The 144,179-nt window shown below is 43.9% G+C and overlaps 2 protein-coding genes across 3 annotated transcripts in view; one reads left to right on the forward strand and one right to left on the reverse strand.

The window, feature by feature from the left end:
• Positions 1 to 26,639: 26,639 nt before the first annotated feature.
• LOC120927051 (rho-related GTP-binding protein RhoC) lies at positions 26,640 to 108,581 on the forward strand. The gene is made up of 5 exons (XM_040337481.1): positions 26,640 to 26,800; positions 88,787 to 88,944; positions 97,123 to 97,243; positions 101,213 to 101,343; positions 107,213 to 108,581. Exons 2-5 carry the CDS (start codon positions 88,789 to 88,791, stop codon positions 107,384 to 107,386), a joined length of 582 nt encoding a protein of 193 aa, XP_040193415.1. The 5' UTR covers positions 26,640 to 26,800; positions 88,787 to 88,788; the 3' UTR covers positions 107,387 to 108,581.
• Positions 108,582 to 123,489: 14,908 nt separating this feature from the next.
• The window catches only part of LOC120927052 (putative helicase MOV-10), a 112,283-nt gene continuing 91,593 nt past the window's right edge, over positions 123,490 to 144,179 (reverse strand). For both annotated transcript variants that reach the window (XM_040337482.1, XM_040337483.1), the window contains exons 14-22: positions 137,727 to 137,828; positions 137,461 to 137,563; positions 135,024 to 135,141; positions 133,858 to 134,049; positions 133,351 to 133,416; positions 132,097 to 132,222; positions 129,456 to 129,544; positions 127,748 to 127,872; positions 123,490 to 125,086 (exon numbers count right to left, since the gene is read on the reverse strand). In XM_040337482.1, the coding sequence (XP_040193416.1) occupies positions 125,022 to 125,086; positions 127,748 to 127,872; positions 129,456 to 129,544; positions 132,097 to 132,222; positions 133,351 to 133,416; positions 133,858 to 134,049; positions 135,024 to 135,141; positions 137,461 to 137,563; positions 137,727 to 137,828 (986 nt within the window). In that variant the 3' untranslated portion in view covers positions 123,490 to 125,021. The remainder of the gene's footprint in view (positions 125,087 to 127,747; positions 127,873 to 129,455; positions 129,545 to 132,096; positions 132,223 to 133,350; positions 133,417 to 133,857; positions 134,050 to 135,023; positions 135,142 to 137,460; positions 137,564 to 137,726; positions 137,829 to 144,179) is intronic.

Genomic DNA, 144,179 nt, shown 5'->3' on the forward strand with positions numbered 1-144,179 from the left:
AGGGCCCCACCCAACTAGTGGACTCAGCATTTGAACACCAGGCTGTGGTGTGAGCCGAGGACTGGAAGCTGGTACATACCGGGGACTTTTGACTGGCGAAGTGCCTACAAAACAGTTCCATGTCAATGCTGCCCCACCATGACACCACCTGGAACTGAACCCAGGTGGCCGCCACTTTAGCCGCAAAGGATCGGTGATAATCATACTTATGAGCTAAATCCACAACCTTGTGAAGGTACAAATCCAATTCCTCCCTCCTTCCTGGGCTAACCGAACAGATGATGCCAGCACAAACTCCGGTACGCTGAGTTTGCGATTGAGCCTGGGATCTTTGGTTTTCAGTACCACTGACAACTCCCCACAAGTAAAAGACTTGTTCTCCGAAGCATCCTGGGCCGCTATGAGCAGGGAGGCCAAATTAACATATTTCCCTTCCAAGATGTCTTTCTTGATATTGGCTGGGATAAAATCGGCCTGTGATACCGCAGGTGGGGCAGCCAACGGTGACGGCACCGCCATAGGTAAAGCTGTGACATTACCTGCGGCTGGGCTTGGGAGTGCAGGCGCTGGGGGTGCTTCAGCCACCTCGGCACTGGCTGGCACTACTGTACTAGCCAAGGCCCGGGCCTCAATCACCTCCATCCTTTCTTGCAACTGCACCATGGAGGTAGACAGCGTATTTAGCACCGCATGAATCTGCACCAATGAGTTGTGTACTGACGCATGTTCAGCGCTGGTGGCAGGTGGTGACTGTGAAAGAGATGGGAAACACAACCAAAAAAGTTCTGCTTTCCTTGCTGTTGAGGGGAAAGAAATGCCCTTGCGGCGGAGTTCAGCAATAAGTCTGGGCACGGTCCAACTCCTTAAGGAAGGTGAACTTCCATGCTCCGAACCCCTACGCGGAGTAGGGGGGGTGAATGAGAAGTCCTCGCTTTCTGCCACTTGTGACATGCCGAAATCTAAAGAGACAAAACTTCAGACAATAACATGAAAAGCCATTGCCCCCCTAAAAGCCCAAATACGTGACTGCATTGGTGGCCGAAAATAGCGCATGAACTACTAAGCGTGACCCAGAACCAGCAATGATAAATGAAATGAGCGAGCCCGAGCGACCTGCAGCGTGACAACAGGTAATTACAAACAAACACTCAGGGCTACAATACCCACAGGTTGTGGTGGGTATGTATAATGAGAAATGATGGTGCAATACCAGACATGAGATGTACAGGCGAGAAGATTGTGGTCCAACAATCATTTAAAACGAAACCTCAGGAACTGTAGACGTGACAGATCCTGAAAGCAATTGGACCTGGGCAAAAACTACCTGAACCCATGAAAGCAAGCATACATACTTACCTGCTGACACAGAGAAGACACTGCAATCCACCTGAAAGAATACCACATGTACCGACGGAGAAATGACCGCATTAAATGTATAACCAGACAAAAGAAATGAAAATGCGATCAAAAGACCTGAAATGACCACCCCAGATTCAACGTCCCCCATGAAATGCCCATCGTGGCAGAAAGGCCCCCCCTCAAACGCCAATCGCAAAATGCATGACAGATCAACCAAAGACAAATCGCATTGACAGTTTTACCAATGACAAATCGCATGACAGTTTTACCAATGACAAATCGCATGACAGTTTTACCAAAGACAAATCACATGACAGTTTTACCAATGACAAATCGCATGACAGTTTTACCAATGACAAATCGCATGACAGCATTTATAATGGCGAATCGCATGATGGATTCACCATGATAAAACACGTGATGGTAGAGCTTGCTCATGCGGGACAGAAATGCTAATGACAATGTGCCAATGTGTCCCCCGGCAGAACGTTTGCAAAATTGTAACCAGGCTGCCCCTCAGTGTTCTATGATAAGGTGTATGAAAAGGAAACAACCTCATAAGACAAGGACATGATACATGTGCAGATACAACGTGCTGGGTCTATTAGAGTGGCACCTATGAATACTGGTGTGTGAAGATACAAACTCCCCTCTATGTCGTTTTACTGAGTACATGCTTTAACACATATTGTTTAACTGGGGTACGGATATGGACCAGGAAACCACCCCCGCAAGCCTGTAACCAAGAGACAAACACCCCCTGCCTGGGCTCTACTTCCCCCGGCCATGATTGGCGACACAAGTGATCCCCCCTTCACGAGGGCTTCCCCATGTTGCCGGAGTGTGAGGTGAGTGCCGACATCGTGCGCCCCCCCCCGCCGCCTGATACCCAGAGCCACGAGGCGTACATGCGGCGGAATGAGCGCCGCCAGGCGTAAGTAGCCTGACACCCTAACCGATCGGCGCACCCCCCCCCCCCAGGTACCTGTGAACCCCGTGGCACGGAGAAGCACCGGAGCCAACGAACCGCAGCTTCCTCCACGCTAGCCGGCACCTGGGAATGATGTCAGAGGTTGCGGCGGAAATGATGCACATCAGCTGTCCAGGAACCAGAAAGACGAGCGGACGAGGGACACGCCAGAGGAGGGAGGATATGTACTCCCCCAGACTCCTCCTACAACTGCAGGCCAGCCTTCTAGCACTCTTGACACACTCTTTATCTTGTAAAGGCAACTTCACCCAGGCTCACAGCAATCCTCAGCTATGAATAGTGGGTAGAAAATCTTCTGTCACCCTCTTTAAGGCAATCGTGACACATTATTTTGTAAACGCAGCTTCACGCAGGATTCACAGCAATTTCTTGCAGCAAAGCATAATGGGCAGGAAATCTTCAGTCTGCCTCTTTAAGGCAGTCCTGACACACACTTCAGGCCATAGGGTTGGCATTAGCAGTATGGAAGAGTATTTCCTATACCTCAGACTGGATTTCTGGTGCTCCTCTCACACATATTCCTGTCAGTGGGACAGGCTGGGCTCCTTAGCCAAGGGAGAGCCAAGTTAGCACTTGAATGCACTCTTTTACCAGAAAAATACCTGCCTGGTCTGATTACCCTTACCTTATTGGAACCGTGTGGATCTTTGTTATGCAGTGAGCTAATAGTGCAGGACAGCTGGAACACTGACATTTAGCCAGGTGTAATAATAATGCTACACTAAGACATAATCAAGGACATATTTATATACTAGGTAGCAGGAAATGGGCCTTGACGCATGGTTTGCGGCTATGGGCGTACTGGCATGCAGTCCTATCCTTTGAATGCCCTATCTGTAAGACGCTATGGCCCGAATTCACGTAGAGCGGCGTATCTTTATACGGGCGTAGCACATCTCATATGCGCTACGACAACGTAAATCAGTGAGGCAAGAACAGTATTCACAAAGCACTCGCTCCCAACGTTTTTATTTATTGTAATGCACAAAGGATCGGTTTAATCCAGAAGAAGAACTTCCATGGTCAGGAACACTTGTTCTTTTAAATGATTATGGTTTAGTGATGTATTACAGAAAGAACAATACAGGTTTCTCTATAGTGTACAGGGAGTGCAGAATTATTAGGCAAGTTGTATTTTTGAGGATTCATTTTATTATTGAACAACAACCATGTTCTCAATGAACCCAAAAAACTAATTAATATCAAAGCTGAATATTTTTGGAAGTAGTTTTTAGTTTGTTTTTAGTTTTAGCTATTTTAGGGGGATATCTGTGTGTGCAGGTGACTATTACTGTGCATAATTATTAGGCAACTTAACAAAAAAAAAATATATACCCATTTAAATTATTTATTTTTACCAGTGAAACCAATATAACATCTCAACATTCACAAATATACATTTCTGACATTCAAAAACAAAACAAAAACAAATCAGTGACCAATATAGCCACCTTTCTTTGCAAGGACACTCAAAAGCCTGCCATCCATGGATTCTGTCAGTGTTTTGATCTGTTCACCATCAACATTGCGTGCAGCAGCAACCACAGCCTCCCAGACACTGTTCAGAGAGGTGTACTGTTTTCCCTCCTTGTAAATCTCACATTTGATGATGGACCACAGGTTCTCAATGGGGTTCAGATCAGGTGAACAAGGAGGCCATGTCATTAGTTTTTCTTCTTTTATACCCTTTCTTGCCAGCCACGCTGTGGAGTACTTGGACGCGTGTGATGGAACATTGTCCTGCATGAAAATCATGTTTTTCTTGAAGGATGCAGACTTCTTCCTGTACCACTGCTTGAAGAAGGTGTCTTCCAGAAACTGGTAGTAGGACTGGGAGTTGAGCTTGACTCCATCCTCAACCCGAAAAGGCCCCACAAGCTCATCTTTGATGATACCAGGCCAAACCAGTACTACACCTCCACCTTGCTGGCGTCTGAGTCGGACTGGAGCTCTCTGCCCTTTACCAATCCAGCCACGGGCCCATCCATCTGGCCCATCAAGACTCACTCTCATTTCAGCAGTCCATAAAACCTTAGAAAAATCAGTCTTGAGATATTTCTTGGCCCAGTCTTGACGTTTCAGCTTGTGTGTCTTGTTCGGTGGTGGTCGTCTTTCAGCCTTTCTTACCTTGGCCATGTCTCTGAGTATTGCACACCTTGTGCTTTTGGGCACTCCAGTGATGTTGCAGCTCTGAAATATGGCCAAACTGGTGGCATCTTGGCAGCTGCACGCTTGACTTTTCTCAGTTCATGGGCAGTTATTTTGCGCCTTGGTTTTTCCACACGCTTCTTGCGACCCTGTTGACTATTTTGAATGAAACGCTTGATTGTTCGATGATCACGCTTCAGAAGCTTTGCAATTTTAAGAGTGCTGCATCCCTCTGCAAGATATCTCACTATTTATGACTTTTCTGAGCCTGCCAAGTCCTTCTTTTGACCCATTTTGCCAAAGGAAAGGAAGTTGACTAATAATTATGCACACCTGATATAGGGTGTTGATGTCATTAGACCACACACCTTCTCATTACAGAGATGCACATCACCTAATATGCTTAATTGGTAGTAGGCTTTCGAGCCTATACAGCTTGGAGTAAGACAACATGCATAAAGAGGATGATGTGGTCAAAATACTAATTTGCCTAATAATTCTGCACTCCCTGTATGTTGCGCTACCCCCGAAGGAGCCGCTGGTTGTTCTTGGGATCGGCGTATTAAGTTACCTCAGTGTTGTCTAGGGGTGTATCTGATTAGTAGTGAGCGAATGTCCAGTCAATGAATAAAGGTTTTCAAATGCTTTATTTCCAGGCCCAACATGGACAACATCAAATGAGGAGAAAGGGTTGCTGAAGCAAGAGAGCAAGAGAGAGAACTTTGCAGTATCAGGCCTGGATATGAAACAAGCCATCCTGCCCTCAGTAGTATCAATGTCAGTTCGTCGCCACTCTAGCCAGAGTGGGTGAAGTGCCCCCGGACAGACTCCTGTCATGAGCCTGGCAGCCAAAGTGTCACTTTAGATTTCTGGGAGGAACAGGCCTCTGCCACAGGCCAATTACTTAAATGAGCTAAATGAACAGATTGAGATCGAGCGAATCCTCCCAGTAGATTAAGCATATGTCACCGGATGACAGCAAAGTGTACCTGTCAGCATTCCGGTCACCAGATCCCTGATGGTTCGTTCAAGCCCTGTTGTACAATCTGCCTCCGGGTTCTCCTCAAGCCGACCCCCCAATCGAGCGGCACCCAGCCTGGGATCTTTTCAATAGAACTGGGGACCCAGTAAGTCACTGGGGCCCCTCTCAGGAACATGGAAGTCTGCGTAGAATGTGACCCGACCTGGTAGGCCATCGCCGGGGTTCGTTGGATGCGTACACCCTGAAGGTGGGTGCCGCACCTGGAACCTGGAACCCGCGAAGGACCAAGAAAAATGGCGTCTGCCACAGATATACTCCTCCCCAGCATGCTCCGCGAAGTAAAACTCCTCTAATTGGCTGCTGGGGAAAAGCGGCTCTGCCAGCGTCACCTGTCGCCCAGGGGTGGAACCAACACCCTTGGAGCGCAGACTGACCTAAAGGACAGTTCAGGAATGACAGCAGCCCAAATTTAACAAACTGCATATCGGAGCAAAATAACTCTCCCATTTCCCACTAACTTTAGCGTAGTGCCCATACTGAAAGTAAGGGGGGCGCTACATGTATACAAAATTGGATTTATAAGTAGATTCTAGTATATATATGTACAGTATATGTAGTATACCCACCACAACACCATTAGCTGGTGAACATACATTTAGCGCTACCCCGTAGCAGCCGCTTAATATTTGTTTGGTTCTGCACTCTGCCGCTCAACCCCAAGAACTGTCTCAACCCCTCTGGCACACCTGCTTAACAATGTTAGTGTAGAACTCAGCAACAGAAAATGACACAATAATAAAAGAGCATATGGTATATTTACCGAGACCCTGGGTTCCATCAATGAACAACTTGTAAAAGTTTACTATGATGAAAAAATGGTGAAGAATAACAAAGAAATAGTGTGAATAACAGATGAATAACACAAGTATTGATTGGCAGAGATATTTGTTCAAAGCAATAATGTCACACCGCTGTATCCAATAGCAACCTGATAAAGGGTTGTGAACAGGTGCACAATGGAATAGATCCTGAATACTTTAACACCTGTGATGAAGCACCTCCCCACTGAGGCCTCAGCACACAGACCACTGCACGCAGAATACACAACAGTGAACACAGTAATAAAAGTACAAGTTCCAACTGTATATTGCTAAATGGCTCCCCCTAGTGTGCAGTTCAGAGTGATACACAATTGTATAGCAGTAAAGCCTTGTGAAAGAATAAAGTATTGAAAGTTCCTCCAGTTCCAGTTTTCTTGTCTTCAGCTAGCTTAATTGTATTTCAGTGTGAGGTGGTGCATGTATTTGTAATCCAAAATTGTAAGGGAAACAGTAACTGTATGTAGCGCCTGGTTACTGCCAATTTAAATTTAGAGGGGGTCAGAGAGTTAGTTGGCTCTGACCAGGCAATTTTTTTTTCAAATTCGGGTCTCTGTCTCCACTTGGCTGTGCTGTGGGCTCATTCTGTCGCTTCTGGGGTGCTGATATCACCCCAGGACGACAGGTGGCAGCAGTGGAGTCGAGGTTTGGGTGCTTTTCCCCAGCAGCCTATCAGTAGTGGTTTTCCTCGTTGTGCATGCTGGGGGAGGGTATTTATGGGACAGATGCCATTGGTCTGGGTCTTCTTCCAGTGCGGCGCCCACCTTTAGGGCGACCACATCACGGCGCCCCAGCGAAATGGCCTTCCAGGCCGGGGTGCGCCTGCCACGTGGTGTTCCTGGTTCCGAGACCACGTTGGTCCGGAACATTTGAGCTGTGGCTGGGCCCCAGTGATTGTCTGGGTCCCTAATGCTAAGAAGATCGCAAGCGTTGTTCCTTTGAGAGGAAGCTGTTCGGTGGGGAGTCTGTCTGAGGTGAGCCAAGAGAGGCTGGCAATCCAATAGGGTCTCGACCATCCACCGGGGATCAAGGTAACCGGGTACTGAAAGGCAGGAAGTTGGTCACCTATCAGTCGGTAACCTAACTACCTGAAGGAAATCCAGGTGTGAAGTCTATTAAGGAGGATTATCTCCGCTATGTCAATTCTAAGGAGGGTCTGTGGCAGAGACTTTTCCCTTAAAGTTCAGAGTGATACTCTGACTGCCAGGTCAGTGAGAGAGGCCTGTCCAGGTACACTAAACCCACTCTGGCTAGAGTGGCGAAGAAGAAAGTGTTGTTGGAAGCAGGACTGTTTAACTATTGCTACGCCTGAATCTGCTATTTCTCCTTTTGCTGAATCTCTTCTTTTTTTTTTTATCACAATCCAAGGTTTATTAACCACTTACCCCCTGGACCATATTGCTGCCCAAAGACCAGAGTACTTTTTGCAATTCGGGACTGCGTCGCTTTAACAGACAATTGCGCAGTCGTGCGACGTGGCTCCCAAACAAAATTGGCGTCCTTTTTTTCCCACAAATAGAGCTTTCTTTTGGTGGTATTTGATCACCTCTGCGTTTTTTATTTTTTGCGCTATTAACAAAAATAAAGCGACAATTTTGAAAAAAAATTATATTTTTTACTTTTTGCTGTAATAAATATGCCCCAAAAATATATAAAAAAAACATTTTTTTTCCTCAGTTTAGGCCGATACGTATTCTTCTACATATTTTTCGTAAAAAAAAATGCAATAAGCGTTTATTGATTGGTTTGCGCAAAAGTTTCTAGCGTTTACAAAATAGGGGGTATTTTTATGTCATTTTTATTAATATATTTTTTTTACTAGTAATGGCGGCGATCAGCGATTTTTTTTTCGGTATTGCGACATTATGGCGGACACTTCGGACACTTTTGACACATTTTTGGGACCATTGGCATTTTTATAGCGATCAGTGCTATAAAAATGCATTGGATTACTATAAAAATGCCACTGGCAGTGAAGGAGTTAACACTAGGGGGCGGGGAAGGGGTTAAGTATGTCCCTTGTGTGTTCTTACTGGGGGGGGGGGGGGTGGCCTCACTAGGGGAAACACTGATCTTCTGTTCATACATTGTATGAACAGAAGATCAGCGTTTCCCCCGCTGACAGGACCGGGAGCTGTGTGTTTACACACACAGCTCCCGGTCCCCGCTCTGTACCGAGCGATCGCGTGTGCCCGGCGGCGATCGCACATGTGTGTGTGTATATATATATATATATATATCTATATATATATATATATATACACATATACACACACACACACATATGCATTTTACCTAGTAAAGGCCGAGAAGAGAGGGGGGGCAAAGGGATTACCAAACGGTTACATTAGGGATGAGGGTTATTCTAAAGAATCAAATCATTCGGGGAGTTTAAATTTTTTTTTTGAGGGGTTGGGCTTCGGGAGGGATTTTTGATTCATTCCGGGAAGAAAGTCAGGATTCTCTGTAATCGGTGTCAGCGGGCCAGGGATTGTAGCTAATTTAAACGGTGAAGCTATTCTATGCCATATTTGGAGCGTGTTAGCTATGAGAGGGTTGGAGAAGTTTTTTGATGGTCTAGAGTGTAGGGTCCAGGGGTAATAAAGGAGGGATTGTGGGGCATAGTCCAATTCTAGTTGTACCCAATCTTTATTGGGACCGTGGCAATGCCAGTCGATCACCCTAGTAATGTGGGAGGCAAAATAATATTTTTGGTAGTCTGGGAGACCCAGACCCCCTTTATTTTTAGGAAGCTTAAGAATTTTCATAGAGATCCTAGATTTTTTGTTCGACCAAAGAAATCCCCTTTGAGCTGACTGTAGTTTGGCAAAGAAGGAATTGGGGATGTGGACTGGCAGGGCGTTAAAGAAGTATAGTAATGTCGGAAGAACCACCATTTTCAGAATGGCGGCCCTTCCGAACCAGGAGAAGAACCTAGAGTTCCATTTCTTCAGATCCCCCGAGATCGAGTTTATTAGTGGAATAAAGTTGGTTTTATATAGGGAGTTTATGTTGGGCGTGAGTCTAACCCCTAGGTACTTGAGGGATTCTCTTTCCCATCTAAATTTAAAGTTCTTTTTAAGTGAGTCCAATTTATCCAGGGGAAGGGTGAGATTGAGTGCCTCCGATTTGGATGGGTTGATCTTGAAGTTTGAAATAAAGCCAAACGTTTTAAATAGTTTGGATAAATTTGGGATAGAAATGTGGGGTAGTGTGACAAAAAACAGGAGATCGTCGGTGTAGGCCGCTAGTTTAAATTCCCTATCTTTAACCGTGAAGCCTTTGATGTCATGCAATAGGTTTATGGATCTTATGAGAGGTTCTAGTGACATTATAAAGAGCAGGGGTGACAGGGGGCAGCCCTGGCGAGTGCCATTACGGATACTTATAGGGTCAGAGAGGGTGGAGTTGATTTTAACCCGTGCTGTCGGGTTCTGATATAGGGCCTTGATCCAGTTCAACATATGTCCTTTCAATCCGATATGGGAACACATCGCAAACATGTATTCCCAGGAAATCCTGTCAAAGGCCTTCTCCGCGTCAGTGGACAGGAGAAGGCCCTCGATTTTTGAAACGCCTGCTTGGTGGATCAGGTTCAGTGATTTGGTTATGTTGTCCCTAGCCTCCCTACCAGGCATAAAGCCTACCTGCTCAGGGCCAATTATTTTTGATAAAAGGGGTTTGATCCTATTGGCTAGAATTTTTGCTAGGATTTTTATGTCCAGATTTAAGAGTGAGATGGGCCGATAGTTTGTGCTTTCTGTATGGTCCTTATCGGGCTTGGGGACAACAGCTATATGGGCAGAGAGTAAGGAACTAGATTTGTGTGGGTGAAGCGCCAGGTAGTTAAGGGCTTTAAGTAATGGGTCAGTAAGTAGGATGGAGAAGGTCTTGTAGTATTGGGACGTGTAGCCGTCAGGGCCTGGGCTCTTTCCAGATTTTAGTTCTTTAATTATTGATTGTAGTTCAGTGGCGGTAATGGGACTGTTCAAGTTGGAGACATCCTCAGCGGGGAGTGATGGAAGCTTGCAATCGACTAAGAATTCATGGATCATGTCTTCCTTGGAGGATTGTATGTGTTTTGGTTTATGTTGTGGTGGAAGGTCATAGAGGCCTGCATAAAAATCATGGAAGATTCCCGCTATTTTCTCTGAGGAGTGCTCTAGGGTGCCTGAGCTGTTCCGGATCGAGAAAATTTGATTAGCTAAGGTGGCATCTTTCAGAGCCCTAGCAAGTTGTTTCCCCCCCTTATCCCCCCGTTCATAGAAGATATTTCTCTTAAAGAATAAGGATTTTTGGGTCTGGAAGGTAAGGATCTGTTTAAGGGATGACCTATGTCTAACCAGATCATCTAACACTCTGTCAGAGAGTGATTTTTTGTGTAGTGTCTCGAGTTTGGCTATAGTGTCAGATAGTGTATTGATTTCCTTAGCCCTTTCCCTTTTCCTTCTCGCTCCCCATCTTATGAGCTCACCCCTAATGACGCTCTTGTGAGCTTCCCAGGTGTTGAGAGGGTTAGTATCTGAGTCCTTGTTCAGTCTGAAGAATGTGTCTATGGAATCTCTGATGCTGTCATGTATGATTGGATCTGTCCATAGTGAAGCATTGAGCCTCCAATTGAAAGGGGATCTCTGTGTAGGTCCTAGAGACAAAGTCACCGACACTGGAGCATGGTCGGAAAATGCTATGATGCCTATTTCCGCTTTTGAAATTGTGTTTAAATTCCTCTGAGAGATAAATATCAGGTCCAGTCTGGAATATTTTTTGTGTGGGGATGAGAAGAATGAAAAATCTTTGTCTGTGGGGTGTAGAAGTCTCCATGTGTCCACTAACTTAAGTGAATGCAGCAAGGTCTTGATGCGCTTCAGGATCTTGTAGGAGACGTGGGTATGCCCGTTAGAGGTGTCTAGAGAAGGTGAGAGAGGGATGTTAAAATCCCCACCGAGAATGATGCACCCTTCTGCGAACCATTTTAGTTCTGAAACAATTTTGGTGCAAAATGTGATGTGTGCCGAATTTGGGAAATATACATTCGCCAATGTGATTGGTGTTCCCCCCCAAGTGCCCTTGAGAAAAACATATCTGCCCCCTGGGTCAGATAATTGGTCAGATAGTTTGAATGGGGAATGCTTACTCAAAAGAATGGAGACTCCTTTGGTTTTTGCCAGTGGGTTTGTGGCATGGCATGCCTTGGTAAAAAGTTTATCAGTGATCTTGGGGATGTTTTGGCCCTTAAAGTGTGTTTCCTGTAGGAAAATTACTGAAGGATTCGCCTTCTTCAACTCTTTCAATAGTTTTGTTCTCTTCTCGGGGATGTTAAGGCCATTGACGTTATGTGAGATAATGGAGGGTGATTTGCTTAAGTGTGAGTAGGACATATTGTAGGTAAAGAGTAGAACGAGTGGAATGAGTGAGTAGCGGAAAGGGAGGAAGGGAAGGGGTGGGGAGAGGGAGAAAGCAGGAGGGGTCAGGAGAGAAGGGGAGGAGGGAGAAGAGGAAGATTCGAGAGAGGGTTGCGGAAAATAATTATATGTAAGAGGAGATAAAAGGAAAGGAAAAAGAAAAAAAGAAAGAGAAAGATAAAAGAAAATTATCTGTAAAAAATGTACTAAACTTCTACAAGGAACATAGGTCCCAGGGAGACTTTGTCTAAGGTGAGTGGTAAGCATACTTATATAACAACCCGTACTTACTACAACATACTTATCTTTGCGAGTTATAGAACAGAAAAAAAAGTAAACAACTGAAACCTTAGTAACATTACCCGAGGGTGACATAGCAAAAATATTCCTCGTGGTTACGGCTTGTGAGGGTAGGCTGCTGAACACTAGGTCCAATCAGCCCCCTAAAAGCTTCCCTGCCTGTATGGGCTACTACTGTCAAACCATGCTCATTACAGTTTCTAAATATCACCAGGAGGAGCCCCTTTGCAACTCAAAAACATGTTCAGTGACAGCTACAAATGACATATATATCTGCATGAGCGTACATTGCACCCTTCCCCTGTTTACGAACCACAGGGGACTGTTAAAGTCAAGTGCCAGTGTCTTAGATGCATAAGTAAACTCGGAACTTTCAGCATGAGAATGCGCCGGATTAAACATCTGAGGGTGAACAGTTCAGTGTGCATACTTTCGGGGACCCACTAGGGGACAGAGCCTATTGGAAAGGCAACATATGAGGAGATTCATAAGTACTGTACCAGAACTGTCCTGAAGAGGATCCACGTCAGGGACTGCAAGAGGGCAGGTCTGTCCATGAGAGGCTGAGGATTTCCCAGGGTGGCCACGATCAGATGGTCGGAGGCCTGATGAGAGTGAGGAAACCAAGGCCTACGTGTTGACAAAAAATGAAAAAGGCATGTGGAAACAGAAATAAAATGAATGTTAAATAAATTGAGACCAACAATTCAAACAATCAAGGTTTCTCTGGAGCCAAACATGAACCCAGAATCAGGATTCTATGGTGGCACTGAACATGCTGTAAGCGGCTGCCATCCAGTGAGGTAAAATTGTATTGTTACTAGAACAGGTGAATAGGTTCAGCTCGTTGTTCACCAAGACATATTATTCAAAAGGTGGGCGAAGAAAAAAAAAAAGAGCAAAATGTATATAAGAATATATATATATATATATATATATATATATATATAAAAAAAGAGAACAGAAACATCACGCTGTAATGAGGGGTCCTGCAGCTGTGTAGGAAGCACAGCAGTATTAACCCCTGAATGGGAAGATTACACTTCTCTCAGATCCTGGGGCTTTTGGCAGCTGGGGAGTTGTAGTCGGTCCAGCTCGCATTTCTTCTGGAATTTCCCGGTCTGTATGGAGACTTGGCGGGAGACGGGCCTTGTTTAGGTGGATAATTGTTGATTTCAGGGGGTAGACGGAATTCCGAGTACCATTCAGGTAGGTCCACCGGAGCGATTTGCAGGCATTCACGGAATTTTTGGAGATCATCAGAGGTCTTGAGCATGTACTGTCTGCCGCTATACGTAGTTTGCAGCGCAAATGGAAACTTCCATCTGTACGTGATCCCCTTCCCCCTTAGTACATCTAATAATGGACGCAGCGCCCTCCTATTCTTCAATGTGATAGGGGACAGATCCTGGAAAAGTTGGATTGCCGATTCATTAAATATGATTTGATCGCTCTGGCGTGCTTTCTGTAGAATATCTTCCTTCAGGTTGTAGTTGGAAAGACAGCAGATTATCGTCAGGGGCCTTGGGCCTGAGGGCTCTGTGAGCTCTGTCGAACTCTATGGGGGAGGCTTCGGGCCTATCAATGAGGCCGTTGAAGATGGAAGTGAGGGTGGGTTTGATCTGGTCTGGGGTAATGGATTCGGGGACCCCCCTCACCCTAATGTTGTTTCTCCTCCCCCTATTGTCCAAATCCTCTAACTGTCTGTTCATGGTGATAAGATGATTAGAGTGGACCGATGCAATATCATCAAGCCTGATTAAGGCCCTGTCTCTTCGTTTGCCCGTCCTGTCGTTCACTGCTAACTGTTCTGAGAGCCGCAGCAGTTCAGACTTGATGTCAGTGATTGCTGATGCGAACGATTTTTTAATATCCGCTGCTATTTCAGTCAGTCAATATGGCATAGTTGAGAGGGTGATCATTAGGTATGTTACCTCTTGATGAGCCCTCCGACGCTGGCAATGATATCTCGTCGTCCTCCCTGTCGTCTCCACGTTCAGGGCTCCGGGTCGGCGCCATCTTGGAGCTCTTGCCGCCTCCACTGTAGCGAAACTTCACCAGGTTAGCTGGGGATAATTTGCCTTTCGGGGTGCCCATCGAGCGCAGGGAGCGATTGTGATGTCCTTTCCTCGCAAAGGTGGACATATTTTAGTGGCAGGGCGAGTTGTTACTAGGCTTTGTCTCCCTGGGTGCCGGAGCTCCTCTAGTCAGCAGCCATCCGCTCCACGCGCCAAGCCACGCCCTGAATCTCTACTCTTCACCACAAGTTCTATTTTTTTTACCTGGCTGGGTAATAAAGAGCAAAGAAAAAGACACCTGTCGTGGACATTCCGTTACTACTACTTTTACCATACGTGTAAAAGCAGAAAAATAAAAACCGCCCGTACAGAGCTTGTATAAATTCCTGCAGCAGCGCTGCAAACCCCTGGTTTGATGTGTATGCTGTGTGTGATGACTCGATAAAAAGATTTAATAATATGTGCTCCAATCACCAATCAGGAATTCACCACTTGGGGGGATATGGGGTCCCCTTCGGGGAAAGCACTCACCAGATGGTTACTTTAAAACCGCGTTACAATATAATATGTCACTGTCAGATGGTGGATTGGAACAGCATACCCCTTTCCTCGATCACCGTATAGATTTTTCACTCTCCAGGTAATAGCAGTTTATGTAAGGGAAGAAAACATCCACATAGCGCAATATAGTTTTTGATAATATTTAATGTTACCCAAAAACATACATGCGTATCCCCTTTAAAAACATGCGTACCGTATAAGTAAAAATAGTCAGGCAAAATATAAAATTCGCATGGGTGTTTATGCCACTCTCACTGTTTCTTGGGACCCCTGAAGACCGCTTGGATATCCTTCCTGTAGCTTGCTTCCTGGTTCCCTCAACGAGTGGAGCGCAAAAAGTCACTTCCGGTTTGGATGCTGGATAGCAGCGCTCTGACGTTTCGTCCGTTCGCACTTCCTCTTAGAGCGTGCTTATCCTAGGCATCCACCGGACTTAAGTAGCATTGCGCCGCCCCCCGACCAATGACAGAGCTCCGGCTGGTGTTGACACATCCTCCGTGTGTCATTGGTTAAGTCCTCTCCTCCGGGCGCCGTATTTAGCCACGCCCCCGAAGGGGAGGAGCTATACGGGACTTAGCTTTGTACTGCGCTCCCAATCCCACTCACTGTTCCCACCATAGAGCGAATTCGTGAGTGGAGACAGGGAGATTGCAGTGCATACTACTTCATACAAGGGCTAGCACTGTATAAAGCAGACCTGGGCAAACTACGGCCCGCGGGCCGTATACGGCCCGGCGGACCTTTTAATCCTTTTAATCCGGCCCCCCCCCCCGCCGCCGCTGAAATCGCCGCCGCTGCCACGTTAATCACTGCGGCAGGGAACATTACAGACAGCGTTCGTTTGAACAGCTGTTTTCCCCGCCGCGCATAGACACTCCCCCTTGGACGGATCTGTCCAATCGCGAGCAAGGGGGAGTCACATAGACACTCCCCCTTGCTCGCGATTGGACAGATCCGTCCAAGGGGGGGTGTGTATGTGACTACCCCTTGCTCGCGATTGGACAGATCCGTCCAAGGGGGAGTGTCTATGCGTGGTGGGGAAAACAGCTGTTCAAACGAACGCTGTCTGTAATGTTCCCCGCCGCGGTGATAACAGTAGGCAGGGCCGGAAGGGGTCACTGTGCCCATCACACGCAGCCACTTGTGCCAACACATGCAGCCACTTGTGCCAACACATGCAGCCACTTGTGCCAACACACGCAGCCACTGTGCCACCATAAATTGTCGCCACTGTGCCAATCACACGCAGCCACTGTGCCAATCACACGCAGCCACTGTGCCAATCACACGCAGCCACTGTGCCAATCACACGCAGCCACTGTTCCCATCAAACGCAGCCACTGTGCCAATCACACGCAGCCACTGTGCAATCAATTGTTGCCACTGTTCCCAAACACAGCCACTGTGCCAATCACATGCAGCCACTGTGCCAATCACACGCAGCCACTGTGCCAATCACATGCAGCCACTGTGCCAATCACACGTAGCCACTGTGCCAATAACACGCAGCCACTGTGCCAATAACACGCAGCCACTGTGCCAATAACACGCAGCCACTGTGCCAATCACACGCAGCCACTATGCCCATCAAACGCAGCCACTGTGCCATCACATGCAGCCACTATGCCAACACACGCAGTCACTGTGCCATCAATTGTTGCCACTGTGCCCATCACACGCAGCCACTGTGCCATCAATTGTCGCCACTGTGCCCATCAAACGCAACCACTGTGCCATCACACGCAGCCACTGTGCCATCACATGCAGCCACTGTTTAATCAATTGTTATTGATTAAACAGTGGCTGCCTGTCCCCAGCCTCTGTCCCCCTCCTGTGTCATGTCCCCAGCGTCTGTCCCTCTCCTGTGTCATGTCCCCAGCCTCTGTCCCCCTCCTGTGCCATGTCCCCAGCCTCTGTCCCCCTCCTGTGTCATGTCCCCAGCCTCTGTCCCCCTCCTGTGTCATGTCCCCAGCCTCTGTCCCCCTCCTGTGCCATGTCCCCAGCCTCTGTCCCCCTCCTGTGCCATGTCCCCAGCCTCTGTCCCCCTCCTGTGCCATGTCCCCAGCCTCTGTCCCCCTCCTGTGCCATGTCCCCAGCCTCTGTCCCCCTCCTGTGTCATGTCCCCAGCCTCTGTCCCCCTCCTGTGTCATGTCCCCAGCCTCTGTCCCCCTCCTGTGTCATGTCCCCAGCCTCTGTCCCCCTCCTGTGTCATGTCCCCAGCCTCTGTCCCCCTCCTGTGTCATGTCCCCAGCCTCTGTCCCCCTCCTGTGTCATGTCCCCAGCCTCTGTCCCCCTCCTGTGTCATGTCCCCAGCCTCTGTCCCCCTCCTGTGCCATGTCCCCAGCCTCTGTCCCCCTCCTGTGTCATGTCCCCAGCCTCTGTCCCCCTCCTGTGCCATGTTCCCAGCCTCTGTCCCCCTCCTGTGCCATGTCCCCAGCCTCTGTCCCCCTCATGTGCCATGTCCCCAGCCTCTGTCCCCCTCCTGTGCCATGTCTATAACAAGTACTCGTACCAGTTTTCCAACAATGATATTTACTGCTTTTTATAAAGAAATATAATTGATTTTATGCAGTTTGGCCCGGCCCTCCAAAATATTTTTAGTTTCTCATGTGGCCCCATCGAAAAAATAATTGCCCACCCCTGGTATAAAGGAACTTCAGCGCCTAGCATTTAATACAGTGCAGAATTATCTGCATCTGTATAAACGCTTATGATAACTTGTGCTAGAAATACTTCTGCCATATAATGTATGACCTGAGAGCAATTGACCCTGGGTGCCACACATAACCTCGGCAGAATTACTGAAAAGATATGAACTCATCTATGGAATACAACATAGACACATGATGAGCATAAATGTTAGCACATATTCAGCTGGATTCAATCATTAAATACATAAAAATACGTGAATGATATATCCATAAATATATATATGTATATATACATACAAAATAAATTATATATATATATAAAATTAGGAATAAGATACATATATATAAAAAAATTATTATAAAATTATAGAAAATGATTTTGTAAAATCTTTATAAAGGATATATAAACATATAAAAAATAGTGTTTAAAAAAGTAGATCGAAATAGAAATCTAAAAAAATATATATGTAAATAAATAAATTACATAAATATATAGATATCTAAAAAACGCATAGTTGCCACAAATATAAATAAGGAGGATGTATATGTATATATAAATATACGTACATATGTATATCCATAAGCCACATTGGAAAACAAGTATAACCTTATGTAGAAATATCTACCCCTATTAGACCAGCAGACCTTCTAGGGTATATAGCATTATTCCAATAGTCCATTTAATTTATATATTGAGCAACACTGTATGTAAAATGTGCATGGGACATGTTCATTGGAATTTATATGAGAAATATTATGTAGTAAATATTATATGACTGATGTCTAACAGGGGTGCCAAGTGTCTGAGGTAATGATGAGTTCATTTAAAACCCCCTTTCCTATATATTAAGGAAATATACATGGACTATTTTACTTAAGCAGCTGCTATTATTGTTTATATGGTGTTTTATTTGGACAGATTTCATCTCTTGGACTTTCAGATCCATCCTAAGCGCAGGGCAGTACTAAAATAGGGGGGCCAGTGATTAGTACTTCTGCATACTTTTACCTTACACCCCTAGACGGCGGAGGAGCCATGAGGTAACATGCCACCCAAAACAAACCAGCAGCTCCTTCGGGGGTAGTGCTACATGTAGAATATGGTGAGATTGATTACTTAGATGTAGGGATGTCCCGATACCGATACTTGTAACGTTATCGGTACCGACACCGAGTGTTACGTACTGGAACGTACCTTGTAGCCAGAGCCTAGTGTGCAGGAGGAGGCCTCTCTTACAGCCCCGGCTCTGGAGCTGCTGGAGTGGGGACAGCAAGCTCGGGAGCGCGGCGAGGTAGGAGTGCCTAGTGATGACAGCAGTCTGGCACGGTTGGTGGTCCTTCAGGACGGTAGGTGCAGGAGAAAGCGTCTCTGGAGCCGCCACAGGTACTGGATAAAGATAGCAGGAGCTGGTGAAGCAAGCCCGGTTAGGTGCAGAACAATAGCTGATATCAGGGTCAACAAGCCGGGTCAGGCAGGTAATCAGGTGGTTAATCTGGTAAGAGTAAGCATGGTCAGATTTCAGGCGTAGGGTCTGGTAACGGTGGGCAGGAGAGCAGAGCAGAGTCAGAGCAAGCCAAGGGTCGAATCGGAGAGGTTCGGATGGTCAGACAGAGCCGGGTCGGTTTGGGTAACAGGTTTTCAGGTACAACGCTGCAGATCAGACAGCAAAGTGTCACTGCAGCTGCTGGCTTTTTAAAGGCAGAGTGGCGCCAATCGCGCATTAACGAGCACGCGCGCGTTCCCGCCGTGTGTGCGATCGTCATGCAGGGGGGCGTGTATTTGGCGCATGCGCGCGCGCATAGATGCAAGCATTTGGTGCACAGATGCGAGCATTTGCCGCGCGCCTGTGCACAGATGACTGCTGGTTCTGGCCATTAATATGCATGCGTGGGCGCCGGAGCCTATTGGCAGGTCCCTGACACCGAGCATTTCTCGAGTACTTGTACTCGGCTGAAATGCTCCGATGCTTCACCCGATACCTGGGCAGTCAGGTATTGGGTGGTGGGGGGAGTTACAAGTCTTCTCCGTGCCGCTCTCCCCCGTGCTGTCTTGTCCTCCTCCGTGCCGCTCTCCCCCCGTGCTGTCTTGTCCCCCTCCGTGCCGCTATCCCCCAGTGCTGTCTTGTTCCCCTCCATGCCGCTCTCCCCCGTGCTGTCTTGTCCCCCTCCGTGCCGCTCTCCCACCATGCTGTATTGTCCCCCTCCGTGCCGCTCTCCCGCCGCAATGTATTGTCCCTCTCCGTGCCGCTCTCCCCCCGTGCTGTCTTGTCCCCCTCCCTGCCGCTCTCCCCCGTGCCATCTTCTCCCCCCTCCGTGCATCAGGATGGAGAGCGGAGGTAGGAGCCGCTAAATCCGGCTCCTACCTTTTCCGAATGGACAGAGTCAGTGATCACTGACTCTGCCTATTCACATAACTGAGCATCATAACCTGTGATTACGATGCTTAGTTTATGAATGGAGAGAAGCTTCTCTCTATTCATTTCAGCTGAGGCTGCAGAGAAAGGGACTGGGGAATCTGTGTCCTTTGTCCCTTTCTCTGTCTTAAAGGGGAGATTTCAGAGGTCTGTTAATAAATAATAAAAAAAAAAAAAAAATGTAAATAATAAAAAGAAAAATAGTAAAAAAAAAAAAAATGTGTAAAAAAAAAAAAAATTGTGTAAAGAAAAAAAAAAAAAAAGCCACTGTCACATGACATTCAGAAAAAAGTATTGGTATTCGGTATCGGCGATTACTTGAAAAAAAGTATCGGTACTTGTACTGGGTCTCAAAAAAGTGGTATCGGGACAACCCTACTTAGCTGCAAACTATCCCCACTTGTAATACCTTCTGTGAGTGAACAGTACAGTACTGACCCCTCAGCATGGGGGAAAAAGGAAACAGAAAACCCCAGGATCCAGCTATAGAATACTCAGGTGCAATAGATCCACAGCCGTGGAACTATAGGTCTCAGCGGCAGTCTGTATAGCACGCAATCACTTAGCAATAGTACAGTCACTACATGGATAGGCAAATGACTTCTCACCACTCTGGATCCCAGCTGGCTGTGGACTCCGTCTGTGTAGATGGAACCTCTGTGCTGTGCTGCTCCTCCCGGTGTGCTTGAAGGATGCTTCTGGGGCAGGCGATCTACTCTCTGCTATAGGCCGCAGGCTCTCCTAGCCCTGGGCACACACACAGGCCTCTTGCTGGTTGTTGAATGGCGTCCAGAGAGAGAGGAAGCAGGCCACGCCTGTCCTTTTATCTGCTTACCCAACAGGCTGTGCTTGGACTTGGCATTGTGGGTTTGTAGCTTGGCATTGTGGGTTTGTAGTTCCCAGCCTGATTTAACAACATGAGTACTTCCTCATTGTCCATATATCCCACAATGCATAGCTGTTTTTCTTAACCAGAATGAAATATTCTGATAAAGTTTCAATGGCCACTAGAGGGTGCCAAACCCATTCTAAAGAACAACACATTTCTTAAATGATAACTTTGGTAGTAGAATTGTGCTACACAGAGCATAATATATATATATATATATATATATATATATATATATATATATATATATATAAACTATACTTTCAAATATGCAATATAATTATAAACTTAAAGAGGAACTTTAGTTCCCCCTGTCATTTTTTTAAATACACCTCCCCCTCTATACTTACCTGTCATGAGGCATTCTCCTTGATTTCCATACCCACCTGCCCAGCATATCCAGCATCCCATAGCCCTGGTGTGACAGTAAGTCCAGGTCCCTCACCGCTATCTTGGTCCACTTCTATCATCACAAGCCAGCTGCCTCTTCCAGGTTCAGGCAGCCAGTCCATAATGATGTGCACCAGCCAGTTCTGCCAAACAGCCTCATCCTACTCCTGGGATCTCTATTGTAGATGTCCCAGGAGGCTGAAAGTACAGGACACACCATTTCCACCTGGGTGCGAATGGTGGCAGTGGGCTGGGGCAGGGCAAGGCTGGTGCTTTTCAGAATGCAGAGTTGTTTTATCTTACTGACCACTGCAAATATACTGCAGCAAGAAAGGTGGGCTGGGAATGCATTCCCAGCACATTGACCGAGCTATCACTGTTAAATCAAAGTCAGAGTTTCCAATTGGAAGCCAGCGGGATTGGCTCACGATCATGTGATTGCTGTGAGAGCCAATCACAGTAGTCACATGATACAGAAGCCGCAATGTTGGTTGTAAACTCTTAGGCCTTGTACACACGGGCAAACATGTCCGCTGAAAACCGTCCGCCATACCGTTTTCAGCGGACATGCCCGCCCGGAGATTTCTGTATGATGGCTGTACACACCATCATACAGAAATGAGAGTCAATCCGCGCGGACAGACAGCGCGGTGACGTGTTCGCGCCGTCGCCGCAACGATGACGTGGCGACGTGCGCGACGCTGAAAGGTCAATGCTTCCACCCATGCGTCAAAGTCATTCGACGCATGCGAGGGATGGCAGCCGCTCGGACATGTACGGTAAGTCTGTACAGACGACCGAACATGTCCGACGGACAGGATTCCAGCGGGCATGTTTCTAAGCAAGTTTAGAAACATTTGTCCGCTCGAAAACGGTCTGGCGGGCAAATGTACGCTGGAATCCTATCCGATCGGCCGTACACACGACCGAACATGTCTGCTGAAACTGGTCCGCGGACCAGTTTTAGCAGACATGTTCGGTCGTGTGTACGGGGCCTTACATATACCCAGTAAAGTGACTATACTCAGGTAATACACAGAGAAAAAAAAATCCTCCTACAAAAGTTTGTAACTGTTTATCTGCAGTCTTCCCTTCCCTACATCTGTTCAAAGTGCTGCATTTATACAGCTTGTCTGAGCTGTCAGAAAAAAGGAAATAAAGAACTGAAGTTACACTTGACATGGGCGCCGTCATCATAATGTTCGTAATTGTTACGAAAAGTTAACAAACCTTTGACGAAAATTCGTATTCAATCCAAATTGAATTTCGGACACAAATTACAAAATACGAACTGACGGGCCGGCCCGGGCTACAATACCTTTCTCAATATGGCAGTCGTCGACTCATTATGCTCATTATGAGGGGCTCCCACCATCCCTGTGCTGTGCTCATTATGAGGGGCTCCCACCATCCATGTACTGTGCTGACTTCCTCCTGGGGCTGTACCCCTGCTGTGCTGATTATGAGGGGCACTCTCAATCCCTGTGCTGTGCTGACTTCCTGGGTTTTTTACTTCATCATAACGAATAATCGTAATTATTATGACAAGAATAAAACGATATTAACGAACATTATTATTTTGTCTGATTCTGAATCTCCCATCGACTACCAGTATCAGTCAGTCTCCCACTCCCATATTAAAAAAGGTCATTTTCCCAGCCTTCACTCGGTTAAAAAAACGATTGTGTCAGAACGCGGTGACGGAAAACACAACGACGTGCTGAAAAAAATAAAGTTCAATGCTTCCAAGCATGTGTCGACTTGATTCTGAGCATGCATGGATTTTTAACCGATGGTTGTTCCTACTAACGATCGGTTTTGTTCTATCGGTTAGAAATCCATCGGTTAAATTTAAAACATTTTTTTTTTAACCGATGGTTAAATAACCGATGGCGCCCACACACGATCGGTTTTGACCGATGAAAACGGTCCATCGGACCATTCGCATCGGTTTAACCGATCGTGTGTATGCGGCATCAGACACTTTGCATTTTTCTCAGTGATGCAACGCAGTCGCTGATTGGATAGTTAGGAGAAGCAGGATGGTGGTGGCGCTGTTATCCAGGTCCCATGCTGAGCGACTGCCATGCTGCATTGTAACCACAGGGGGTTGTCCTCTCAGAAGCTGTGCCATTCACAGAATGCTTTGCATTTTTCTCAGTGAATGCAAGGTGTTCTCTGACTGGACAAGATGGAGATTGCAACATTACCACCCTGCCTCCCCACCTTGTCCAATCAGAGAATGTCCTGTATTAATTGTGAACAATACTAGGCATTTCATAAATGGAGCCTATTCTGAGCAAGCGACCACCTGTGGTAATTATGCAGCAGGGCAACTGCTTGGCATGGGACCTAGAAAACAGCGGTGCCACCCTCTTGCTTCTTCCTTTGTCCAAACAGAGAATGCTTTGCATTCATTGGTAAATAAATGCAAGTTGTCCTGTGAATGGTGCCTGTGCCAAGTGGGCAACCCCCTGTTGTTACTGCTCAGCATGGTACAGAGAAGACAGTGGTGCCACCATCTTTCTTCTCCTTTCATCCAATCAGAGAATGCCTTGCATTTACTGATTAATAAATACATTGGCCCAGATTCACAGAGAGCAGGCGCACATTATGCTGCCGTAGATAAACCAATGTACGCTACGCCAACGCAGCGCAGAGAGGCAAGCAATGCATTCAGCAAGCTATTGCTCCCAACGCTGCGTCAGCATGGCGTAGGTTTCAAGGGCGCCGGGAGCGGCGTAGGTAGAAGTGGGCGTGACCCCATGCAAATGATGGGCCGAGTGCCAGACAGATACGTATCACGAACTGCGCATGCGCCGTGGACGCATCCCCCTGTGCCTGCTCACAACCACGTCGGAACAACTGCCTAAACTACGCCGGATCAACTTACGCGCACCTCGCGTAGCCTACACCGGGCGCACGCAGGTTCGTGAATCGCCGTATTTCCCTCATTTGCATGTTTGAATGGCTAATCAATGGGAGCGGCACCATGCTCCCAGCCTAAATGTACGCCCACCCTATGCCGGCGTAAGCAAGATACGTCGGCGGGGTGTAGCCTGGTTTTAGGCGCATATTTGCACTTACGTCGGCGTAACTTGTTATACGTTGGCGTAAGTGCTTTGTGAATCTGGGCCATGGTGTCCTGTGGATGGCACCTGTGCCGAGTGGGTGACCCACTTGTGGTTACTATGCAGCAAAGCAACTGTTCCGCCTCTCCACCTTGACCAATCAGAGACCGCATTGCATTTACTTAGAAAAATGCAAGGCACCCTGTGAATTGAAGCCTATGCTAAGCAAGCCCTGCTTTGTGGTACCTATGCAGCAGGGCAACCGCTTGGCATGGGACCTAGAAAACAGTGTCGCCACCTTCTTGCTTCTCCATTTTGTCCAACCAGGGAATGCCTTGCATTTACTAATAAATAAACGCAAGGTGTCCTCTGGATGGAACCAGTACAGAGTGGGTGACGCTCCCTGTGGTAGTGATGGCTTGGTATGGGACCTAGAAGACACCACCAGCTTGCTTCTCTCTTCGTCCAGAGAACACCTTACATTTACTAAATGAATACATGTAAGGTATCCTCTGAAGTGGCCTTAGAAGATAGCAGTAAGCGCTGTAGTAACTGCCACTACTACAGCGATTCTCCACTTCCACGGATATAGAATGTGTGTACTTACAGCGGTGGGAACTGGAGTAATGTACCCAGTTGCGTACTAAGTGGGGGGTGGGCCGCACCGGGTGCCACACACTGGGGGGTGTCAGGGCGGCGCCCCCCCTCCGCGACTGAAGCGGACTTAGCGGAAACAGCAGGTGGCATGGCGCGGTAACAGGGGGGTGCGAGCCGCACCCGAGTGACACCCGTCGGCACACCCGGGAAACCCAGCCGCAACGATCCCCTTCTCTCGTGGCTGCCCGCGGCTCTGATAAGTCTTGGCTGTCTCACACAACCGAGCAGAGTGAAGCCGCCTCCCCCTCCTATGTGTACTCTACACGTGCTGTGTGTGCATGTCTCGCGCTGATCATCTGAGCCGAGGTACATTACGGGCCTGAAGGGGGGGTGTCTGCACTGTTGTAGGGGGTCTGCACTGTAAGGGGGTCTGTACTGTAGGAGGGGTCTGCATTGTAGAAGGGGTCTGCACTGAAGGAGGAGTCTGCACTGTAGAGGGGTCTGTGTAACATGCAGGGGGTCCAGAACTGTTAGGGGGGTGTCTGTGTAACATACAGGCATCTAGATCTGTGGGGGGGCTGTGTAATGTAAAGGGGTCCAGAGGTGCAGGGTGCTGTGTAATGTAAAGGGGTCCAGAGGTGCAGTGTAATGTAAAGGGGTCCAGAGGTGCAGGGTAATGTAAAGGGGTGCAGGGTGCAGTGTAATGTAAAGGGGTCCAGCGGTGCAGGGTGCAGTGTAATGTAAAGGGGTCCAGAGGTGCAGGGTGCAATGTAATGTAAAGGGGTCCAGAGCGCAGTGTAATGTAAAGGGGTCCAGAGGTACAAGGGCTGTGTAATGTAAAAAAGTCCTTAGGTGCAAGGTGCTGTGCAATGTAAAGGGGTCCAGAGGTGCAGTGCTGTGTAATGTAAAGGGGTCCAGAGGTACAAGGGCTGTGTAATGTAAAGGGGTCCAGAGATACAAGGGCTGTGTAATGTAAAGAGGTCCTTAGGTGCAAGGTGCAGTGTAATGTAAAGGTGTGCAGTGGTACAAGGACTGTGTAATGTAAAGGGGTCCAGAGGTGTAGGGTGCTGTGTAATGTAAAGAGGTCCTTAGGTGCAAGGTGCTGTGTAATGTAAAGGGGTCCATAGGTGCGGTGCTGTGTAATGTAAAGGGGTCCAGAGGTGCGGTGCTGTGTAATGTAAAGGGGTCCAGAGGTGCTGTGTAATGTAAAGAGGTCCTTAGGTGCAAGGTTATGTGTAATGTAAAGGGGTCCAGAGGTGTGGTGCTGTGTAATGTAAAGGGGTCCAGAGGTGCAGGGTGCTGTGTAATGTAAAGGGGTCCAGAGGTGCGGTGCTGTGTAATGTAAAGGGGTCCTTAGGTGCAAGGTTATGTGTAATGTAAAGGGGTCCAGAGGTGCGGTGCTGTGTAATGTAAAGGGGTCCTTAGGTGCTGTGTAATGTAAAGGGGTCCAGAGGTGCGGTGCTGTGTAATGTAAAGGGGTCCAGAGGTACGGTGCTGTGTAATGTAAAGGGGTCCAGAGGTGCGGTGCTGTGTAATGTACACAGTAGTGACAAAGAGATATTGGTGGATACAGAGGTATGCAGGGGGCACAATGGGGTGTTTTTCCATTTTAAGGTGGGGGGGGGGGGGTGTGTGTGCCAGACATAGGATCCTCCCCGGGTGCCCAATGCACTAGGTACGCCCCTTAATGTACCTATCCAATACATACTATACCTGGCGTTCACCTTTAACATAAACAAAGATAACAAAATGAATTGCAACCACAAGTGATTGTACAATATAACATAATCCCCTCACAGCACACCCATATGGAACATGTGTAGAAATGTAAGGCCAGTAACGGACTGAGGAACACAAACTTCCAGTGGAATGCTAACATGGCCAACTTCCAGCGATAAACAGGTTAACGAGCTCTCCTTCCACCTCCTCTCCCACAATCCTCTGACAATGATGTCATGGTGAACCCTGAGGGGGTGGAGGATTTAATTCTTCCTCTAGCACACAGCGGCCCCTCCTTCCTCGGCTGAAGGCTGCAGTCTGGAGAGCAGGGAGTGGGAGCCTGACTGAGCTTACTTTACAGTCACAGTCCAGGCATTGCGGTTCTTCCTTCCTCCCTCTTCCCAGGTCACCACCATACCGGACATTACAGGTAAGTCCTAGAGGAGCCCTCCTCTCCTCACCACACACTGCCCGGGGGGCGTCTATTCCTCTCACCACACTCAACTTACTTTGGGGGAGTCTGTTAAGTTTGTCCTTCTATGGTGGGCTGTGTACCCGGGGTATAGTGTAGTCATGGGGAGGGTTGTCCTGGGAGCCACAGGTTGTTGTTATTATTATTATTATTATTATTTTTGTTGTTGTGTTTACACAGAACAGCATGTAAACAAACCCCACTGGAGGCTTCCTTCCTCCCTCCAGGTCCTAGTCCTGTTATTCTACATTATATATTATGTTTTGTTGTGTGTTTTTATTTTATTTTTATAGGTTATATTTGTTTACTATTTGTACAATTATGTGATGTGTTCCTGAGTAGCAATGTAAAATCTATGACTGGAGTCCTCTTCTCTACAGGGTAAAGCTGGCTTAACACACTTAGATTTCCTGTGATCGTTCGCACAAAGATCGTTCGTTCGAGCTTTCAATGCCTCCGCAGCTTTTGATGATGCATAACCCCATCGGAGCTTTCGATCCCGCCGCCGGAGCTTTCGATTATCAGATAATGCCGTCAAAGCTTTCGATAACTGCGCCGGAGCTTTTAATTGTGGATAACCCCATCGGAGCTTTCGATACTGCCATCAGAGCTTTCGTTACCGGATAACACCATTAAAGCTTTCGATAACGGCGCCGCAGCTTTTAATTGTGGCTAGCCCCATCAGAGCTTTCGTTACCGGATAACGCCATCAAAGCTTTCGATAACGGCGCCAGAGCTTTTAATTTTGGCTAACACCATCAGAGCGTTCGATGGCGTCGCTGGAGCTTTTGATAATGGATAACCCCATTGGAGCCTTTGATACCGCCGTCTGTGCCGGGGGGGGGAAAAAAACCGCCGTCAAAGCTTTCGATAAGGCACCGTAGCTTTTAATAATGGATAACACCATTAGAGCTTTTGACATCGCCGTTTGAACTCTCAATACCGCCGTCTGAGTCTCCAATAACGCTGTCTGAGCTTTCAATAATGTAGTTGGAGCTTTTCGATACCAGATAACGCCGTCAGAGCTTTCGATAATCGCGCCACTGCTATTAATAATGGCTAACTCCATCCAGAATTTTTCATACCACTTTTAGAGCTTTCAATAATGACTAACACCACCAGAGCTTTTTGATACAAGATACCGCAGTCTGAGCTTTATATAATGGCAATTGGAGATTTCGATACCAGATAACGGTATCAGAGCTTTCAATAATGCCATTGGAGCCAGGGTTGCCATCAGGGGGGTACAGGCAGTACACCTGTATGGGGCCAGGAGGTCCCCCCCATTTTTTTTATACAAACTATATATATATATGTGTGTGTGTGTGTGTGTGTGTGTGTGTATATATATATATATATATATATATATATATATATATATATATATATATATATATATATATGTATATATGTATATATGTATATGTATATATATATATATATATATATATATATATATATATATATATATATATATATATATATATATATAGTGTGTGTATATGTATATATATGTATATATATATATATATATATATATATGGGGGGGGGGGGTAGCCACCCGGGGCCTTCTATATCATATATAGTAGCCACCCGGGGCCTTCTATATCATATATATATATTAATTTCTTTATTATTTTTTTGTAAACGCCCCCCCCCTTCTCAATTCGCGGTAGCCCCCCCAGCTTCTCAATTTCAGGCGGCAGCACCCCCCCCCCAGTTCTCTGCTCCAGGGGGCCCATGCCTGGAGCTGTGTAAGGAGCCCCCATAATTCCTGATGGCGGCCCTGATTGGAGGTTTAAGTACAGGATAACGGCGCCAGAGCTTTTGATAACGGATAACACAATTGGAGCTTTTGATACCGCAGTTGGAGCTTTCGATCACGGATAACGGCATCGGAGCTTTTAATAATGGCTAACCCCATCAGAGCTTTCGATACCAGATGCCACTGTCGGATCGTTCGATTAGTAGCGTCGGTGACTATACAAATTGTGTATGCAGCCCCGTGCATGTGGGCTCATTCATGTCCGGGACCAGTGAGAATAGACGGGTGAGTTGCATTTTCTGCTCCGCCATGGTCACCCACCTTAACCCTCCATGCCAAATGGACCGAGTTGCACACTGTGTCGCAAAAATTGTACTTGGAAACCAAAAAAATTTCCTTGTTAATAGCTCCCTGTCTAATGTCAATCTCAAAAACTTCCTAACATTGAAAAAAATTCACACATTTTACCCCACGGAGGGTTTACTACTACCAATTGCGACCCTTTCAAGGGGCTGAGTTGCAACTACATAGAATGCATGTGGCACTGTGAAATTTTAAAGGTTAAAACGAGCCTCCAGGAGGTGACACGTTTCCTCCCAGCTGCCTGTCATCTGCCAACATGGAGCGATTTTTTTCAGGGGCGGCAATTACAGGCGCAAGTGTAAACTTGCCAATAGACATCCATAGTGTCAGTTCACGCTGCAGCGCTGTTGGTGTGTGCTGATGAAAGTGTTGAATTTGTGTGGTGGTGGTGGTTCTATGTTTTCATCCCCCCCCCCCTACAATTCTGTTGTGATGGGAATAGTACTGAAATGACACTTATGAAGTTCTGGGGGAAAAGAAGAGTAGGCACCACAATATGCTGAAATTTGCGTGTCGGCATGGAGTCTCATACCATATCCTGGTATGAACAAGCTTTGACTGCCCTGAAAAATGTGGTTCAACTGCTATGACAGGGTTGCAAATTGTAACTCTTCGATTCCCGGATGGACGGAAATGGGTAGGATTCTGTACGGGAATTATTGGTTCGGAATTTTTCTTTTGATCAGATAAGAAACGAGAAATTTTCCACTCTTCCTCTTCAGATTTTTTTCTAATTAATATAAGTGTGTGTTTATTTTTTTAATTTTTTTATTGGATCTTATGTGGAAATATGTGAATGACTCTTATGATGGCGGTATACAGTAGATAATACTGATGTAATGCTCATTCTATTGATCGTTCAATTAAGAGCAGTACAAAACCTGCCAATGCTATCCAAAAAAATAAAAAAATCTAAAGACTTGCTAAGCTTCAAGGACTGAAGAGTGCTGAAGTGCGGAACTTTTTTTTTTTTCAGTAGCCCCCCCCCCCCCCCCCCCATGGAGTGCGGGACCTTGGGTGGGCACCTGCTAACCCCACCTTATAAGATGTCACCGGTTAGCTCTTATGCTAGTGACACATTTTCACGTAATCGCTTGCCTATGTCAGTCCCCCTACGTGTCTGATATGTTGTGTTGATACTTGCGATCAGGGGACTGGGAGTAACACACCCTGGTTCTGCCTGGTGTTTATCTGAAACCAGTTTGCCTTGCGGTGACTGGGAGGACAGGAGTGTCCTGTGTACAAGTGGCATCCAGGGCGATGAGAATGAGGTGGGGCGGAGGATTGGAAGGAGTGGGGAGGGAGATGGCTGGGAGGTTCGCTTTGTACACAATCGGCTTGGGAAGCGCGCTTGCAGTTTCTATGGAAACCAGTTTAAATAAGAAGTTTTCATTGCCTTAGTTCTCACGATCTAGTCATCAAAGGGTTAATGTTGCGGACAGTTTTCATATTTTTATTTAGCCGCCTCTGGGAAGGGGACACTGCAGGGGCCCGGAACCGTTGGGTGTTTGTTATTTTGGTGTTTTGAATAAATCATAAAAATGCATTCGTGTGTGTGTGTGTGTGTGTGTGTGTGTGTGTGTGTGTGTGTGACTGACTGACCTCTAATTCATTATTTTTTACTCCCCTTCTCTTTTTGAATAATAATAATAATATTATTATTATTATTATTATTATTATTAAAAAAACGTTAATTTCATTCTGTTTTTTGTTAAATTAGTTTGTCTTATTTTATTGCACTGATTGATATAGGTATAATGGTGGCGTGCTTTGGGATCATGTTAGGACGGGCTTATATTGAAACATTGCTGCCCCAATCCTTCTCCGAGGAAGTAAACTTCCTCTGCTGACATTTTACCTATACGTACCGTAAATATCTCCTAAACATGTACTGTTTACAAGATATTTACATTACATGCAGCCAGTGACAACTGGTGTTTGCGCTCTGAAGGAACGGCACCAAGTGGCATTCCTTCAGAGCCCTGTGCCGTGAACAGCGGCTCCCACACATGAGCGAAAGTGATGTCATCGTGGTTCCGGCCAATCACTGTAAGCCGTGTGCGGTCGCCGCTGATGGCTTCGTTCTAAGGTAAGTATTTCATAATGAGCTAGTATGCGACGCATACTCTCTCTCATCATGCCCTTTTTGTGTTGCAAGGTCCTTCCTTCCTCACCTTTCAGGCCCCTCCATCATCCATGATATGCCTTTATTGCATAGAGAATCACAGTGACCTAGTAATGACATTATTCTATCAGATAAATCAATGGCTGGTAAGCTGGAGAGCAGTGTACTTATTGGCTTGTGTAAATTGATTTTCGTTTGCATCTAAACTGCTTTTTGAACAGTTTGTCATAATTTGCTAGCCTGTATAGCATACTAGCTTGTTTATGACAGACTTGCCTGAAAACAAAGCCCTCCAGTGTTGCGCTGTCATCACTGAAGGCTCTTATATCTTAATCTTTGCTGGTTCGCAGGCTTCAGCTATAGTATTGGCTGAGCTGGGGATGACATCACTGCCGCACGTGAGTTGCTGTTTACAGCACGGGGTAGGCTGTTTCTTCATAGCACATGTGCCAGAGGCGTAACTAGAATCTTCAGGTCCCTGGTGCAAGAAACCATGAAGGGGGGACTGCAGGATCTCCCTGGGCTTGTAGTCCTCTTTCTGAGTCTGTACAGTGGAGAGGGGAAGGGCCTCTGATCCGGTGTGTTGTCACATTCTGCTCCCCATCACAAAATGCTCCGGAAGTCGCGTTCCGCCGCCGCCATCTTGCTACACCCCACACTCCTGCACAGTAATGATAGTGTGTGAAGGAGGCAAGCAGACATCGTGTTACACCCATCTGAGTTTTAGATTTCACACTTATTTTCAACACAAAACTGAGCTTATATGGTTAAATACAGGTTTTTTAAATCCGACGGACTGTTTAGATGTTAAGTTTGAAAATCAGAGGTGTTTTGTCACATGAGCAAACATGTAAGGTCATCAGGTTTGCTGCTGCTTTCAACATTTAACATTTAAACAGTCCGTCGAGGGAGCTGCGGTGGCTCAACGTGATTGGGACTGCGCTGACAAGCCATTCACCTCTGCAGCTAGGGGTTCGGATCCCGGTCTCGGCTTCATGTGAATTGAGTTTGGTGGTCTCAGCCTGGCTCCCGGTGGGTGTGCTATGCGAGGTAAGCCTGCGCTTAGTACGCCCACCCCCCTCCCACAAAAACCACCACACTTACACGCACTCGAAATTGGGTTAACATGCACACACTTTGACCAAGCGGTCTCTAAAAAGAGAGGCGAAGGACTAACGGGGATGGTTGAGCGGGCTAGGTCCTCTCACTCCCTTATAGGGAGACCCTCTGCCCCGCTGGGCTTCAAAGCGGAGCAGGTAGGACGGGCTGTGTGGGAGGACCCCCTCACGCACCCGCCATTGCCACCTGGGGCATGGAGAAAGGTGGCAGATTGCCTCTGGGGGAGGCCTGCCTACTCTCAACTCCTGCAGTCCGGCTCCTCTCTCGAGTACACGCACAAAACACACTTAAAAAAAAAAATAAAAAAAAAAAAATAGTTCGTCGGATTTCCAAATACTGTCTTTAAGCATATAAGCTCCGTTTTGTGTTAAAAATAAGTCTCAAATCTAAAACTCCACTGATTGTAACAAGATGTCCGCTTGCCCCCTTCCCACTCTATCTTTACTGTCCAGGAGTGTGGGGTGTAGCAAAATGGCGGCGAAAAAAACCTCACTTCCGCAGGATTCTGTGATAGGGAGTGGAATGTGACACTGCACCGGCAGCTACAAGTTTGTGTACAAGCGAGTTGCTTTGCTTGTACACTTGCCGATAGCTGCCTGGGTCAGAGGCCCCTCCCCTCTCCACTGTACAGACTCAGAAAGAGGACTACAAGCCCTGGCTATTACGGATTTTTTTTTTATATTCACTATAGTGTGTGTGTGTGTGTGTGTGTGTGTGTGTGTGTGTGCAATATATTATCTTATATTGTGTATGTGTGTGTTTAATCGCATACTGCTAAAAACGCATCTCATTTAAAGTCCCAAACCCTCTCCCCCTTTTATCTATTTACAGGTATGGAGGCCTGTGGTAGTTTCTATCATATGCCTCATCTAAAGTCCCAATCCTATCCCCCCCTTTTTTGGGTGCAGAGGTAGATGCCGTGTCTTGGGGTGGGGGGGGAGGCCAGGGCCCAGTCGCAAGTGCACTTTATAGGTAAACATCATACATGGGAGTTTACTCCCACTTTAAAGATCCGAACGCTGTCTGTACCCCCGAGATTCCTCCTTTGTCCTGTTTGCCATTATCATTGAAAGTTAAAAAAAAATCTCATTTTGGGTTGTCCCCAGAAATGTAATAGAGTGGATATCTTCCAAAAAGGACACTAGTTTTGGTGATCTGGAGGTCCCCAAGAGATTCCCTTCATTTGCAGGGATTTCTTCTCCCTTCCTGTTTGGCAATGGGACAGGAAGTGAAGGTAAATCTCCCCAACGGGACAAAAGATGGCAAAAATAAACCTTACAGAGGCTATAACCCTCTCGTGCTATATCCAAAATTAGTTTTTCCCCCATAGGTCTACTTTTAAAAGCAAAACTATTTATTTTATTTATCGATTTTCGAAACGGTGCCTTTAACCTGCTGTGTGCATGCACCCCAAGTCCCGGCCATACACGGTTCAAATTCAAACTGTTAATGGGCAGGCTGAATATACAACCAGCCTGCCGGCTTCTCTTGTGATTATCACTAGTGGCTGTTATAGCCGATGGCTATAATCGCTGTGTTCTCCCGACGGGGGAAGCTATCCTCACAGGGAGAAGACAATTGCTCGGCAGGAGGCATGCCTCTGTCAGCATGGTCTGTGTTCGTGGGGGGAATCATGCAAATTTCTCTTCCTGCAACCAAAGAAATTTGCACGATATGGCCTGCTGTAAAGTAGTTCTAAAGGCAGAGGTTTTTTTTGTCTTAAAAGATTAAAAAAAACCTTGTGTGCAGCAGCCCTTCAGCCCCTCAGCCCTCCCATCTTCATCCAGTCATGTTGCATGAGAGACTCGGCTGCCCAGCACTCTCCCTCCTCATTGGCGAAGACAGCAGCATGTGCCATTGGCTCCCGCTGCTGTCAATCAGAGCCAATGAGAAGAGAGGGGGCAGGGCCGAACCACAGCTCAGTGTCTGGACACACAAAGAAGCGGCACGGTTTGGGTGCCCCATAGCAAGCTGCTTGCTGTGGGGCCACTCAGTAGAAGAGAGGGGCCAGGAGCTCTGGCAAGAGGCCCAAGAATCCAGACTGCTCTGTGCAAAACAACTGCACAGAGCAAGTAAGAGCCGGTTCACACTGGGCGTCTCGTCAGGCGACTCAGCCGCCTGACAAGTTGCATCCCGTCCTATTCAATAGAACCGTTCTAATAGGAGCGATGCAAGTCGCTCCGACTAGAAAAAGGTTCTTGTATGACTTTGGGGGCGACATGCATTGACTTCTATACAGAAGTCGCCTTGCCGAGTCGCCCCCAAAGTTGTGCCGCCCCTGTGTGAATAGGCTCTAGTATAACATGTTTGTTATTTTTAAACAAAACAAGACTTGTATCCCTTTTTAATAAGATTGTTTTTCCTATAACATTATAATGTTTGCAACATGGGTGAGCTTCCTTTTTTGTGATGTGTTTTTTATACCTGAACTTTGCTGCCACCTTTTAGACCTCAGGACATGTAAATGGCGGGCTTCTTTTACTGTTGTGGACCTTGGGATCCTCAACTCTCTCTGTTTGTCATGGTGGTTTAAGTGGCTTCATAAATCCTTCCACAGGGAGGCAAAAATAATTCTTACATGTCATTTAGAAGAACATCAAATGTTTGTACGTAAAACAGCTGACAAACATACTGTCAGCAGTGGTTTCCAAACAGCTAGCTGAGAAGAAATAACATGTCTGACAAGCTGCGATGAGGGGGCACACCTTCAAAACTTTAAATATAAGCATTTTATTTTAAGCAGTCTTGGGAAGTGTCCTTGCTGCTTGGGTGTTTCTTTTTTTTGCAGCTGAATCCACTTGGCTGAAAGGGATGATTACTGAAATATCAGTTTTGATTGATGCTGTGAGTTAAAGCTGAACTCTGGGCAGGAAAAAAAACATCTAGTGCTCACATGTATTCCTTTTAAAATAACTGCATATTTTCAGACTAGCATAAGTGCCATAATTTGTCTTTATCTGCTTCCTGTCATCCCATACACGGCAGCACTCCGACTGAGAGAGGGCAGAGCAAGAGCAGCACTAATAGGCAGTTTCCCCTTTCACACTGAGGAGTTTTTCAGGTGGTACAGCGCTAAAAATAGCGCTGCTATACCGTCTGAAAAACTCCTGCACCGCATACTCAATGTGAAAGCCCGAGGGCTTTCACACTGAGGCGATGCGCTGGCGGGAGAGAAAAAAAATCTCATGCCAGCAGCATCTTTGGATCGGTGAGAGGAGCGGCGTGTATACCGTTCCTTCCCATTTAAAACCATGGGAAACCGCGGCAATACCGCCCGCAATGCGCCTCTGCAGAGGCGCATTGGGGGTGGTATTAACCCTTTATCGCCCGCTAGTGGGGGTTAATACCACTGCTAGCGGCTGAATCTTGCGGCAAATCCGATGGTATAGCGCCGCTATTTTTAGCGGCGCTATACCGCCCCAGTGTGAAAGGGGCCTTAGACTCTGCTGCACAGGAGAGAGCAGAACATTTTGTATTTGGTTTAGGTATTTCTATTGCACTGATGCAGCACTTACATCAGTCCCTACCCTCAATGAGCTTACATTCTAAGGTCCCCTACCTACCATGTATACATACTAGGGCTCATTTATCTACCAGCATGAGTGTGGGAGGAAACTCATGCAAACTTCCTGTGGTGTGGCTGGGATTTGAACTGAGGACCTTAGTGCTGCAAGGCAGGTGTGCCAACTACTAAGCCACTGTGCTGATGCCAATTAACTCATTGGTGCCAGTGCCTCCCATCCCTCTAAGGGGTTTCAGATGCTGGGAGAAGTTTATGATCATGTGACGGTCGTGATTTGCTAGTGTAGCGATTGGGAGCTTTCTGTTAGCCGCCAGTAACTGTGCCAGGGGTGACCTCGGTCAGGGGCGGACTGACTATTGAGTCGGGCACTGCCCGAGGGCCCCATGTCACTAGGGGGCCCCATCAGGGTTGCCAGGCTCAGTAAAACCAGGGACAGTATGAAAAAATCTTCTTTTTTTTTTTTTTTTCATCTGTCCCTGATATATCTGAAACCAACATGCTTCTGATGTGAAAATCCAGAGATTTTAGCTGCCCCGCCTCTGCACTGCCTCCTGGCGTGGTGGCCATCTGTAAGCCCAGGGGCCCCATAGTCTTCTATTGCCCGGGGGCCCCTTGAGTTGTCATTCCGCCCCTGATCTCGGTACAGCTGTATTTACATTCTGGTACACAAATGCGGCTGCTAGGCGTTAAGGCCCACCCGCAGAGAAGTCACTTATTTGCGTACTGTTGCCCCTAAGAGGTAAACCTCTAGAAATGTCTTAAATGTTTCCAGGAAGAGCACTTCTGGTATGTAAGTGTACTTATGAAACTATGAGGCTGTATGCATAGGAGTTCCTATCGGCTGTATGAGGGGCACTGACCTAAGTAAGAAGCCCTGCCTTTACCAAAATGTCCATCTACACAGACAGAGCAGAGCAAGGTATAGTAAGTCTGTAATGGTGGGGAAAGATCATCTGTAAGGAGACCAGTAGCAATACTGGTGACTAGTCCTTCTGTGCTTGCCTTTTTTGGACGCATTTCAGGTCCTCTTTTTTTTAACAAAGTATCAGAGGTAGAAATCCTTTTTTATAAGTGACAGAACTGAAATCCAAATCCTTTGTTAAATAAGACTTTTCAAATGTGTACTTGCCAGTTTTTCCCAGAGTCCATTTTTAAAGCTGAGCCCAAATAAAAAATGTAAATGCTTCCTTGCAATGAGGCCATGTCCACACTGCAAGGATTAAAGGGGTTGTAAAGGTTTTTTTTTTTTCTAAATGGGTTCCTTTAAGCTAGTGCATTGTGGGTTCACTTACCTTTTTCCTTCGATTTCCCTTCTAAATGTTTTTTTTTTTTTTTTGTCTGAATTTCTCACTTCCTGTTTCTCTTCAGAAAGCTTGCCCCTATCATCCGAGCCGTTCTAGCTGGGGGTTAGTCAGCATGCTCGCCCCCTCCCTTGGGACTACATCCCTGCAGGTGTTCACAGCGTCTCCCTGCAGACTGACGTGCAGACTCAGTTGGTAATATAAAATGTGCATGTTTGAGAGTCTACAGGTGTGTAGTTTGGATCTTTGCGGTTTAACCACTTAAAGTGATACGAAGGCTGCATTCACACCTCGGCGTATATACGCCTGAAGCGCGACGCTCATGTCGCTGGAGGGGCGAATTTCCACTGAAGTCTATGAGATGGTTCACATCTCACGCCGAAACGCCTGCCGCCTGAAAACAAGTCCCGGACCCTTTTTTTCAGGCAGCATTGGCGTTCGGCCATAGACATCAATGGAAATTATTTGTGTAAAAAAAAAAAAAAAAAAAGTAAACAAATCGCGGCAAAATACGCCGCGTACGCGGCGTTACAATGTGAATGCAGCCTAAAGCTCTGTTTGTTTTTTTTTTAAATGTCATACTTGCCTCTACTGTGCAGCTCGTTTTGCACAGAGTGGCCCCGATCTTCCTCTTCTGGGGGCCCTCGGTGAGGGATGTGGTGGCAGCAGGTGAGCGGATGCCCGCTAACAGGTGCTATATAAATGTAAGGACTCATTCTTGCTGGTAGTTGGTTAGAATCTTTAATGTTTGCAAACAAAATTAAGGTTCCCTATTTAGAATAATAAGGTTAGTAAAACGGCGATATTGCAACTGATTCAATCATACAGTTTGCAATGTACATAGATTTGCCAAACAATGGGATAAAGGAATATTCCTTAACTTTTTATCTCATGGTTAATGTTACATTATGTAAATGCATCAATGCAGTGCATGTTTTCTCGGCTTGCATTCATTGAATGGAGTTTACCAAAAATGTAAATATTGCAGAATATACAGCCTCATGCTACATAACTAAGCTCCATTTCATGCTGAATAAACCAAATTAACGTATACTAAATATAAAACCTATATTTTGTGTGTTTTTTTCCAAAAGCATTTATTTAAAATCAAATGATAAAAATTATCACAATCTGGATTTTTTTTTTATCATTTGATTTTTATCCACTCTGGTTTTGAGTTTAACTACACTGGCTGCCTATTGCATGTCAGACTCCTAAAAAGATTGAAAATGGCGACCAATTGTGCAACAGGCTTTTTTTAGAAGGTGAGGGTGGCAGAATACATCTCTAAGTACTGGCTTCTATGAACACTCTTGACCGATAATGGGACCGATGGATATCAATCGGTGAGCCATAAAATAAGTGTGACATCAGACCCACATTTTGGGCTATGAGTGATATCCCTGTGAGTGGTCTTTAACCACTTAACTACCGACCCATAGTCATATGACGTCCACAGAGGGGATCTCCCATCCCGGGTGGACGTCATATGACGTCCTGGTCTTTGTGAGGGGATATCTGAATGATGCCTGCAGCTAGAGGCATCATTCAGATATCATTGTTTGCCGGCGGCGATTCTGCACACCATAAAAATGATCATAGTGGCGGTTCCGCCGCTTGATCGTTCTTAAAGGTGGCGGGAGGGGACATCCCCCCTCAGATAGTGTCTCTCTGGGGACTACCAGAGGTGGACCTGTTTGCAGCAGAGGGGAACAGGAAGACTACAACGTACTTCTCCATTCACCCACAAGACAGAGCGAAGGGGATAGATGCCTTCGCCCATCCTTGGCATTTCAGCCTGGCATATGCATTTCCCCTAGTGAGGCTGATCCCCAGGGTGATTCAAAAATTCCTCAGAGAACCGAGAACCGACGGACCTAATTTTGGTCACGCCTTTTTGGCCCAAGCGACCATGGTTCGCCAACCTGAAGCGGCTGGCCCTGTATCCGCCTTGGATGCTTCCAGAAAAAGAGGACCTGTTATCCATAGGTCCAATCCTTCACCCTCAAATAAAGAGCCTGAGACTGACCGCCTGGTTTCTGAGGAGCAACTATTGAAGGCACATGGCTTTTCAGATAAGGTCGATATGACCCTCCGGGGGTGTCGCAAGCCTATAACTAAGGCAATATACTCTAAGATTTGGAAGAAATTTAATTCCTGGAAGATACAACAGAGGATGAACCATTCTGACATTCCAGTGGTGCTAGATTTTCTGCAGGCAGGGGTGGACCTAGGCTTATCAGTCGGCACCCTTAAGGTACAGGCGGCTGCCTTAAGTATCTTTTTGGATGTTCCTCTTCAACAAGATCGCTTTGTTAGAAATGTTTTCAAAAGCCTGACAAGGTCTAATCCGACTAGGGTCAGAGCCTGCCCCTCTTGGGATCTGTCACTGGTATTGAAGGCTCTTACTAACAAGCCTTTTGAACCACTGGAGGAGTCTTCTCTGAAACATGTTACTCTAAAAACAGCCTTTTTAGTGGCTATAGCCTCAGCCAGGAGAGTCGGCGACCTTCAGGCCCTTTCTATTAGGGAGCCTTTCCTAACAGTGTTTGATGACAGGATAGTCCTTAGGACGGACCCTAGTTTCTTGCCAAAAGTGGCATCTACCTTTCATAGGACTTGGGATATTATCCTGCCAACCTTGTTTTCCTCTTCAGACGATGAGAGGGAATTCCTGTCCTTATTGGACGTGAAAAGAAACCTTTTTATTTAGGAATCACAAAGGAGTTCAGGCTTTGTGACTCCCTTTTCGTTAATTTTTCAGGTGCCCGCAAGGGCCACAGAACGTCTAAATCCTCTATTGCCAGATGGCTTAGGATGTTGATTATGGAAGCATATCAGTTAGGGGGTAGGGAACCACCTACAGTTAAAGCACATTCTACCCGGGCAGTAGCGGTTTCCTGGGCAGAGAGAGCCGGAGCTTCCCCGGAAGAGATCTGTAAGGCGGCAGCCTGGACATCTTACTCAACCTTTGCAAGACATTACCGGTTGGACCTCCTGTCAAAGATCAGGCCTTCAGACGAAGGGTCCTCCAGGCAGTAGTCCCACCCTAAAAATGAGTAAGTTCTTGCTTGTCATCTCAAGAGGCTGTCCTAGAAGACTAGAGAAAAAACGGAGTTAGGCTTACCGGTAACTCTGTTTCTAAGAGTCTTCCAGGACAGCCGGAGTTTTTCCCACCCGGTGTCTATTTAGTGAACTGGTGGTGATCTAACGATGTGTTAGTAGATTATGTCTTTCAGGATCTTCTGGTATTTCTCGGGCAAACTGAGGAGGAGACCTGGAGGACCGCCCTTTAAAGAAAAGGGTGTACGTGTTTCCTGTCCCGGAGGGAGGAGCCCAAGGTCTCAAGAGGCTGTCCTGGAAGACTCCTAGAAACAGAGTTACCGGTAAGCCTAACTACCTTTTTTTTTTTTTTTTTTTTTTATTCATGAAACCATTTTTTTCCCCAAAAAATTCATTTGAAAAATTATTGCGCAAATACCGTGCAAGATAAAAAGTTGCAATGACCGCCGTTTTATTCCCTAGGGTGTCTGCTAAAAAAACATATAACGTTTGGGGGTAATTTTCTAGCAAAAGAATGATGATTTGTACATGTAGGAGAGAAGTGCCAGAATATGCCCGGTATGGAGGTGGGTATAAAAGCCCTGTATTAAGGGGGTTAAACTGCAGTCTGAGTTGGTGACATTCATGGCCGCCTTGCATGTAGCTGTTGGGCTGTTCATTGTAAAAGTGGAAATGTGCTCCCTCTCAGTGATGGACTGCTAGGAGAGATTTCATCAGTATTGTGCAAGCCGCTATTCATAAAAGGGAAACTGGTCATTGTTAAAGTGTGTGTTCTGCAAAAACTTTTTTAAGTTTTAGCTGGTGGGGAAAATCTAGAACCTTTATTGCATAATTATTTTCTATCTATCCTCAGACAGGAAGTGAGAATAAAGCCAGCCATAGAGGGGGTGATTTTTTTTTTTTTTTTCCTGCAACCACGGGTGACTTTGCTTGATTCTCCAATCAACACTTAATGTTCATAGGGGAATCCCTCCCACAGAACCATTGTGTTCCCTGCTGAACCGGACAGATTGAGAGGCTGAATCTCCCTAACTGGGACAGAGCAATAAAAACTGACAGGTGTTATAATCCAGTGGTTCTCAACCCTGTCAAGTACCCCAAACAGGCCATGTTTTGGGAATTTCTCTTAGATAAAATGGCTGTCCAAAATATCAATCCGTTTACGGATTTAAAGCACCTGTGCACGATAAAGAAAAACCTGCAAACATGGCCTGTTGGGGGGGGGGGGGGGGGTGTTTTAGGACAGGATTGAGAACCACTGTTCTAATCCATCTCCACTCTATCCAAAACAAAAACGTTTTGCCTTTTAGTTATACTTTAACTGCTTGAGGACCGCCGCTCGACTAAATACGTCGGCAGAATGGCACAGGGGCTTGCATGTACGTCCCCTTTAAGATCCCAGCCGTGGGTCGCTAGCGCGCCGCTGTGACTGTCTCTGCGGGAACAGTGTACCTGATCGCCCCCGGTGTCCTGCCATCGGGTCAGAGGAAGAACGGGGAGATATAAGAGATGAGTGTAAACAAATTTATCCCGTGCTTCCTAGTGTGGCTGTCGCTGATCTTCTGTTCCCTGTCATAGGGAACGACTGTCGGTGATGTCGCACGTCTAGCCACGCCCCCCTACAGTAAGAATCACACAGGGCACACTTAACCCCTACAGCGCCCCCTCCTGGTTAACCCCTTTACTGCTAGTGTAATTTTTACAGTAACCAGTGCATTTTTATAGTATAACCAAAATTGTCGCTTTTTTTTTTTTTTTTTTTTTTGTCGCGCAAAAAATAAAAACTGCAGAGGTGATCGCCAATTTTGTCTTGGGAGCTACGCTGCGCAATTGTCAGTTAAAGCGACGCAGTGCCCAATTGCAAAAAGTGGCCAATCTTTAAGTTTCATAATGGTCTGGGGCTTAAGTGGTTAAAGAGGAAGTAAACCCTCCCAAAAAAAAAAACACCCTCACTCGCCCGACTTTAGCCAAATAGAAAAGGGGAAAATGAGAGTGGACAAATTTGGGACTGTACCGCCCAGGAAAGTGGGTCTCTTGGATCATGAGGATGTCAAGTCCGAGTGCTTTGTAACTATCAAAGATCTTTCGCCTTTTGACGGGGGTGTTCAGGCCCTGAACATTATGTGTGGCTATTTTGAGGGAGCTCTGTACGTGATCAGCCATGGGGGATCCGAAAAGTCACTGTGTCTGTCTCCACCTCCACTCACTCTTAGATGTCTTCCGCTCTCCCAAACCTGCCAGCTGTCAGGATGGACATCAGGCAGCCAGGTGAACACCCTTTGTTCGTAGGTAATGCAAGCTGTAAAATAATGAAAGGTTAGGCACATGTGGGAAAGGCAAGTAACCGAAAAGGAAAGAACAGAATCGAAAGAGATGAAAGGAAGGTCTCCCAATCCAACTAAAGGAGAATAGATAAAAAAAGCGAAAATACATTCTCGGGGGGGGGGGGGGGGAGACGCCCCTCGAGAACTTCTACCAAGTTGGAACAAGTCAAGCTTGCTCCAGGAGGGAACAAGCGACCTCGCCCCCAGAGACCTTCTGGAGTCTGAGGGAAAGGCGGAGGTACATGGGGCCCACCCCAGCCAGGGCGCCCCTGAAAAAATGCATGAAACAATTTTCAAAAACAGTAACTGGAAGGAATCGAGTAAGTCAAAACCTAGTTCGGTCGGACCGAGGTCCGACCCGAAAGTCCCCCTGTCCTCCCAAGGGACCCCAAAATCAAGGTGGGGACATCCCCCTGCAAAAAAAGAAAAAAGGGGCCGATCTTTTAAGGAAGTGAAGTAACGGTGTAATAGCAAATGTCCAAGAAATTGTTAAGCTGATCAGAGAAAGTCTAATCCTCAGGCTTAGGTCCATCCGAGATCCTCTAAAGTTCAAGGTGAATATGTGTCAACCGAGATCAGGTCAGATGGGTCCGCCATCTCTAGCCTTCTTGGACTTTGACCTGGTCCAGAGCAGGGATTGAGGACTGGTGGGGGTCGGTCTCTTGGAAGTATTTGGAATACTATGAGAAGTATCCATGGCGGGTTCTTGCGATATGAGCTTGAGGCGTAGAAGTAATCTTTCACAATCGGGGAAAGTGGAGAAGGAGTAATTCCTCCCTTTTTCTGATAACTTGACCGCAAAGGGGAATGCCCATTTATATTTTATATCCTTTTGGGCCAGGACTAGAAGTAGCGGTTTCAATGACCGTCTTCGCTGCATTGTGGAGGGAGAAAGGTCTGCGTATATTTGGACGGGATGACCTTGACACAAAACATTGGGCACAGAGCGTGCTAGTCTCATGACTTCATCCTTTACTGCGTAAAAGTGAGGTTTGGCAATGATGTCCCGCGGTAAGCCATCCTTTCTGGGTGGCCCCAGGGCTCTGTGGGTTCCATCAAGCTCTAGGCGGTTTTGAGGAATGTTAGGGATCAGACCCTGGATCACATTTTGTACCGCTGCTGGAATGTCAGTGATGGATTCAGGCAGACCTCTGATCCAGATATTATACCTCCTGGATCTGTTCTCCAAATTGTCGATCCTGGAAAGGGCCACATCCAATTGCTCCTGTACTGTTTGGATATGCTCTGAGTTCTGGTGTGTGGCTGCCACAGTTTGATCAAGGGTGTTTTCTATAGCTTCAATTCTGGTGCCCAAATTCTGAAAATCTGCTTTTAATTATCCTGTAATCTTGGTAGCAGTTTGAGAAAGTCCCCTATCCAGGAGTTCAGCCAGTGCTTGATATAAATCCGTCACTGAGAATGCAGCAGTGTTGCCAACCCCCTGAAGTGAAATTTACTGGCAAGGATGCCAAAATTTACGAACGGCACCAATTTTTTACTGACGCTGCAAAAAAGTACCTAAAATTACTGTTTTCAGTGCTAAACAGTGCAAGTATCAATATTTGAACTATAAACACATAGCTAGTGCTATTAGAATTGTGTTTAAGTTAAACTAAAGTCAAAAAACATATTTCTCCATTGACATGCAGGTCAGATCACTATAACCCTGCCAGCACTGGGTTCCCCCCTTACATCAGAGTCTGCAGGGATCCCCCTTACAGTGAAAAGGAACTCTTATGTAATGGGGAATGCTGCAGATCATGATCTAAGGGGGAACTCTGATGTAAGGGAAGGTTCTGGTGACCAGAGACCACCTTATATCAGAGTCCACTGCATTCCCTTTACATCAGAGTTCCCCTTTACATCAGGGCCTGCAGAATTACCCTTTCGCTGTAAGGGGCAATCCTGCAGACTCTGATGTAAAGGGGAATGCCAGGAACTCTGATGTGGTAGCCACTCTGGTGACTAGAGACCACCTTCCGAAGAGTGAATACACTAAGGTAAGGGGAGTTACTAATATAGGGGGAACCTTTATATCAGTGCCCTTTACATTATTTTATTCACTTCCCTTACATCAGCAAACCCCCCCCCCCCCCCCCCCCAGCACTGTCACTGACCTCTCAGGTGCATCGTGCAGGGCTCAGTCAGATGGCTCCAGCTTGGCGGCTCTGGTTTTCCTATGGTCTCCTCTCCACAGTCCACACACGTCCGACTTCTCCCGTGATCCCGGCAGTGCTCCCACTCATGATTCCTCTCTTGACTCCCCTCAGAGACTGCAGACATAATGTAGTAAATGGTCAGAGGCTGCGGGCAGGAGATGGGATGGTCAGAGGCTGCGGGCAGGAGATGGGCAGAGGCTGCGGGCAGGAGATGGGATGGGCAGAGGCTCAGAGCAAAATTTTGAGCTCCAGCCGCCACTGCTGCAAACACTACCTTAGACAACGGGAAAATTCTTGACCTCAATACTATTCTGTCACTATGCAAAACCATTTAGGGTTCCTTGAAGGATAGGTCCACCAGATCAAAAATTCACTTTGCAGAAGTCATGTCTAAAGAATATCACCTTATATGTGAGGTAAGAGAGGTGAAGGTTTTAAAAGCAATTTATGAAGCAAGGAGAAAAACAGATTAGTGTCTATTCTGTCACGACAGCCCCTCCTCCTCACTTGAGTGAGCACTGCACAGAGTCCTGACTGGAGTCAAGTGAAGGAGGGGGATACTTCTGCTGGCTGCCTGACTCTTTCTCTCTGAGTGAGAGTCCAGAGTGCATCACTCCAGTCCAAGTCTGCAGCTGTGCTCTACAGTGTGCCGGTATGGAGTGTCAGTGCGGTAGGTACCTGTACTGATCCCCGGATCTCAGGTGATTCCCCCCCCCCCCCCCCGGGCTCTCGCAACTCCCCCCAATCAGCCCCCAGGAAACGGCATGATCCGACCACCGACTACAAGGAAGACCTGACCTGTCCCAGCCAGGGGCTGCCACCTAAACACACGCCCCCTTAAAACATTTTACCCAATCGCAGAACAAAGGACGTGTAGCCACGCCTTCAGACATGACTTACGTGGGAATAGGCTTCCTCCGGATCCCTTTAGACGTGACAGTCCCTGGCTGCTCTATACAGAGTGCTGTGTTATGGGAAGGGCTTCCTCGTTGCAAGAACTGCCTGCGGCCATCATTTTTACGGGCACTGCTGCCCATATAACTGACTTTAACGGACAGCCCGAAAACAGGCTCAAATTACGGACTGTCCGTAATTTAACGGACGGTTGGCAACACTGAATTGAGCAGCCTGACTTCCTATGTTAGGTCCCATGAGGGGAATTGCAAAGTCCTCCATATTACAGCCTGCCAGGGATTCTGTAGAATTTATTGAGGGGAGTATATCATGCTGATTATTCACTTGAACCATGGGGTTAGAAAGTAGGGGAGCCACTTCTGAAAGATTCCTTCCCTCAGGAATCTCCTCAGCTCTGCTCTTGTGAGGTTTTTTTTTGCAGTGTTTTTAAACAGCAAAATAACAGCTTTAATGTGTCCCTTCAATTAAGCCAAGTATATAGGGGGGTGCCCTGGTGTCTGGGGGTACTGTGTGTAGCGGTGGCACGACTTCCAGTCTGTTTTTGGCTCACTTACAGGCGCCGCTGGACTGGGGTGATGAGGAGCTCCCGGCTCAAGCAGCCATCCTCCGGGCTCCGCACATGCGCCTCTCTATTTTTATTTTTTTTAACAGCTCTGCAAGTAAATGTATGTAATGCTATGGGCCTGTGCACAGCTCTGTTATCTACAGGGGTGTTCAGCTGCAGGAAAACAGACCAGAAGAATCTGCGTCTGTGGTTGTGCATATTAAACACTGTATGTAGGTAAAGATTTGTTCCATTGGCCCTGACTAGCAAGGGTGCTGACTAGCAGGAGCCACCCATGTCCTGCTAAGTGGACACTAGGTGCTGTATGCACAAAAATGGCACAACTGATGCATGCATACAGTGTACTGACAAGATTTTACAATGAATCTCACTGTGAAAGACCTACAGTACATACTATTGTATGGGGGCGTGCACGATACCTGACTCTCTAACAGCAACCCAGACTATATATTAACCACTAGGGGCCCGCGCTATTGCCAAATGACGGCCACAGCGCAGACCTGTGATCACCGAGTCACTGACACTCGGGTGATCACAGATCCGACCCCTTACCATGTGATTAGCTGTCTGCCAATGACGGCTGATCACATGATGTAAACAAAGGATCAGTAATTTTTTTATTTAATTTTTTTTTTTTTTTTCTCTTCACGCTGACAGTATGAGGAGAAAAAAAGAGCTGATCACCAGCTTGTGTACAAGGGACATCGGTGAGGAAGAGGCAATTCTTCATCTGTGCCCTAAAATACCGCCTGCCAGTGCCACCTACGAGTGCCACCTATCAGTGCACCAGTGGGGCCAATCAGTGCCTCATCGATGCCGTCTATATAACCAAATATAAAAATAAACTTTTTTTTTTTAACAAAAAATAAAAACCGCAGAGGTGATCAAATGCCACCAAAAGAAAGCTCTATTTGTGGGGGAAAAAATTGCGTACAGTGTTGTATGACTGCGCAATTGTCATTTAAAGAGAGCGATGAAAGCTGAAAATTGGTCTGGGCAGGAAGGGGGGTTTAAGTGCCCAATAAGCAAGTGGTTAAATGTTTTAAGCTAGTCATACATTTTGCAGTTTTTCTTCCTTCTACCAGGGATTAAAGGAAAGAAAATTGCTCGCTTTTCCCAATCAACACAGTCCTAGTTGATGGGGAGATTTCCCCGGCATCAGAATACAATGATCACTATTGCCAGCTATAGCCAGTGGCAGTGATTTGTGCGTACACAAAAATAAAACCACGACATGCTGGTTGTACTGAAGTCCATCAAAAGATTAACTTCAGTACAACCATCCTGCAAAATACATGGTTTGAAATTCAATCCGTGTATGGCTGACTTTACAAGGTAGAATATAGAAAGTATAATTTACTCATCAGCTTTGTATTGCAACAGGACCACAGACAGCATTTTTTTCATCAATATTGTGCAATCCACAGCAGTGGTGCAGCATGCACACATCTCTGCTCATATGGACATGAGCTGGTGTATGTCACATGCAGTATGGACAACCTTTTTATGCAGGATCCCGCTGGCAAAATGGTCATGAATCCTAAATGCGCATAGTCAGTTCCACAAGGCATCTATACTGCACCATGCACCCCTATTGCCCTGATCCATTGCTGCAGTCCTGAAAATTCCTGTACAGGTTTTTATATTTTTGAAGTCAGACCGAAGAAGCCCAGGAACATTCCTGTTATCAAGTGACATGTTTACAGGTTTGTTTTAATAAAAATAAATTTGTTTTTTCATGATCTGACAACCATATTGGCAGTAAATGAGTAGTGTTTGTAGCAAGGCCATAGGTTGCAGGAAAGAATCTCTAGAGGGGGAACCCCCCCCCCCCCCACTGAGCTATTGTGTCCTCCCAGCAGGGGAAGCCATCCACAATGATTATTGCTAGCAGCTATAACAGCTGCTAGTAGTAATCGCATGTAAAATCCAACAGGCTGGTTGTACTCGATCAACTTGGGTACATTCAACCTGCCCATACATAGTTCAAATATCAGCCGAACCTTGCTGAACCAGCCATGATTTGAACAGTCTATGGGCAGTTTAATAGAATTTTAAACTTGTCACCGGTGAGTATATTGTTTAAAAAAACAAAAACAAAAAACTTTGATTTGAGAATTTTGAAAATAATCATAAGATCTAGATTATTATCTGTTGAGGAAATTGCAAACCCTTTCAATGTAACTTGGAATTTTCTGAGCAACATATCTGGTTTCTAGAGCTGAAGTCTCAGAAGCAGGTTTTTACTTGGTGATTGTAGCACAAGAAAGTCCAGACATACAACCTAAACACTTTGGAAGTCAGGTAAAAGTACAAAATGCACTGAAAATATCTTAAACCTTTTTGCCAAGGGGCTGGTAACAGTTCATTACTTTCCACCCTCAAATCGGGAGGTTATTATTTGTGGGTTTTATTTATAGAATCTCATGTTTCATTATTGAATATATCTTTCTCTAATTTTTTTTTTCTGTTCTTTCTTTGTAAAGCAGGCCAAAGATGGTGCAATTTCTTTGCTGTAACCATGGTTTACAGCAAAGAAAATCGCTCAAATCCTTCCCAATAAGCTATTGTGTTCCCCTGGCATGGGGACATCGACGTGGGGAGCGGTCCCTACCAGGAGAACACAGTGATTGCTAGTGGCTATAGCCACCTATGGATCGACTTGGGTACAATCAACCTAGTCATGCATTGATGAAATCTCAGCCAGTCCCTGCTGAACCAGCCGAGATTCAAACCATCTATGGCCAGCTGTAGGCTCCATGCACAATGTACTCCAAAGGACACCTAGGAGAAAAGCGGCATACCAGAAACTTCCCAGAGGGCTTCTCTGTATAGCAAAAGCATGGCACATAATATTCTGAAAGGATTTGCAGGCAGCATTGCGGTGATTCCGCATCGCCAGATGTGAACGGGGCCTTGGGTCACAATCATGCAGGTTATGTTACATTAGGGTTGAGGTAAATAGGCTGTTCACTTCACAAAAGTTTTCTATTTGCAAGGGTATTTTCTCTTGGCTTGGTGTCACTCAAACCCACATCATATAAAACTATCAAGCCCTAGTTCGTTTATGTGATTTCACATGCTATATCGGCAGCAATTATCGGCAATGGCAGCGTCAGACGGTGCAACGTTACACTGGTTCCGAAAAGTAGTTTCTGTATCACTTTTGGCAAATGGGGGTGCAATTTTTCCATTGAAATCTGTGCAGAAACCCACACACGGATGTCTTTGAAATCGCCTCTGAAGTCGGGACAGACATGTGGGAATGGAATTGTGGGAGTTCAGCTGAACTCGCATGATTTCATTCCCGCAGTCAGTTTGAACGTAGGCTAAATGGTGTATTGCATGCTCTTCATACTCGGTCACTATGAGATTCGATTTATGTGTTGTACAAACAAGCCTGGTTTGGTTAATCCTGTTGCTCTCTATCGCTTCCCCCTCTTGTGTCCATGGCCCTAATGCAAAGATTTTGCAGCTGTGGTGGCAACTCTGCACATGCTCAGTTTTCAGCGAGTCTCTGATGAACATCTTCTTCACCCTATCGCATCGGAGCCCATGTGACTATAGAGTGACACATGTTGGCATATAAGCAGTGGTAAATGACAGCCCACTCCTATCCACCTCAATGCCCACTTATCAACTAAACCCAATGGGGGTGGGATATTACTAGTGGTGCACCACAATGAAAATTCAAGACGCCCTTGGCCGAAAGCCGACTGTTTAAAAAAGTGTGTGTGTGTATGTATGTATATGTATGTCTTCACACTGGGTGAACACCTTACAAGTCCGTAGCACTTTGAGAATGATGAACACCACATTGCTGAGCTTGAGATGTGTGTATGTGGTACATTGTAAAGCAATTTCAAATGGAATGGGGCAGGATGCATGATTTTGGCGTGCAGTATCAATGGAGGTGACCTGAAGCTGTTGCTCTGCTCCCATTCTAGACTGAATTCAGCTTTTCTTATTGCCACCCAATTTCTACCTTCTCATGGGTTTAAAGTGGTATAGCTCCTTGCTTAACATTTTACCATGTTTGGCATGTTGCTCAGAAGCTAATGCAGGTGGCGGCAATTTTGTGTTTGTTACGAAACTTTGGGTTTTAATTGGGAACGGTTTTAATTGAGTCTGCCATAGACTGAAAATATGAAATGTTTTGACAGAATGAAGCATTGATTAAATTCATGGGCAGCAGTCTGAAACAAGCAGTCTTTGTAATACTCACATCTTCTATGCACAGCAACATATCTGTCTAGTCCTTTCTAGTCTTGATCAGCAAGTCAGATTGTAAGAAGTATCTCGTTTTACAGAGGTGACAGGAGGAGGGGGTCTAATGTCAAGTGGGAACTCAATGAGAATTTGTCTTCTGATATTCCATGGTTTCATATGATCAAGAGACAGGATATGCAAATATAATTATAGATCTCTCCTCCATTTGTTTTTCCTTTTTGTAGGGCAGCTCAGATTTTTACATTTGAGATCAACATGTCTTTGGCATAATCAGAATTGGCGTTCTTTCCATCAACTGGTTGGTTTGGACAGATTGAGGCAGAAGTTAGGACCCCTTTCACACTGAGGGTGTTTTGCAGGCGCTATAGCGTTAAAAATGGCGCCTGCAATCCGCCCTCCAACATCTGCTCTATTCACTCCAGTGTGAAAGCCAGCGCGCTTTTACGCTGGAGCGGTGCGCTGGCAGGGCGTCAGAAAAAGTCCTGCCAATAGCTTTTTTGTAGCCCATTAGGAGTGGTGAACTCACCGCTCCTAATGCGCTTCTGCCCATTGAAATCGATGGGCAGCGCTACTGTAATGGCGCATTGCCGGCGGTTTTAACCCTTTGTCGACTGCTACCAGGGATTAAAAGCACCCCGCTAGTGTCCGAAATGCGCAGGAAATCCGACGGTTAAAATAGCAGCGTTTTAAAAGGGGTCAAAATTGTTGTTTTTTTTTTGTTTGTTTTTTTAATCCTACTGGCAAATATTTTATAATGTACTAAGAATCGACGTGTTCATCTTGTGTGTTGTATGGCTAGTGTACAAAGTGAGTGAAGGACCAAATCTACCCCAGCGCTAAAGCTGGATACACTATATATAGATTTTTTTTTTTTTTTTTTTTTGATTTACCAAAATCATATTGGAAGTCAAACCTAAACCCACAATTAGTATGTGATCAGCCCTTGCACTAAATAGTTGAAGATAAAGCTAAAGGAAATCTTAACAACAAAAGTTGTATAGTGTGTATCTGGCTTTAGTAAACTGCTAAAGGCAGACATAAAATACACAAATGATTGCAGCTCTTGTACATTATTACATAATTTAAATGCATTTGTGATCCGCAACCAGTGTTAAATGCCTGGATTTGTCTTGGCATTCGCCTGTATAGCAGAGCTCAGACTGGGTGAGGGTTAATCGGCACAATGAACACTCAGGAGGATACAGTGGAATGACAGAGATGAGCTTATCAGCCAGCTTCTTCGCCTTTCACTGTTTAGAGAGGGACACAGACTTTGTGTCACTTAACTGCAGCAGAGAAAATCCAGGCTTCCTGCCCTGCTATGTAGATGAGCACTGTAAATCTTGGGACTGCCTGCGCAGGATTACAAATCCTTTGGACAGTTTGAACAAAATGTGTTGGGCGAGCTGAAAACCTTGTGACGTCATCACGCACCAGAGGTTGAGCGCGCACATCCCACATATCCAAATGTTGATATTTTATACTGAATATGAATTTTTCTGATCAGATTAACATATATTGGGATATGATGATTTGCATGTTTTGTCTACTTTTATAATGCCTGAGATGGTTAGATTTGAAGTTTGTATAGTGGGGGTCGGCAACCCATTAATTGCAAGCTACCTGTTGACATCTGTGTTTCTGCCCCGGTCTTCTCCTGAGCTCTATGCGGCTCACGGGCACCTAATTTTAGGCTGCGGAGGAAGCCCCTGCTCCTTGCATACGTGCAGCTGCGGGGCAGGGGAAGCATCCAGGATTATTCGGGCTCTACTTCGCGCACGCCCCTGCTCTTCTGTAGTCATCCCCACCGACCCTCCTCCCTGATCCAAGGGCTTGGGTGATACCAGGTTGAAAGGGGAGTCCAGGACATGTAGGTTTTCAACTGCACCTTCCCTGTGCCTCTCCTGGAGCCCCAGCACTCCAGATTCCACAGCACCATGCCCTCCTGACACTCCAGCCCTCCTAATGCCCCAGCACCATGTCCAGCTGTTCTGATACCATTGTACCCTCCTGACATTTCAGTGCTGGAGTGTTATGATGATGGGGGATCTATTTTTGCAAGACGGGGTCTATTTTTGATGGGGAGATCTGTTGGTGGGGAAACTATTGTTGAGGGGAGGGGCTGTCCATTGTTGCTGGAAGGGATTTGACTGCAAGGGTCCATCGCTGCCTGGGGTGGGGGGTCCCTGTCTATTTTGCTCCTTTTATTAAGTAATTAGTATGGAATTTAACACAAAATGATACTTTGTGTTGTAGTGTGAGAGTATTCACCTAAAGGGTGTATGCAATATGGTAAGCTTTTTACCAAATGGAAACCTTTTTTTGGGAGAGGGTTACTGTGTGATGGTGACCATTGCATCTCCTTTCTGGAACATTTTGGTGGTTGTAAACCTCAGACATGAAATGCGAACAAAGCATATCCTTCTAGTGTGTACTTAAATTGAATTTAAATCTTAAAGGGACACTAAAGGTTCCTGTTAAAACAAAAAACAAATCTGTTATACTTGCCTCCACTGTGCAGCTCATTTTGCACACAGTGACCCCGTTCCACATCTTCTGGGGTCCCTCGGCGGCTGTCTTGGCTCCTCCCCGCATCGGCTAACTCTTTATGGGAAGCGCTCTCCCAAGGGGGGTTACCTTGCGTGCGCGCTCCCGTGATGCAGCCGGCGGCTATAGCTGCCGACTGTATCACATGGCCCCCTCGTCATTGCATGTGATTGACAGCAGCGCGAGCCAATGCCTGCGCTGCTAGCAATCTAGCAAATCGACGGCCAGACTCCGAAAGGGGTGAGCACAGCAGATTCAGGCTCAGGTAAGTAACCGGGGGCCGTCATTGCCAGCTTTTTTTCTTTTTTCACCTTTAATGTATAGGGTGAAAAAAAAACTTTTACAACCCCTTTAAGAAAATTTAAGTGTAATATTTATGTCTGTTGCCTCATTCCTCTATCGGCAAGAGTTACTTCTGACAAGCTTTCCTGACACCAAGAGAAAAATGGTGACTGGGGAGGGATTCCCAGCTGATTAACATTCTTGGCTCTCTTCCTGTGTGAGGGTGGTGTCTTTTCCCTCCAATGAGCTCTGCAGAGTGTGAATTCTTAGACAAGCTTATAAAATCAGCACTTTGAACAGATGTAGAGAAGACTCTGGATAAATGGGTACAACTTGGGTAGGAGGGTGTGTTTTTTTAATCTGTGTATCACCTGAGGCCAGTCACCTCACTTGATATATGTTAAGGGGTTTACAACCACTTTAAGGCTTCATGTACACATAGCCTACTTGACTGCCAGCTGCAGTAAAATGCAAAATTGAACCAGGGTACTACTGCGTTTTTTTGTGTGGTAAAAACGTTCCTATCCTGAACGCAATTCATCCGCTTTTGGGAGAGGGGAGGTTGAAGCTCTCCTAAACTCTGGTAAAAGCTTACAACAGCCTTGGGGAGGCTTTTTTTCCCCAAATGACTGTTATATGCAAGTTAAAAAAAGAAAAACATCAAAACTCTTTTCTACAGCTGATTACTTGGCAGTGGCTTTTTGAAAGTTCTAAATGACAGGGGGTAGGAACGATTGGCTGAATATGTGATCACTATGACTGGCTGTCGGAGTGGTCACATAATCAAGAGCTGGTCCGACTGGCTACTGATCTTTAATGGGGACCGAGAGCTTCTTCTCACACCTTGGTCTCTGTGCTGTCAGCAAACTCTCACTTCACAGAAACATTGACCACCCAGCAACCACACGTGCGGGTGTTGAAGCATACCCTTTTGTTGACGCACATATGTGTTGGGTGGAAAGCAAAAGGTTACAGGTAAAGATTTGAGCATTGTCGGCCCTACAACAGTGTGCTATTGCCTCATTGTGATAGATTAGCTGTCAGGAAAGTGCGGGTTTTCCGTATCAGATCAGTAAGCATACATGACCATCCAAAGGCAGTAATTCCAACATGGAGATTTAGAACCAAAGGCCTTTTTTAATACATTTAAACATCTTTTCCTTTTTTTTTTTTTTAAAGTTTGTTCTTAAAGATGACTCATTAGTTTAGAAACGCCTTCAGATTTTTCTATAACAGTGAAATGGACCTTCCATGATTTGAGATATAGATATATATATATGTGTGTGTGTGTGGTACCCCAGGGGTGTGGTGACCCAGGATTCTCAACCAGGCAGGTTGAGGGGCTCCAGGGTATTTGCTGGTTTGAGAGGAAACTGGCTTTTCAGTTTCCTCTGTATTTACTAAAATCCACTTTGGGACCTGGAGCCCAGGGATTTCGCAGAGATCCGGGTGGGATGAAATCCCCAGTCCTGGGTTCAGGCTTTAGAGCTGATCAGCACACTGATTGTGCAGGTGTGTGTGGGCCTGATAGCAGACTCAGGACCAGCATTCTGGGCTCCACCCTCCCGAGGAGTCCAGGCTTGCAAGGGAGAACTCAGAGTGCAGGTGTGCACGGAAGTAGCTGTAGAGTGCAGTTGTGCACTGTGAAACCCAGAGACCTAAATCTGAGGTTGCTGACAGGCATCAGGAGGGCTTCATGCTGAGCAGTGGTGCTACTGCTGAAGAGAGCCAGGTGGCTTGGCATTTCCTTTTGCATGTGTGAGCCAGGAGGCTGAAGTCATTATTTAGTTTGGACTTTTATTTTTTTGCCTTTAATAAAAATGGGCTACCAGGCCCTTAAATATAGTTCTGGACTGGCGTGAATCGCTTAAAATCGCATATCCCACTTGAGCTATCAACCCCCAACCTTAGGTAGTAATTCAAATACCTCCACTAAAGAGGTGTCAAGTGTACACATACAGTGCAAAATTGAGAATTATGAACCATGAAAGTAACCAAACATTCAAAAGCCAACAAGTAAAGATCATAGTCAATGTAGAACACAAATATATGAGATTATGGTCTTCTAGTCTGGTTGTTTATAACTGGATTGGGTGATCTTGTTTTATAGGCAGCTGAGTGCTTGACTTGTATCTAGACCTGAGGATAAAATATCTGTATGATCTCTCCAGCATGGGTATAGTACAGTGATGGCGAACCTTGGCACCCCAGATGTTTTGGAACTACATTTCCCATGATGCTCAACTACACTGCAGAGTTCATGAGCATCATGGGAAATGTAGTTCCAAAACATCTGGGGTGCCAAGGTTCGCCATCACTGGTATAGTACATTCCCCTCCATGCTTATAAGTAACACTGCCTATCTTTTGTGTTCATAAGACTGGTTTAACAGGTTGTGTGTGTAACATGGCTATTTTTATATAAGGTACGTGTCTTGTTAAACTTTTTTTTTTTTTTTTTTAACTCTGTGTACAGGTCATCCAGGATATTAACCACAAAAGGGGCCACGTGGGCCTAAAGGACTCATGTCGCACTTATTCACTGATGATAAACTCTTTAAAGATTATTGTAACCATATTTATATACTGTATAGTCTGTATGTAGCGGCCTGCTACTTTTTAGCCGGCGCTGCTTTAAATTTATAGGGTAGTCTCTGAGTTGGCTGACTCGGACCGTATTTTTTATTTTTTTTGTCCAAATTTCTGGCCTCTGTTCCAGCCATGGCTGTACTGTGAGTGACCACTATTGTTGTCTGGGGTGCCGTTACCACCCTAGGCCAAGGGTGGCAGCAGTCAGGTCAAGGTGTTTTGGGTGTTCCCCTTCGGCAGCCAATCAGTGGGTGTTGGTCGTCCCACTGTGCATGCTGGGGAGGAGTACTTGAGGGACAGGCGCCATTGGACCGCCATTGTCTGTCATCCCACCACCCCCCCCCCATTTGTGGCCCTCCTGGCCGGAGGTGCGTGTCCATGTGTTCCTGGCTCCGGGACCACGTTGTCATCTACTAAGTAGGCCTGGTAGTCAGACTGGGTCTGCGCTTGGGGAGTGGTCCTAGCTGTCTGTTCTGAGGGAGGAGGACACTCGTTGAAGAACCTGTCTTGGAGAGCACCGAGCACGAGTCTGGTATCTCAGGAGAGGCCTTGAACTTCTTCGAAGGACGCACCATTACTGAAGGGCTAAGTTTGCAAGAAGTTAATCGGGAGACATCCGGGTGCTGAATCCTGTGCTGAGAGGATTTTGGACCGAACATATATCCATCCTGGCTGCTAGGCTAGTGAGAGAGGCCTATTCGGGTGCGCAATACCCACTCTGGCTAGAGTGGCGACGAAATCTGTGTTGCTAGAAGCAGGAGTGTTTCCGGACAGAAGTTGTGCACCTGAACCTATTACCCATTACCCTTCCACCTCTTCAACTACTTATTTTATTATTTTACCAAGTTCAGCAAATAAATCAAAGAAAAAGGTCTAAAGTGTGGTCATTGAGAGGTAATATGCCACCCAAAACAATCCAGCAGCTCCTTCGGGTGTAGTGCTACATGTATATAAAAATCTCTCTCCCTCCCAATGTATGCCTGGTAATGTAAGGGCTGCCACTGAATTGCAACTAACTGGCTGGTGTGCGGTGCTGTGGGTTCCAGGTCAGCACAGTAGTTTTGCACCGTCTCCTTTTCGTGGGGGGGGGGGGGAAGCTTTATTAATGTCATGCAGATATTGCCTCATTGTGCTGATAAGGCAGTACTTTATTTTTTCTCTTTTTCAGTGCACCGTGCCCGTACACCACTAAAAGTGATATGAACCGGTAGAGCTGCACGATTAATCGTCAAGAATCGTTATCGCAATCTTTTTCCCATTGCGATTCTTGACACAGGGTTTCATGATCTTTGACATGAAAATACATTTCTCTCTGCACTTTGGTATGCAAAGAATTTCCTGTCTGCTCTCAGACAAAATTCAAAGTCTGGGAAATCTGCCAAGTCTGGGCAGCCTGCCAAGTTTTGAAAACATTCTTTATCAGTATAAACATTGTATCACATTGACTTGTACATCAAAGGAATAAACTTCTGTATGTAAATTAGGAACGTTTAACCACTTAAAGTGGAGGTTCCCCTAAAAATAAACTTTTAACATTGCATTTATGAGATTAATGACAATTGGAATCGGCTGTTTTTAAAAAAAAAAAAATACATCCGTACATACCGTTTCCTTTATGTGTTCTCACCGCCGCTTCCGGGTATGATGGTCGGGGCTGGGCGTTCCTAATTGATTGACAGGCATCCGACCGACGCATACAGCGCATCACGAGATGCCGAAAGAAGCCGAACGTCGGTGCGGCTCTATACGGCGCCTGCGCACCGACGTTCGGCATCTCGTGACGTGCTGTATGCGTTGGTCGGGTGCCTGTCAATAAATTAGGAACGCCCAGCCCCGACCATCATACCCGGAAGCGGTGGTGAGAACACATATAGGAAACGGTTTGTACGGACGTATTTTTTTTTTTTTTTAAAAAACAGCCGATTCTAATTGTCATTAATCTCATAAATGTAATGTTGAAAGTTTATTTTAAGGGGAACCTCCACTTTAAACACCAAACCTTTTTCTGACAGCTCTTTTCAAGTTAAAATCATTATTTATTTTTTTGCTAGAAAATTACTTGGAACCCCCAAACATTATATCATTTTTTAGTAGACTCTAGAGAATAAAATGTCGGTTGCTGCAATATTTTATGTTGCACTGTATTTGCGCAGCAGTCTTTTTTTTAATGCAATTTTTTTGTAAAAAATGAATTTTTAAAAAAACTAGCCAGTAAAGTTAGCCTTTTTTTTTTTTTTTTTGTATAAATGTAAAAGATTTTACGCCGTGAGAATCGTGATCTTCATTCTAAGCAAAAAAATTGTGATTCTCATTTTGGCCAGAATCATGCAGCTCTATAAACCGGGCACATAGGAGGTGAAGGGTTATTGCCTAGTCCGTCCAATGGGACTGCGTTGTAAAAGCTGCCCACAGAAGTCCCAATGAAAGTGGTGTGAACCAGCCCTAGTGTAAAACTTGCATGTGTTTATAACTTCTGATCATATTAAAGGGGTTGAAAGAAAAATAAGTACCTAATCCTGTGCACCAAGTGTCAGTACAAATTAACAGCACTGATAGAATATATTAATACTCTACTACATATACAATAGTGTACATAAACAACACATGCAAAATATGCATCACAATCTATAAGTGAATAACAACTTATACAAGTATATATCGCAAACATGCAATTGGATATAACTAAGTGAAATAAATGAAACCCGTGATACGACTAAATATCCTGAAGTAGCAAAAAAAGTTCATAAGAAATGAAGACGGTGATCGTTTCCAATCTTCAAGGACTTCCACCACACCTCAAGTGTTTAGTGCTCCAGTCACCCATCAAAATGGCCACTCACCGCAACAATATGCCTTACACTCTCGTGTTTGGCTAATGAGCATATACCCCAAATCTCTCCGATGTGTCACCAATTTGCATAATCCAGTGATGAGATCCAGATTTTCCAAATTAATACAAAAAAGAGGAATGTGCACAATAGTGTAAAAACGTTTAACCAGTTTAATTAAAAGCACTCAGTACAAGCTCCAAAAGTTGCACTCACAAACAAAGTAAAATTGCAGGCAGTGAATCACAGCAGCAAATGTATAAACTCCAAAATCCTTAGCTGACAAACGGTGGTCACGGCGGACCCACGATCAACCAGACACTCACCCCAATCTTGGCACAGCACCCCACTCGAACGAAACTTGCTTGCTCGGAAATCCAAACAGCCCAAAAGTAAACACTATCGTCCTTGGCGTGTCACGTAGCTTCAGATGTTGATTAGGCCACATATTAAAGGGTTTGTAAAGGTAAATGTTTTTTCACCTTAATGCATCCTATGCATTAAGGTGAAAAAACATCCGACGGTACCGCCCCCCCCCCCCCCCCCCCGAACCCCCGTTTTTTACTTTCCTCACCCCTCGAGAGTCCCGCACACGTCCTCGTGATCCTCTTTGGTTCCCAGCCTGGCCGTTGATTGGCTAGGCTGGACGGATTGATAGCAGCATAGCCATTAAAAAGCGGTGCTCGAGGACAGTGAATGTTACTGTAGCGTTAGTTACCCCCTAGCTGGTATTTTGCAAGCCTGTCCAATAAAAAATGCACTAGCATTCCCCCCCCCCCCCCCCCAAAAAAAAAAAGTTGCAGCATTACACAAGACTGTACATAGGTCTGAGAGGCACAATCTGGGTGAATAATCATGAGTCTGGGACAGGTGGAAGCATTTCTTTATTTTCCCCAGTGATCAATCACACTGTCAAATATAATAAGTCACAAGGTGAAAAGGCAGCAGGAGGTTGATCTGTATGAGATATCTTGACGCCTTCCAGAATGAAAAAATTAAAAACCTACTACATGAGTGTCAGCACTTACAGGAATAAATGCTGACCCTGGAGGATGCCCGAACAAAGAATGTGCCAGCCAGCCTTCTGGGGGGGGGGGGGGGGGGACTTTAGGAACACTTTGTTATTAAAAAAAAAAAAAAAACATGTTATACTTACCTTCACTGTGCAGCTCGTTTTGCAGTGTCCCCGAACCCTGTCTTCTGGGGTCCCTCGGCGGCTGTCTCGGCTCCTCCTCGCAAAAGCTTTCCACGTTCTCTGCAACCTCAGGAAGCTTTTCACTACCAAACGAGTCTCAACTGGCGCAGTCTGCCCCAGTCCGCTTTTTAGACTGGGCTGCAGCAGAACTAAAGCCTTGTACACATGATCAGATTATCTGACAGGAATTGTATGTTGACAGGCTGTTAGCAGAAAATCCAACCATTTTGTACGCTCCATCGGGCAATTGTTTGTGGAAAATCCGACAAATGTTGGATGGCAGGTTTTTAAAATTTTGCGTGGACCATGGTCTGTTGTTGGATTTTCCGATCATGTCTACAAAAGTCCAGAGTACAAACACGCTTGCTAAGAAGCAATGCAAAAGATGGTGCTAAAGAGCTGAAAGTACATCACTACATTTGTGTTTGTTGGCAGACAATTGTGTGCTGTTTTCTATGCAAGACAAAATCCAGGCACACGCCCTTCGGACAGAAGTCGGACGCTTTGTCTGCAGAAATTCCAATTGTGTGTATGAGGCTTTACATTGGGAGACACTGTGACAATACATATTGAATACATCTTAATAATTTCCACAACAGTGCCATCACAGAAATGGACGGGACCATGTGATTGGTGTCACTTTAGATTGCACACCACAGTTCTCTTTTGGGAGTGTTCTAAGGGGGTGCTGGGCTGAGGAATATACTAGCAAATAATGGGATGTAAAATACTGTAAGTAAGCATTTTTAAAACTTTTTATTTTTTATTTTTTTTCAGTGGTGTGTGTGGTGTTTTATTTATTTTTCATATTTTTTTTTTTTGTCTGGTAATATCTCTAAGTCTTTTTACAGCTACAGACCTAGTTCATGCATTAGTGGCAGCTGGTGTGGGCGTGTCACACACACACACACACACACACACACACACACACAGCTTTTAGGGGTTTGTGTAGACCTGGTACACCCCACCATGTGACTTTATGGCAATTGTTCAGCCCAAAAATCGTGTGTGTGGTTCCCCCCCAAGATGTGAATTTTTGTCATCAGAGTAATGATTGTGGCGTCTCCATATTATTCATTCATTGGATGTACATATTGTATTCATATATGTAATTTGCCACAGGATTTATCTGACCTCTGCATCATACAAAATTCATGTTACAAGTTGCCACTTGCCCTTATCTTGTGTACCGTGAATGTTTGCAAATTCCTGATGTGTGGTTTCTTTAGGTACAAGGCTAGACACCATCTACCAGCCCTGCCTGTGCTTGTTCTACTTTTTTTAACACTTGAAATAATGCACCGCTCTTCTCTTAAACTGATTATAAAAATGTATAGCATTCCTGAGAGTGGGTTTCCTTTTTATAATAACTGTAAACTGTGTGTGTGTGTGTGTGTGTGTGTGTGTTTTTTTTTTTTTCTTTTTTTTTTTTTTTTTTTTTTTTACCGCTACTTGTAGTCTCCCTCAGAAGTCTATGACCACACAGAAGCATGATATGAGGATCTTCAGTGGATGATTGGGAGACTAGGATAAAGCATGGTCATCTGATAAGGGGGGGGGGGGAATCTTCGGGTGTTAATGAAAGATGAAAATATTGAAACTTTCTTTTGAAATTACATTCACATGTTAAGGCTTTTTTTAGACTTTAGTGAAAAGGGTTTACATATATTTTAAAGCATTGTTGTCCAACACAAGGCCCCACACGGACTCCTCCGACACACAGATGCAGCTGACACATCAGGAGATGTCAGTTATGTTTTAATGGACTCCTCTGGCACATCTGGAGTCTGGTTTACCATCAGACAACGGCACTCCACTTCTGTACAATCCTAGTCACATAGCAGTCAGTCTCGGAGCCCCACAGGCACGTTGCCTGCCAACAGCCTAGCGTAGAAAGCCCTGTAGAGGCTGTCAGATCAACCTGTGAACCAAGAGTGAAAGCTAAAGTAAATGTGAGCTTATCCACAATTCTTATCTCTATTTAAACAAAAATTGGTTTTGGTATTTGGTCCTGTTCACATTACTACCTTGCAGTAAAGGGGTTGGTAAAATGCTTCCTCGTTGTATCCAGAACCAAACAAAAAGTGAGATCCCTGTTCTGTTCTGTATTCATTAAATGCCAGTTCTAACAGATACCTACAGTATATTTTGTTTTATCATTTCAGATGACATTCATGGTTGCGTACTTTCTAAACCCTAGTGTCTTTTTTTTTTTTTTTTTTTTTATTATTAACTTGGAGGAACCCATGAAATAACTTTGTCTTGGGGAACCCTTGTTAATGCCAAACCTACCGCTCATAGAACAGAAGCTTGGTGGTCACTGGGTGTTCCTTAAATTTGTGGTCATTGGGATAATACAGACAGCTTAAAAAGGTAATTGTTGTCAGTGTGTGGGGTCCCCCCCCCTCCTTAAATTGAGAGAGAAAAAAAAACACTTAAAATCCAGCATCCAAAGTCCATGCCTTTGACATGACTCTATTTCCTAATCCCCGGCCCTGCATCCTCTCAGGAAATCTTATCCTGTAATAGAATGCAGTGGCATTTTGTTGGAGGCGGCAGGATGAGAAGGTTGTGACTCTGGAATTCCCCTATATATTACACATGCAGGAAGTGTACACTCATAATAGACAATTTGGTCACTCATCCATGAAACTGTTTTGTCTTTTATCCACTGGATATGAATCCGCCTCGCTTTTGTATACAAACACAAATGTGTTTCTGAAGGAAGACTTGAAATGCATTTTCCCTCGTTTTGCTTTGTAGAATAGTTTTCCCATTATTGCACATCTGGTGTGATTTTTTCACTTCTTCTTTTTTTTTTTTTTTTTTTTTTTTGAGGTTCTTCACTAGGAGTAAAGTGATAACGCTGACCACATTAAGACTGCATTGTTTCACGCTCTTCTGCCCAGGCCTCCTTTTTTTCAGTGTTTAACACTGTCACACTTTGGTTGCTTTAAAGACAGAGCTTTATTTTGGTGGTATTTATCACCTCCTGGAGTTTTCTGTTTTTTGCTATTTTGATGGAAGTAGACTGAACATTTAGAAAAAAAAAAATCTTAATTTCTGGTAATAGAAACTTTGTTCATCATTTTTCATAAATCTAGGCCAAAATATTCTGCTACATGTCCTTGGTGGGGGAACAAATCTGTGTACATTATTTGGACTGTGTAAAAGTTGGTCTACAAATCGCGGTGTGTGTGTGTGTGTGTATATATACATTTGCAAATCAATCCTGATGGACTCGCTGCCTTGCTCCTTTTTTGAGAAAGTAAAAATACCCCCAAAATGGACCCCCCCCCCCCCTCACCTTTTACTTTTTGAAGGAAATAAAACAGTTCACAGTAATTGGGAGGCATGGTGATTTTTGATTTTATTTAGATTTATTTTCTCGAAGTTGGATTTTTTTTTTTTTTTGTCCCAAATATTTGTGGAAAATAAATTTTGGTAATTTTAACATTATTTCACACACTCTGCATAAGTTAGATTCACACATTCTGCTACTTCTCCTGTGTATGGAGATTACCACCCGTGAGACTTTGTCACAGCCTAGATGCGTAGAGGGGCCCAAAATCCAAGGAGCACCTTTTTTGGGCTTTCAAGGAGCATAAATTGCATGTCTTCATTTTATGACTACCTATCTTGTTTCTTGAGTCCCTGAAATGCCGGGAGAGGAGAAACACCCACAAAATAACACAATTTGGAAAGAAAACATAAGTATTTTCTGCAAGGCATTGTGAGTCTTTTGAAAAAAAAAAACCTTTTTTGCCACAAGTTTTTGGAAAATGCAGAAAAGAAAGTGTGTGTGTGTGTGTGTGTGTGTGTTGTATTAAAAAAAAAAAAAAAAAAAAAAAAAACAGTTGTCAAGATCAAGTTCTTTTTCTAACACACCGCATGCATAGTTAGACTTGCACCCCAAATCACCTTCTGCTACTCCTTTTGAGTATGGTAAAACTACATGCGAGACCTTTCCAATGTTCGGATGGATTACGTTACCGGTCATTGTATATCACAAAAATGAACCAATTGTATTGAACCCAATGTACTGTAATGGTCCCTCTGTGTATGAGTGATCGGAGGATATAGCTTGGTGTAGCATCACCTGTAGCAGTCCCCGTTCCAATAATCCAAACAAACCTAGTGTACTGTTATGTGGCTGCCTTTAGTTCTGTATTTTCAGGAGTTCAGTTCAGAGAGGGATAGTTGAGACTAGTTTCTCAGGAACGTAGTCTGTGAGGCATGCAGATGGGTCGGTTCAGGTGGTAGGCAGAGATACTTGGTCAGAAAACAGGCAAAGTATTGTCCAGACAGCAGGTGGAAGTGTGGTCAAACATGCCAGGGTCGGTCTAGGTTACATGCAGAGGCAACACTGCACTGGTGTGGCTGTCTGCCCTGGCAAAGCTGTACTGATGTAGTGGCAATTGGGCACTTTTTATGGCTGCACAGCTCTGGTGACACAGGAACTTGTGTGGCTAGCATTCAGGAACATGGTTCCTGCTGCTGTTTTAGCCAATGAGGGAGTCCCCAGAGAGCCGAGCTTCTTGCTCACATCGCTGGATCACGATGGGGCTTGGGTAAGTACTGCACAGAGAAAAGGTGTGTAGGTGTGTGTGTGTGTGTGTGTGTGTGTGTGTGTGTGTTTTTTTGTTTGTTTGTTTTTTATAATATTCCATGAGCCTTTACAACCACTTTAAGTGCTAGTTCACACCAGACGCAGTTCCGGAAATGCATCTGTTGTGAACTGGCCCTAAGTGATGAGGACACTGCATTTTTGGCAAGATCTACAGGGGTTTATGTTAATTGCTGAAACATGAAAAGTCTGCGGCTACCCCTATATACAGTGTGTGTATGTATGTGTTTGCGGGTATATGTGGATAGATAGATGAGATCTCTGTAGAATGCAAGTCATCTTTACTTTGAAAATCCATCTTCATGTACATTTTCAAGCAACACTTTGCTCTTTCTCAAGCTGTGTGTAATCTCACTATGCATGTGCCTTAATACAGATGGCTAGGAAGTGACTTTATTTTTTTATGCTCGGTTCCCATCTCATGTTGCATGTCATTCTGAGAACAAAAAAACAAGATAGATTTCCCACTAGGCAGTGTTACTGGGTGTGCCTGCACTGTGTATTCTCGCATAACTGGAAATAGCTGATGCACTGGATGTAGCGCTTTATGTGTTTTTTGATGCAAAACAAAATATTAAGCAGGATTTTTACACATCTCTTCTAAAATGTATTTTGAAAAATAATAATTCTACTATATACTGTATTGGTGTTAAAATCCTTTTCCCAATTGAATTCTTTTTTGTGTGAAATACCTGGTGATTCTGGCAGTCCCCCTGCTTTCCTAATTCAAACTGACCATGCTAGGCATAGAAGTTTATACCCTCCTTGCGTAGTTGGTCCTCTGGCTTTGCTTGGAGCCCCGCCTGGCTGTCCTCCAGTTTCTGGGGTTAGTGGGCTGCCTGGGGAGGGATGTTACTTTTTGCCCAGAGAGGCTTTCAATCTGAACTATGAGATGAGCAGATATTATTCAAATATTAGGCACACATGTATCCTAATTCTCTATTCCAAATATGTCCAGTAATCCAGCATGAATTTTTGCCTCTGCACAGAAGCTTCCCTTAATCCAGACCAGTCACTGGTGATTTTAGAACGTGCAGGGAGATGGGTCTTGTAAGTGTAATGGGGCCATTCTCCCACTGACCCCTAGTGTAAGGGCCCTTATCCACTGGCTTCCAGTCTAATGGGGCCTTTCTCCACCATTGTAATACTGGCCTTAGGTGGGTCAAAATTTTGATCAAGCTATGGTTGTTCCTGTTGGGTCAATCAAATGATGATATACTCCTCTCGCGTGGGACTGTTGGTAAATGTTTGTTAGAGCAGCACCTGCATCGCTGATCAGTGTATTCGCCAAGTGGAGGAGTCCCTGATGTCTTGGGGCCCTTTCACACGGGCGGATCATTAATGATCCGCTCCGTGTGTCCGCAAAAGCTCAGCGGGGATCCTCCGTAAAATCCCAGCTGAGCTGGCAGCTGACAGGGTGGTCCCCGCACACTGTGCAGGGACCGCCCTGTCTTTCCTCCGCTCTCCCCTATGGGGCAGACGGAAGAAAAATAGGATTTTCTTCCGTCCGCAAATGCGGATCTTTGCAGAGGCGGACGATTACGGGTGTTAGCGGATGGTCATCCGCTGACACCCGTAATCGCATGGGGACCAATGTATGTCCCATTTTCATCCGCAACGGATGGATGAAAATGCAGACATACGGTCTGCACGTGTGAAAGGGCCCTTAAGGACACATTACTGATCACCACTGTGCACTTTTCCACTGACCAATGTAAGTGGGAATTTCTCCACTGAGGCAGGACCCTACAATGTTCACTGCCTTTCTTTTCTGGTACTTCTTTTTTTTTTTTTTTTTTTCTTTCATTTTATTATTACTGAAGATCATTTTAGAGCAGCTCTGGGTTTTTACCATCTTTTTGCTTTCAGTGTTTTTATCGCTAAAATTAATGTGCTTGTGAGCTGTAGATCTAGCAGTAATTAGCAGGGGTTCTCATACCAGAATTATTATATTTTTTTTTTTTTCTCCCACATTTTTAACTGTAACACAGGTTGGGTCAGGCAGGACTATACTTTTCAAGGGCTGTTGTGAGTGACTTTGGTATCTACTCAGTAATATGCAGTAGAAATCGGAATAATTTGATTTTGTATTTTTTTTTTTTTTTTTTTTTTTTACACAAATTTTGTATTTTATTTTTTTCCTTTCACGTCGGGTTTTTTATTTTTTATTTTAAGAACTTCTTAGTGCCTGACATATGAAATTGATCATTTACCATCAGGAGATAAGTGGACACTGAGTAACACACTCAAGCTCCCTCTCATTTCGGTGCAGGATTTCCAATCCAAATTGTGTTTTGGGTTTGCTGGCAATTCAGTATATGATTCTTCAATCCCTTGTTTAAAGAAAAATTATATATATATATATATATATATATATATATATATATATATATATAATTATTTTTCAAGCGCGTGGGCATTTATTTTTTTGGCCAGATTAGCATTTATTTTTTTATTTCAATCGCCATAAAAAATAATAAAGTGTTAAGCGCACCTAGCATTTTAGACACATTTATATGCATTGGGCTGCCCTCCTGAACAAACCGAAATCGCGTTCAGATTTCTGCCCCTCAACACCCATGCCTCTGAACTCTAAACGCATGTACACATAGGCTAACATAGAGGGGTGTTTAGGGGCAGAGAAGTCCAAACTCCTGAAACGGCTGCAGTGTGCATAATGCTTTATAGTCTGTTTCATGGTGTTGTGATTTTTTTGTTTTTTTGTCTACTGTAGTCTGTAACTGCCCAACGTAATTGTGCTTGGATGGTTATGCTAAAACCAGCTATTGAGGATAAAACTGATTTCAGAGCATTATAAACAGAATCTAAAAAATTGCACCTGCTGAAAATGAATAAAATATCAGTTTATTTTCAGCTTTTCTCCCCCAAATAAATGCATGTCATTAATGAGACATTGCCCTTTTCCTTGATATAAGATGCAATGAGGGATTAGTTTGATGTAGGAGTGATGCAGACTATAGAGACCTGGGCCTGTTATGCTCCAGTGGAGCTTGTCAAAGGTTGCTATAGAAACTTGGCTTTGTTTACGCTGATGGTTGGTTTGATAAAGATTAAGTAAAAGGCTGTAAAGCCTATTCATATCCAGCAAATTCCTGGAGAAATCTGAAATTGGCCTGATAATGGCTTTTGTTTATTTTTCTTAACTTATCTGCAAGTGGCACAGGCATTCAGTGTATTTTGAATCCTCTGCAACCCTGTGTTGCATGCAAATACTTTCAAACCTTGTATTCGGTTACCATTGTTATATATATATATATATATATATATATATATATATACAATCTCTAATATATGCTTCCATATGTACTGAGATAATCGGTAGGGAATGTTTTCTCTGCTGAACATTTCAGTTACATAAACAGCTAATTTGAGATGAGCTGCAATCAGCAACGCAGTTTATCTTCCTTTCATAAACTGACACTTAAGACCCCATCGTATCACTGGACTTCTGCATTCTGACCATGTCACACGAGATTACATACAATTAAAAAGGGGGCACGTTCTAATCTTTTCTTTCAATTTTAAATGAGAAACATACTATTTTTGGATAACTGCAGGGAATTAAAAATCCAGGACAGTCACCAGTTCCATAAAATTTTATATCTATTAAATTATTTTAAAATAAGAGTTGATCTTCGGCTAAAACATGTGTTTTTTTTTTTTAAATTTATGAGCACTTTTAGAAAGAAAGGGGGTGAAATACATCACCTAAAAGATTTCTAAGCTTTTTCAATTTATTTTACTTTTTTTTTTAATATTTTGGGAAATGTCTGGATGTAGTAAAGCATGCTTGGTGTTGTCCCAGTTCCTTTTTTTTTTTTTATAATAAAAAAAAAAAAAACGAAAAACAAAAGCCAGACCCCGTCTAAAAACTAATACATTTGGGAAGGGTTAACCTCTTTCAGGAGCTTACTGTCTGTCCTCATTGGGAAGATTCACCACCTATCATGAGAGGTTAATCTTTCCTTACAGGGATTGCGGAAACCACAGCGCTGGAGGCGGTCAATTTGCTGTCCATACTTGCACATTTTGTCAAACGCAATTTGAAGTTTTTACCCTGGTGGCTTGATTCTGTTTTAAATGGTGCACCTGTCCTGTGTAACTCAAAGACCAGTTTGCCTTCTGGTTTCCAGTCTGAGTGCTGCTGTTCAGGGGGTAATGATTGCACTCCTGGGCTAAATGGTTTGTTTTTACTGTATATATGCCTCAAACTGGACTCCATGCTATCTTAAACTTGCACTGTGCTGGGGCATCTTCTAACAAGATCTGCATCCTTGGTATTCCAAGGATTTCACTGGCAGGGTTATTGCCCTCTGCTATGAAGAAGGCAAATATGCTGGTAAAATTTGGTTCACCACTGGTTTATTTTTTTAAATTTGTAGCACTACCCCCAAAGGAGCTGCTGGTTTGTTTTGGGTGGCACGTTACCTCTGTATCTCCCCCGTCTAGGGTACTTGATGAGAGTTGTAGTAAAGGGAATGTCCACTCGACAGGTGTCTCTTCTGTGCTTTTATTACCCAGCCAGGTAAAAACAATAACAGTAGAAAGGTGAAGGGATGGCAAATAGGAGACAGCAGATTCAGGCATACTTGAATATGGGGAAACAGTCCAGCTTTCAACGACAACTTCACTTTGCCACTCCAGCCGGCGTGGGCACAGTGCACCTGGACAGGCCTCTCTCGCCAGCCTGGCAGCCATAGTGTCACTCAAACTTAGGATTAAGTCTCTGCCACAGACCCTCCCAAAAGTTTGGAGACCATTATGGTCCAGAATCCTCTCGGTAGATTCAGCACCCGGATCTCCTTCAGGTAGTTTTGTGAAATTAGCAACTGACAGGCGACCAACATCCAGCCTGTCAGAACCAAGGTTGTCCTCCAATGAATGGACAGTCCCCTCCTGGAACACCAGCCTCGTGCTTGGTATCCTTCGGACAGCTTCTTCCAATTGGACGGACAGCTCAGGACCCCCTTTAGATTGGGGACCCAGTCGATCACTGGGTCCGCACAGCAGATCAATTGCTCCGGGCCAACGTGGTCCAGGAACACAGTGACTGACACACACACCCACCCCGGCCAGGAGGGCCATTTGCAGGGGTGTCGTGGAATGGCTACCCCAAAGGTGGGCACCACACGAAGAACCTCGAGGAATGGTGTCTGCCCCTAAATACCCCTCCCCAGCATGCACAGCGAGAGGTGGCCCAACCTTCCGATTGGCCGCTGAGGAGTGATACTCAAACACTTGATCCCACTGTTGCCACCTGCCGTCCAGGGGTGACAGAAGTCCCCGGACAAAAGGACAGCACACAGCCAAGCTAGAGCAGAGACCCCAAATTTAACAAACTAGTTCAGAGCCAACTATTAATCTGAACTTCCCCTAAATTTACCATAACACCGGCTCTGAAAATAGCCAGGTGCTACAAATAAAAAAAATAATTTAGTAAGGTGTTGGTCGCCCTAATAATGTACAAGGTCTGCTATAAGCAGATGACTTGCATTTCCTAGAACACCACAAATTGAATATCAACATACCGTATTTTCCGGCGTATAAGACGACTTTTGGCATGTAAAAAAAATGCCTTAAAACTCGGGTCATCTTATACGCCGGGTACCTGTGTGTGTGTGTGTGTGTGTGTGTGTGTGTGTGTGTTCAGGCTGCGGGCGTCCGTTATTCAAAAGCCGCGCTCCTCCATGCTGTTCCGTGATAGGCAGAACACTAATTTTCTCAGCAGAGCCTCTGTTTCAGTGTTCCGCCTATCACGGATGCCTTCTCATCCTCGGTCTCGGACGAGAGGACATCTGTGATAGGCGGAACACTGAACAGAAGCTCTGCTGGGAAAATTAGTGTTCCGCCTATCACGGAACAGCATGGAGGAGGAGGCGCGGCTTTTGAATAATGGACGCCCGCAGCCTGAGAAACAGGAGAAGGTAGGGAGATTGTGACAGTGAGGTCGGCAATGGCACAGCGGGGCTTGTGTAATGGCACAGTGGGGCATGTGTAATGTAATGGGCACAGTGAGATTTGAGAAAAGCTAAAAAAAGCCTGTTTCTGTCAGCGGTGGTTCTGGCTACCCCTCAGCTTCCAGACAGACTAGTAAGAAGGGGGTCGTCTTATACAGTGAGTATATCCCAAAACCAAAATTTTAGCTGGAAAAATAGGGGGTCGTCTTATACGCCCAGTCGTCTTATACGCTGGCAAATACGGTAGCTCTTGGCTCAGAATATATATAGAAATGAGATGGTACAAGCTGTTAAATGTCATATGACTACGAAAAACCCCTTTAATAAGCAGATGGCAAGTGTGAGCAGAGAACTACTCGCCACGTGGCCACGGTCTTATCCCAGATATTGCTATTGCTTTCATATGTTAAATTTCTTCAATGAGGAAATGTAGAATACAAATAAAACAAAGTCATAATAAATTGACTACATTTCATTTACTATAAATCTTTATGTTCCTGGTTTCAGTTTTGCAGATATGTGAAGTGATTGAACTTTTCTTTGGTTTCTATGACTCATGAACCAACATGGATTGGTTACACCTTATACAGCATACTGACTATACTGGTTAGGAAGCATACACGTCATCTTCTAATTTACCATAAGTAGATGAAATGTTGCAGGACCTGTATTTGTAACAGTCGCTTTTGCTTAAAGCCCAACTCCAGGAAACCTAAGAACTCTCTGCAAGGGTTAACTGCTCGCTTTTTTTTTAAATGTCTAGGGTCTGAAAAAAAATGTTTTACTTAGATGACCCTCCACTCCTGCAAGCTCCTTTGCACTGCTAGGCCAGTTTTCGGAGCATTTTATCCTCTGCACGTCTGTGGTCCAAGGTCTTCCAACAAAACCGATGCAGGGACCATAGAGTTGCAGCCTGCAATAGAAAGAGAAACGCTGAGGGACAAGCTCCCCGAGTGTAGGGAAGTGCTGGCAGCCAGGGTTAGGTAATAAGTGTTCCCAAGTCCCCTACACCTAAACGGGCTTTGCTGTAGTAAGGATTTCTAGGTTTCTTGGAGTTCAGCTCTAAAGAGTAATAAACATTTTAATATAGTTTATGTATAGTTGTTATCATAAGTTTACATACCCTGGCAGTATTTATGCTTTCTTGCCCCTTTTTCAGAGAATATGCAGAACACAAACTTTTCTTTCACTCTTGGTTAGTGTTTGGCTGAAGCCATTTATCACTGAACTGTGTTTACTCTTTTAAAATCGTAATGACGTCAAACTACCCAACCTGATCAAAAATTTACATACCCCACTTCTTAATACTGTGTGTTGCCCCCTTTAACATCAATGGCAGCTTGAAGTCTTTTGTGGTATTTGTGGATGAGGCTCTTTATCTTGGATGGTAAAGCTGCCCATTCCTCTTTGCAAAAAGCCTCCAGTTCTTGTAAATCCTTGAGCTGTCTTGCATGAACTGCACTTTTTGAGATCTCCCCAGAGTGTCTCAATGATATTGAGGTCAGGATACTGAGATAGACTCTCCAGAATCTTCACTTTATTCTGCTATAGCCAATGACAGGTCAACTTGGCCTTGTGTTCTGGATGATTGTCATGTTGGAATGTCCAAGTACATTACACGCGCAGCTTCCTAGCTGATGAATGCAAATGTTCCTCCACTTTTTTTTGATAACTTGCTGCATTCATCTTGCCGGAAATTTTGACAATTTCCTGTGCTTTTTTTTTTTTTTCTCTCGCATATCCCCCAAAACATCGGCGATCCACCTCTGTGTTTCACAGTAGGAATGGTGTACCTTCTATCATAGGCCTTGTTGACTCCTCTCCAAATGTAACGTTTATGGTTGTGGCCCAAAAGCAAAATTTTGGTCTCATCACTCCAAATGACTTTTTGCCAGAAGGTTTGAGGCTTGTCTCTGTGCTGTTTGATGTATTGTAAGCAGGATATTTTGTGGCATTTGCATTGTAATGGCTTTCTTCTGGACACTCGACCATGCAGCCCATCTTTCTTTAAGTGCCTCCTTATTGTGAATCTTGAAACGGCCACACCACATGTTTTCAGAGTCCTGTATTTCATCTAAATTTATTTGTGGGTTTTTCTTTGCATCCCAAACGATTTTCCTGGCAGTTGTGGCTGACATTTTAGTTGGTCTACCTGACGCGCACACTACAAGGAAACGGCTCACAGGTGAGGATGGTTACCTTTTTAATAGCCATTCAAACCCATTTGTGTCAATTTGTGTGTATGTTATCAGGCCAAAATCACCAGGGTATGTAAACTCTTGATCAGGGTCATTTGGGTAGTTTCTGCTATTTAAAATGTAAAAAGTAAACACAGTTGATGATGATAAATGGCTTCAGCCAAACACTAACCATGAGTGAAAAAATGTTTTTGTTATCATTCATATTCTCTGAAAAATGGTCAAGAAATCATTCTGCCAGGGTATGTAAACTTGTGAGCACAACTGTGTGCGTGTGCGTGTGCGTGTGCGTGTGCATTTTATTTTTTTCACTCACTGGTATATTTAGCAGACCAGACGGAGCAAAAGTAAGGCCTCGTACAAAGGATATGAAATTGTGAAAATTTGTAAGTCTGTGGCTTTTTGGATCGTTGGTATGGTGCTTTCGACAGCCAATTTGACTTTTTTGTCAGACAAAAGCTGGATGTGCAAGTTATAAATTGTCAGATTTTTCGGATGATCAGTACAGAAATCGTCACAGAAGTTTTAAGTACAAACACGTGTCGTGATGTGACAATTGATGAAATGTCGAAATGCAGCGCACATTCTCATCTCGCTTTGGTGATGGTTATGCCAAACGTACTGGTATTTTAAAGACATTTTGTTTTGTACGATCTGAAAATCGTGAATCAACGCTTACCAAACTTCTACTAACATGAAATTGGCAGAAGAGGTCCAAAGGGTGGTGCTTGAGATATGAAGTTCCATTTTAATTCTCTTAGGCCTCGTACACACGATCAGTCCAAACCGATGAAAACGGACTGAAGTTCAGTTTCATCGGTCCAAACCGGCCGTGTGTACGCCCCATCGGTCTGTAGTCCTTCAGTCCAGAAACCGAGAACTTGCTTTAAAATTGGACCGATGGACGCCTGACCGATGGGTCAAAACCGATGGTTAGTACGCAAAAGCATCGGTTCCCAACCCGGGCATGCTCAGAATAAAGTCGACGCATGCTTGGAAGCATTGAACTTCATTTTTTTTCAGCACGTCGTGTTTTACGTCACCGCGTTGGACTCGATCGGTTTTTGAACTGATGGTGTGTAGGCACATCAGACCATCAGTCGTCTTAATCGGTAAACCGATGAAACTGAACTTCAGTCCGGTTTTATCAGTTTGGACTGATCGTGTGTACAGGGCCTTATAGTACCTCACTACATTCGTGTTTTGTGGAATGACAATTTGCGGAGAGTTGGTATGCTAGACAAAATCTATGCGCTTTTGACAAATCTGATGCTTGGTTGTTGCAACAATTGAACCGTGTGTACGAGGCTTACGGTTTTTGTTTGTTTTAATGATCAAGTGTGCATAAGGAAATATTGGTCCCATCCCCACATTACCAGATTTGTTTGTTTTTCTTTCTTGGTTTTGCGTTTAAAAAAAATAAAAACTTAACGTATGTTTTGAAACTGAGATCTTTTACACAAACAAAGCTATAAATTGTTTGCTCATGTTTCCTGCCTCACCTTTCTTCACAACCAGCATTAACATTCCCAATGTCAGCTAGTGTTGGATGCTAGGGATGAGTGCTTGGGCCTAGCAATTGGCTTTTCGATCTTGGCCCTGTCACATGGGAGGAAGTTGCATGCCGCCTCATACCCCGAAGCACTGGGTGTGCCAGATGCAACCACGGCTGTGCAGCAGGGAAGCGCTGGTAAGGTGAGATAAATGGGTCAGGGACTTTTTTACAAAGACGTTATTGCCTTAAGGGTTTTTTTTTTTTTTTTTTGGAACAACCAGGTTTAGTGTTTATAGCAATATAAACCATGTTACAGTTCGTAGCTATGCAGTTACAGCTTGCTGATATGTACAACAGATCTGAATGTAGTTACCAGAGTTTTGGTGTTGTTAACTACACATTGGGGTAGATACTAAAACTGGAGCGCTCAGAATCTGGTGCAGCTGTGCATGGTAGCGAATCGGCTTTTAACTTCAGCTTGTTTTTAAGCTTTGGCAATAAAACCTGAAAGCTGCATTTCTGTGCAGAGCTGCACCAGATTTTGCACAAATCGTGTGAGGAGAGGAGAGATCTGTGAGTGTTACAATTTACTGTGTTACTGTCTGCACAACACCCCCCCCCCCCCCCCCAATAAAGAGAGACTGTCATACAGAACATCTGGATCTGTCACAGCGGCCACTACCAGTACTGCCATTGGTACCATCTGAATCTGTCACAGCCCATCAACACCGCCGCACAGGTCATCAGTAACTTGTCAGTACCGTCACACAGGCCATCAGTAACCTGTCAGTTCTGTCACACAGGCCCACCATCAGTGAGCTGCCAGTAGCACCACCAGTTCTGTTGCACAGGCCTGCCAAAAGTACCGCCTTCATGTCTCAGTTTTTACAGCTGAGGAGGCATATAACATCCTTACCATGTCGGATGATCAGTGCAGTGGGGAGCTCCCATCATCCGATTCTGGTTTGGAATATAAGCCAGTAGAGGGTAGTGGATCCGAGTCGGAGGAGGAACCCATCTCTCCTAAAAGAATAAGGAGATCAGGGCCAAGATCAGAAGACCTGCATACCACCAGCAGTGCCACACTCCAGGAAGAGGAGCCCAGTACCAGTACTGGAAGTACACGCCCAGGCCGAGTCCTACCTTCCCGATGCCCTGCAAACCCCTTATGATTGCTTGCTAACTCAGATCCACTATAACCCCCCCTTCACCGCACAGCCACGTGTGCAGCCCAACGTTTAAAAATAGTCTTCCCCGAAAATTTGTTGCAGTACATGGTGGACCAAACAAATCTCTATGCAGAGCAAGTTTTATTGCTGCCAACCCCAATTCATCCTATGCCCATATGTTCCATTGGCGATGTCTCACACTACACAAATTCAAATTGTTTTTGGGTCTTGCGTTCAATATTGGGCTTGCAAAGAAAAACAAACTGCATGCCTAATGGTCCACCAACCCCATCCACCACATGCCCATATATTCTGCTGTCGTGTCTAGGACACGCTACAGTATGATTGTGCGTTTCCTACATTTAAACGATAATTCGCAATGTCCTCCCCTGAGATCATCCCAACCACGATAAATTGTATAAGATTCGCCCCCTAATAAATTCGATTTTCTGAAGTGTTTGTTTGTTCCCGACCCAAAATATTTGTGTAGACGAATCCCTTATCCACTCTACTGGCCGGCTGCAGTTCAAGCAGTATAACCCAAGTAAAAGAGCCAGGTATGGGTTGAAAGTGAACAAATTGTGTGATGGAGCCACTGGATGTGTACACCTTCCGGATTTATGAAGGAAACAACTCCCAGCGCCAGCACTGTGAATGCCCCACATAAATGCCCTACTTTAGTACACAGGGGTCTCGCATGTGTGAGGGGCTTCAGAATAGCATTCTGAGTAGAGAAAATCTGTTTTTGGTTTTGTGTGTTCCCAGAACAGGGTCTGGTTGCCCGGAGGTTTCAAAGAGATTTGGGTGGGAGAACCCTCTACCCCTGGCCCTAAGCTCGATGGTCCTTCCTGCTGCCTGGACCAATACTTTGGCTGTGTTGATCATCACCCCCGCCTGCTGCCTCTACTGCCTATGGACAGTATTTCTGCCTGGACATATCTGCCTGCTACCTGGACCAATGCTTTTGGCTGTACTGACAGTATTTCTTCCTGTACTAATTTTGGGCAGTATTCCTGCCTGCTGCCTGGATGATTGCTTTTGCTGTTGCTGCTCACATCCCTACCTGCTGCCTAGACCGATGCTCTCCTCCTGTGGACCACTGTGCTACTAAAACTACAGATTATGTTTGTTATTTGGTATGTACATACTATGTGTTGGAAATATGCAGGGACTTCAAAAAAGTGATCGGTAGTCGGGAAATATGTGTAATTTATGCTCCTAGAATGCCTGGATGTGCTACTTGGATGTTGGGCCTCTGTATATGGCCAGGCTGTGTAAAATTCTCACATGTTGTATCGCTATACTCAGGAGTAGCAGAATGTAGTTTCATGTATGCATATACTGTGTTCAAGAAATAACCTGTCAATGCGATCATATTATTATTATTATTATTATTATTATTATTATTAATAATAATAATAATAATAATAATAATAATAATAATAATATTATTTTTATTTATTTGTTTTTTTACAAAGTCTCAATTTCTCCCAGAATTGTGGGAAAAAATTACAAGTTCAAAAAACTCACCATGCCTCTTACTAAATACCTTGGACTGTCTACTTTGCAAAAAAATGTAATTTAGAGGGTATTTGTACTTTCCTGGATTGTTGGCGTGTCAAATGAGATGGGCCTTCAGTACATCAGGTGTGATGAATTTTTCAGTGATTTGCACCATAACTTGTAGACTCTAACTTGCACACAGACTAAATAATATCCATTAATTTGGGTTATTTTTGCCAAGGATATGTCACGGTATACATTTTGGCCCAAATTTATGAAGGAAAAATTACTTATTTGCAAAATTTTACAATGGAAACAAAAGCTCCAAGGAAGGGATTCCCCCACCAACACGGACTGTGTTGATGGGGGGGGGGGGATTAGAACTAAAATCACACCATCTATATGGTGTGGTAAGCATATTACATTTTGTTAACGTGTACTGCAAAGGTATTTTTAATCTAGTGGTCTTGGATTGCTGAGCAGGGGAGACAAGACTTCCTCAGCAAAATTGGTTGCTGTCAGGTGTTTCTCAGAAGGCTTGGCGTGTCTGAGCAATGTTTGGGTGGCTCAGGTTGAAGCTTATTTTTGTTCCTGGATTTAATCATCATGTGGTTAAGTATCGGCATTCTATGGATTAGTGAATGGGGTGTTCTGCTAAAGCAGGCAGATTTTTTAAATCAAAAAGTGAATTTTCAAGAAAACTTGATCAAATAAAGTTGCCATCCATACTCTTAACAAGACATTTCTATCTTTTTAGTAGTGATTGAGGAAATCTTCTCCAGGCCAACCCCATGTTGTATGCTGTATAAAGGTGGCCTTTGGGCTTAACCGCTTTTTTTTTTTTTTCTTCTGTGAGCAGACACTGTGCTTCTTGTGACGGGGGATAATTTGATATGTTGGATCAGTAAAGTGTTATAAGTGGAAGCTAATCAGCTTTTAAAAAGAATGTGTTTGGAATGTTATGAATGCATATCACTCTAGGCCTAGCCATACTTCCTTCGTTACTGGCTGAATTGTATGGTCTGAGTAAATCCTACCACTTACAGCCTGGACTGTATTTCCCTTTATTTTCTCCTATCTTTTGGTTCTCGGCAGTCTAGAACTGTGGTTCTTAACCTTTTTAAAAACCAAGCCTGGTAAATTCTTCCAAAACCTCCCACACTCCAGCAGTAAAAGTTTTTATACTCTCAATAAAATTATGGGAAAAACACAGGGGGATTGGGGGACTCTGTAGAAAACTTTATGGCCCTATAGGGGATTGGATTTTTGCAAGAGGCTGAAGGGCACTGTCAGATGTTGCGGGCTCTATAACCCTTTCACGTGACGCAACGCATACATGCGTCCTCGGCTTTCGGGGGTTATACCGGGATGATGCCTGCAGCCGCAGGCATCATCCCGGTACTGTTGTTTAGAGCCGGCGATCGGCTATCCAAACATAACAACCGATGCGGCTAAAAGCCACTCGGTTGTTATGCCGGAGGAGCGGGAGGGGACATCCTCCCGCCGCTCTGACCGGGCCTCCCGTCCCACCGGGAGACCCGATCCTCCATCCGCCGCGTTCTGTGTCCAGGCGGAGACTGACACTAAGCCGTAAACGGCTTTGATTCAGTCTCTGCATTGAAACCACGGAAGCGGCGTCATGACGTCACTTCCGGGTTTCTCGGCTGTCAATGGCGCCGGACTTAAAAAAGTACACAGTATTCAGAATCGCCGTTTTCGGCAATCTGAACGGCGATCTGAATACTTTGAAGTGCAAAGGAGGGCTCGGGGGTCTTTTAGACCCCCGATCCCTCCATAAAGAGTACCTGTCACCACCTATTACTGTCACAAGGGATGTTTACATTCCTTGTGACAGCAATAAAAGTGATCAAAATGTAAAAAAAACAAAAACACAATTTAATATTATAAAAAATAAGAAAACAAAAAATTTTTTTTTTTAAAGCGCCCCCCTCCCCGCGAGCTTGCACAGCAAAGAAAACGCATACGGAAGTCGCGCCCGCATATGAAAACGGTGCTCAAATCACACATGTGAGGTAACGCCGCGATCGTCAGAGCGAGAGCAATAATTCTAGCACTAAACCTACTCTAACTCTAACCTGGTAACCGTAAAAAAAGTTTAAAGTGTCGCCTATGGAGATTTTTAGGTACCGTAGTTTGTCGCAATTCCACGAGTGCGTGCAATTATAAAGCAAGACATGCTTGGTATCTATTTACTCGGCGTAACATCATCTTTCACATTATGCAAAAAAAATAGGCTAATTTTACTTTTTTATTTTTTTAAAATTCATGAAAGTAAATTTTTCCCAAAAAGTTGTGTTTAAAACACCGCCGCACAAATACCGTATGACATAAAATATTGTAAAAATCGCCATTTTATTCTCTAGATTCTCTGCTAAAAAAATATATATAATATTTGGGGGTTCTAAGTAATTTTCTAGCCAAGAATATGGATTTTAACTTGTAAACACCAAATGTCATACATAGGCTTAGGCATGAAAGGGTTAAAAAGGTTCTGCAGCAGGCTGGAGGACAATATGGATGCCGAGGGCTCTCCTCAGCATCCACTGCTACCCACCAGTACTTCCAGCACTGGACTTTTTAGTCTCATTGTATTTCAAAGTTTCTGGTCTATGCTGGATTGCTCATGGTTGTCTTGTTCTGTCAGTGCCAACCTCCTCTTATGTTCCAAGCCCACTGTTTTGGATTTGCAACTGCCAGAAATGATCAAAATCAAGGCAGAAGTTTCTTTGTACATTGTCAACTGATAACTGTTTTTTAATACAGAATTAACAGAGGTAAATATGTGTAGCACTACCCCCGAAGGAGCTGCTGGTTTCTTTTGGGTGGCATGTTGCCTCTGTGGCTCCACCGTCTAGGGTACTAGAGAGAGAGTTGCAGTAAAGGGAATGTCCACATGACGGGTGTCTTTCTGTGCTTTTATTACCCAGCCGGTTTAAAACAATGAACAGTAGAAAGGTGAAGGGATAGCAAAATAGACAATGGCAAATTCAGGTGTAACTGGATATGGGAAACCGTCCTGCTTCCAACGACAACTTTACTTTGCCACTCCAGCAGGAGTGGGTACAGTACACCTGGACAGGCCTCTCACCAGCCTGGCAGCCAGAGTGTCACTCGAACTTAGGATTAAGTCTCTGCCACAGACCCTCCTAAAAGGTTGGAGACAATTATGGCCCGGAATCCTCTTTCAGTAGATTCAGCACCCAGATTTCCTTCAGGTAGTTTGGTCAAATTTAGAAACTGACAGGCGACCAACATCCAGCCTCTCAGAACCAAGGTTTTCCTCCGATGAATGGACAGACCCCTCCTGAAACACCAGCCTACGGACAGACTCCTCATCGGTCAGCTTCCTCCAATTGGACGGACAGCTCAGGACCACCTCCAGATTGGGCACCCAGTCGATCACTGGGTCCGCACAGCAGATCAATTGCTCCGGGCCAACGTGGTCCTGGAACCAGGAACACTGTGACACGCGCACCCCCTGGCCAGGAGGGTAATTGCGGAGGTGTCGTGGAATGGCTACCCCAATGGTGGGCACCACACGAGGAAAAGACCTAGAGAAAAATGGCATCTGCCCCTAAATGCCCCTCCCCAGAATGCAGTGAGTTGGCCCAGCCTCCTGAATGACTGCTGGGGAGAAATATCCAACCACTTGACCCCACTGCTGCCACCTGCCGTCCGGGGGTGATGGGAGTCCCCAGACAAAAGGATAGCACACAGTGCAGCCAAGCTGGAGCAGAGACCCCAAATTTAACCAAATAACAGGTTCAGAGCCAACTATCTCTCTGAACTTCGCCTTAATTTACCATAGCACCAGCTCTGAAAATGGCCTGGTGCTTCACATGTCTATCTTGTCAGGCAGTGTTCATCCACTGCAAGCTTTTTTTTTTTTTTTTTTCGATCACTCAGACGGGAATGTGTTTTGGGAAGAGAGGTTTAAAATGGATATAACACGGACCCCAATAAAATAATGCAACTGATTTAAAAATTCTACACATACCCATCACCCACTGCCATCCTGTTATAAAACGTGTGTGTGTGTGTGTGTGTGTGTGTATGTATATAAAAAAAAAAATTACCTGTATTAAAACCATCAGATGCCAATACTTTTGCCTCAGAAATCCAGAAGGAGTCTTTGGCTGAGGCATGAAATGCCCCCCCCATGTCTATCGTCCCTTTCTATACCCCAAGACTGGAGGCGAGTAGAGCCTATCGGCGGCTCTCCTGACAAGGGGGGGTTTGCGCTGATTGTTTATCAGCGCAGCCCCCCTCCTCGGATCGCCACACTGGACCACCAGGGAAGCTCACCCAGGACCACCAGGGAAGGGCAAACTGTAAAAACCCCCCCCCCCCCCCCACCAAAAAAAAAAAATAGTAAAAAAAAAAAAACCATTAAAAAAATGCCAATCGGTGCCCACAAATGGGCACTGACTGGCAACATAGGTGCCACCCCACATTGTCCATCAGTGCCACCCCACAGTGTCCATCAGTGCCACCCCAGTGTCCATCAGTGCCACCCCACAGTGTCCATCAGTGCCACCCATGAGTGCCCATCAGTGCCGCATACCAGCGCCGCCAATCAGTGCCGCCTTATCTGTGCCCGTCAGTACTACCTCATCGATGTCCATCAGTGCCATCTCATCAGTGCCCGTAATTGAAAGAGAAAACTTACTTATTTACAAAAAAATTAACAGAAAAAAAATAAAAACGTAATTTTTTTTTTTTCAAAATTTTTTGTCTTTTTTTTTAGTTGTTGCGCAAACAAAAAAAATCGCAGAGGTGATCAAATACCACCAAAAGAAAGCTCTATTTGTGGGGAAAAAAGGACGCCAATTTTGTTTGGGTACAGTGTAGCATGACCGTGCAATTGCCATTCAAAGTGCGACAGTGCTGAAAGCTGAAAATTGGCTTGGGCGGGAAGGTGCGTAAGTGCCCTGTATGGAAGTGATTAATACAAAAAATAAAAGTCTATCTGCCAGTAAAAGGCCTCCATGGTGGGGTTTTTTTCCAGAAGCTCAAGCTTCAGTAGCTCTGCAATCTAGTACCTTGATAAAAATGCTAGAAATTACTAAGAGCCCTTTCACACTGGGTTTGCTCCGTGTTTTATCTGTGCTATTCGGCCGCTAGCGGGGGGCTTTCAATCCCCGCTTGCAGCCAAAGAAAGGGTTAAAAGCGCCCAAAAAGTGCTGCTGAGCTTTTCAGGTGCTTTCATACACTGCTCCCCTCAAAGATGCTGCTTGCAGGACTTTTTCGAACATCCTGCAAGCGCAACGCCCCAGTGTGAAAGCACTCGGGGCTGCAGGGGAGGGTTTTTCATGCGCTTTAGAGACTATTTTTAGCCCAAAAGCGCCAGAAAAATGCCTCGGTGAGAAAGGGGTCTAATAAAAGCATACATGCCACATGTTGCTGAAAAGGAGCTAATGTCAAAGCTGGAGGGGAGACTGGCTAAAACGCATTTAAACCAGATTGTAGCACGCACTGCCACAAAAGAGAACGTTTTCCATCTGATTCCTGGCAACCTGCCACCTTTTGCTACATATTGTGTAGCTCTATTTACAGGGGAAGCAATATATAATTACTTTCCCATTTTAATAGAAAGATGGATGGCTGCATTCCAATTTAACAGCTTTATTCACATAAATCGTGATCCATACACCAACACATGCACATGTTACAGATGCAAATAACTGACGCATTTCACACCGTTGCTGGCTCTATGATTAAGCACCAGTAACAGGGTAAAATGCCTCGGCTATTTGCATCTGTAATCTGTGCCTCAGTTGTATGGATCACGATTTATGTGAATAAAGGTGTTAAATTGGAGTGCTGCCATCCATCTTCCTTTCTTCTATCAATTGACTATGCAGAGCCACCACCCTTTTTATCTCCTAAGCAAGCAAGGATGGTGTGAATGTGGGATTATCACCTGGAGCAGTCATTTCTTTCCCATTTAGCTTACACTGGCATTTTATTACTGGTCCTGTCTCTTCATCTCCAATTTCTCCCCCAGTACAGGACAGTTGTGTAACTGGCTAAAGTCCTCAGCTGTGTCTGATAAGATTCTGGTAGTTTTCTACTCATCCTCACGCAATATGTATTTCTCAGGATAAGCTTGGTTACTTATTGTAGAATCAATTGCCTCCATTAACAGTGGTGGGACTATAAAACGGGTACTGGCTGGACCAAGAAAGGGTGTGTGTGTGTGTGTGTGTGTGTGTGTGTGTGTGTGTGTGTGTGTGTGTGTGTGTACCGTTTTTTATTGGCATATAACACTCGCCTTCATTTTAAGTTTCAGGAAAAACTTAAATGTTAAAAACTTTGAAGCAAAATAATGGTCAGTGGCCATCTGCAGCCTCAAAATTGCCCATCAATGCCCATCTGCAGCTTCACCATTGCCATCAATGCCCATCTGTAGCCTCACAATTGCACATCAATGCAGCTTGATTAATGCCCATCTGCAGCCTCCCCATTGCCATGAATGCAGCCTGATCAATGCCCATCTCGGGGGGGGGGGGGGGGGGGGGGGGGGGTTGTGAGCCATCGGATTACATACAGCGAGAATCTTCTGTTTACTCAGCGGCCTCTTTAATACAAAGTCCCACCTCCTGGACCAGCTTCTATGATAGATCAATGGTCCAATGCCGGCCCAGGAGACGGCACTTCCTATTACAGAGGCTGCTGAGTAAACGGGAGATTCTCGCTGTATGTAATCTGACGGCGCTCATCCTGCCCCCTCTCTCCGAGGCAGCCCAAATTGCTGTATCGGCATATAACACGCACACACTATTTGCAACTGATTTGCAGGGTGAAAAAGTGAGTTATACGCCAATAAATACAGTATATAATGTGTGTAATATATATATATATATATATATATATATATATATATATATATATATATATATATATATATATATATATATATATATATATATATATATATATATATATAAATTTCTCTTTGCTACAACGTAAAGTAGTAAGTATACAGCTCATATAACAGTAAAAATTTTGCTGTCCCCCCTCCAAAATACCTTGACACCCAACCATTAATGTCTAAACCGCTGGTAATTGGGTCCAATTAGCCATTTTCCTCCCCGGTGCCATGTGACTCGTTAAAAGCAGGTGTGTTAAATTTGGTGTCATCGCTCTGATTGGTCACTCCTCATGGCAAAACTCTGAGGCTCTAAAAAAAAAAAATTCTTCTACATAAAGATAGCCTAGGCAATAAGAAGATTGCCAAGAAACAGCTGTAGTACGGTGGCCAAGACCATACAGCGGTTTAACAGAACAGGTTCCACTCAGAACAGGCCTCACTATGGTCAACCAAAGAAGTTGCATGCACGTGCTCAGCATCATATCCAGAGGTTGTCTTTGGGAAATGGGTGCATGAGTGCTGCCAGCTTTGCAGCAGAGGTTGAAGGGATTGGGGGTGGTCGGCCTGTCACTGCTCAGACCATAGGCCTGCACACATCAAATTGGTCTGCATGGCTGTCATCCCAGAAGGAAGCCTCTTCTAAAGGTGATGCCCAAGAAAGCCTGCAAACAGTTTGCTGAAGACAAGCTAACAAGGACATGGATTACTGGAACCATGTCCTGTGGTCTGATGAGACTAAGATAAACTTATTTGGTTCAGATGGTGTCAAGCGTGTGTGGCGGCAACCAGGTGAGGAGTACAAAGACAAGTGCATCTTCCCTACAGTCAAGCATGGCGGTGGGAGTGTCGTGGTCTGGGCCTCCATGATTGCTGCCGGCACTGGGGGGCTACAGTTCAGTGATGAACCATGAATGCCAACATGTACTGTGACATACTGAAGCAAAGCATGATCTCCCTTCAGAGACTGGGCCACAGGGCAGTATTCCAACATAATGACCCCAAACACACCACCGAGACTACCACTGCCTTGCTAAAGAAGCTGAGGGTAAAGATGATGGACTGGTCAAGCATGTCTCCAGACCTCAGCCCTATTGAGCATCTGTGGGGCATCCTCAAACGGAAGGTGTAGGAGCGGAAGGTCTCTAACATCCACCAGCTTTGTGATGTCATCATGGAGGAGTGGAAGAGGACTACGGTGGCAACCTGTGAAGCTCTGGTGAACTCCATGCTGAAGAGTGTTAAGGCAGGGCTGGAAAATGATGGTGGCCACACAAAATATTGACACTTTGGGCCCAATTTAGACATTTTCACTTAGGGGTGTATTCACTTTTGTTGCCAGCGGTTTAGACATTAATGGTTGTGTAGATTACTAAAGCGGCGCTAATTGTTACCAGTCCACCGTGAACAATCTTTCTTATAACCGTTCATAAGAGAAATATATGAAGGATAGAAGGTGTGTCAGAGTCCTGAAAAACCCACAGGTGCTTCTGAAATGCGATGTGCTCTCTCACTGCAATCGGCTCCCACTGTGTGTCACACACCCCTTTCGGGTTTGTACTCCCCAAAAGGTTGAGTTTATCAGGCACTGACAAACTGGTTCATCCCTCCATCTTCCACATCCTGGATGTACACGCTCCCAAGGACAATCTCTCAAATGGGAAAAAAAGATGCACAATAGTGCAGTCCCGTTTCTCCTTTTTTTTTTATTCATAAAAGTCCATGGTAACATCCATAAAATCGTCATAAGGTATATCCAGCACAATAATTCAAAAACCGCGCCGTTCCAAGCTCCAATCAGGCAATGTGTGTGTGTGTGTGTGTGTGTGTGCTAGTCTCGTCCACCGCTACCAACATCACACTGTTTCCTTCCTCTGGAACGCACAGTATTGCTTCATATTGCCTTGAGGTCATGCCCTGACGTTTCGTCATTGCGACTTCCTCGGAAGTCGTAATGACGAAACGTTAGGGCATGGCCTCACGGTTTTAGATGTGCGATTATTCAAATATTAATGGTAACATTATGTTTAGATTTTAAGAAGCCTGTAGCACCGGGATATTGAAAGAAGGCCAGGGACTTCACTATTTCTTGTATATTAATGGCTGTGTGTTATTTGAGGGGACAGCAAATTTACACTGTTATACAAGCTGTACACTGACTACATTGTAGAAAAGTGTAATTTCTTCAGTGTTGTCGCATGAAAAATTTCCTCTTGCTTTCTGTTCTGTCTGAGACAGAAATATACCTAATGAGACATGCCAAAACATAAACTAATGTGTTTAACCCACCCACCCTACTCTGTGGTGATATCCCAAAAAAAATAAAATAATTGGGCTGTACATATGCTTTAAAAGGGGCAACTATTGCAGAGTACTGTCATTCATAAAAAGTGGGAGAGCAAAACCATTTGCGTCTCAAATCTAATATGTATCCACACCTAATTATGCATAATGGGATCGTTGAATTGATTTTCATGCCTGTGGTTGCATGAGAAGACTTTCTATTGAAAACCCTGAACGTGTGACATAATTGGAGCATTTTCTTTGACCTTCCACACAGAGGTGATACTACAGTCAAGCTGTGATTTTCATTTGAAATCGGTGACATGAAAGCTCTGGTGTACTTTTGCTACTGCTTATTCTTGCCAACTAAAGGACCAGAACAGGTGGCTCTCTAAAAGACTCAAGAGGGTATTCAGAGGTGCCAACACAGTCCGTCATTTCGAAGGGAAGCAAATCTAAAGAGCCCAACATGTTTGCATGCTCTTCAGCAAGGACGAGCAAGGACGAGCACCGGCGTGTTCGCACAGTCCACATGCAGAGCCTGCCAGGAAGTCTGCGCTAATCGCAGGCAGTGAGACTTTTCCCAATCTCTGCAGCCGTGCATCGGGACAATGTCTCACTGCCTATGATTGGCACAGTGCCGACTTCCTGGTGGGCTCTGTGTGTGGACTGTGCGAACACGCCGGAGCTCATTCTTGCTCTTCAGCTTTTTGCTTCTCCAAAGCCAGCACCAAAATCAGCTAGCTTTGGCTGAGACGCAGGAAAGCGATGCATTCAATCTCATGATCAGGTCAAAGGGCTCAGGCCTAGTAATTGGCTGCAAGGCCCAGGTACCGTCACTTGGACGTACGTTGCGCTCTTGCATACCCAAATTCTTGCCAACTTCATAGGAGCGAAAAGTTGTAAAGGTAGTGCAGGTAAGGTATTAAATATAGAGGGGATGAGAGGCCTTTCTGGAGACACTGACCTTGTCCTGCATGTTGTCCTAGATCACGTAGTAGGGTTCTGGTCTCAAAGAAGCATAATGTGTACATGTATATTTATCAAACGGTATGTAAAAATACCAGCAGTTTTCATGGCATCCTTGCTAAACAACCAGCTCTAGCAGTTTCCTTCAAACAAAATGTCTGTGTGCGGGTGTATAGGTCTGTTGGCAGGGTTTATAAAGTGTTGGCAGTTTCCTTGTCGCTGTACTAATTCTAAAGGAATCAAAAGAAGTTCTTGCTCCTGAGTTTAAAGTAGAACTAAGGTTTGGAGGTTTGGTAGGACCACTTGCTTTAATGAGCAAGTATGCATCCAGGGATATAGGCGCCATGCTCTCCCTTGCTACTGACAACTTTTGTGGAAGCTGTTTTCAGCTTTTGTCGGCCTCTTTCTCTGGCCATAGGGTGCCCAGTCAGTTTGCATATGTGTTTTTTGGGGGTATAGAAGAGACCTACAGGGTCTCTTCTAACAAAGACTATAAACACTAGCAATATTTTTATTTTTTTGGCTTCAATTCTAGTGTAAAATCACTGCTTCGTCGTATTTGTCATTTGAAATCCATCCCCAACTCTCAGATGTCAAAAGAACCTATTGCAAAAAAACTTGAAACTGCCATTATTGGGGGGGGGGGGGGGGGCTGGGTGGCGGCAAATAAGGTTCTTATATAAAGAATTGTATACCTGCCTTGTCCCATCACCTGCACTGTTCATCTCCCTCTCCTATAACATAATCGAATAGAAAAATATTTATTATTTTTTTAACTAGGCGGACTTGGTCCCGTTGACTCCTGGGATATCGTCGCAAATCCCAACGGTCTTCTGGCACACTTTTTTTCTTTTTTTTTCCATTGCAAGATTATCATTATTGAGAGAGAAAGCAAAGTCACATATTTCTGCAGCAGCCTTCTCCCGTCACTTGAGTGACAGACGCCTCCTCCCTCTCCCCTCTTCTGCTCTGCCGATGCGTGCCATGGCCGCTAATGTGGGAGCAAACCATAGCAACATGTAAACAATGATTTGCCTCACTGCGTGCTTAATGCGCAAATGCCTGAGTTCGCAGGGCATGATGGGTTCTGAGCTCTTGGTGCTGCCCTTACTGCAGATGGAAACTGACAGAGCATAGCTGAGCACTGTAAAAGTAACGGATTCACTGGTAAATACAGCGTTATGTGAAAAGTTTAGTAATTGGTGAGATATTTGACTTATGCATTTTGTGTGTTCTTTTTAGATTTGGACTGAAGCTCCATTATAAGCACTAGAAGTGGGCAGACTGTTCTGCATTCAGTAGTTTAGGATGTCCTCCATGTATCGTGGTTCTGTCCTATGGCCCTAGCATCACTGTTTGTGTGTGTGTGATTATATAATATATATATATATATATATATATATATATATATATATATATATATATATATATATATATATATATATATATATATATATATATATATATATATATATATATATATATATATATATATATATATATATATATATTCTCTCTCTCTCAAAGAGTTGGAGGACAGAGGCATTGGAAACTCCTGGGAGTGTTTTTTGATTACTGAATAGCCTGACTGAGGCTAGAGAGCTGGAATGGTGGCTGTTGGTGACCCAGGGGAGGAGCGATGTCACCCCACTGGTGGTGTGGCCATGCTCAGGTCTGATAGTTGCCTGTCTAGAAGTGGCAGGTATTCTTATTGGCTACAGAGATGACAATAACCTGTATGTAAACTAAGTAAGTAGTTGATAAAAAATTAAAAATAAACGTTATTTCAACTGTTACATCCTAGGCAAAAACTGGTAATTTTTGGTATGTAAAGCAAAGTGGTTTCTATGCAGAATGTTTGTTTTTTATACTATCTTTTATTTTTATTTATTTTTTTACAAAAAAGACAACCATTCTGTATTGTGTTTTTTTTCTTAGCTATGGCAGCCATTCGGAAGAAGCTGGTGATAGTTGGCGATGGTGCGTGTGGAAAAACTTGTCTCCTAATAGTGTTCAGCAAGGATCAATTTCCTGAGGTCTATGTGCCAACAGTCTTTGAAAACTACATAGCTGACATTGAAGTAGATGGAAAACAGGTAAGGTCTGACTTCATACCAGTGGATTGGTTTTCCAACTCTGTCATATTTGACTATTTCTTAAGGAGTATTAGAATTGGGCAGATGCTAGATTATCCATTCCTTGCATTAGGGTAAACGTTTTCCAACTTGCTGTTCTCATTAAAGACTTACTGGAGTCCTACATTGATCTAGCTCTGTGCCTGTCTGCCGGTCTTCTCTCCCTGCTTTTACTACACTACTCGAAGAGCAGCAGGAGCCATTGGCTCTGGCTGCTGTCAGTCAAATCTTGAGTTGGAACAGTCTAGGCTGCAGGAAAATGGATTACCATCTGTGCTTTCTTTCTCATTGCCAATACAATAACCAGAATGTGGCAAGTACTTTAGACAACACAACTTTGCTAGTTCCTCAACCACATAGAGCTATCCCTCCCCAGACAGGTTCTCATGCATTGTGCTTTTTTAAGAGGTTTTGTCTTGTAAAAAACAATTTGTGAATTATTAATTTCCAATTTTCTTAGAATACAAATATATTCAACCTAAATCTAAAAATGACATGGTACGGTTTGAGAACAAATGAGTGAGTTTGCAGGTGATTCTTTGCCAATAATACAGGACTGGCCTGTAAGGAATTGTTGCCAAAATGATTAATGGACGGATTGTAAGGCTTCTCTCAGAAAAGCTGGCAATCTTATGTTGAAAAGAACACCCTTCTGTTGGGATCACCTATTTTACAAAAATATTTTAATACTTTAAATCTTGTAAAAATGTGTAAATGCAAGCAAAAGATAGGCAATGGCTGCCCTGATATGGATTTGGAAACTTGAGCTTTTATTCAAGAAATTCCCACATTATAACAATATGATCAGCCTGGTTAGGACCTGTATAACAGGAAAATTCTCTGTAAATAAGGTGACGCAACCAGAGGGGTTTTATTGGTATAAGATTGCCACCAGTTTATGAGCTAAAGTATGGGCCCTTTGATAACTTAAACACTTTAGCCCCGGGCCTGTTTTTCAGAGTCGGTGTTTACGAGACAAAACCATTTTTTTTTGCTAGAAAATTACTTAAAACCCCCAAACATTATATATTTTTTTTTTCTAACACCCTAGAGAATAAAATGGAAGTCATTGCAATACTTTTTGTCACACCGTATTTGCGCAGCGGTCTTACAAGCGCACTTTTTTTGGAAAAAATTCACTTTTTTAAATGAAAAAATAAGACAACAATAAATTTGGCCCAATTTTTTTATATATTGTGAAAGATAATGTTACGCCGAGTAAAATGATACCCAACATGTCACGCTTAAAAATTGCGCCCGCTCGTGGCATGGCGTCAAACTTTTACCCTTAAAAATCTTGATAGGCGACGTTTAAAAAATTCTACAGGTTGCATTTTTTGAGTTACAGAGTAGGCCTAGGGCTAAAATTAATGCTCTCGCTCTAACGATCGCGGCGATACCTCACTTGTGTGGTTTGAATACCGTTTTCATGTCGGCGCTACTCGCGTATACGTTCGCTTCTACGCGCGAGCTCGTCGGGACGGGGCGCTTTAAAAAAATTTTTTTTTGCTTTTCGCATTTATTTTTATTTTATTTTACAATTTTTAACACTGAAAAAAAAAAATCACTTTTATTCCTATTACAAGGAATGTAAACATCCCTTGTAATAGAAAAAAGCATGACAGGTCCTCTTAAATATGGGATCTGGGGTCAAAAAGACCTCAGATCTCATATTTAGGCTTAAATGCAAAAAAAAAAAAAAAAAAAAAATTTGGAAATGTCATTTTTTCAAATGACAAAAAAAAAAATGTTTCTTTAAGACGCTGGGCGGGACTGACGTTTTGACGTCACTTCCGCCCAGCGGAGCTATGGGGACGGGCGAAGGAAATTTTTCCTTCAGTCTCGTCCCCGCTCAGCTGCCGGATGGTCGCGATCTCCTCCGCCGCTACCGACGGCTCCGGTAAGCGGCGGAGGGCGCGGAACAGCGGCGGGAGGGGGGGGGCCCCTCTCCCGCCACCGATAACGGCGATCTCGCGGCGGATTCGCCGCGGAGACCGCCATTATCGTTAACACGGCCGCCCACAGAAGAGATGAATATCTCGATTGTGGCAGCAGCTGCTACCGTTACCGAGATATTCATCTCTAAAGTGATGACGTATAACGGCGGTGGGCGGTCGGCAAGTAGTTAACTTAAGATATTATACTTGCATGTAGACCCCATTCACATCTGCATGTCACGCTTGTCGTGACAGTAATTGTAATGACACCCCGAACGCGACCAGGAAATTTATGTTTTGTCCTGCAAAAATGCGCAGAACTTTTTTTTTTTTTTTTTTTTGCATCTGTGTTGCACTAAAAAAAGTATGTTAGTGAAGTTATGAATGGACTCTTAAAGTTATTGTAAAGTCGTGTTAATTTTAACAAAAAAACTTGTTAATCTTGCCTGCTCTGTGCACAGAGCAGCCCTAATCCTCCTTCTCGGGTCCCTCTTCTGTGCTTTTGGATCCTCCCTCCTGCCGAGTGCCCCCACATTGAGCAGCTTGCTATGGGGGCAGCCGAGCCAGAGCTCCTTGGCCTGGATTCAGATAGATTTGTCTATCTGCGGGCGCAACGTATCTCAGATACATTACGCCGCCGTAACTTTGGGCGCAAGTTCCGTATGCAGAAAGAACTTGCGCCCTTAAATACGGCGGCGTAACGTATGTGTGGTGGCGTAATCCCGCCTAATTCAAATGGGGATATTGTGGGCGAGTTTTATTTAAATTTAAGGTGACCCCGCGTATTTTACGTTTTTGTGAACGGCGCATGCGTCGTTCGTGAAAGAATCCCAGTGCGCATGCTCGGAATTACGCCGCAAAGCCTCATTGGTTTCAACGTGAAGGTAACTTGCGCAAAGCCCTATTCGCGGACGACTTGCGCAAACGACGTAAACAACGTCCATACTTAACATTAGCTACGCCTCATATAGCAGGGGTAACTTTACGCCGGAAAAAGCCTAACGTAAACGACGTAAAAAAATGCGCCGGACGTACGTTTCTGAATCGGCGTAAATACCTAATTGGCATATTCCTCGCGTAACTATACGGAAGCGCCACCTAGCGGCCAGCGTAATTATGCAGCCTAAGATACTTACGCCAGTCGGATCTTAGGGAAATCTATGCGTAACTGATTCTCTGAATCGGGCGCATAGATACGACGGCCCGCACTCAGAGATACGACGGCGTATCTGGAGATACGCCATCGTATCTCGTATCTGAATCCGGCCCCTTGTGTCTATTCAGACACAAAGCTGTGGCCCGGCCCCCTCTCTACTCATTGGCTCTCTGAATTTGATTGTCGGTAGCGGAAGCCAATGGCACTGCCGTCTCAGCCAATGAGGGAGAGTCCTGGGCAGCCGAGTCTCCTGCAACATCGCTGAATGGAGATGGCTCAGGTAAGTATTAGGGGGGCTGCTACAGTAAATATGCTCATATTCCAAGGTGTTACTGCATATCGCTTAGAGGTGCGGGCAGCTAGCAACCAGGTAAATATACAAACCCTTAGTGTAAATCACAAAACAAATGGTGCAACGCCTCATGCAAGCAATCATACACAAACAAGATTATTAATAAAACACATTTCTTGTAACTCATCTCTGTGCACACACAAAACATAAAGCAATCAAAATTCCAGTTTGTGATCTGTGCCTTTTTTTAATAATGCTTCAGTGTCTTCCACCTTAATAAATTGACTGACTGTACCACATGCAGATAAATCTGTTGGTGCCACTACTACCCCACCAATATAAACTCCCCAGACAAGCTTCAGGTTAACACAGTGGAGACAGCATGTGATATAAATCGGTTTCAAGCTATTTCGATCATCTGCAGTTTTCACTCCTCACCACCAGCAGGTGACCTCCTAGGTGGGACGCTGATGCAATGCCATGGTTTTTAAAACTGCAGCCATATCAGTGAATTTCTGTGGCAATTTTGCAAATCATCTGACTTTTTTTTTATTTATTTTTTATAAACTTTGATTTAATAAATACTACACTATATCTTTGCTGCTCCGTGTGGTGAGCTATTTCCTATACAGCATTCCACCCAGATGGTCGCCCCATGGTGGTGAGAACTGAAACTGCAGGAAATTGCCATATACTGCAAAGATCTTCTTTTTAAATCCCTTATGCATTGTGTTGAATGATAGAGACCTGCTAAAAGAAGGGTATATAAAACTCTAGCGTTTAAACAGACACCTTTCCTTTTTTCTTCTAGGCAGGTATACCAAACACCAATTAATAGTTATGAATTTCCTAAATGTACAACTGGGTACTAACATTTATAGGTAAAGTTGATCCGAGGAAAATCCGATTGCCTCTCTGGGATCAGGAAGGAATTTTTTCCCCTGCTGTAGCAAATTGGATCATGCTTTTGTCATTCAACATTGTACTTCCTTTGTGTTTTTTTTTTTTTGTGTGTTTTTTTTTTTTAAGCGCTTATATACACAAGATCTTTCCAACGCCTCTATTTTGATTCAGTTATTTGCTCTGCCCCTGGACTCTCATGGCTATAAACAGTTCGTTGGCAGCACGTTTTTCCCTCCATGTTTTGGTTGGAGATTTTCGGGAGTGCAGTGGACTGTCAGAAATTTTACGCACACAATAGCGATGGTGTAGGTATGCACCTTGTATGGCTGGGCAGGAAATGACCAATATAAAAGTTCTGCTGAAGCCCTGCATTACCAGGTGAAAACTGGGAGAAAATTTCATATAGAAAAAAATGGCGGATGGATATATATCTTTTGTTAAAGTATAGATCTAGGTTTGTCCAAAGCATTTTTGGCACCTTTTAGTCCCATTTCACACTTGTGCATGATTGCATGCGATTCACTCTGCAAATCACATGCCATATCCTGCGATTTCAACCATACAGATAGTATGGCTGATATTGCATTCGAACCAAACTCCAGAACTGGATCACATGGGTGTTCCCACCCATGTATTCCGATTCATGTACAAACTGTCAGTTCAGTGCGATATGCAAGCTGAAATGGGGGGTTGTCATTAACATTGTATGGACACTCCCAGCAGTTTTCATACGGCAGTGTGAACTGCCGTGCGAGTCGGGTGCGATGCGGGAACCCACAGTGGATTCGCCTCACTGTTGACTGGCTGGGGACAAGGTTCTTTGGGGTGGGGCGCCTTTTCCTGGCCGGGCTGCGTGCTCGGATAAGGGTCTGGTATGGATTTTGAGGGAACCCCCACGCCGCTTTTTCGGCGTAGGGGGTTGCCCTTAAAATCCATACCAGACCTGAGGGCCTGGTATGCTCTTGGAGGGGGAACCCATGCTGGTTTGTTTTTTTAAGATTTGGCATGGAGTTCCCCCCTCAAGATTTGCACCGCACAAGTGTGAATCCAGCCTCAAAGAATAATCGGCTCTGTGGGAGGGAGGGGATTGCCTGAGAACTCTTTTCTCTTCCTGTAAAGTTGCTTCGGTTAAGACACTGATCCGACTTTGGAGGCAACTTCTAGTGAAATCGGTGGGTACAAGTTGCCTAAAAGTCGCCTAGAAGTCGGATTGAAGTAGTACATTAAGACTGCTCCATTCACTTACATTGATGTTCTCATGTCTGCGACTTGGGGCGACTTGAAGTCGGATCTCAAGTCGCCCCTGTGTGAACCGGCTCTCAGGAGATGGTGAGTAAAAAGTAATACTTTTTATTCACTTCTAATTCTTGGTTATGACCTGTTGACAATCTAATACTCCATCACCTTTCCTGTATGTTTTAAACCTCCCCATTAGAGAATGCAATCCTACAAATATGTATAAATTGACTGCATGGTAAGTCCTTTTTGTAAAGATTTTGGATAGAAGCTTTTATTGTGCAAGAAGGTAATGTGATCTATAGATGTTGGTCTGTATTCATCTTGTGTACTGGAAAATTCATACGGTCGCCTGAAGTGTTGCCAAGAGACCAGGAAGATAAAAAGCATTTCACTGCAAGTCATGGTAGCTTAAAAATGAGCCCCTAAATTGAAACTGTAACTTTCCTATAGACTTTGTGGGCACATCAAATTGTATCTGGAGTGGGAATCTCCAGATGTTGCTGCCCTATCTATAAATGCATCTATACTTCCTAAGGCCATTGTAGTTTTGCCACTACAAGGTAATCCTCAAATATATAGACTGTTCCTTAAATTTCAGGGAGTAACAAATTATTCCACAGTAATGCTTATACCAGATGAAAGCAAAGAGGAGGATTATTCAAAGAGCTTTTGCTCAGGGCTGGATCTAATTCTAATTAAACTGTACAGTGAGGATCGAAAGTTTGGGCACCCCAGGTTAAAATTTGTATTAATGTGCATAACGAAGCCAAGGAAAGATGGAAAAATCTCCAAAAGGCATCAAATTACAGATTAGACATTCTTATAATATGTCAAAAAAAGTTAGATTTTATTTCCATAATTTACACTTTCAAAATTACAGAAAACAAAAAAATGGTGTCTGCAAAAGTTTGGGCACCCTGCAGGATTTATAGCATGCACTGCCCCCTTTGCAAAGCTGAGACCTGCCAGTGTCATGGATTGTTCTCAATCATCGTCTGGGAAGACCAGGTGATGTCAATCTCAAAGGTTTTAAATGCCCAGACTCATCTGACCTTGCCCCAACAATCAGCACCATGGGTTCTTCTAAGCAGTTGTCTAGAAAACTGAAACTGAAAATAGTTGACGCTCACAAAGCTGGAGAAGGCTATAGGAAGATAGCAAAGTGTTTTCAGATGTCAATATCCTCTGTTCGGAATGTTATTAAGAAATGGCAGTCATCAGGAACAGTGGAAGTTAAAGCAAGATCTGGAAGACCAAGAAAAATATCAGACAGAACAGCTCGCAGGATTGTGAGAAAAGCAATTCAAAACCCACGTTTGACTGCATGATCCCTCCAGAAAGATCTGGCAGACACTGGAGTTGTGGTACACTATTCCACTATAAAAAAATACTTGTACAAATATGGTCTTCATGGAAGAGTCATCCGAAGAAAACCTCTTCTACGTCCTTACCACAAAAAGCAGCGTTTGAACTTTGCAAATGAACATATAGACAAGCCTGATGCATTTTGGAAACAAGTTCTGTGGACCGATGAGGTTAAAATAGAACTTTTTGTCCGGAATGAGCAAAGGTACGTTTGGAGAAGAAAGGGCACCGAATTTAATGAAAAGAACCTCTGTCCAACTGTTAAGCATGGGGGTGGATCAATCATGCTTTGGGGTTGTATTGCAGCCAGTGGCACAGGGAACATTTCACGAGTAGAAGGAAAAATGGATTCAATAACATTTCAGAACATTTTGGATGGTAACTTGATGCCATCTGTGAAAAAGCTGAAGTTAGAGATGATGGCTTCTACAAATGGATAATGATCCTAAACACACCAAAATCCACGGGGGATTACATCAAGAGGCATAAACTGAAGGTTTTGCCATGGCCTTCACAATCTCCTGACCTCAACATAATTGAAAATCTATGGATAGACCTTTAAAAGAGCAGTGCGTGACAGACAGCCCAGAAATCTCAAAGAACTGGAAGACTTTTGTAAGGAAGAATGGGCAAAGATACCTCAAACAAGAATTGAATTACTCTTGGCTGGCTACAAAAAGCATTTACAAGCTGTGATACTTGCCAAAGGGGGCAGTACAAGATATTAACTCTGCAGGGTGCCCAAACTTTTGCAGACGCTTTTTTTTTTTTTTTTTTTTTTTTTTTCTGTAATTTTGAAAGTGTAAATGATGGAAATCTAACTTTTTTTGACATATTATAAGAATGTCTAATCTGTAATTTGATGGCTTTTGGAGATTTTTCCATCTTTCCTTGGCTTCGTTATGCACATTAATATACATTTTTACCTGGGGTGCCCAAACTTTAGATCCCCACTGTATGTGTGTTAAATTGGCACAATTGGTTTTGGATCATTTGTAACAAGCCAAAAGACCACTCTGCAGAAAACAAAAGGTTAAGAGTTGTCCCTGGACATTTTACATGTTAATTGTATGGCTCTTAGCCCAACCATTTAATTCTTCTCAGTATTTGTGCCAGTTATACAATCTGTATCTACTAAATGCTGATCGCCTCTCAAGTTCCACTTTTCCCTTTATCTCTACTGTTCACTCCTAATCCTATAATCCTCCTCTCCTCCTGTGCAAACTAATTAGGTTATTTTAATGTAGGTGGAACTGGCTCTGTGGGACACAGCAGGACAAGAGGATTATGACAGACTGCGCCCACTCTCTTACCCTGATACTGATGTTATTCTAATGTGTTTCTCAATTGACAGTCCAGACAGCTTGGGTAAGAAAATATTTATGTATCTATAAATGAGTGATTATCATTGACCTAACACAAACTGTGGCCCTATTTTTTGACTTTCCTCCGATTTTTTTTTTTTTTTTTTTTTTTTTACACTTTTTACACTTTTTTTAGCTTTTCATTAATTCTTTACATATTTTGCATACATTTTTTTCCCCTTGTGTTTTTATCAGCAGTTTTTAAAAAGTATTTACTCTGTAACTGTGCTTGGCAAATAATAAGGTTAAAGGGGTTGTAAAGGTTCATGTTTTTTTACCTTGGTGCATCCTATTCAGGTGAAAAAACACCTACAGTAGGTGTTTGTGATATTGTGTTTTTAGCACGACAGCATTGCGCTGATTCTCGGCGACATGGTGCCGACATCTCGCACTCACTGGAATAGTGACAGCACATCCCAGCAAGCGCGTCATAGAAGCGACGGGAGATCCGACTTGGATTCCCGCCAATTCTACACGTGTGCGGCGTTTGTTATGAATCCTGAGGGGGAAGTCCCCGCCGGATTTTAAATAAAAATCCGGCATGGGTTCCCCCCTCAGGAGCATACCGGGCCCTTAGGTCTGTTATGGGTTGTAAGGAGAGCCCCCCCACGCCGAAAAAACGGCGTAGGGGGTCCCCCTACAATCCATACCAGACCCGTATCCAAAGCACGCTACCCGGCCGGCCAGGAAGGGAGTGGGGACGAGCGAGCGCCCCCCCCCCCTCCTGAGCCATACCAGGCTGCATGCCCTCAACATGGGGGGGTTGGGTGCTCTGGGGCAGGGGGGCGCACTGCGGCCCCCCCACCTCAGAGCACCCTGTCCCCATGTTGATGAGGACAGGGCCCCTTCCCGACAACCCTGGCCGTTTGTTGTCGGGGTATGCGGGCGGGAGGCTTATCGGAATCTGGGAGCCCCCTTTAAGAAGGGGCCCCCAGATACCGGCCCCCCACCCTAAGTGAATGGATATGGGGTACATCGTACCCCTAACCATTCACCTGTAGGAAAAATGTCAAAGTTAATAAACACACCACACAAGGGTTTTTAAAATAATTTATTTTTCTGCTCCGGAGGCCCCCCCTGTCTTCTTTATTAGCTCTGTTTACCAGGGGGGGCTTCTTCTTTGACGTCTTCGGGTGGGTGGGGGCCGCCGTCTGGTTCTCTTCCACCGCCGGGGGGGGGGTCGCTTTTAAAAAAGCCCCCACCCCCAGGCGGGTTTCCTCCGGCGTCTTCGGCGGGGGGCTTCTTCTTCCGCTATCCCGACGGGTCTTCTCCGCTATCCGGGGGGTCTTCTCAACTCTCCGGGGGTCTCCTATGTTCGCCGCTCTCCGCTGTTGACTCGGCGCACCCCGGTTCTTCGTCTCGCTGTCCGGTGCCTTCTTCCGTGCTGTACGTCGTCTTCTCCTTCCGTGCTGTGAGTTCTTCTTCCGTGCTGTGACGTCGTGTTTTTCACTTCTCTTCTTCTCCCGATGTTGACACGTCGCCTTTCCTCGCTGCAATGACCGGCGCGCAGCTTGCATCGGACCTATATAGACCTCACAATCCCATCATGCTCTGGTACCTACCCATGTGATACCTACCCACGTGGGTAGGTATCACATGGGTAGGTACAGAGCATGATGGGATTGTGAGGTCTATATAGGTCCGATGCAAGCTGCGCCCCCCCTGGTAAACAGAGCTAATAAAGAAGACAGGGGGGGCCTCCGGAGCAGAAAAATAAATTATTTTAAAAACCCTTGTGTGGTGTGTTTATTAACTTTGACATTTTTCCTACAGGTGAATGGTTAGGGGTACGATGTACCCCATATCCATTCACTTAGGGTGGGGGGCCGGTATCTGGGGGCCCCCTTCTTAAAGGGGGCTCCCAGATTCCGATAAGCCTCCCGCCCGCATACCCCGACAACAAACGGCCAGGGTTGTCGGGAAGGGGCCCTGTCCTCATCAACATGGGGACAGGGTGCTCTGAGGTGGGGGGGCCGCAGTGCGCCCCCCTGCCCCAAAGCACCCAACCCCCCCATGTTGAGGGCATGCAGCCTGGTATGGCTCAGGAGGGGGGGGGCGCTCGCTCGTCCCCACTCCCTTCCTGGCCGGCCGGGTAGCGTGCTTTGGATACGGGTCTGGTATGGATTGTAGGGGGACCCCCTACGCCGTTTTTTTCGGCGTGGGGGGGCTCTCCTTACAACCCATAACAGACCTAAGGGCCCGGTATGCTCCTGAGGGGGGAACCCATGCCGGATTTTTATTTAAAATCCGGCGGGGACTTCCCACTCAGGATTCATAACAAACGCCGCACACGTGTAGAATTGGCGGGAATCCAAGTCGGATCTCCCGTCGCTTCTATGACGGCTCTGTCTCCATCGCGGCAAGCCAGCTCGGCGCTGGCTCCCGCGATGGGGCTCGTAGGTGGTCAATCTCGCCGAGAAAGGGAGCGAGATTGACACAATATCGAGTTCACCTACTGTAGTTGTAATGGCCCCAGCCCCCCTGTTTTACTTGCCTGAGCCCGTTCACCTGCTCTGCGCGTCCCCCGGTGTCCTTCTCCACGGAGTCTCTGCATTGATTGGATAGATTAATAGCAGCGCAGCCATTGGCTCCCGCTGCTGTCTAATCCATTGACATGGCTGCTGGGGGGCGGGACAGAGTCATACACTCGGCATCCATGGACGCCAACTATCGCACGGCAGCATGCCCGCAAGCCAACCCCCTTGGGAGAGAGCTTCCCAGAGGGGGTTGGCTATTGCGGGGAGGAGCCGGCACAGCCGCAGAGGGACCCCAGAACAGGAGGATCAGGGCCACTCTGTGCAAAACGAACTGCACAGTGGAGGCAAGTATGACATGTTTGTTATTAAAAAAAAATTAAACCTTTACAACCCCTTTAAAACCAATCTTGGACAGTTGCACATGCCCCCATTTAAGGATTTCCTTCACTTGCTGTTCTGGGGACAACTGTAAAACTTTGTATTTCCATCTCTTTTCATCTTGGTGATTGTCATCGGAACAAAAAAGTACAATATATACTCGTATAATATAAGAGTATAAGTACTCGTCGCACAAAAAAAAGCAGCGTCTGCACTCTGCAGGGTCAGAAGAAGGAAAAGAAGCATATAAGTTATCGGTCTAGAGGATCGCCATTCCCAAACACCCATTGCAGGCTCTTTGCTATGTTTTAAATGCAGAAAGCCTAATTAAGAGAGAGCATAACATTTCTGCAAACGCCTGCCTTGTATTTGAATTAAAGCGGTAGTTCACCCCCCCCCCCCCCGACACATTTTACCATCGAGACAGGCATTGTAGCGCGAGCTACAGTATGCCTGTCCCGATTTTTTTAACCCCGTACTCACCTTGTAGTCGTCCATCGTAGATTTCGGCTCCCGCGGGAAATGGGCGTGCCTATGGAGAGGGAGGATGATTGACGGCCGGCCCTGGCACGTCACTCTCCCCGAAGACAGCCGGAGTAGGTCTCGGCTCCTCACGGCGCCTGCGCACAGGCTATGCGCACGCGTCGTGAAGACCAAGCCTATTTCGGCTATTTCCGGAGAAGCGTGACGCGCCAGAGCCGGCCGTCAATCATCCTCCGTCTCCATAGGCACGCCCATTCCCCGGTATCTTCGATGGACGACTACAAGGTGAGTACGGGGGTAAAAAATTCGGGACAGGCATACTGTAGCTCGCGCTACAATGCCTGATTTTAAGGTAAAAGAAAAAAAAAAATTTTTTTCTGTCGATAGGGTGAACCCCCGCTTTAATGAGCTCTGTTTATCCGGCCAGTTCATAGCGATTTAACACTTTTAATGAGCGTTGTCCCTAAGGAAACTCAGATTTTGGTAACTTCCCACAGAATTGTTACTGACAAATCTGAATCTTCTGATTCTAGTTTGGGAGACTTTATTGGATCGCGCTGCTATATATATTTTTTTTTTTTTAAGGCTTATTATGGTGGATCTCACCAGTTTCATCTTCTGCTTCTTTTATTTAGAGAACATTCCTGAGAAATGGACTCCGGAAGTAAAACATTTCTGTCCAAATGTGCCCATTATTTTAGTTGGTAACAAAAAGGATCTCCGAAATGATGAACATACCAGGAGGGAGCTAACAAAGATGAAGCAGGTGGGTTGCTTGAACTTCATGCAAATGTGTGCTTGTGAAGACACTTTGCCTAAACTCTGGGGTAGAGATGAGCAACATGTTAAAGCTGAACTCCAGGGAAATGTCAAAACTATTCTTACAGTGGGGCACCTTGGCACCGATTGGGCTAAATTTGAATTTGTCTAGGGTACTATTATACAGTTGTATGCAAAAGTTTAGGAACCCCTGACAATTTCCATGATTGTCATTTATAAATATTTGGGTGTTGGATCAAAATTAAATTGCTAATCCAATCAAATAACTGAAGAACACAGTAATATTTCAGTGAAATTAGGTTTATAGGATTAACAGAAAATGTGCAATATGCATCAAATGAAATTGAACAGGTGCTTAAATTTGGGCGCCCCAACAGAAAAATCGCATCAATATTTAGTAGAGCCTCCTTTAACAGAAATAACGGCATCTAGACGCTTCCTATAGCCTGTAATGAGTGTCTGTATTCTGGATGAATGTATTTTGGACCATTCCTCCTTACAAAACATCTCCAGTTCAGTTAGGTTTGATGGTTGCCGAGCACGGACAGCCCCCTTCAAATCACCCCACAGATGTTCAATGATATTCAGGTCTGGGGACTGGAATGGCCATTCCAGAACATTGTACTTGTTCCTCTGCATAAATGCCCGAGTAGATTTTGAGCAGTGTTTTTGAACGTTGTCTTGTTGAAATATCCAGCCCCGGCAAAACTTTGTGACTGATTCCTCAACATTATTCTCAAGAATCTGCTGATATTGAGTGGAATCCATGCGACCCTCAACTTTAACCAGATTCCCAGTACCGGCACTGACCACACAGCACGATGGAACCTCTACCAAATTTTACTGTGGGTAGCAAGTGTTTTTCTTGGAATGCTGCATTTTTGCTGCCATGCATAACGCCCCTTGTTATGACCAAATAACTCAATCTTTGTTTCGTCAGTCCACAGCACCTTATTCCAAAATTAAGCTGGCTTGTCCAAATGTGCGTTTGCATACCTCAAGCGGCTCGGTTTGTGGCGTGTGTAGAAAACGCTTCTTTCGCATCGCTCTTCTATACAGCTTCTCCCTGTGCAAAGTGCGCTGAATTGTTGAAGGATGCACAGTGACACCATCGGCAGCAGGTTGATGTTGTAGGTCTTTGGAGGTGGTCCATGGGCTGTTTTTGACCGTTCTCACCATCCTTCGCCTTTACCTCCAATATTTTATGTGGCCTGCCACTTCTGGCCTTCCCTTAAACCATAATGTAGAACAATCTTTGTTTTCAGATCATTTGAGAGTTGTTTTGAGGCCCCCATGTTGCCACTCTTCAGAGGAGAGTCAAAGAATAACTTGCAATTGGCCACCTTAAATACTTTTTCTCATGATTGGATGCACCTGTCTATGAAGTTCAAGGCTTAATGAGCTCACCAAACCAATTGTGTGTTCCAAATAATCAGTGCTAAGTAGTTACAGGTATTCAAATCATCGGAATGACAAGGGTGCCCAAATGTATGCACCTGTCTAATTTTGTTTTGATGCATATTTTCTGTTAATCCAATAACCCTCATTTCACTACTGAAATATTACTGTGTCCTTCAGGTATTTGATAGATCAAAATGAAATTGCTGATCCCAAATATTTATGAATGACAATCATGGAAATTGTCGGGCGTTCCTAAACTTTTGCATACAACTGTAATAATTTTGCCTACCCTATCCCTCTCCATGCTTTCTTCTCTCCGATTGTGCCTCTGAAGCTGCTTCTCTTTAGTGTTCTGTCCATTGGTCATACTAATGTAGTCACATACAATACAGGACCTGCTAGCCTGTATTGTAAGTAAGGATGCAGAGGGTCTGCTAAAAACTTGGAGCATTAGAGGGAGGAGAGTGCTAGCTGTTCAGAAGGTATAAGGCAAGTAAACAAAAAAAAATCTTCTTTTACTTACACAGGCAAAGTATTCATAAACCCGGCGATCGGTGGTGCGGAGTGTCAGTCTGATACACCACTAGACCGATCTCGGTAAAGAGCCTCCAGCAAAGGCTCTCTACCACGTGATTAGCCATGTCCAATCACGGCTGATCACAATGTAAACAGGAAGAGCCGCTGATCGGCTTTTCCTCACTGGCGTCTGACAGACGCGAGTAGAGGAGAGCCGATCGGCTGCTCTCCTGATGGGGGGGTATGTGCTGATAGTTTATCAGCGCAGCCCCCCCTCAGATCACCGCACAGGACCACCAGCATGCTGCCTAGGACCACCAGGGATGGGCATCCACACTGGACCACCAGGTATGCCCCCTAGACCACCAAGGCAGCTGCCATCTGTGCCAAGGCAGCTGCCAACCAGTGCCCACTCAAAATCCCTGCCAGTGCCCACCCAAAATCTGTGTCAGTGCCACCAGGGATAGCCATCAGTGCCACTTATCAATGCCACCCATAAGTACCCACCATTGCAGCCTTTCAGTGCCCACCAGTGCCACCCATGAGTGCCGCCTATCAGTGCCACCTCATTGGCGCCACTTCATCGGTGCCGCCTTATCGGTGCCTATCAGTGAAGGAGAAAACTTATTTACAACATTTTATAACAGGAGAAAATTTTTTTTTTATCTTTTTTTTTTTTTATTTTTTTTTTTTTTTTTTTTGTATAGCAAAAATTTAAAACCCCAGAGACGATCAAATACCACCAAAAGAAAGCTCCACTTGTGGGAACAAAATGATAAAAATTCTGTTTGGGGACAGTGTAGCATGACCACGCAATTGTTATTTAAACAGCGACCGCGCAGAAAGTTGAAAATTGGCTTGGGCAGGAAGGGGTGTAAGTGCATGGTATTGAAGTGGTTAAACACCTGTACTTCATAAATGCATAGCGCCATATCTAACATCTGTCCATGCTCCAGTTTTCCAGCAATCCGCATCCCCCCTTTACTAGAAACGCCATGCAGCTCATGGGGGGGGGGGGGGGGGGCACCCGGCTTCTTTGGGCAATGTACATCTTTGGAAACATCAAGGCAAGGAGGAAGTGTTTCCAAGTCAGGCTTTGGAATCGTAATATGTATATGGCACGGAGGGGAAATCGACACTGAGTTGCATGGTGTTCAGACATGGTGCTATGCTATGACTGTACATGTGTTCTAGATCTGTTTAATGTTTTTTAGAGTAATTCTCGGGTAGATTTCCATTTTATTACAAACATGACAACTAGTCTGTATTTCTAAAGGAGTTCTGCAAGGGTAGCCTATTCAGCAAGGCAGCCTTGAACATGCAAAACTAGAAAAAGCATATCCTTAAAGTATAACTAAGGTGACATTTTTGTTTTGATTTTGATAGAATAAAGAGGGATTAGTCCTAGTAAAAGCTAAATCATAATAAACCAGTTCTAGGGACACACCTCATCCATATCCTGGTTACATATATTGGAAGAACAAGAGATGGGAGGGGGATCCCCTCTCCCATCTCTTGTTCTTCAAATTGGTCATATTTTTATTGCGGTCTGTGGTTCCATTAGGGCAGTGGTCTCAAAGTACCGGCCTGCGGGCCATTTGCGGCCCGCGGACCAGTTATAAATGGCCCGCAGGCAGGGTGGAAGTGAGGGGAGCCATCTGGTGGTGAGCCGTTGGTATTACAAGTTACCACCAGATGTGAGCTGGCGCCATCTGGTGGTGGCCGTTGGTATTACAAGTTAAACAGCAATTCTAATGTCATTTTACACTATTTTCACTGCCATCTTCTTCCCTCTAATTAGAACCCCCAAACATTATATATATTTTTTATCCTAACACCCTAGAGAATAAAATAGCGATCGTTGCAATACTTTCTGTTACGCCGTATTTGCGCAGCGGTCTTACAATCGCACTTTTTTGGGAAAAAATTACACTTTTTTTATTAAAAAATAAGACCACAGTAAAGTTATCCCTATTTTTTTTAATATTATGAAAGATAATGTTACACCGAGTAAATTCATACCCAACATGTCACGCTTCAAAATTGCGTCTGCTCGTGGAATGGCGACAAACTTTTTTAACCTTTAAAATCTTCATAGGCGACGTTTAAAAAAAATCTACAGGTTGCATGTTTTAAGTTACAGAGGAGCTAGAATTATTGCTCTCACTCTACCAATCGCAGCGATACCTCACATGTGTGGTTTGAACACCGTTTACATATGTGTTCACTTCTGCGCGCAAGCTCGTCGGGACGGGGTGCGTTTTCTGGCTCCTAACTTTTTTAGCTGGCTCCTAGATTCCAAGCAAATTTGTCAAACCCTGACTTACACCAGTGCAGGTGGTAATAATGCGCTCGCTGACACCAGTGCTGGGGGTTAATAATGTGTTCGCTGACACCAGTGCTGGGGGTTAATAATGTGTTCGCTGACACCAGTACTGTTGTTTTTGAAGTTTGAAAGTTTGCATGCGGCCCCCCATGGCATATGAAAACTTGTCTTGTGGCCCTCAGGTAATTTGAGTTTGAGACCCCTGCATTAGGGAGATTCACTCTTTGTTCATTGGTTGACTAAGGCCTTGTAGGCTGAAACACGTCAACTGTTTTCATTTACGTTTGTTCACTGTGGCTTGTCCATAAAAAACAAAGACTTTTAAAAAGAGCAACAACCAGAGTGCGGATCTTTTTTCCTACATCACGCTTTATTTACCCTCTATTTCTCTTGGTGACTTATCAGGAGTAAAAGAATCAAACATTTTAAGTGGTCACAGTTCTGGTTAGAGGGGAATGCTCCAATGGGAACACTAGTTCCAGCGACTGATAGGAAATCTCTCTAAAGCAAGGGAAATCCCCATCACTGCCTGTTGTAGCTATAAGACTGGAAGTAAGGGGAAATCTCCCCAATGGGACACAGATCGCAAAGAAAACATGACAAGGGTAATAGCGTTTTTTTTTATTTTACACAAAATAAAATCAGATTTGCCTTCCTTCTCACTTGTCGATCTAAATGCCAAAAATGTAGGCGGGGGTGGGGTATGGTATATAGCCGCTGTCAAATTTTGTTTACTATCTTGGTCCCCATTAGGGAGATTTTCATTCTGTTCATGTCTCATAGCCTCAACATAAAGTGGGAAGAAATCCCTGGTTATCACTGAAACTAGATTTCTCATTGGAAGCTTTCTCCTACTCTTGGTATAATTTGGAATTCTATGGCTTTCACTCTGGGCTATTATTATTTTTTATACTATATACAGGGGGAAAAAATGCCTGATACAATCATGTAATCATTGGTTGTCAGTGGTACTTTTAAACTGCCACACCTATAAATTGAACCTGCAGTTATTGGGGGTCAGTGACATTTAACTCCTCCCAAACCTCCCTGGAGAGCCCTGCCAATGTTGAGTAAGAGGACCCCTATACAGAGACAGTCACGTTGCCCTGCATGGACAAGGTGCCTTGTCTCTTTAATACCTGGAACGATAATAAAAGTCCAACTTCAGTGACTTCTTTTGTTTTGGATAGACTTTGGGAAGATAGAATTCTTTTGTAAGGTATTGTATTGCTTGGTTTGCCCAGCCCAGTGGGAGATTTTGCTTCCTCTTGTCCCTTTTTGGCAGCTGGACAAGAAATGAGGGGATCGTTGTTACTGGGAGAATTTGCTAAACCTTCCACATTAACTGGTGCAGTCTTTCAATCACTTAATGTCCTAATAGAACGTGAAGGTTAATCTTCCCAACGAGGATAAAGACTGCAATAAAAACATGACAAAGGTTTTATGCTTTTCCCATCCTGTCAACAACAAAGTAGAAGTTATATCTGGTGTTGTCCATTAATGGAATCCAGTTTACTAAACTATTTGTTTTGTGGAGGTCACAAAGGAAGAATCTAAAGAAATGTAAACTATTTATTTTCCAAGTGTGAAATTAACTATTTAATTTTTATAGGAGCCCGTGAAGCCAGAGGATGGACGAGAAATGGCAAATCGCATTAATGCTTTTGGATACCTTGAATGCTCGGCCAAGACAAAGGATGGTGTGAGAGAGGTGTTTGAAATGGCCACACGAGCAGCCTTGCAAGTTCGAAAACACAGGAAGAAGCAGCGCTGCTCCATCCTATAAGTAAAGTCTTAGAGCCTTTTGGGAAGACCAAGAGAAGAACAAAGCGAATAGCTGTTTTTGCTGCTGCACCACCTGTCATATGATGCCAGAGACTCCAGCAGCAAAGGGCTATATACACCATTTGTACTGTAAATGTATGTATTCTTGTTTTTGTTTCATTTGTTTCACACCTAAACATCTATGTAGAGTTTCAGGTTTGGGTTTGTGGGAAAAGTCTTTAGGAAGCATTGAATGTACATGCAGTGCCTCCTTTCTCTGCTCCTAATCCAAACTCCTGAAACGTATCTTTCTGGAGGTGAAAAGCACATATAGGATTCTGGGAGATTTTTCCGTGCCATATTCTTGATCTCCTTATGATCTACTCATCCTTTCATGAAAATCCCCTTCCAAAATGGCCTATGTGGGCCTTTGTGTCATTTTGTGCTGTTGGCATCAGAAAAAACATTAGGTTTTTCATAAGACTTTGAAGACTGTATAGGTGTGTGTGTAAAATGTGTAAATGATTCTTCCAAAGCACAATATGATCTACAAGCAAGTTGCACTATTCTTACTCCCTTCATGACTTCTCTATGCCATCACGATGCACTCTGCTTATTAGTGATGGTGTTCCACAGCTTTATCATCTTAATGGGAGTTGTGTAACTTATAGAGCAGGCCTAAAATGGGATACCATAATTTGATTCTAGAGTTCCAAAATATCTTGAAATGCGTGTTTTGGGATATCCCATGCAGTATCCTTTTGATGTACGGGATCCTATTTTAGCTACGAGTAAATGCACGCAAGATGGCTAAATTGCTATGTAACCAAGCATGTGCTAAATTTGGAAGTTCCATTCACTATTTGGGTAAATGCAGCCAGGATTGTGAATGGGTATAGTCTAACCTTGTGTTGGCATTATCCGTTTGTTCGGTGAACTGAAGCCAAAGAATTTGTCCTGTTGGCCTTCATTCAACATTCACTGTAAATTTCCAACATCGTCTATGTAGGATTTACACATTTCCAGCCTGTTCTGTATAGAAATCACAAACGCCCTATTTGCTGTGTTGGCACAGCAACAGTCCACCCCCCATGAACAGCAATAGGAACTTGGTACATACATGCTCTAAGCACAGTGAAGGTTGCATGTACATACTCTAAAAATGTTTGTAGTAAGAGCCCTGGGTCGTTGGACAAAATCAATTATTTTTTTTTTTTTACAGCAGTTTCCTTTTACTGCATTTAAGAAACTCTTCACAACAACAATTTAAGTTGCTAGTGATCTTTAATGCCCTTTTTACACTACTTTACATATATATATTTTATAGGCGTTGGGTCTGTTTTTTATTATGACAGTAACCTTTGTGCTAACAAAATTCTGTTTATAGCAGTAGGAGTTATTCTATGATTGTGCAAGTTAAAGCGGGGGTTCACCCTTAGAGGGCACTTTTCCCCCTTAGATTCCTGCTCGTTATTACTAGGGGAATCGGCTATTTATTTTAAAATATGTGCAGTACTTACCCGTTTACGAGACGCATCCTCTCCGTCGCTTCCGGGTATGGGCTTCGGGAATGGGCGTTCCTTCTTGATTGACAGGTTTCCGAGAGGCTTCCGACGGTCGCATCCATCGCGTCACGATTTTCCGAAAGAAGCCGAACGTCGGTGCGCAGGCGCAGTATAGAGCCGCGCCGACGTTCGGCTTCTTTCGGCTACGAGTGACGCGATGGATGCGACCGTCGGAAGCCTCTCGGAAGGCTGTCACTCAAGAAGGAACGCCGGCTCCCGAAGACCCATACCCGGAAGCGACGGAAGAAGATGCAGCTCGAAAACGGGTAAGTACTGCACATATTTTAATATAAATAGCCGATTCCCCTAGACCGAACGAGCAGGAAGCTAAGGGGAGATTTTTTTTTTTTTTTTAAATGGGTGAACTCCCGCTTTAACGTTGCCTCTAAGTGATGGAAAGGATAGAATAGTGGCCCTTTTAGTGTAAGTGTGGCCAGAAGTTGGTGGCATTTGAATAGATGGGCAAATGTTTGATAAAAGCCCCTTGCATGGTTTAGCTGTTTAAACAGGATTGTGCCAAAATCTCACAAGGTTTCATATGGGAAGATTTGGGGAAAGAAGTCATAGGTTCATAGCACTGACTAAAACAATAAAAGAGAGCAGCTTATTGGTTGTTTTTTTTTTCCTTGTTTGCAGTTGAATCTCCACTGCAGCTATGTTTTTTTGAGAGAATCGCATTCGTTCCCCTAGTAAACCAATCAAAAACTTGATTGACATGAATTGTGACTTGAATACCTCTGTGGTCATTGACACAACCACAGACTGCACAAGGGCATAGTTTTCTATTGCTGTAATGTTGAATAAAATATTCTATTTAAGTGTCTGCTTTATTAGAAGACTTGTAGCTTTGTCATATTCAAGCTGTAAAGGCATTATTCTGCACACACTGTGGCACCAACATACTTTGTCTGCCATATTGATGTTCCAGCGTCACTTTCATATTGGAGGGGGTAACATCACTTTTTTTTTTTTTTTTTTTTATATATTCCTCAGCCTGTCCTGTAAACCATTTTGCTTCTCGTTTTTCTGCTTCCCTGAACAAACCTCATCCTTGTACTATTGCTAAATAATGCACACATTATACACCAGCATTTTGATAGATGGATTTACCGTGTTTCAAAACCCACCTGTCTGTGCTTTGTCTACTGAAAGTTTTTTTTCTTTTCATGCTTTGAAAGAAATGATTCAGATTAGCTTTATCTTGTGGAGACCTTCAGCTTGTGTCCAACACTTTTTGCCTTTTAAAATTCCTTTATACAAATAAAGCTTCTAATTGTAAGATAACTTTCTGTTTATTTGTCGGTCTGTCTGTTTTGTATTCTGTTCTCTGCCTGACTGCCTGTAAAAGATGGAAGTCGACACGCAAGACTTTTCGAATGTAAAATTAAAAATAAACTTATGTACAATGAAAAAATAAATGCAAACATGTATTTTAATTTGTGCGTTTTTTTTCTTGCTTGGAGGAGGTGCAATCCAAATCAGTTGAGTTTATACACAATAGAGGTGTGTTTAGTCCTAGGTAAACTTTTCAGAAATGACTAATAATTCAGAGTCTAGTAATAATAAAATGCTAAATGTTTTGGTACTAAGAATTTTCTTTTAGGGCCCTCTCACATTTTTGCCTGCGTTAATGCGCAGTATGTCTCGCACACCAGAATGCACAATAGACCAGCACGTTTTTTTGTGATGCAGTGCATTAGTCTGCATTGTGAAGATGCTTTGGAGTACCATTCAAAAATTACAAGGCAACATAATTGACAGCAATTTTTCAGACACTGCATCAAGGAGGCAAACTGCCACCATCATTTTAGATTTGATTGTGGTATCACTCTGCTAGTTTTTGAATACTAGTTTAAATTGATAAGAAATTAATTTAATTTGTTTTTGGTTATATATATATATATTTCTCAAATTGGGGTACAGAAAAAAAAAAAGCTTGGAATGGAAATCCCAGGGTAACAATGAAACGGATTGTATGTACATACATACCAGTTGCGATCTAGTAACATGGGGGGGAAATGCGACAAACTAGGTCAATGGTACATGTCAGAGTATTAATACGTCTATTTTGCTAGGTGCATAGGTTAGTATTGGATTTCTAAAGCAAGATGGAGAAATGTAGAGTATATGATGTCAAATATTTACAGGTTTATGAAATGCTAGGTCTACTGTGTGGAGCATGTCCATGCATAATAAGGGGGGTGTTTCTCAAGAAAAAAAACTGTATTAAACAGGCACAAGTTTAGAGCGTACACATCATACAGGTACATCACAATTTGCAATTTAAATACATTTTCAAGGGTTAATATAGGTAGATCAGCATATGTCGACCCCCCCCCCCCATTGTGATATTGAAACCTATTAGCACCTTAGTACACACCACTATCTTTAATAATGTAGGCTAGGTAAAAAAAAAGGTATATATGCTATCAGTCAGTAGTCGATTCAATACCAACTCAGCCGATGATAGACCAGGGGTATCCAGCCACAAGGACCATAGGGCCAGATACATGTACTTTTACGGTGGCGTAACGTATCCCGTTTACGTTGGCGTAGCGTAAAGCCGTCCGGCGCAGGCCTGTCTAATTCAAATGGGGCGTGTACTAAATAGCAGCCGTAACCTTGCGACAAGAAAAGCCGACTAGCGACGACGTAAGAGAATGCCACGAACGCGCGTACCTTCATGGATCGCCGTAAACAGCTAATTAGCATACCCGACGCGGAAAACGACGCGAACTCCACCCAGCGGGCGCCAAAGTATTGCATCCTAAGAGCCGAAGGCGTACGAAGCCGTACGCCTGTCGGATCTTAGCCAAATGCTGTCGTATCTTTGTGAATTCAAAATAAAGATACGACGCGGCAAATTTGAAAGTATGCCGGAGTATCGGCAGATACTCCGGCGTACTTTGTCTGTGAATCTGGCCCATAGTTTGTAAAATTTTCCAAAGCGCACCCCATGCTGCCAAATAATATATTTTTCATAAATCTTGGGACACAGTCAGGCTAATATTCATTACCTGCTGGGTTATACTTCATTAGGTGAATGGACACTGGTAGACCAAAGTTTTTAGACAGGAAGTGATCCCCTATATAACTCCTCCCATACAGGAAGCGCATCAGTGTTTTTTTTTTTTTACCAGTGTCTGCAAGGTGGGTGCGTTCACAAGATTGCCACTGTGATCAGTTGCTGTTTGGCGGCCATGACGCGTGCATTTGCAAGATCGCCACTGTGCGCAGCAGTGGCTGTTTGGTGGTCGTGGCATTTTGCAAAAGCACCGCTGGACTTGGCAGTATGGCCATGGTGAACGCGGCTTTGTCGTACGCGTGCAGTAGCCTTTATCTGGGCGCACAAAGATTTGTGTCGTGCACAAATAGTCACGCCCGTCTGCCGGGACCATGCACCTACGTGCGTACGCACAAACGTTCCGGCGCACAACCAGCTTACCCACTCAATTTGGCTCTGTATGAGTCTTCTAGGGAGGATGGTATCCTCCTCCGATGTGGTGCCCTATGCTCGGTTCCATTCCAGGCCTCTCAAGACATCTTGTTGGCTTTGAACAGGAGAGAACAAGCTCTGGATTATCTAATGTGCTTATCTCCTCGGGCACATTTTTAAGCCTAAACTGGTAGTTGCAGGATTAGAACCTATGAAAGGGATAGTCCTTTCTCCCAGTAAGTAACTTGGCTAGTGCTGACTACAGATGCCGGTCTCTCAGGCTGGGGAGCTCAAGGGAAATGGTCAAGGACAGATTCTGCCCATCCATGTCCTGGAGTTACGGGCAGAGCGACTGGCCCTACAGTCCTGGACAGGTCGTTCAGCGATAGAGATGAACTACAGACTAGCCTGGGCAGAGGGACATGTGCCTATTCTATCGGCAGTCCATATATTGGGAGTAGAGAACTGGAAGACAGAATTATATCGGTTGCCAGCAAATCTGCCTGGAGGAATGGTCCCTACACCCAGGTGGGTTCCAGGAAATTTGCCAACATTGGGAATGGCCAGAGGTCGACCTACTGGCATCCAGGTTTAACAAGCTATAGCAGTTTGTGTCCTGAACAAGAGATCCTCTGGCAAGCTCTGGTAGTTCCATGGTTTATGCTTTTCCTCTGGTCCCTCTCCTTCCACATTTGTTGTACAGGATTTAGAGAGAGGGAGTTGGTCATTCTGGTGGCACCAGACAGGTCCAGAAGGCCTTGGTTCCTGGAGATTGTGAGACTAACAATAGATGGGCCATGGACGCTTCCATGGCGCCCCAATCTACAGTCTCAAAGTCCTATATTCCAACCCAATTTGCAGTCTCCAAATTTGACGGCATGGCTATTGAAGGCAGGGTGTTAAAGGACCGTGGCATCAAGGGACCAGTGGTGTCTACCCTAGTAAAATGTTAGAAAACCTGTCACTAGGAAGATCTCCTATAAAGTCTGGAAGACATATTGCTTGGTGTGAAGACAAAAAATGGCATCCACGAAAATACGTGATTGGGAAAAATCTATTTTTCTACAGTCAGCTGTAGAAATCAAATTGGCTTGAGTACAATTAGAGGTTAAGTTTTCGCCCTATTAATATTCTTCCAAAGGCCCTTAGCCTCTCATTCACTGATCCAAACATTTTATGCAAGGGGCAACTCACTTCCCCCCATTAGGTCACCTATGTGTCCTTGATTTGAACTTGGTGTTGACTGTGTTACCGAAACAACCATTTGAACCTATAGGAAAAAAATACTGCGCAGGTCTGTGTAACTATGTAATAATGGTGATCAATTATTACACATAAAGTGAAAATAGCTGCTGCAACAAAAATATGTCAGATAAACATAGGTGATAACTGTAAAAAAATGGTAAGCTGCGCTGCAATAAATTAATGTGAACACAGATTGTCACAACCAACCGTGTATGGTAGATGACTATTGTCTAACATATATAGCTATAAAGTGACAGCAATAGTGCATGAAAAACAATATATGCTACAACACAATTGTGCGTGAAAACAGAGTCCAAATAATTGTGACATTCACAGCTGCAAAACTGGTGGATATCCCATTCGGATCAAAGATGCACCCAAAGTGTGTTAAAAGATAGTCCAGGGAGCAGAGTCAGATGGTAGAACAGAAGACACCTCCACCTCTAATAAAGGTTCTGCTTACCGACTCCCATGGATCTTTTGTGAAAAGATCATTAACGCATGTGGCTCTATGCCAGGCTTAATCCTGTAGTTCCTCTGTTACTACTCCCGCTTTGCAATACACTTGTACAGTGATATGTCAGGTCTCCCCGCACGGATTTTAAACTTTACCACGCTATTTGATATCATTCGGCATGTGAGTGTAATCTTTTTTATGTTAATAAATTGCCTTTTACATACAATACTGCCCTATGTTGGCTTTTCTGCTTTTTCACTCCCGGATTTGGAATCCGTGCGGGGAGACCTGACATATCACTGTACAAGTGTATTGCAAAGCGGAGGAGTAACAGAGGAACTACAGGATTAAGCCTGGCATAGAGCCATATGCGTTAATGATCTTTTCACAAAAGATCCATGGGAGTCGGTAAGCAGAACCTTTATTAGAGGTGGAGGTGTCTTCTGTTCTACCATCTGACTCTGCTCCCTGGACTATCTTTTAACACACTTTGGGTGCATCTTTGATCCGAATGGGATATCCACCAGTTTTGCAGCTGTGAATGTCACAATTATTTGGACTCTGTTTTCACGCACAATTGTGTTGTAGCATATATTGTTTTTCATGCACTATTGCTGTCACTTTATAGCTATATATGTTAGACAATAGTCATCTACCATACACGGTTGGTTGTGACAATCTGTGTTTACATTCATTTATTGCAGCGCAGCTTACCATTTTTTACAACCATTTGAACCTATTAAGGAAATTCTATTAGACTTGCTGTCACGCAAGATAGCCTTTGATGGCTATCACCTCTGCTAGAAGGGTGTCGGAATTGGTGGCCCTTTCATGCAGGGAACCATACTTTATCCTTCACCACGACAGAGTCGTGTTACAACCTGTTCCATCCTTTTTGCCAAAAGTGGTGTCGGCCTTTCATTTACATTGAGAAATCTTTTTCCTCTGCCTCATTTGGCAGAAGAGAGATGACTGCATTCTTTGGACATTGTCTGGGCAATCAAGGGTTTTCTGTCTAGATCTGTAAAGTTAACCGAACACAAGACATTCTACATAGGAGGGAGGATAAACAAGACTAGAGCGACTAACAGCAGCAGTGGGCCAAAAGTACAGTGCTACATCATGTAGCTCCAAGTACTCGCCGATACTGATACTTTTTTTTTATGTCATGTGACAGTGGCACGTGGCAGTATTTTTATTTTATTTTTTTACAATTAATTATTTTGTATTGCAATTTTTTTTTTTTTTTTTTTAGCCCTGTTGGGGGGCTTTGGTGAGATATCGGGGGTCTTAACAGACCCCTGACATCTCCCCTTTGAGACAGAAAGGGATTAAGGACACAGATGCAGTGAAAATGAATGGACAGCAGACAGAGGCTCTTTTCCATTCATAAACTGAAGAATCGTAAACACAGGTTACGATGTTTCATTTATATGAATGGACAGAGTCAGTGATCATTCGGAAAAGGTAGGAGACGGGTTTAGCGGCTCCTAACTCCGCTCTCCATCCCGGCAGAGGAGGATATGGAGGGTGACGGAGGACAGCATTAGCACAGAGGGGGGACACGGAGCGTGGAGGGGGAGAGCAGAAGAACGGAGGAGGACAGCAGCAGCACGGATGGGGGAACTGGGGAAGATACAGGGACAGTCAGGTATCAGGTGAAGCATCGGAGCATTTTTCCCGAGTACAAGTACTCAGAGAAATGCTTGGTATCGGGACAGCGCTAGTTTTTATTCTTCAGAGCAGTGACCTTGACCCAGGATAAATATCGATTGTAGTAATCTTTTTACACAAAGCACAAAAATATTGGCACCCCTGCATTTCGGTCAGATAATTCACCACTTTGCTATGCCCGCCGCTGTATCACGGGAGCGCGTTCGCAAAAGCTTTCCACCATGAAGGTGAAACGCTCTTGCGGGGAGGACCAGAGACAGCCGCCGAGGGACCCCAGAAGACAGGGTTAGGGGACACTGTGCAAAACGAGCTGCACAGTGGAGGCAAGTATAACGGGTTTGTTTTTTTAGTGTTCCTTTAAGTGTGTCCTAGGGAGTGATTCTGTGTGGGGACGGGGCTTACTGTGACAAGACACTGATCACTGCTCCTGATGAGAGATAGCAGACGATCAGTGTTCTGTCACTAGGCAGAACAGGGAGATGCCTTGTTTACACAGGCATCTCCCCATTCTGCCGCTCTGTGACACGATCACGGGACACCGGCTTACATCAAGTCTGCGGTCATGGAGCTCGCAGCAGGGGCACGTGCGCGCGCACACAGCGGCAAATTTAAAGGGACGCCCATTTGCCTGTCCGCGCCCTTCTGCTGACGTAAAAGTGCCTGTGCTGGTCGGCAAGTGGTTAATGTTCCTGTATCCACTGCGCACACAATTGTCAAGAAGTTTACAGCCCATGGCACTGTAGCTAATCTCCCTGGATGTGGATGAAAGAGAAAAATGTATCAAAGATTGCAATGACTGGAGATTCACTAATGTTTTGGGGGTTACTTTGCTATTTCAGGCACTGGATGACCATGTGCATGGCATTTTGAAATCTGGGGGCAATGTAGGGGGCCAGTGTCAGAAAGTTGGGTCTCCGTCAGAGGCCATGGGTCTTACAGCAGGACAATGACCCAAAGCACACATCAAAGAGCACCAAGAAATGGTTTAATACAAAGCGCTGAAGAGTACTGAACTGGCCAGCAATAAGTCCAGATCTAAATTCCATAGAGCACCTGTGAAGAGATCTCAAAACCGTAGTTTGGAAAAGGAACCCTTCCAATCTGAGCGAGCAGTTGGCGAAAGAAGAGTGGTCCAAAATTCTAGTAGAGAGGTGTAAAACTCATTGATGGTTACAGGAAGCGACTGATTTTAGTTTTTTGGTATCACACCCCTTGGAAAAAAAAAAATATCACTTCAGCCCCAGAAGGATTTACAAACTTCCTGACCGGGCCATTTTTTTGTGATACCGCCCTGCGTCGCTTTAACTGACAATTGTGTACTCGTGCGACACTGTACCCAAACATAATTTATGTCTTCCCCCTACAAATAGAGCTTTCTTTTGGTGGTATTTAATCACCTCTGTGGTTTTTATTTTTTGCACTATAAAAAAAAAAAAAAAGCACAGATTTTGAAAAATAAATAACTTTCTGGGATAATAAATATATAATAAAAAAACATCTTCTACATATTTTTGTTAAAAAAAAAAAAATCGCAATAAGTGTATATTGATTGTTTTGCGCAAAAGTTATAACATCTACAAACTATGGGAAAGATTTATGGCATTAATATGGTGTTATTTACTAGTAGCAGCGGTGATCTGCGATTTTTTGCGGTACTTTGACTTTTTTGGGACCATTGGCTATAAATATGCACCGATTACTATGCAAATGTCACTGGCAGGGAAGGGGTCAACACTGGGGGGGCAATCAAAGGGTTAAATGTGTTCCCTATTGTGGTTCTAACTGTGGGGGGGCATGGGATTAACTAGGAGATTTGACAGATCGTGGTTTATACTTTGTAGAAACACTCGCTCGGTCATCTCTCCTCAGATAGCATGAGGATTTTTGCGTTTAAACACACACACACGTGCTGCCACTCCTGCACGAGATTGCGCCTGCCGGCCACACGCTTAAAATTCCCCCCCACTGTGTAGCGGGCTTGCGTGCTCTCTGGTGGCTCTCCTGGGCGAAGCCATATATGTACAGGATTTCACCCAGGAGAGCCATTCTGCCGCAGTATATCTGCGTTAGCCGGTCGGGAATCGGTTAAACGAAGATTAAAATGGAAAATAAAATATGTCACCAGAAATTAAACGCTGCATTTACCATGACATATAGGAGGGCTCAAAATTTCAAGTCTTGAGCCACTAGCCAGGCCTCAAGGGTTACTCGACACCAGTTGCCCCACCCAACCCCTACCCTGCTCCGCCCCTAATTCTGCCAGTAATCACACCCTCATAAATGATCTCAGGAAATGTCACTTAAATGTTTTATGCAGAATTAAGTTACAGAAATAAATATTAACAACTTTATCAGTTTCCTTCAGCACAGCCTCACCTGTGCTTATCAATGCAGCCTCACTGCCTCCGATCGCAGAGTCATTGTGCCCTCCCCCCCCCCCCCCCATTGCAGAGTCATCGTGCTCCCCCCGTTTGCAGATCATGAGAGAATGAAGAGGAGAGCTGCTGTTCGCAGAGCGGTATAGCCCGCTGTTAGGACTTACATTTCCTCCGCTCTTTCACACAGCCCGCCTCCTCCTGACCCCACGTCTGTTATAGACAACACATCCCAGCATTGAACCCGCATTCTGTCTATTACAGGTTCTGGGTCAGGAGGAGGTGGGGATGTGTGAACAAGCGGAGCGGAGGAAATGTTAGTTCTAAAAAGCGGGATATACCACGCTGCAATCCGCGGCTCTCCTCTTCCTCCGTGTTCTCTGCCATTGGGAGGATCGCGGGGAGAACAGCTCCCGACGCCGCCCGCCGCAGTGCTTGCCCCCCCCCCCCCCCACTCCCAGCTCCTCACCAGACCTAATTTTTCACTCGCAAAACACGAGTAAGCGAGTGCAAAATTTGAGATCTGACATATAGGCTTCAGGCATTTGAACATTCCTCTTCATAGAACTAATAAAGTAATCTGTCATTCGCTAAACTGGTTTGATGGCACACACACACACATAAAGTGGACCTTAAACAGACCACTTAGACCTACAGGTAAGTCTAGATTAAGAGCCGGTTCACACTGGGGCGAGTCGCTTCCCATTCTATGCAATAGAACGTTCCAATAGGAGCGACGCAAGTCGCTCCGACTTAGAAAAAGGTTCTTGTACGACTTCGGGGGCGGCTCAGGGCGATTTGCATTGACTTCTATACAGAAATCATTTTGCTAATCGCCTCTGAAGTCGTCTTCAGGATGACTTGCAGAGTCGCCCCCGAAGTCGTGCCGCCGCAGTGTGAACCGGCTCATTGGCTTACCTGTAGGTGCAAGAAATATCTCCTAAACCTACACGGTTTAGGAGATATTTCCAAAAGGGATGGTCTGTAGACAACGGCGCGCAGGTGCACTGAGCGTGTCGTTACTATCATTCCATTAGTGGCGGTACCCAAACGCATGTGCAGGAGTGACATCATCAGGGCTCCGGCCAGTCACAGCGCCGCAGCCGTGATACGAGCGGCAAGATGGCGGTGATGGGAGGAGAGGAACAAGCACCGCTGAGGTGCGGTGGGGAGGGGGGGGGGGGTGGTGGGGTCATTCTGATTTTTTTTAAAGAGGGTTTACTTCCTCTTTAATGCAAAAGGTAATGATTTACTATGTTCTATGGAACATCTAGAAATCTTTATTGTGCCCAAGCCAAACCCTGAAAAATGTGCCTTTTGCCTGCAATTGCTCTTGAAAGATAGTAGAGAACTTTGTGTGCCTGTCACAGTGTGTCACTATTGTAATGCTCATTTCTTTCATGAGGACTTATGGGAGAGCAACGAAAGCTGTACTTGAAAACATTCATGCAAACATTTCTGTGCTCTTCTTCATGAATTCTGCAGATCTGTGTTTTCTGAACCTTTGCTGAGGCCTTTTTGGGGATTGCAGGTAGCCCACCCCCCCCCCCCCCAAACAGAACAATTTCCCCCCCCAATAGAGCCATAAAATAAAAACACAACAAATATTGGCAGATAATAACCACGGCACTTTATTGGTTTTCAGTTGAACAATTCATGAATATGTATTTATTCAACCAAAATAAAAGTAAATATTTAAATCTATATAAAAGCCAAGTTATTGGAAAATCGAGCCATATTGAACGAAAATAACAAAATGCGTCCCAGCTAGCTACCCAGGGTGACCAGCAACAAGGGTAGGAAGGGAGGGCAGCTCTTTTTGCCAAGGCTTCACCAACTGTGCAAATGACTGGAAGCTCTTCCCCAGGAATTCTAGAATTTTCCATGAACTCCCATTGGCCAAAAATTCACCTCAAATATTTAAAGAGACAGTAACATATTAATACTATATAAATTCATGAATGTGTTCCCAAATAGATGTTCCCTCCGTTTACATTCTTCCAACAGGCTTCAGCTCTGACATGGAGTAGTAAAGCCCTGCCTCTTGCCATGCTTTGTGTTGAGGTGGCCATCTTGGTAGTCATTAACATTGAAAAGACAATTCAGGTACTTTTTAAAAAAGTGTCACTAAACCCACATCATTTAAAAAAAAAACCCACACACACACCACCATTATCAATAAATGGTGTATTACATGCAGTTCATACTCGCTCAGCGATTTGTTTTCTGCAAAAGACCTGGTTGATCCTGCTGCGCTCTCTTTCCAACTTCTGTTCATGTCCCCAATTCAGCTAGGGATTTTGTAGCTGTAGTGGCAACTCTGAACTGTTTTTAGTGCGTTTCTATGCTGAGCATTTCCTTCCCATCACATCTGAGCAGCCCATGGGACTTTAGAGTCACATATGTGGGTCTATACACAGTGGTAAATGACAGCCCACTCACTCCCTCCCTCCTCCATGAACACCAACCAGTTATGGTAAACACAATGGGGGCAGGATACTACATCTAGATTAATGGTGGCTTCACCTCCCTGTTATTCAAAGAGACAGGCTGGAGGGGTTGGACGTAACCTGTGACTGGTAGAAATCTATCCACACCATGTTCTTGTTAAAAATATAATAAAGATTTGATTTTAATATTTGTATGACAACTTAAAACAGTTTACATTGCCATCATCCACATACAGAAATAGAAGGGACAATGTAAATTTAAACAGTATCACTTTAAAGTTGTTGTAAACTCTTAAGGTTTTACCCTAATGCATAAGGTAAACAACCTGTGTTGCATGTGTGCCCCCCAGCCCCCACGTATAACTTACCTGAGCCTAATCCAGCTGTGGTGCTCCTGGCTATGTTCCACCTCACTGCAGATTGATAGCAGCCAGCGGGGTGGAGCAGAGTCGCCCTGGAAGCAAATCACGCAAAAGTGCCCCCATGGGAAGCAGCTTCCTATGGGGGCACTCGTCAAAGAGGAGGAGCCAGGAGCACCAGACCCCAGAAGAGGAGCAGGGCTGCTCTGTGCAATACAATTGCACAGAGCAGGCAAGTATGCCAGGTTTGTTATTTTAAAGGGACAAAACCCTGAAAGTTTAACATTACTTTAAGAAGATCTATACTGAGGGAAACATGAAGCCACCATTGCCAAACTCCTTTTAAAAGATGGAAGTCACCTTGGTATCTCTGGTTTCTATGTTTGAATCATTGACTTGGAGCAAATACACAAGATGGGTTGGAGCGAAACTGAACCTCCCAATTGCCCTTTTTGTTCCCAGTTAAAAACGGGATCAGCATGACAGCCAATCATGTAGCATTTAGGAAATCGGCAATGGAGTTTTAACAGAACCGCTTAATAAAATTCTAGTTGACTTTCACACCAACCCCTTTGCTTCAATATTTTGGTCATTGACCCAGAAGACTACATATAAGGACTTCTGACTTTACAGATTTGCACAATTGTTGGTTGACTTAAAGTATTGAAAATGGAGGGTTAACATTACAAACAGGCATTTGTGTTAAAAAGGCTCCATGTAGTGCTCCAATCCCTGGCAAGCTTTCTTATATCATGCACTGAATTGTCTATAGTAAACCAATATTTGGCTGGTTGCTATAGCAAACCATTACTGTAATTTTCACTGTTTTACTAAATATGGGAAGCATTCATATTGTTAGAATTGGCTTGGTATAAATGCAGAAATACATTTTTTGCATTAAAAATGTTTGTAACTGTCCTTTATTAAATTATGCCGCATTTCAAATTTTAACAAGGCACAGAGATAAGAATTTAAATGGTCCGTCTTCTCTAGCAAAACAGAACTGCAGGCGGCTTGTATGCAGTTATCAACAATTTCCACTAGAGGGAACCAGAGGTATTTCAATATTTCAGCTTCCTTGTTAAAAGATCTATCTAAATGCTGCGTGCCGTTTAGATAGATCAGTTCAGTCAGTTATTATACAGGATTTATACAGCACCGACAGTTTGCGCAGCGCTTTACAACATTAGGGCAGACAGTACAATTGCAATACAATTCAATACGGGGGGGTCAGAGTATTCATATCAGCATCAAGAGCAGTGATAATATTAAAACTCTGATCCCCCCTGTATTGAATTGTATTGCAATTGTACTGTCTGCCCTAATGTTGTAAAGCGCTGCGCAAACTGTCGGCGCTATATAAATAGCATGAACTAGTGTATTTTTGCAGCTACATGATCTTTTTGATATATAGTCTTGTTATATTTTTGTGACGCGTACATTACATACATAATTTTGCAAACATTTCAGTGGCGATTTTTGTACAGATCATCCAGTTGTGCTTTTTGTGCAGGCAGAATGTGATATCGCAATTCTGGATCACAAAAAGGATTATGGTTGTGCTAAACGGTTAAAAAAAGGCCCCGAATTACTTAACCGTTCGCACAACCATAATCATTTTTGCGAAGCAATTCAGGGCCTTTTTTTTTTATTGAGAAAGGTTGTCTCACGATATACATGTACCTTTTCATTTTCCCATGGTTATCGGTTACAATGTATTTACCATACAATTCCATATTAATGGGATATTGTAATATTAAAATCACAATAAAATTATTGAAAGAAAAAATAGGGAAGAACCGCTTCATGGTATTAATGACTTCCACAGTTTCTGTCCATGTCTTAATGGGCAAAATAACATTGTCTCTTTAACCCCTTTACGACTGCCCAGCACATGTGCAGCAGAAAAAGTATGGTCACATATGTGTCGCTTGGGCAGCAGATGTTTAAATGCTGAGTGCACGCTCACTGCATGCTCCCAGCACAAAGGACAGCTCCTGGTCCAGGCTAAAGATTTATATAGTCAGCGGGAAAGACTTCCAATCAGGCAAAGTCTGCAACAGTGGTCACATCAGGGATGCTTCCCTCCCTTCAGGCATTCCAAACTGTTCAAGGGATACCGGGGTGGGCAGGAAGAGGTTACAGAACTTTTTAATTTGATTTGTAGGAGCAGGTTAGATTTTTATTGCATCCCTATTGGGGAGATTTTTTCCTCTTCATGTTAGGAAAGTCAGAGATCTTTCCAATTGCAAAGACTAAAACAGGTAACTCCAGAAAGTAACAACTTTTAATATTTAAATTTGCACAAAAATTTAAAAATGTATTTGCACGCTTTGCAAATATCAGTATTACAATAAAATTAAAAAACTAAAAATCTAAATTATCCCACTACCTTACATACAATTTACACATTTACAAAAACAAAGAACACATTTCCCAGGTGACCTTGATCAATGTACTAAAAATTGCTAACATTTAATTATCCTAGTACAAGCAAAAAATTGTTCAACAAATGTTTTTACAATTCAAGTAAAATATTTGATATCAGTGCTTTTTTTTCCCCCCCCATGCCATACCTTTAAAAACGACCCATCATTAGGTGCTAAACTTTTAAATTATGTGACTGTAGATAAAATTACAAAAATATAAAAAGATTACCCTGCACACGCTCAGGCCGAGTGTAATAATGTCAGCTAAGCCATGGTATAGATCACAAAAATATCCTATGGATTTTAATGGGGAGGGGTCCATGTCTTACCAAATTCTCCATCATTCCTTCAAGGATCATATATCTATACATTAGTGGCTTAAGAAAGGACTCATTACTTTGTGTATCTCGTTTAAAGTATTGTTTATGCTCTTCCATGGCAATATGACGACAAGGTATATCAAAAGGTATAACAAAAAACTGTAAACAGTACGTTAAAAGAAAAATGCATTTACAAGATTTTTATGGGCATTCCATTATGGAATCAACTTTTTTTTTTGTTGGTATTAAATGTAAACGAACAATGCTGGCTTGTAAAGAAGAAACAACGGTCCCACTGCTCTGCAAAGGGATGCAATGTAGAGTGCTGCAAGATATAGAGAGCTATATAGAGACATATCTACATATACACACACCCCTAGCTGGAGATTATCCTCAGTAAACAAACGTTATTGTGTGTAGGGCCGAATAAAATGTCAACAGTTTCAGTAGAAACCAAGTGCGGCAACGAGGCGTGATGCCTACCCGTATCTAAAATGTTGTAAGAAAAAAATGGTCCCCCATTTATAGTTTACATTATAAAGTGGTCTATAGACCCTTCAGATATACAGCAAGTAAAAAGAACCATTACATTTGAGTGTAGTCACCAGCAGTTGGTGCTTTGGGTGAAATCTAAGTCTCTCATATAAAATCTAGGGAGCTGCACAAAGAGGAAAACCCTTCCATGGAGGAGTTAGAATTGTGCATCAAACTTGTGGAGAAATGTGCATCAAAACAAAAAAAAAATAAAGTGTTCATTAGTGCAAAAGGAAAGTTTGTTAAAAACAGGTCAATTGATAAGTCTACGTGTGTGTTTTTTATACTCCTTTAGGTTTAAAACCCATTCACCTTAGTGCACAAAAAAAAAAATGAATCCACCATAAAATGTCAGATGTGCGAGGATGAACTGAACGAGTGCAGCTGGAGTAAAAACCAAACGCACTTGGTTCATTAGAATCAGTCCTGGACAGTACTTGACGTGAAGAGGAACACTACAGCACTGCAATTCACCCACTGAAACGCCAAAACTCTTCCTACACAGCCATCGCTACTGTAGCCAGCTTGCGGCCAATTGGTGTTGCTAGTATGCATACCCTATATTGCAGCATGTTATTCTATGTAGTGAATACACAAGTCCTGATTTTTAAACCTTTCTGTTCTGCCTGAGTGTTTTTTACAGTGGTTCATAAAAATATTTGAAAGTATTTAAAGTAAATGTGAAAAGACAGTCTGCATGAAAGAAGATCGGTAGTCCCAACGACATAATAGCTTGCTGATGAATGTCATAACCATGTATTAGTAAAGGTCAGGATGTCCTCTGCAGGTACCGAGTAAAACACAAGTGAAAGGTTAATGTTCACATGTCCAGGCTGGCTCTGCCTGCTGCTGCACGGCACTCTCACCACTTCTTTCCCCTGTGAAGTACAGCAAAGATAACAAGGTTTGTAAAAAAAAACAAAAACAAAAAACACAAGTCATATGCAGTACACCGCTGCACGCAATGCAAATTTCTCCATATTTTATCCTTGTAAAGACCCTTCAGGTACAAAAAATATGTATTATCTGATGGAAATGTACTTAGCATTTTTATAGACAAAGATGTCAGCCTAATGCTAAACTGCTTAAACCCTCCCACTCATCTCTACACCACAGACACCAATCACATAGTCAGATGATGTGACCACTGATTGGATGTCAAAGTGGTCACATGATCAGGTCTCACCAGCTCTGTCACTGTTCTTGGAGTACGCAGTGAGCATGCTCTCAGCATAGAAAGCTCTGCTGCCCATGGACATGTTAAAGCCCACACTCCTTGCCCCCTCACATATGTTACATGGCCAGCAAGAGGTTAAAGAAAGCCCTTGAAAAGAGGCAATTTACTAAGATAAAGTGATCCCAATAAGAAAAGAAGTTCTGGAAAGAACATTTTGTGTTTATGAAGTGGAAGTTATGTTGGAAGGCCCAATATCAACGGTTAGTCTCTTCTTTCTGCATTTATACCTATCTGGGGGTTAAAATATTGCTGAAAATACCATAAAAATTCTCGCTTTATAAAACACAAAATAGATTTTAGTTCTGTAACAAAGGGGTAAGAATGGCTGTTCTTTTTTTGCCCCGACGAGAAATATCACTAAAATATCTGTCTATTGCAGCTATGCTAGTCAAAAAAATCTTTAATATATCTTCTGCCTGCTGGCCATCACTGTTATCTAAGCACTGTCACTAAAGATGGCTATACATGAGTAGATTTTTGAACAAACATTCTTTTTTACAGTCAACGAATGGATGAATGTCATTCGAAAGTACTTCAAATTTTTCTTTGCGAAATGACATTCATTCCAAAAATCAAATGGTAAAAGCAAAATGAAACCACATACACAAAGCTTGTAGTGCTACCTGGTGCCCTCAGGGGACGATATGCAAGGTGCTACTCCCCATCCACCAACACGTGTATGGCCCGCTCTACTTGTTGCTCCAACAACAACCTTTATCCTGGCTCACGTGGGCCAAAACAGTATATCAGAAAAATGACAATCAAGCCGATATCAATGCTGTCATAAGATGGCCATCTACTCCCTCCAGCCATCCCTTCCATTTTGGCTGTGCATGCATTTATTAGTGTGACACGCTCTGGGTCTCTCACTGCACTTTGGCATGTCATCACTGCCTGGGAATAAGCATGCAGATTTTGAGTTCTTACTTTACTTTGTCTTTACTGGCTACAGGATTGTTCTGGGTCAGTGGCTTAGAAAGTACTAAAGCCTGAGAAAGCGACCAAGTACCATTTTTAGAACAAGGCCTTTACATCTGTCAGCATAGGGGCATATTAACATTCAAGTCATAAAGACAAAAGGAGCAAGACTGCTGTTTTCTGGGTTCTTTGCATAGCCGTGTCCTTCATCAGGCGTTATTTTTGGAGGAACTATAATGGATAATCATATTAGTAGGTTTGTAGGGACAGCTGTGTAGTATATTACTAAAGTCAGAGGCATAACTACAACCTTCATGGCCCCAATGCAAGAAACCATGAAGGGCCCCCCGACCCCATTCTGGGGCCCTTTCTAATGTTCTGAAGTGGGCCACCTCCTGCCACCTTGAGGCCCCCCACACGTGGTGGAACAGCATGGGCCAGTCCCAAGCGTGACCTTTGAGACCCTTGTAGTTCTGCCACAGATATTACTAGGGAGCATTTTGGAGGATGCAAGGAAGCAGAGTGCCCCCTTACAGCCTCCTGAGTGTCCCCTTGGAATCAGTGGCAGTACTGGTGGTGGGGGGGATTAAGTGGCGGGGGGATTAAGTGGCAGAGGGATGTTGGTGGGGGGAATGGGATCAGGGACAGAGGGATGGTGACACTAGCACTCACCTTCTCTTGGTTTCAGTTGATTCCCCCTCCTTGCTCAGTGCTCTCTCAGTCTGTACTCCTAATACCTTCAGTAATGGCTCTCCTGACATGGGGACACAGCCTTCACATCTCTTCACAAAGAGGAAAGCTCTTCCCCCTTCACTCCACTGGCCCGATCAGCTGACTTTCTCCCCCACTCCAGTTTCCTCCTCCTGACATGGATCTGCTTGGAGGAATGGATGGAGCACTGTGCCAGCAACAGCTCAGCTCTGGTACAGTGTAAATTGTTTTGACTCCCATGATCGTTGTCCAACTAGAATCGGCGAGCGGTGCCCCCCCCACCCCCATAGCGTACTATTCTGTCCGGGACGTAATGCCACGATCATTGCCTAGAACTGCTGGCGGCAGTGGACGTGCACCCCCCCCCACCACCCCACAGTGACAGAACACTAGGGCCCAGTCGCATGTGCAACTGCTGCGACCCTGGTAGTTCCACCACCGACTTGAGTAAAATAAGTTGTAATCCACAAGTGTTCACATTTCATATACAGTCACATGTATAGATTTGACTTATTGCTGCCATTTTAAAGCCTACCTGGATTGTTTTCATATGGTGTGGCATAGGATTATTTAGAAGGCAAAAAAAAAAAAAAAAAATCAAAAAAAAAAAATCACTAAAATGTTGACAAAGCTAGAGAACTGTGGGTCTCTTGAACACTTTGCCCATTCTTACCAGCTGGTGGCTCATTGACAGCAAGGTGTTTAAAAATCTCTGCAAACTCCAATTCATTAATATCATCAAGGATATCATTTTGGATGCCAGTGCTACCTCCCTTCTCAGAACAGAATTTCAAAAACCTAGAAGAAAAAAACAAAAACACCACACTACATTAGAATTTTTGGGCAGCAGACCCATGTGGAGAGAATACAAAACGAAGGTCTATGGTTGAGAGAACAGTTTGCTTAAACAATGTGAAAATACTAATGCAAGTTGTAGCTAGCTAAACCTACAAGTGGTTTTAAAGACGCAAGGTTTTTTACCTTCATGCATTGTGTACAGTGCCCCCCCCCTAGATTTACTTGAGCTTCGTCTTGATCCAGCTATGTGCATCGTTGGCTGAGACAGCCATTCGCTCCTGCTAATCACAGCCAGTGAGCCAATGATTATAGAGCGGGGGTGGGGCAGAGCCACAGCACTGTGTCTTATGGAGCGAGCACACACCAGTGCCCCTCAGAGCATGGAGCTTGATATTGGGGGCACTAGCTGAAGAGGAGGAGCCACAAGTGCCTACAGGGGACCCGAAAAGAGGAGGATCTGTGTGAAAAACCACTGCACAGAGTAGGCAAGTATGACTTATTTTTTTATTAACCTTTAAAATGCCACTTTAAAGACAAATTGAAACAAATATATTTCTTAAAAATAGCCTTAAAAAAAAAAAAAAAAAAGGTATATGGAAATTATCCAGGATTTTAAAAGGGGGCATTTACAGTTTTGAAGTAACTGTAAATGTCAGATTTTACAAACCCAGTTTGTCTGCATGTTTAATGGTCTATGATCTAGATTACCAAGTGATTGAAATCTCAGAGACACACAGCACACATGTGGGAGTGCTCCTAAGCTGGTCTACATGTGTCCATAGGACAGACCGACATGGCTTGGCCCTGTGCCCTGCTCTCTCCTCACAAGATTTGATTGATAGCAGCAAGAGCCAATGGCTTCCGCTGCTCCCCATCTGTCCTGTGCAATAAGAAAGACCAGCACTGCTGCAGAGCACAGTGCTGGATCGAGAGATGGTTCAAGTAAGTGTTTTGGGTGAGTTGGGAAACCGGTAGTGGGTCATTTACATTAATGCAGAGAGTGCATTCATGCCCACACAGGGAAGCCGCCCCATCTACCCGGTCAGTATGGGTATGGACTACCTCACCACACACCAACTACTTACAAGAGCCTCCTCCCTTGTGAAGTGACAGGTCCCTGGTTTACAGAAGCACAAAAGCTGTAGCTGGGCCCCCTGAACATCCGCCTGGACCTAGGCTCATTCCTAGATGGCCTTGTAGATTTTCCAGTTTATGTGCATTCCAGTCATAAATAAAAAAATAAGCTATGAAGAATACAAAGATATTAAAAAAAATCTTCTATATAGTTTGTGTGCAAGTACAAAATGGAAGCTGCCATGTCAATCAAAAACTTATTGAAGTGTTTTTGATGCTGCTATATGTTTAGCAAGTGTGTAATTAAGCCCCTTGTTTAGAAGCTAGAAATGTATTCGGTAAATACTCTTTTTAATTGGTAGGGAGGGTGTCAAATATTTTTATTTTGTGAATAATTATTACGGTAGGCTTGGAAAATTGCAGAATGGTAAACATTTTCTTACCACACACCGGCATGCATAAGCAAGAGATTTTATTTTAAAATGCAAAATTACGTATTTGTTACTTACCTTGCCCAGTAAGGATCTTTGGAAAGTATGATTGGGTTTCCTACTAGAATTAAGAGGGCCTTTGCTCTAGTTATAGCCACATTAAACCTCTGAAACACAGCAGAAAAAGGATATAGTTAAACAGAATAGTTTAGCCATTTGCTTGATATGTAATGTGGTATTTATATTGTGTTTTCCTCCCTTCTTTTAATTCTGCCCTTGGTTTCTCTTGTTTCCCCCTTAACCTTTAATTTTTATTTTATTTTTTATTTGCCCAACTTTCCAGTTTAGCTCTCTTCAATTGCTTTTTTTCATATTGCCACATATACCAGTTTTATGGTCACCCATTTCCAGTCTCATCTGAAATCATAAACTGATATTTGTATATTTTAGTGTGATAGGTTTCTGCATTATTGAAAGGAGTGCTATTGTATCATTTTTATACAACAGTGTGGGGTAGGTTTCTTCAAGAGTTTACATGCAAAAACAGAACAGCTAAACTGGCTATCCAATATGCAGTCCGTTACTTGACTGATTCTAAAGCAGGGCGTGGATATTTCAGTTTACAAATCTAATTCCTTAGCAAGTTAAGGAATATCAAACTTTTTCTATTGGTTAAACTAGATGAACCTGTGCAGCTCAAGCCAGACCAAGTAGGTTGGTTCCTGACATTTGGTAGATTTTCTGTAGACCTCAAACAGATCAGCATCTGCTTTTCGACTCCCTGCACCCACTGGAGCTCATAGTGGGGGCTATTGGAACTCTTCAACATTGGCTGAAATGGTGACAACAGTCACAATGTCTAAAGACAAAGAACACAGACATCTCAAGAGTGCTTTAAAAGTTTGGGGTTAACTAGGCTGGGCTTTTGTCAAAACATCCACAAGGAAAATCACTGAACAAGAAGCAGAGCTCAAGGAGTAATATAGTCACCCTGTATGTATTTAGAGTGTTGGAAAAATTCAGATCCAACACTGAGACCCAACACGGAGATGTTAAAAGAGGTAATTTATGCCAAATTGGAACAACCAGGGCTTTTTTTTCTCAGGGAAGCGAGTCACCTCTTCTCCGCCCCCAGTACCACCCCTTTTAGAGAATACAGAACCAATTTGTAGTGCCAAGTATTTTGTATGGGACTTGTTAATAACAAAAATAGGTCTAGCAACAATGGACACCCCAGTGACAATAGATCCACTGCAGCAACAAAGGACTCCCAACAGCCAGCATCAATAGACCCTCCAGCAGCCAGCAACAATAGACCCCACTCTCAACAGTAGATCCCTCCCAGCAACAACTGACCCCCTTGCAACATAAGACATACCCCAGCAACAATAGATCCCCTGCCAGCAACAATAGACCTCCCCAAAAACAATAGACACCCCCCTGCAAGAATATATCTTCTCCAGCAACAGATTCCCCAGTAGTCAACATCAAGAGACCCTTCAGCAGCCATCAACAAAGACCCCTCCCTCAACAGTGGGCCTGACCAGGGGCGGACTGACCATTGAGTCACTCGGGCACTGCCCAAGGGCCCCATCAGGGTTGCCAGGCTCAGTAAAACCAGGGACAGTATGTAAACATCTTTTTTTTTTTTTAGATGTGTCCCTGATATGTCCAAAACCAACATGCTTTTGATGTGAAAATCCAGAGATTTTAGCTGCCCCGCCTCTGCACTGCCTCCTGGCGTGGTGGCCATCTGTAAGCCTGGGGGGCCCCATGAGTTGTCAGTCCGCCCCTGGGCCTGACCCAGCAACAATAGATCCCCCATGCCCAACAGAAGACCTCCCCAGCAACAACAGACCCCCTTCCTCTGCAAAAATAGATCCACTCCACCAACAATAGATTCCCAAGCAGCCAGCATCAATAGACCCTCCAGTACACCCCCAGCACCCCTTCCCATTACATACATTCAGTTCTGAAGGTGCCGGAACTGCGTTCCCCCACGTTCCCGCTGAAAAAAAGCCCTGGGAACAACCATCCCTAAGCAAGGGTGGAGGCCTTGCGACACCTTCTGCCTTTCACATATTTTGTGGTATGAACATCTCTATCCTAGCGATTTGACATTTAGCATCCTAAACCATGTAAAAATCAAGGAATAAACACCTATGCAGACTTCCCAATCCCAAGAATGGGACTCTAATTAGAAAAGGGGGATTCCACAATTTTTCCCATCCTATTCTTGGACAAGCAACATCTATACATTGCATAATGGCTGAAATAAGTGGTCTGTGCCACCTACGTGGATATACATTCTGGGGTATCTGCCACTCATGGAAATTGAAGCAGCAGCTTGGCGAAGCAATGAAACTTCAACCTAACAAAACAAGCCCAATTTAATGTGACTATTTCTAGTTAAAATTCCTGTGATTGGGGAAGGTAAGGCATTATAGATATAAATGTTTGTACGGATATCTCGATCTCGCAGTAGTTTAAACGCAAATCAAATAATATTCTTAGAATCCACCATTGAATTTTAGCAATTATTTTATTAATTATGACACAAAACAAGTGAATTTAGGCTGTCAACATATTTAGGGGATACACCTAGCCGATTTGCCGATTTCAGATTACCTAAAAATTATACTATATAACCATAAAGTGCAATTTTGAATGTATTGTCACAAAAAAATAATAATAAAAAAAACAGATTATGACTACCTACCTTAGGATTTGTCAGAAAACCAAGACTGAATTCTTCATCAAACTGGACATAATCCCTAGTGCTTCGTACGGTGGATATGAGAATCACCTTGCGTTCCTGACCTTGAAACTCCTCCACAGATCCAACCTATAAGTACACAGAAGCCACATTTTTCTCATGGTCACTTCTTAGATTAGCATATTTGAACTTGTCTAGAGTTCTCCTTTACAGTCTCAAATCTGGTGTGCATGCCCTTTCAGGACAGTTTTTTCAGTCTGTTTTCACTTGAGTCATCTTTTCCCTGTTTGTGGTGCATTCAAATGAGTTAGGCAGTACTTACTGACTAGCACCTCAGCCTCCGTATGATCCTGTGTTTGGGTCAAGTCCGTCTGTCTTCTATATTTCGATATGATCCTTTTATCATATCTGTTTTGGACTTTGCTTCTGATCGGTTTAACATGCATCTCATTGCTCCTGTTTACAGCTCCATTTTTCCTGTCTACAATGTACCGGTACATGTTTTTGTCTGTTTGAGGCTGCCCAGATAGGCAGTACCATGGGTTACATACTGGGAGCTGTCCTGTCACTAATCTTTCTGTAGCTTTAAAGAAAGACCAGTACTGGGACCTCCACTTTAAATCTTGCAACCCCGCAAGAGCCATTTAGCTGGCAACAAGGTATGTTCCCGTCTTCACCGATTCCATATCTGCCATCTTTTGTTCCTGCACCAAAGGCATGTTTCTGTTCCTGCTCTGCCCTGGACTTCTACTATGCTCCTGTCAAATGATCTCATTCCAGGAGCCCCCAGAATGCCTAGATACAGCCAGTAGTTTGGTCCTACCCATATCGCTCCAGTGTGATGTGATGTGGGTATCCTGCAGTTCCAGCACAAGGTCCTCTGGCACAAAGATTTAAAACTGATCTACACCCCCAAACTTAAACCACTGTGCTTGAGGCAGGAGCCTCACCTGCATCAGCATCAGCTTGGCCTTGGTGTCATGTGTGACAAAGTATTCCTCTGCACCTATGATGCTTGTTATTCGATGCAGAATCTTCTACACGTTGAGGAGTTTCAAATAAAACTTAATTCATAGCACCCATTATGCAAAAACACCCAAAATGTATTGGTCTCCTCACACAGTCAACTCCCAAAGTGACTTTTATATGGGCACATATCCAAGGCTGACTATTACCAGTTCTGTGCTGGATAGTAGAACATGTTTTTTTTTTATAAGATATGCTGCAATGTTTTACAATGATGCTTCTTTTTCCTACCTTAAGGTCTTTAATGTCGGGAACAGCTTTAAATTCCTTGTCTACCGCTTTCCGAAGCTTTTCCACCTACAACAAATAGAAAAACCTTTACTATAATACGTCTATGGTAGCTCCAACACAGAAAGAAAGCTCATACATTACTCATTACTAAGGGCAATGGAATTGTTGGGAGTACAATAAGGAGCTGGGCTGCGCTTTAGTACACCGCAGTGAACTGTGCACTCATATGATTTGTAAAGAGATGACTGGTTCTATTCACCTCCAAAATCACAGCAGTTGTGGTTCGTGCTTGCAGAAAAAAATACTCCAAACTATACCTTACATGAAAAGTTTGAAAACCCTTGCTAAATGATTTTTGTTACTCCAAATTTTTGCTTTAACCTGATTATTATATCGTCATATGACTCAAGTAATTACTCAACATCAAAGCAAGCCATTAAAAAAGTTCAAAATCATCACAACATATATTACCGTTAAATAAGAAAATGTAAAACTCATTGACTGTACCTGTTTCCTGTAAGGAGAAATGATTCCAATGTCTTTGGCAGAGATTTTTGCTATTCCTTTCTTCATCTGTGTCTCTAGCAGAGCTTTGACATACGACATGAGCACCACAATCTCAGCCACATTGAAGAAGGATGGACTATTTCCTTCTCGTTCATCTTTACCCAGCACACCATGGAAAATGACCGGAAATCCCTTTAAACATGCAAAATAAAAAGGGCTTATTTAGGATACAAAACAAACTGATACTTCTAAAGTCCGTCTTAGTGGAAGGGCAATGCTGCTTTCTTATTCAGTTTCCAAAGAGTAGTACACTGCCAAGATTAGGGATGAGTGATATTTCAAATTGTGGAATCTGAAATTTGGGAGTAAAATGGGAAGATTTTAACAAAGTTTTGGTGAAATACATTGGTAGTCAATAGGCTTTGAAGGGTGCAGTGGGCTTTATAAATAGTTCCTGGGTGTTATGGATGCTCTTTTCAACAACACTTCCAAAAAAGGCTACTTCTTAGCCTCATTATTTTACATTTTTCCACAAAAAGGGAAAAAGCAAAGATATAAATGCAACAGAACACGAATAATGAAAAACACACAAATGAACACTATATCAAACAACAAAGCTACTGTAAAATATACTAAGAAAACACAAAATAAACTCTAAATAAAATGTTAAAAATGTCCGCCCACCCCCCAAGCATATTTTAGCTTGACATCTCATTTAGCAAAGTTGAGAATTTACTCTCGCAAAATTTTGTGGCAACCTCAATTGCACCAAAACTACTCCGCCCATCCATGACAGACATCTTGATTGCCCGAATACCCGATGGGTTTGTATGGCAAGTCTAGATTTGCTGTGGTGGCTGTGGGAGGAAAACTCCAACAGGCTTACAAACAATAGCACCTGACAGAGGTGCCAATGCTTCCTTATACTAACCAGAAAGTCACAGTAACAGACTTTTGACAAACTAATATTAATGGAATGAAATTATAGTTTGTGGGAACAAAAAAAGATAACTAAATACTCCTTATACAATTTAAGCATCACATCCAAAGATCGATTTAATAAAAAGGGGGACAACAGTGTGCAAAAATCCACGGCACTGAATCAACTTTTGTTTTAGAATTTTGAGTGCCATAAATGAGAGCCAAGCTTTGCCAGAAATGCTTACCTCTTTTGGCAGCTTTTCCCAGTTGCAGTATGCATGTGTAACCATTTGGTCTGCTTTGGACTGTAGCTCGTTGTCATAGAACAGTTCATTTGGAATGGTTAGGATATCGGGATGCGATCTAGTTGAATATAACAATAATACATAATGTTTTTTTTAAAGTCACTGATAGAAACCAGAAATAACTATATTAAAAAAAAAATGGATGTAAATTTTGTTTGGGAGCCACATCACACAATTGACAGTTAAAGCGATGCAGTCCCGAATCGCAAAAAATGCGCTGGTCTTTGGCCAGCGAAATGGTCCGGGGCTTAAGTGGTTAATGGCCCCCCCCCTCCCCAAATCCATACCAGACCCTTATCTGAGGCATGCAGGCCAGGAAAGGGGTCAGGGGATGAGCAAGCAGCCCCCCCCTCCCAAACCATACCAGGTCAAGTCCTCAACATAGGGGGGCGGGTCCCAAGGGTCTGGTATTGATTGGGAGAGGCCTCACATTTTTTTTTGTAAGTTTGGCGTGGAAATCCATGTTGGACTCAAAGTCGCGGGGCAGAGTCGAATCCGAAGTCGTGCCACTTTCATGTCTGAGCAGTGTGAACCCGGCCTTAAAAATTGGACAATGTGGTGGGAGAGTTGTCAGATATCGAGGCCCCAGGATACAAGTGATCTCCACATACATGCAGGGAAAGCCAATTGAAATTTTAAATAGGCTATGTGCAAGCACAAGTTGCTCAGTTGTGTATGAAAAAGGGCGATGTCTTAAACCTGTAGCTTTGAAAAGATAAGGGGAAAAAAAATAATAATATCCAGGACGCATCTCAAAACACCCATAAAACAAAGGCTTCAGATTGCTTTACGATGTTCTTCTAGTACTATATTAATTAAATTGAGGAATATTTGCAACACCTCCGGTTAGTAATTTACTGGTTCACAGAATTATCAACTAACTGCACTTTTAAGTACTTCCTTTCTAACATGTAGGGCCACAAGGTAAGTAAGGCAGCTGCGTTAGGCCCACCAATTCAATGGGGCACATGTCTTCTTTCTGTCAGCAGCAAGCTGACTGCATTTGGCCTGTTGCTTCCCATCACCATTCTGCCTTCAATATGCAAATTGCACAGGAGGCTCCCAGAAAGTTATCCATCAGTGTCTGCTTGTGGTCTTTACCAGTTTTGAGCATGGCAGGTTAGAAATGTAGGTACTGCTATTGCTAATGTATTGTACAAATTCCAGGGCGGTCTCTTTATCCATACTTTGAGAGTCATACAATTGTGCTCATCAGTTGTGGGACAAGTCACATGTAAAAGTTTTTCCAGAATACCAACTTAAAATTAAAGAAACCTAAATGACCAATTCTAGGCACAACTGTTTAAAGTGGAGTGATACTACTGGGAAACGGGTTGACCCATGAACAGTCTTGTCCTGGGCCCCCCAAATGTTTTACAGAGCAGCTGAAAGACACCTCATTGACCGATAGCCGCATGACTTTTTAAGGTTTAACACTAGCACATAGTGCTAAGGCACCTTATGCGTGTTGCTGCATTGTGATGCCATTCATTTCGGATGGCAACCCAACACCTCTACAATCAGGCTGGTGTTACTGCATGTTGTATTTTACTGCAACACGCTACAGTGCGTGCATTTTAAGTGTTGTAATTTTCAGTGGCTGTGGTTCAAATGGATGGGTTGCCTAAATGTAATGTGTCATACTGTGTTTAATGCACCTCATCTAGCTGGCATGACATGAATGGGCCCTTAAGGAAAAAGATTTGCATTCACATCATGCTCAATATCTTTAAAATAAATTTGTGAGGAAAGTAAAAAAAAAAGAAGTATGACTGCACTTCAGTATAGCTAGCAGGAATTTCTGCAACACTACTTTAAACTGCATGCCACCAGGCCTTGCTAAAAAAAAAAAAAAAAAAAAAAAAAAAAAAAAAGGAGAAAGAAAGAGAGAAAGAGAGAAAGAGAGAAAGAGAGAAAGAGAGAAAGAGAGAAAGAGAGAAAGAGAGAAAGAGAGAAAGAGAGAAAGAGAGAAAGAAAGAAAGAAAGAAAGAAAGAAAGAAAGAAAGAAAGAAAGAAAGAAAGAAAGAAAGAAAGAAAGAAAGAAAGAAAGAAAGAAAGAAAGAAAGAAAGAAAGAAAGAAAGAAAGAAAGAAAGAAAGGGGGATGATCTTGTTGCAGTACATAATACAAAGATAGATCTTTAGACCAATATTTTCTCCCCAAAAAGAGGCAGAATTTACCTACACACGCAGTCTAGTATTTTTTTAGATAATCGTGAAACAACCCTTTTAGGTTTTGTAATTCTGATTACACTAAAACACTATCAGTGATCAATACAAGCTTTCATGAAACATTGTTGCTGGTAAAGAGATTTCAGGCTCATAAAACCGGTTCTGCTAACAGAATGACACCTCTATTATACAAAAACACTGACAAACCTGTAGTTAAATAGAAGCTTGGTAACAAACTCCGGGTTATAAGTTCCATTAGCCTTTCCATACAAAGGATTATGGGTCATTAGTCTTTCAAGCAAAGACATACCTGCAATGATAACATAATAAATTAAAAGCTGTAATTTAAACAGTAGAAAAAAAAATAAAAACAGAACATTTACAAAAGGAAGAGACAACAATGCTGACTGGCAAAATGATTATACACTGCTCCAATTTTTTTTAGAATTGTATACATTTCAAAATGTACTAACCCAATCCATGTTCAATTGCAATTGGGGACCTTAATACTGGTCCAAGCTGTTTAGGATCACCAGCAAGTACGAGCTGTCCTCCCGCCGTTACATCCAAAATACCTACAATGTAAAGAAAAGAAACATTTTAAAAATATCCTAGATCTCATAACAACTTTTCTGGATATTTGATGGATTTAAAAAGGGGAATTTTATTTTCCAAGAAGCAAAAAAAGCTTTCAATGCCATGCCTTGGCCATATCTGTTGAGGATTTTACCGGTTGCATCTCTTGCCAATTAACCTTCTTCTGCTTTTCAAAAACGATCACTACACTCTTCAGAGCAACTATTTCCAGTGGTTTCCTGGGCCATGATATTAATGCACAGTACAATCTGTTTGAAAAATAATTACTCCTTCCCAGGATGGGTTGCAGAAAACATCTTAGAACAGTGGCGGGGAATCCTAGTGAGCAACACTTTCATACCAAAACGTTTTCTTCTTCTTTAAAGCAAGATTAAACTGTACAGTTTAAACAGAGGGAATGTATTTACACATAGGATTGCAAATGGTGCATTATAGGCCGTTTTAATCATTAGGCCCAACACATTTGTGATCATCGTTGCCGGAAGGAGTGAAGCACGGCTTATAGTGGCGATTTTGCAGCAGGAGCGTGACCTGTAAAAACAGATGAGTAGAGATAGAGGCAGAAATGCCAAAGAAAGAGCCAAAGAAAAAGAGTCCGAGCAACAGGACCACACACACGCTGTATATCACACCCAGCCCACAAGCAGAGACTATTAGGCAAGTATTTCTAGGTTCTAATTGTTTAACTGCAACTTTCAATAAATATGGAGTGCGTATATAAATCCTAGTGACAAATGTATCTATGTCCTATGGTTATTATCTCACGTGCACAGTGCCAGATATACAGTAGCACAGACATCTTAGGGTTCAGTAACCAGCAAGGGTAGAGCCAGGTTAGGCATCCAATGGCCACTTGGTAGTTAGAGGTCCAGTTGAATGACAGATAGGAAGCCATTAGGGACCCTGATCCGATAGGTTGACCGAGTCACAGTGCCACACCACAGTGCCTGCTGGTGAGATGCTGTATTGCAAGCTGGTTCGGATATTCCTATTCCTTTGGGCAATTCGTTGTCCCCTAGTTTGTTTGATCCTGCCACCTTGGGGTCCACCACTTTGTTGCACGTCAAGGAAAATTATGGTTGTGGTGAGACTGGGTGTTCGTGTTGCAAGCACATCATTAAGGGGGATTTAGTACACTCCTTTTCAAATGAAAACACAGATAAAATCCTTTTTAATTGCAACACACGGTATGTCATTTATGTTGTTACATGCAAGTCTTGCAATGTGCAATACATCGGACACACCACTAGGAGTCTCCGGGATAGATTTCAAGAACATTTGTACAGTATTGAGAAGAATTTGTCAACAAATGTTGCTCGACATTTTAACCAATACCATAATGGCAGCAAAACTTCTGCAGGTGTACAGATTCCTCAAAAGAGTCCCGACACCCACTAGAGGAGGAGATGTTGTTAAACTTCTCTGCAAAAGTGCGTTTTTTTGGATATTTTATTTTAATATCAGAAAACCTTTTGGAATGAACCATGAATGGGACATAACACATTTTCATAATTAATTGTTCCATCCAGGTCTATACAGTACAGACCAAAAGTTTGGACACACCTTCTCATTCAAAGAGTTTTCTTTATTTTCATGACTATGAAAATTGTAGATTCACACTGAAGGCATCAAAACTATGAATTAACACATGTGGAATTATACATAACAAAAAAGTGTAAAACAACTGAAAATATATTTCATATTCTAGGTTCTTCAAAGTAGCCACCATTTGCTTTGATTACTGCTTGGCACACTCTTGGCATTCTCTTGATGAGCTTCAAGAGGTAGTCACCTGGCGCAGCACCCCATCACTCTCCTTCTTGGTCAAATAGCCCTTACACAGCCTGGAGGTGTGTTTGGGGTCATTGTCCTGTTGAAAAATAAATGATGGTCCAACTAAAACGCAAACCGGATGGAATAGCATGCCGCTGCAAGATCCTGTGGTAGCCATGCTGGTTCAGTATGCCTTCAATTTTGAATAAATCCCCAACAGTGTCACCAGCAAAGCACCCCCACACCATCACACCTCCTCCTCCATGCTTCACGGTGGGAACCAGGCATGTAGAGTCCATCCGTTCACCTTTTCTGCGTCGCACAAAGACACGGGGGTTGGAACCAAAGATCTCAAGTTTGGACTCATCAGACCAAAGCACAGATTTCCACTGGTCTAATGTCCATTCCTTGTGTTCTTTAGCCCAAACAAGTCTCTTCTGCTTGTTGCCTTTCTTTAGCAGTGGTTTCCTAGCAGATATTCTACCATGAAGGCCTGATTCACACAGTCTCCTCTTAACAGTTCTAGAGATGTGTCTGCTGCAAAAGGTGGCTACTTTGAAGAACGTAGAATATAAAATATATTTTCAGTTGTTTCACACTTTTTTGTTATGTATAATTCCACATGTGTTCATTCATAGTTTTGATGCCTTCAGTGTGAATCTACAATTTTCATAGTCATGAAAATAAAGAAAACTCTTTGAATGAGAAGGTGTGTCCAAACTTTTGGTCTGTACTTTATACACACACACACAGCATATGTGAATAATGTTATACGTGTGTGTGTAATTATATATATATATATATATATATATATATATATATATATATATATATATATATATATATATATATATATATATATATATATATATATATATATATATATATATATATATTTTTTTAAATATTTTCCATTGGTTTGTCACTGTCGAGATTTGTACATTCCGATGTACACATTTACACCGGAATTTACTGCTTTTTGGTTACAGTGTTTCCTTTTGTCCTTATGTCCTTCTTAGAATTGGCTTTTGATGGCCATTTTTCATCACCAGTCACCTCTATGCATTTTCCTACCAATAGTCCAATTACATTGAGGTTTAGTTCAGCTCAATAAGGTTTGATTCTGAACTTTCAATACCGAATGAGATTTTGCTCTACACACCCACTGTCACTGTTTTTGTGTGCATTTGTTTAGACATATGTATGCGTTTTAAACGTTGCAATGTTTTTAATACATTGGTTGAAATGTTGTTTGTATGTGGTACTATTAGAGCCAGGTGTTTTTTTTTGGGTGTAGCCCAATTTGGGCAGACTCCTTTAAAAAGCCTGTCGGTTTAGTGTCACATTTGTTGTGAACAAGCAAGCCATCGCTTGTGAAACGCGTCTACCATTACCTGCATTTGTCTGACCCTTTTGACAATAAAAAGGACATCAGGATAAGTTAGAGTTCCAGTGTGCAACCAATTTCTTGTTTTATTCTGGTTCGAATATTCCCTGGAAAACTTTACCTATAAAAAAAAAAGGCTAGTACCCAGTTATATTATGTAAATTTAAGAAAGAATCCAGGCCTTTTTTTAGAGCAACCAGCTTTTGGAGTCTATGCCACATTTTCACAGCTTACTGTGAAGAAACCTTTCTGTATTTGGAGATGAAATCCCTTTACCTCTAGATGTAAAGAGTGCCCCTTGTCCTCTGATGACCTTAAAGTGTACACCACCAAGTTGACTATATGGTCCCCTTAAGTATTTATACATGTTGATCATATCCCCCCTTAATCTCCTCTGACGAGAAAATAAATTCAACTCCTCTAATCTATCCTCATGGCTGAGCTCCTCCATGCCTCTCATCAGTTTGGCTGCCTGAAACTGAACTGAATATTCCAGATGAGGTCTTGCTAATGATTTGTACAGGGGCAAAATTATATATCTCTCAATACAAGAAAGGACTTTGCTCGCTTTGGAAAGCATACACTTGATGGCATGGAATGCCAAGCTGCGATCTACCAAAACTCCCAGATCCTTCACCATAGATTCCCCCAGTCTAGTATGTATGAAACATGCATATTCTTAGCGCCAATTGCCTAATTTTACTTTAATCAAAATTAAACCTCATTTGCCACCTAGTTGCCCAATTAAACAGTGAATTGAGGTCAGCTTGTAAGTTGGAGACATCCTGCAAGGAGGTTATAAAACAACAACATAGCTTGGTGTTATCTGCAAACAATGAAATGGTATTTTTAATCCCAGACCCCATATCATTTATAAAGGATATTAAAAAGTAAGGGTCCCAACACTGAACCTTGGGGTACACCACTGGGAACCTTAGATCTCAGAGTGAGAATCGTTAATCACTACTCTCTGAATTCTGTCTTTTAGCCAGTTTTATATCCATTTACAACTGATCTTTCCAATCCTGTAGACTTTACCTTACACATGAGCCGTGTGGAGAACGGTGTCAAATGCTTTTTCAAAATCCAAGCATACAGCCACTCTATAGTTACTTGGTAAAGACTTTGTTCCCTTTTTAAATATAGGCACCACATTGGCCTTATGCTAATCCAGTGGTACTATTACAGTCATTAAAGAGTCTCTAAAAAAATAGAAAGCTCAATTTTTTATTTTTTTTATTTTTATTTTTTAAAGTGTATTTTGTGCGTGTACTCGAGAGGAGCCGGACTGCAGGAGTTGGGAGTAGGCAGGCCTCCCCCAGAGGCAATCTGCCACCTTTCTCCATGCCCCTGGGTGTGTCAGGGGGTCCTCCCACATAGCCCGCCCTACCTGCTCCGCTTTGAAGCCCAACGGGGCAGAGGGACTCCCTATAAAGCAGTGTTTCTCAATTCCAGTCCTCAGGCCCCCCCAACAGGTCAGGTTTTCAGGATTTCCCTCAGATGAAAGGGCTGTGGTGATTACTAAGGCAGTGAAACTGATCAAATCACCTGTGCAAAATAATGGAAATCCTGAAAACCTGACCTGTTGGGGGGGCCTGAGGACTGGAATTGAGAAACACTGCTATAAAGGGAGTGAGAGGATCTAGCCCGCTCAGCCAGCCCTGTTAGCCCTTCGCCTCTCTTTTTAGAGACCGCGTGGTCAAAGTGCGTGCATGTTAACCCAATTTCGAGTGCGTGTAAGTGTGGTGGTTTTTGTGGGAGGGGGGTGGGCGTACTAAGCGCAGGCTTACCTCGCATAGCACACCCACCGGGAGCCGGGCTGAGACCACCAAGCTCAATTATTTTAGGACTTGCAGGTGGATTGCATCTGATCTGGGTGCTTTATCCACCTTCATTCCGTCTAAATATTTCTGGACCATATCACTTTTGAGCCATTGTGGATCATTTGGGGCTGCGTCAATACCATCCTCATTATGGACAGGAGTTCCCCCATTCTCCTTTGTATACACAGAGCTGCAGAAAATATTTAATTTGCCTTCTTTGTCCCCAGTCACCCACTCCAGATTTTTTTGTAAAGGGTATACATTTATCAGACCTGACCTTTTTACCATTAATATATTTTAAGATTTTTTGGGGGGTTTGTGCTACTATCTTTTGCAATCTGTCGTTCATTTTGAATTTTTGCATCGAGATTTCCTTTTTACAAAAAATCTCTTTTATATATATTTTTTTAACTCTGGCCACGAGCCACATTTTATTTTTATCCCTTTAAACCTATTGCCCATGGGAATATACTTTGCAGTGATTTTGCATACAGTCTTTTTGAAGAATTCCCATTTCTGTGTTCATCGATGCCAATATTCTCTCCCAGGCAAGTCTTGGAGACCAGCCCTCATCCAACAGAGCATTATTCCTAGTCGGAACCTCAATAAACTGGAGCATAAAATAGTCTTGTAAAAGGTTTATACATTTTTTGCCCTTGAACTGTCCCAGCAGTGCCATTATTCCAGTCAATTTATGGGTAGTTAAAATCCCCCATTATTATCACTGTCCAAAGAGCAAAGTGTCCACCTCCCCATTAACACTAGGTGGTCTATAACAAACTCCAATGATAACCTTTGTAGTATGCACACCCATGTACAGTTCCACCCGTAATGCTTCAGACTCACACTCTCCATCAACTAGGTCCTCTTTCACACTCGCTTTGAGATCACTTCTCTCATAGAGACAGATACCACCCACCACCCCTCCATTTTACCCTGTCTTTCCAAGAGAGATAGCCAGGATTTTTAATAGCTCAGTCGTGTGAAGAATGAAGCTACAATTCAGCAATACCAATTACTGCAACATTCATCTGTAAGGTATATTACTAGTTCCACTAGAACTCCTGCTGGGCTCTTTGCTGATAATACATGTCTATACATTGTATGCATGTACGGTTATTAATAATTTCTTATATAAAGCTTGCATTTCCATACTGGTGTGCAGCTATATACTTACAGTTTATATGTCATATGCTGGTTGAAGTAGTTTCTCTGCATCCAATTACTTTATTACTGATTAATTTCCCAGGAAGGGAATCCCTTCTATTCATAGAGACCTTGTCCTGGGTGGACACTGTCTTTAATATCAAACCCACCCTTTCATTTAGAAAAGGTTCTGGTTCTCT

This window comes from Rana temporaria, chromosome 2 (genome assembly GCF_905171775.1).
Source record: "Rana temporaria chromosome 2, aRanTem1.1, whole genome shotgun sequence".
Lineage (NCBI taxonomy): Eukaryota > Metazoa > Chordata > Amphibia > Anura > Ranidae > Rana > Rana temporaria.

Excerpts from the sequence above, each read along its gene's own strand:
- LOC120927051 (XM_040337481.1), top strand. The coding sequence starts at position 88,789 with ATGGCAGCCATTCGGAAGAAGCTGGTGATAGTTGGCGATGGTGCGTGT. Across the intron at positions 88,945-97,122 it reads TTGAAGTAGATGGAAAACAG|GTGGAACTGGCTCTGTGGGA; the intron begins GTAAGGTCTGAC and ends ATTTTAATGTAG. Across the intron at positions 101,344-107,212 it reads AGCTAACAAAGATGAAGCAG|GAGCCCGTGAAGCCAGAGGA; the intron begins GTGGGTTGCTTG and ends TAATTTTTATAG.